Here is a 144179-nt window from a genome sequence, read left to right as displayed (position 1 = left end):
AACTAAAATATTCCCTGGAATTGATTTCCGTAAAGGTGAGCAGAATATGCATGTATGTGCCTTCTGCAAAACCAGAATATTTTCAAAACTTTCAGCTGTCCAATTTACCTGTGGCATGGAGCTAGCTGAACAATGAATCCTGTTTAATGAGGAATACAAGAAGTTTTGTCCCAACCATGAGGATTTGAAGATTTTATAGTCTGACAACCACCTGGATGCAAAGCTTTGTCTCCTGTGGCATAACCTGAAGATGAACTCCAAACCATGAATTTTCATTTTTTTTCCTATTTGCCGTGTCTCTTTTGAAGAGACTTCGAAGAGTCTCTTGTAGGGAAAGGAAAACAATGAAATCATTATCCTATATTTTGCAAGAACAGAGTCTGAATACTATAATAGTGAAGAAATGATTGCCTGAAATAACAACTCAAATGTGATTTCAAAATATGAGAGAGAAAGGCCAAAAACAGAATTTGAATTGCAAGCCTCCTTAATTGTTGATTGCGCTTTAATGGTCTGTTCACTGTACTACTGCCTGTATGAACATGAGCCCTATTCCTAATTACAACCTATTTTTATTGTTGTCTAGATGACATCAAGATCTGTGGGATTAAACAGACAGTGCCATGCACACTGTGTAATGATTGTAGCCAAATACCATGTTTTCTCAAGACCGTGGAGAGAGAGTGATTTCCTCAGTCAAAATATCAATGGCTAGATTTTCAAGGCTGCTACCATTACACTATTGTCATTATGAAAACAACAATAACAAAATGTCACTCTATTGAGTCAACAGATTGTCTTTAGCTTATCTTCAAACTCATATTATTTTACTCTGTAATTTCAAAATTTTTGTTTATTAAGTTTCTCTCTGGGAGAGTTTGAAACATGAGTTTTAAAACAGATTATCAACATCAAAGACTATTGAGTTCACTTATAAGTAATAGGAATATAGAGTAATAATACTACACATTTATATATAATCTGTCTACTTTCAAAGAAAGGATTTGAAGTAGGTTCTTCAGAGTAAATGAGCTAAATACGATCAGCTTTTTCTGTCGGGAAATTGAAGAATCTAATGGGTGCACCCAAAGAATGGCAAACACGGCAGTTTTCTTCAGGACTGTCACAGTGCCCTGCTTCCAAAGGATATGACACCCAAAGAGTTCACAGCTGTGCTGTCATCGCAAGCTTAAATTTAACACTGGTGATATCATCGCCATGGAATACAATTTTTTAAAAATATCACAGCTGAATTTTTAGATTACGTAGTATCATTAAGAAGTGAGCTCCACCAGTTTTGATAGAGACTACTAACATTTGAGAGCATACAATGAAGGAAATTTACTTAAAAATCAGCTGTGTCACATACTGTGTTAAGACTTTCATACCTATGATCTCAGCCTCAAAACAACCCCGTGAGTTAAGTAGCATTATCCTTATTCTGTACACTAGCAACTTAAGATTTGAAGAGGTTAAATACCTTCTCCAGGATCACACAGCTGGCAAACGACTGAACAAGGAGGCTCACCCACGTCTTCCTGATTCCAAAGCATGTGCTCTTTCCATTACACATGGAATGTTGGGAATTCAGATTGTATTTCGTTTTGGCCTAGGTTAAAAACCTGCTCTGGACATTTCTCAGGAGTCAAATAAAATAGAGGCTAATGAAAACAGCGAATTCATCTCCTAACAAAGCCTAACACACCTCGGTGGCAAGGGACAGGGTCTCACTATTGGAATAAAAATTATGACATGACCAAAAGCTCTGTTCTCAGCCATTCCCTCTCATAGATGTAGTGATCTCTTAAAGTCCACCATGAGTATTCCTTCCTATGTCCTTTTTAAAAAAATAAAATTATTTCTATGGGAGACAGGAAAGAATCATATATGAAATAAATTCACATTCAAGTGCTTAGTGACTAATCAGATATGCTTTCTTCTAAGAAGAAAGGCAGTCAACACATTTTTGGTGTGTGAAGATGATGTGGCTGAAAAGCAGAATGGAAATCTGGAAAGGAAATGAAAGAACACTCTGTCTTTTTCACTTTCTGCTTAGGTCAAGTCCTAGACACAGTACTTGGAAAAGGAAGAGAAAATGAGATGCTGGTGGTGTTTTTTTTTTTTTTTTCCTTGAGTAGTCTGGAAACTTGCAATGGGTCAAATTTGTAGCCATGTTCTTGATTTGAAAGATGTCTACCTGAAGATAATCGTAGTTTTAAACATTTTATTTTAATGGTCACTGATGATTGGTATTATTTTAAAGGTTAAGCATTGGCATCAAGGTTTTTCTATATCCTTTGCTTTTACAATTTTAATAATACTCTACATGAAATAAACACTTTGAAAACTTGGGAGATTTCATCCTTTCGTACTTGTGAATTTGACTTTTGAACTGTTATTAAGTTTGAAGTCCAAATTATGGAGTTGACTAAGACTGATACTAGATTAAAAAGTGTGCAAAACCATGGGATTAAAAGACCTAATCAGTTTTTCTGTGTCACTGACTTTCCTGCTTAACTGAGTATTGTCGAGTATTACATAACTAAATATAGGATGTAACACAGATCTTAAAAGTTAAAAGGCAATAACAAGATTCCAAGCACTGTCCATAGTTGGTAAAACACAAAATTCCACTTTAAAACAACATGTTTCAAAGCCTCTCAGAAATTAGTCTGCTCTCAGGAAGTCCTGCCGAAGGCTGTCATAATGAGACATGCCTATGGAGTTGGCAGCCATCTTGTGCAGTGAGAGACGGAGTGTCTGGCTCTGAGCCAAAGAAAGCCAAAGTGATCAATATTACATCCTGAAAGCACCAATGGACCCTTTGTCCCAGAACTAGCGCTTCTGGGAGATGTGCCAGAAGATTCACATGTGCACATATGTGCACACACAGTAACATGATGATTCAGGAAATTCAGTCATATGGGAAGATCAAAAGCACAGCAGGATATTCCTGTGACTCTGGCATTGGTCAGCAATACTTCAACCTCCACATCCAAATATGAAGGCAGCTTAAAGAGCCTACAGATGGAAGACAAACAGAAACTTGAAAAAATGTACTAAGACAGCTTATTTTTCTCCTGTTGTCCTTACACCTACCATGAACACTCTGGTGCCTTGCCAGTCACTCCTGCACCGCTTTGAAGTTTGACTCTGTCCCTGAATCCTACAGAGTGGATGCCAGCCTGGCCTGATCTCACCTCTTTAAGCCTTCTGCCTCCAGTGTGCTCACAAGTGTTTGGAACATGTATTGGGGATAGAGGAGAATATGATCCCAGACCCAGCTCCAGACGGCTACTAGAACACGTTATGTGTCTGGCATTGAACAAGATCACATTGCCAGTTTAAAACCATCGAAGTGATCTCAATTTTCTTGGGAAAGAAAAAAAGAAAGACCATGTGCCTGATGAGAGAACAATGAAAAGATAACTCACACACACAAATATCATCTGCCTAAAAATCCAGGCCATATTTGGGATCAGAAAAATATATTTTAAGTCGATAGCATTAACAGAAGGGCCTAATCAGGCACTCTTGCTACTGTTGTCTTATGGATAAATTTTAAGGACAGGTGGAGCCAGGCAGGAAGTAAATATTCAATTTAGAACATTTTCATGCATTTAATATCTGCCTCTCTCATCATGTTTGCAATTTTTACAGTCTTTGTTATGAATAGCTTCTCATCACATTTCTAAGAGGGAGATCATCATAATTACAACCTTATGTTATGGCAGAGCAGAAAGAAGTGACTTGGCAAAGGTCATGCGGCAATGCAGTGTCCTAGACAGGAAGGGAACTGATATATCTGGAAACCATTGTGAGTTGTGCATTCCAGTGTACATGGCAGAAAGCAAGGCTCAAGTTGCTGCAGCCAAAGCTTAGAGCTTTTTCTGAAGCATGAGTGCTTGGTATGGATATCACCAAAAAGAAAAAAGAAATTAAGCTTTAGTAGTATTGAGCAAAATCCGACTGGGAGAAATTTCCAAATTACTGTTACTTTTATGGGTATTAGGAGTAAGATAGAGAAAGGATACTGCCCTTTAATAATAGAGTATTTGATTTGGCATTTAAATGGTTACAAAATCTACTCTTAGGCAACAATTTACCCTGTGCGAAAGTGTTGTATTAATTCAGATAAGGATGGTACCTCCTTCATGAGACTCTCCAGGGGTTACTTGTGTTCTTGTATGGTCCACATGGCTATATAATGAGCCAACACATATCCTAGGATGCAGCTTTGCAGTAGGAATTAGATGTTTAAATGATTTTAGAAATGGAATATCATGAAGTCTATAATTTCTACACAATGAATGAGTCATTTGCAGATCCTTATAGTTGGTCTTTTCCCAGCAAAAGTTTCAAGAATAAAAATCCCCTATCTCCCAACATAACATCAAAGAGAATAAGATTGAAAACTCAGAAGAGAGAAACAAAGAGACTCATAGTTAGTATTTTTTTCAGAAAATACATATTTCCCAGTAAGCAAATCTCCTTATAAATATAATTGTTTAAAAATGAAAAAAAAAACCAAAACTTCTGAATTTACCGTATGAACTTTGGAATATTTAAAATGGAGAAACCAAGAATTTTCTGTAATCAGTATTAAAATTTTGACATATAGAAGTGAAAATTTAAATCATAAGGTATAGGACAAGACCTTAACTTGATACAGAAAAGGTCTTACTAGAGGAGAATATGACCCAAACTGGATAAGGACAGACACATCTTCCTTGACCAGATCTAACAAGTGGCTTTACCCAGTTGTCTCACAAAAAAAATTACATGTTTATAACCCATATGGTTTATGTTTCTAATATTTAAAAAAGAGGTGATTGTAAAATATTTCAGACAACAGAAAATAGTGTACCATCACCAGCCATATTTTACATGTTTCAGCATCTTACCATATTCGCTTTAGATCTAATTCTTTGTTGCCGGGCACGGTGGCTCACATCTGTAATCCCAGCACTTTGGGAGGCCAAGGAGGGCAGATCACTTGATGTCAGGAGTTGAGACCAGCCTGGCCAACACGGTGAAACCCCATCTCCACTAAAAACACAAAAGTTAGCCAGGCACGGTGGCGGGCGCCTGTAATACTAGCTACTTGCGGGGCTGGGGCAGGAGAATCACTTGAACCTGAAGTGCGGAGGTTGCAGTGAGCTGAGATTGAACCACTGCATTCCAGCCTGGGTGACAGAGTGAAACTCCATCTTAAAAAAAAAAAAAAGAAAAAAGAAAAAAAAAGACTTTCTTTATACGAAAGAAGACATAGCAGATATATTAATATTTGAATGCTATAATAGAAGACTATCCTGTCTTGCAATTCCATTTCCTTTTTTCTCACCATGGTAGTACCTGAAATTGGGGTGTATTTTATTGTTGTTTTTATACCTTACTACCTGTAGATGTATTAGCAATTATTATGTAGTATTGTTTGCACGTTTTTAAATTAGGTAATATTATGTTGTTTTACATTTTTCTATGTGATTTTTACCCTACCATAGTTTTTAACATTTATCCAAGCTTATATATATATATAAAAGATATATATATATATCTTCTAATTATTATAACCACTAAAACTAGTCTACTTATGTGTGTGTGTGTGGGATGCCATTTAATGATAGTTCACTATTATTACTTTTCATTGTTGTTGTACTTTTTATTTTGTATTTCCTTGATTATAGTGAGATTGATTTCCTTTTCTGTGATTTCTCTTTTCATATCCTTTGCCCATTTTTCCCACTGGATTGTTTGATTTTGTGAAATTAATTTTTAGCAGTTTATAATATATTCTTAATGCCAATTCTTTGACAATTGCATGCCTTGCAAATAACTTCTCTCTACTATGTCTCTTTAATGATTTATAGACTGCTGTATATAATGGCACATCTCACCTCTATTCCTTACATCAGCCCCATCCACTATACATAGTTGATGCCAAAAAGGAAATATTACAGCAACTTCACTGTGCTTTTCTATCAACCTCATTCTTGTTCAACTTCAATTATACCTTGCTTCTAGCCCTTGGCTCTGTTTTTCTTTGGCTTCAAATCCAATCTTTTGTATGACATTTGAACTTGCATATCCAAGTTTTTATATTCTGTGCTTCCTGAAAATGTTGTACAGCACTCAACCTTTGTCATCTCATCTTTTTCCTTCTTGTGTAGATTCTCTGGATCTTATATAATTTATATCCCATGCTTTCATGATTGTGGTAAGCTAGATCCTTTGGCCTAGCATTGAACTTTCTCTTAAATTCTAAATCTTTAATAAATGAATTTGTTTTCTTCAGACATATATTTCTAGCATAAATCATCTTATTCATGTATTTTATGACTTCTTTATTATCTGTTTCCCTCCTCTGCATCCTCCTACAAGAATGTAAACTTTATGAGAGCAAGAACTTTATCTTTTCACCACAGTATTTTCAATAATTTTTGAAAGGAAGAAGGAATCCAGATAATGTTCTTTGCATGATTTCTGATTTTTGAAAACCCAGCGCAAGCCTTTTTAACTAAGGTTCTATACCATTCTCACACCATAATATGTAGCTAGTCAATCTTCATTCATTATTTTTGTTGTACTTCCGTTCTCACAGCACCTTTGATAAGTATGGCAGTTTTAAAACATGGCTGTAAATTATTTGCCATTTCTCCCATAAAGAGGTCGATTTGTGTACTCATTCTTGATTTAGGTGAATTTGTAGTGCCACAGGATTTTTGAGACTGAGTCATAAAAAGTCATGCAATTTGCTCCTTGTTTTCTGGAACACTTGCTTATGGAATCCTGAGTCATCATGTGATAAGTCCAGCAGCATATCCTGAGGCCACCATCCTGTGAGGAAACCCAAGCCATATGGAGAGATCACATGGCAACATGCAGGTCACATAGTCACATGTAGGAGTTCTAGGTGACAGTCCCTGCTTAGCCCAGCCTTTGATTCATTCCTGACCAGTTCCCAGACATGGAAGAAGCCTCTAAATGATTCTGTCTCTCAATTGTTCAAGTCACTCCCAGTCATTTAAGTCTCTTCAGCTGAACCCACATATACTATGAAGCGAAGACAGAACATGTCCACTGCGCTCTGCCTGAATGCCAAATGCTACCTATACAAAAAGGATGCCAAATTAATTTTGAGGCCAAAATTCTATTATGGTAGAGTGAAAAGACCAGATAAACCACATTTTAAATTAAACTGTATAACCAAGCTGACAATAATCTGGATTTATTGCAAACTAAAACTCCACTTTAATAGATCAACTATCCAAAGAAAAAAATCCTGTTTTCTATACTTTTTGTCATCCACCACCACGCTCGGCTAATTTTTTGTATTTTTAGTAGGAATGGGGTTTCACTATGTTGGCCAGGGTGGTCTCAAACTCCTGACCTCATGATCCACCCGCGTCGACCTTCCAAAGTGCTGGTATTACAGGCGTGAGCCACTGCACCCGGCCCTTCCTTTCTTTATGTAGATCCAAGTATCTATCACATCTATCACATCTCAAAGTTATAGAAGAAAAATAAAAAATTGAAGACTCCAGCAAATATGTTTCTAAGATTTCTGATTTGAACAAATGATCCTGGAAGAATACTTTATAAATTTAACCATCATTACAATACCCTCAAGCCCAAAAGCAGTCTAGAGCTTGTATAATGTAGGCCCAAGAGTTCATTATAATGATGGAATCTATTGCGTCAATACCAAATTCCCCAACAAAGACTCTTAATATATAAGTGGATGAAGAGTCAGTACAAATGAACCCATATTCAGGACATTGTCAGCTCATGCTTTACATATCACTCAGGGGCATTTTATTCTACTCATTAGTGTCTTCTTAAAGCTCTCCTCTCCTTGGGAATCTGTGACACTACTCTAGTGGTTTTCCTGCTCCCTATCCAGGTTTTTCTTCTAAGTCTTCTATGGACACCTGTTCCTAATGCTACTCCAAGCACCGTCTTCAGCTGTCGGTTCTTATCAAAGTCATTCACATGAGTGATCTAATGTACTGTATACATGCTGACGACCTTCACATGTCTACCTCCAATTCAGATTTCTCTTGAAGCTAAACATATAATCTGCACCTTGGACATATTCCCTTAGAGATAAATCTTCTTTCTCCCAAGGCTGGCTTGCTGCAGGTGTACTGGTCAAAGCCCAGAAGCCACCCCACCTCTGGCTACGTGTGTTGACTTTAGGTCAGAGTGAAGGTGCATGGAATCCAAGACACATTTCAGGGCCTGGGCCTGGACTGGACATGGCTGTGGGTCCAGGAAAAGGCGGGGTCTCTAGTAAATTTTAGGGAATCAACAGGAATTTTAAAAGCTGTGTACAAAGCTTCTTGTAGAAATGCCTACCTTGATGACCTATAGAAGCTTTAATGTTTTCAGAAATTGGCTTTGTGCTTAGACTGCAGGCTGTATGAGAATTTTGTCTAATTTGCTTAACATTGTATATCCAACACTTAACAGATTGCCTAATCCAGAGTAGGCAGACAATATTGACTGAATAGATGAATGTATGAATTGATGAGTGTATGAAATAGTCTCAGAACTGTTTTCTTCCCAATATTGCCTGTTTTTGGAATGGTGACATCATCTCTTTCAATTTTCCCAAGCCAAGAACCTCAAAGTCATCTTAGATCTTCTTCTCCTAGCCCTCACACAACGATTTGATCATCAATTCTGTCAATTCTACTTTCTGACTATCTGCTCCTCCTCCCCATCCCCGTGACCATTGCCCGAGTTTATCACCAACCTCTTCATCTTCTACATGGCTATCAGAGAGATAATTCTAAACACAAGTGCCACTACATCACATCCTACCCAGCTCTGCCACTGAGCTGAATGACTTTGGACAAGTTACTTAACCATGCTGAGTCTTGCAGCAGATTGTGAGGCTTAAATTAATAAATGTTAACTGTTTAGAACAGAGCCTAGGATAAGGTAACAGTCAATAAATGTTACGTAGTGCTTTTGTTATTGTAATCCACTATTCTTCAATATACCTGATTTGTTCATAGAGAAACAAAAACAAAGGCCAGGCGCGGTGGCTCACGACTGTAATCCCAGCACTTTGGGAGGCCGAGGCGAGCGGATCACCTGAGGTTGGGAGTTTGAGAGCAGCCTGGCCCACATAGCGAACTCCATCTCTACTAAAAATACAAAAATTAACTGGCCATATCGTCACATGCCTGTAATACCATCTCAGGAAGCTGAGACGGGAGAATCACTTGAACCCGTGAGGCGGAGGTTGCAGTGAGCTCAGATCGTGACACTGCACTCCAACCTGGGCTTCAGAGTGAGACTCCGTCTCAAAAAACAAAAACAAAAACAAATCAACACAAGTCAATCCCTTTGCTGGGTATGTAAGACTTTTCTTACCTGACTTCCACTGGTCCAGCCTCATTCCCCACTCTCTTTCCCTAAATTTGAGAGATACCAAATCCCTTTGCTTTCTTTCTTTTTTTTTTTCCACTCTGTCAACCAGGCTGGAGTGCAATGGCACGATCTTAGGTCACTGCAGCCTACGACTCACAAGTTCAGGAGACCCTCCCACCTCAGCCTCCTGAATAGTGGCAACTACAGGCCTGTGCCACCACACCTGGCTTTTTTTTTTTTTTTTTTTTTTTTTTTTGGTAGACACAGGGTTGCACCATGTTGTTCAGGCTGGTCTGTAAATGATCTTACTGCCTTGGTCTCCCAAAGTGCTGGGATTACAGGTGTGACACCACCCCTGGCCACTTTGCATTTTTGATACATGACATGCTTCTTTATACCTTTGCATATACAGTTATCATCCCTTAACTCCTCTTACATTTAAATTTCAGTTTTAATGCTGTGTCCTCTAATGAACTTTGCCTGATGTCTTTAAAGTCAGATGCTTCCCTGAAAGTGACACTTAACTGGTGTATATGACTTTCAGCTCACTGTATTATTAAATTTTCAAGCAGCATTTCTCTAGCTTTATTAAATTGTGTACTTCTTTTGGGGAGAAATAATTCTTTTATCTTTGTTCCATTTTTCTATGAATAGTAATAGAGTCTAACATTTAGCATACATTCAATAATTATTTGTTGAACAAATAAAGCACCTTATTATTAAATCATTAGAAATGACCTAGATTATTGATAGGAAAATAATATATTGAGTAAATAAAATATCCTTTAGAATTTATGATTCTCTTCTGAGAAAAACTTCAGTTCTGTATATTTAATGGTTTAAGTAAGTAAGCTCATCTTTTGAAGAAGATCCATAGTTTATGGTATTTTACCATCATATTTTTCTTCTTTAACACTTTGCCTTTCTTTTCTTTTTCTTTTTTAAGATGGAGTTTCGCTCCTGTTGCCCAGGCTGGAGTGTAATGGCATGATCTTGGCTCACTACAACCTCTGCTTCCTGGGTTCAAGCGATTCTCCTGCCTCAGCCTCCCGAGTAGCTGGGATTACAGGTGCCTGCCACTACGTACAGCTAATTTTTTGTATTTTTAGTAGGAACGGGGTTTCACTATGTTGGCCAGGCTGGTCTTGAACTCCTGACCTTGTGATCCACCCACCTCGGCCTTTCAAAGTGCTGGTATTACAGGTGTGAGCCACTGCACCCGGCCCTTCCTTTCTTTATGTAGATCCAAGTATCTATCATATCATGTTTCTTCCTTCTGAAAAAATTATTTTAACATTTCCTGCAAGGCAGATCTCCTAGTGACAAATTCCCTCAATTTTTGCTTGTTGGAGAAAATCTTTGTCTTTTACTTTTAAAGAATAAAGAATTCCAGACTGGTGGGTTTTTTTCTTTTAATACATTACATATTTCACTTTACTCTCTTCTTGTTTGCATGCATTCTGAAAATAAGCCCAATGTAGTTCTTTTTTTGTTTATTTGTTTTTATTTTTTTCTTTATTTCTTCTAAAAAAAAATGGGATACATGTGCAGAATGAGTAGGTTTGTTACATAGGTAATCATGTGCCATGGTGGTTTGCTGCACCTATTGACCCATCCTCTAAGTTCCCCCCCACCCCTCACCCCCAAAAGGGCCCTGGTGTGTGTTGTTCCCCTTGTGTCAGTGTTGTCAGTGTTCAACTCCCACTTATGAGTGAGAATATGTGGTGTTTGGTTTTCTGTTCCTGTGTTAAGTTGCTGAGGATAATGGCTTCCAGCTTCATACATGTCCCTGCAAAGGACATGACCTCATTCCTTTTTATGGCTGCATGGTATTCCATGGTTTATATGTACCATATTTTCTTTATCCAGTATATCATTAATGGGCATTTGGGTTGGTTCCATGTCTTTACTATTGTAAATAGTGCTGCAGTAAATATACATGTGCATGTGTCTTTATAGTAGAATGATTTATATTCTTTTGGGTATATACCAGTAATGGGATTGCTGGGTCAAATGGTATTTCTGGTCCTAGATCCTTGAGGAGTCACCATACTGTCATCCACAATGGTTGAACTAATTTACACTCCCACCAACAGTGTAAAAGCATTCCTATTTCTCTACAGCCTTGCCAGCGTCTATTTTATTGTTTTCTGACTTTTAAATAATTGCCATTCTGACTGGCGTGAGATGGTATCTCAGTGTGGTTTTGATTTGCATTTCTCTAATGATTAGTGATGTTGAGCTTTTCTTCAGATGTTTGTAGGCTGCATAAATGTCTTCTTTTGAGAAGTCTCTGTTCATATCCTTTACCCACTTTTTGATTTTTTTTTTTTTCTTGTAACTTTAAGTTCCTTGTAGATCCTGGATATTAGACCTTGGTCAGATGGGTAGATTGCAAAAATTTCTCCCATTCTATAGGTTGCCTGTTCACTCTGATGATAGCTTCTTTCACTTGCAGAAGTTCCTTAGTTTAATTAGATCCCATTTGTCAATTTTGACTTTTGTCGCAATTGCTTTTGACACTTTTTTCATGAAGTCTTTGCCCATGCCTATGTCCTGAATGGTATTGCCTAGATTTTCTTCTAGGGTTTTTATGGTTTCAGGTTTTACATTTCAGTCTTTAGTCCATCTTGAGTTAATTTTTGTATAAGGTGTAAAGAAAGGGTCCAGTTTCAGTTTTCTGCATATGGCTAGCCAGTTTTCCCAGCACCATTTACTTAATAGGAGATCCTTTCCCCATTGCTTGTTTTTGGCAGCAGGTTTGTTGAAGATCAGATGGTTATAGATCTGTGGTGTTATTTCTGAGGTCTCTGTTCTCCTTAATTGGTCTATATGTCTGCTTTGGTACCAGTACCATGCTGCTCTGGTTACTGTAGCCTTGTAGTATAGTTTGAAGTCAGGTAGTGTGATGCCTCCAGCTTTGTTCTTTTTGCTTAGGATTGTCTTGGCTATACGGGGTCTTCTCTGATTCCATATGAAATTTAAATTTGTTTTTTCTAATTCCGTGAAGAATGTCAATGGTAGTTTGATGGGATAACATTGAATCTATAAATTATTTTGGGCAGTGTGGCCATTTTCACGATATTGATTCTTCCTATCTATGAGCATGAAATGTTTTTCCATTTGTTTGTGTCCTCTCTTATTTTCTTGAGCAGTGAAGAAGTCCTTCACATCCCTTGTTAGCTTATTCACATCCCTTGTTAGCTGTATTCTTAGGTATTTTATTCTCTTTGTAGCGATTGTGAATGGGAGTTCATTCATGATTTGGCTCTCTGCTTGCCTATTGTTGGTGTAAAGAAATGTTTATGATTTCTGCACATCGATTTTGTATACTGATTGTTTGCTGAAGTTGCTTATCAGTTCAAGAAGTTTTTGGGCTGAGATGATGGGGTTTTCTAAATATACAATCATGTCATCTGCAAACAGAGACAACTTGACTTCCTCTCTTCTTATTTGAATATGCTTTATTTATTTCTCTTGCCTAATTGCCCTGGCCAGAACTTCCAATATTATGTTGAATAGGAGTGGTGAGAGAGGTCATCCTTGTCTTGTGCCAATTTTCAAAGGGAATGCTTACAGATTTTGCCCATTCATTATGATATTGGCTGTAGGTTTGTCGTAAATAGCTCTTATTATTTACATATATGTTCCATCAATACCTAGTTTATTGGGGTTTTTTTTTTTTAGCATGAAGTGATGTTGAATTTTATCAAAGACCTTTTCTGCATTTATTGACATAATCATGTGGTTTTTGTCTTTGGTTCTGTTTATGTGATTGATTACACTTATTGATTTGCATATGTTGAACCAGCCTTGCATTCTAGGGATGCAGCTGAGTTGATTGTGGTGCATAAGTTTTTTAATGTGCTCCTGGATTTGGTTTGCCAGCATTTTATTGAGGATTTTCACATCAATGTTCATCAGGGATATTGGCCTGAAGTTTTTTGTTGTTGTTGTTGTGTCTCTTCCCAGTTTTGTATCAGGATGATGCTGGCTTCATAAAATGAGTTAGGGAGTAGTCCCTCCTTTTCAGTTCTTTGGAATAGTTTCAGAAGGAATGGTACCAGCTCATCTTTGTATTTTTCGTAGTATTCACTGGTGAATCTGTCTGGTCCTGTTTTTTGTTTGTTTGTTTGTTTGGGAGGCTATTAATTACTCCCTCAATTTCAGAGCTTGTGATTGTTATATTCAGGGATTCAATTTCTTCCTGGTTCAGTCTTGGTAGAATGTATGCACCCAAGAATTTATCCATTTCTTCTAGATTTTCTAGTTTATTTGTGCAGAGGTGATTACAGTATTCTCTGATGCTAGTTTGTGTTTCTGTGGGGTCAGTAGCGATATCCCCTTTATTATTTTTTATTGTGTCTATTTGATTCTTCTCTCTCTTCTTCTTTATTAGTCTAGCTAGTGGTCAATCTATTTTGTTAATTTTTTCAGAAAACCACCTCCTGGATTCGTTGATTATTTGAAGGATTTTTTGTTTCTCTATCTCCTTCAATTTGTCTCTGACCTTAGTTATTTCTTGTTTTCTGCTAGCTTTTGAATTAGTTTGCTCTTGCCTCTCTAGCTCTTTTAATTGTGATGTTAGGGTGTTGATTTGAGATCTTTCTAGCTTTCTGATGTGGGCATTTAGTGCTATAAATTTCCCTCTTTTGGGTTTTCAACACTGTATTGTTGATTCTTTCTCATCTTCGTGAGTTTGTCTCGTTTCGGTCTTTGAGGCTGCTGATCCTTGGATGGGATTTTTGTGGGGGCTTTTTGTTGTTGATGATGGTGCTGTTATTGTTGCTTTCTGCTTGTTTTCCTTTCAATGATCAGGTACCTCTTCTATAGGGCTGCTGAAGTTTCTGGGGGTTCACTTCAGGCCCTATCTATATGATTCACTCCCATGCCTAGAGATGTCACTCAAGGAGGCTGGAGAACAGCAAAGATGGGTGCCTGCTCCTTCCTCTGGAACTTATGACCTCGAGGGGCACCAACCTGTTGTCAGTAGGATTGCTCCTATATAGGGTGTCTGACAACCCCTGTTGGAGGGTCTCACCCAGTTGGGTGAACAGGGAACAGGACCATTTAACAGAGCACTCTGTCCCTTAGTGGAGAGGGTGTGTTTCACTGGTGGGGGGGACCCACTCATCTGGGCTGTCTGAATTCCTCAGAACTACCAGGAGGAGAGGCTAAGTCGGCTGCTCCGTAGAGACTGCAGCCACCTCTCTTCCTAGGGGCTCTGGCCCAGGGAGATCCAAATTCTGTCCCTGAGGCTCTGGCTGGAGTTATTGGAGATCCCACCCACTGAGGAAGGATGGGTCAGGGTTAGGCCTGAAGAGGCACTCTGGCGGCAGGCTACCACAGCTGATGTGTTGGGCTGTGGGGACAAGTGTTGGGACTGAGCCGTCCAGCCTCCCTGGCTCCAGCAGGGTAAAAGAGCAGCCTGGAGCTATAGAAGTGGGTGCCGCCCTTCTCCCACGCAAGGAGCTTAGTGTGTTAGGCAGTTGTGAATCCCAGTGCTGGTTGCTGCCCCTCCCCAAAGGAGCTCAAACAACTTAGCAGGCAGCCACAGCCGGTGCTGGTTGCCCCTCCTCCTGGGAGTTCAATACGCTTGAGCAGATTCTAGCTGAGAAGCTGTAAGAATCTGTGCATTCTGGGGTTGGGATGCTAGGCCCTGGTGGTGTAGGTTCACAAGTGGGATCTTCCGATCCGTGGGTTGCACAGTTCCATGGAAAAAGCAGTTTCCCCGGCTGGGTAGCGTGCTCACTCACTGCCTCCCTTGGCTGAGGGGAGGCGATTCCCCTTCCCCGTGTGGCTCTCAGGTGGGCCGCAGCACCACACTGTTCTTCCTTGTCTCCTTGGGTCATGCCAGCACTCGAACCCATTTTGATGACAGAATCTGGATACCTTGGTTGCAGGTGAAGCATTCACAAGCTAAATATGTTTTTTTTTCAGTGGGAGCCTCCTAATGCTGTTGCCTGTAGTCAGCCACCTTGGCTGCCCACCCCCCTACGCCCCTCCTCCCACTTCCCCACCCCCCTCCCCATCCTGCTGCCTCCCACCCCCCTCCCCCCCACCAAGGTACCACCCCTACACCACCAGTGTAATTCATAATTCCTCTTGTTACTTCTTTATAGGTAAGGTGTTTTTTCATCTTCCAAGATGTTCTCTTTGTCTTTAATTTTCTGCAGTTTGAAAATTATATGCCTGGGTGTAAATTTTTGTTTTTTATCCTACTTGTTCTCTGAGCTTTCTGTGTCTGTGGTTTGGTGTCTATCATTAACTTTAGGAAATTCTCAGTTAGTATTGCTTCAAATATTTCTTTTTTTTTTTTTTTTTTTGAGATGGAGTCTCGCTCCTCACCCAGGCTGGAGTGCAGTGGCGCCATCTCGGCTCTCTGCAAGCTCCGCCTCCCGGGTTCACGCCATTCTCCTGCCTCAGCCTCCAGAGTAGCTGGGATTACAGGTGCCCGCCACCACACCCAGCTAATTTTTTTGTATTTTTAGTAGAGACGGGGTTTCACCGTGTTAGCCAGGATGGTCTCGATTTCCTGACCTCGTGATCCGTCCACCTCGGCCTCCCAAAGTGCTGAGATTACAGGCGTGAGCCACCGCGCCCAGCCAAATATTTCTTCTGTTCTGTTTTGTCCTTATTGTCCTTCTGGTATTCCTATTATGTGTATGTTATACATTTTGTAGTTGTTCCACAATTCTTGGATATTCTGTTGTCTTTTTCTCTCTTTGCATTTCAGTTTTAGAAGTTTCTATTGACATTTCTTTAAGCTCACTCATTCTTTCTTCAGTTGTGTTCAGTTCATTGAAATGCCCCTTTAAGGTATTCTTCATTCTTGGTACAATGTTTTTGATTTTTAATATTTCCTCTTGATTCTTTTAAAATTTTTTCTCCTTTCTGCTTACATCACTTATCTGTTCTCATATGTTGCCCATTTTCTCCACTAGAGCTCTCAGCTTATTAATCATAGTTGTTTTAAATTCCCAGTCTAATAATTCCAACATCCCTGCCATGTCTGACCCTGGATCTGATACTTGTTCTATCCCTTCAAAATGTTTTTCTTTTTCTTTTTTTGTCTTTTATTGTGCCTTACAATCTTATATTGAAAGCTAGACATGAAATACTGGGTAAATGGAACAGAGGTAGATAGAGTGTTTTTTGTGAGACTTTATGTTTATCTGACTAGGAGTTAGGCTGTAGCTGTAGGTGTCAGAGATTAACATTTCCTCTTGTGTTTTTCTATTTGTGTTTCTGGTTGTCTCTGAGTTTCCTTAGAGATTTCTTCTTAAATAAAGTCTGACACATCCAGTTCTTTTAGTTGTATTCTCCAGTTATTATATAAGAGCCCTATTGGTGTGATGGTGAGGTGTGAGGCAAGAGTAAGTGTTCCATAGTCCTATGATGCAGTCTCAGGCTTTTAGTCAGCCTATGCTCCTGAGCTGTGAGCTTCATGAGTGCTTCTCAATGTTTCCTCCTCTTTGGTGAGTAAGACTGGCTAGAGGTAGCTGAAGTTGGGTATTTCTCTTCTCTCAGGTCAGTTAGGTTCTGGTAAGGCCTCCATTTGATTAAACTCTGGTAAAACAGTTTTTCATGAGAGTAGGCCAGTTTGAGAAGAACAAAATAATCTGGGCAAATTTTAAATGGAAACTTTCCCCATACCATTCTGGAAACAGAAGGGGATTTTTTTTTTTTTTTTTACCAGATATTCACTGTGAAAACCTGGTAGGGCTTCTAGATGTAAAACTCACATAAGTATAGGGGCTCCCCTAAGATTGAGCCCCCTAGAGTTTTTAACTCTCAAATTTGTCCACACTGAGCCGCCAACAACTTGTCAATTACAGTTTAAATCTTCATATCTTGATACTGGTTCTTGCAGAAGATTTTTGCCTCTGGTCTGGTAATTGTGATTTTCTGTATTAACGTGCTTCTCTAATTTGAGTTTGCCCTGTGACTTCAGTTTTCTGATGGATATAAGAAGAGTTGTTTGTTTTCAGTTTGTTCAGCTTTTTTTGTTGTTGTTTTATTTTGAGGCTGAGAATGACAACTTCCAAGTAGCTTACATACTGGAACAGAGACTAGAAGTCTAGTTTGTGATATAAAAATTTATAAATACGTGCCATTGCATTTGGCTAATTGCTCATCACCTAAGAAAAGAGTAAGCATTCATTTGTCTATCTGTGCTTAGATGACATTGATTTTAGTTTCCTTATTTTTTTCTTTCTTTCTTTTTTATTTTTGAGATGTGATATGGCTCTTTCACCCAGACTGAAGTACAGTAGTGTTCTCATGGCTCACTGTAACCTCAAACTTCTGGGCTCAAGTAATCCTCCCGCCTCAGCCTCTTGAGTAACTGGAGCTACAGGCATGTGCCACCATGCTCAGCTAATTTGTTTTTATTTTGATTGTAGAGATGGGGCTTTGCTATGTTGCCCAGGCTGGTCTCAAACTCCTGGCCTTAAGGGATCCTCCTATTTCAGCCTCCCAAAGTGTGGGGATTACAGGAATTAGCCATGCCACCTGCCTAGATGACACTGTTTCTGAGAAGTGAATAATAATATTCTCATGTTTTCTATAATTTTGTGCTTAATTTCAATTTCACTATGTCAGATGAGTATTGGCTTTTAGCAATACTGCTTATATTCAGTGTAATGTCAGAACTGTTAAGTAGTCAGTAGCTAGCTGCTTAACAATCTAAAACGAATTCTTATTCTGGTAAGCCAAATGCCATCAGATAACTTTTTCTGGTAGATGATAATGCCGCTCTGAAATGTCTACTTTTTGTGGGAAAAAAGTGTGAAATAAATTGAGTGGTCCTTAGAAAGCTGCATTTGTTGCTAAAAACAATTATTTTTGATTTGGCGCATCTTACATGGGTGACTACAATGTAGACTAAGGCATGCAGGCCCTGGGAAGACAACTCTACTTCCAATTTACTTTTTATCTTTTTACCACAAAATCTAATGCTTTGATAGAATGGAGAGTCTTTCATTGGGTCATTCTTTACTAATGCTATTAATGAGATGTCAGTGATATACAAGCTACATATGGACTCTAGAAAGCAGACTCTCAATGAAGCATTGGGAAATTCCAGAGGCATCATATTCTAAACTGAAGAGGTTTAAGTCATACTGTTTTCAGGAGATGAAAATACCTATTGGTAAATTTTAATTAGGTAAAGTTTCACTGAGTCTTTTCCCCAGCAAGACAATAAAAAAGCCATTGGCTAACTCTGGTGGTCTCCCTTTATGCTATTAGCCATGATATTAGTCTTGCTTGTTACTGAATGTGTGTAAAGATGTAACTGGTTTGAGAACACCTGTACCTTAATTGTGCACCTGGAAACACATTTTGTGATATTAACGTACCCTTTTCTCTTTCTATTTTCCACCTTCCCTTCTCCACACTGAAGGTTGCTAGTCCTCCTGTCATTACTCAGGAATGACAATACAGGGCCAGGAATGAAGCAAACACAGACCAAAGTCATTCTGCCCATTGTTTCTAAAAGCCTAAGTTTCAGAGGAAATGATTGGTTGTGGATTTTGCTGAGGAGGCAAAAAGAAGGAAATTCTATAGCATGAACGAATGGAAAATTATTTCCATTAGGTTGAAAATCACCCTGCCCCTTTTGAGCTAGTGGGTTGAAAGAAAAGAAAGAGATTTGTGAGCTGTTGGAGTAGAAGAGACCAACATCCTGCTTCTCAGAACACCACAGGACATGTTCTGAGACCTCCAAGAGGACCTGGCTGAACAGTTCTCAAGCAGAGGGACACACACGCAATCTCACCAAGAAAGGGTCTGTGCTGCAAACATTCCTGAAGCAGTAGGAATCTGTTGGTCCTGAAAGGGTCTTGTGGGCAGAAGACATTTCCATGGCTATCAATGTGGCAGAAAGACTGAAGACAAGATGCCTCACCCCCAATCTTTACCCTGTATAAAAATCTAAAAACTATACTATAATATATAGAAACTATACTATAATGGAGAAGTCCAAGAAATATGAATGTTTATGTTTTTTGTCTCGTGTGTTGCAGTCTTAAAATACGAATTAAATTGATTTGACAGGGAGGTTGCAACATTTCTTTCTGACCTGAATTTGTAGACATAGCCACACTTTTGTTAGATCCTTATGCTCTTTTTAAAAAATTGTATTTTCCCCTTAAAACAAAGAGTACAAACTTAGCATTCAAATTATTTTGAATAATTATTTCTCTAGCTCTCTTTTAATAGAATTCACCATCTTCAGAAACTTAGTAGACATGGAACATGGAAGTCTAGCAAAATAGACTTTATTGCTGCAAAAACTACTTGGGATTAAACCCAATCTAAATTAATTCAATATAAAACGAAAGAAAAGAAAAACCAAAATGAGAATAAATAAGGAGTTCAGAAGGGTCAAACATGCTAATATTAAATAATATTATAGTCCCCTGATTATGAACAGTGTCACAACTTGGCCTTGTTTTACACCATTACTACCACAGCTATCCTCTTGTTCAAATGTTTTTTCTTTTTCTTTTTCTTTTTCTTTTTTTTTCTTTCTTTCTTTTTTTTTGTTTTTTTGGAGACAGAGTCTCTCTCTGTTGCCCAGGCTGGAGTGCAGTGGCATGATCTTGGCTCACTGCAACCAACCTCTGCCTCCCAGTTTCAAGTGATTCTCACACCTTAGCCTCTCGAGTAGCTTGTATTACAGGAAAATACCACCATGCCCAGCTAATTTTTTTTTTTTTTTTTTGGTGTTTTTAGTAGAGACAATGTTTCACCATGTTGCCCAGGCTGGTCTCAAACTCCTGAACTCAGGCAATCTGTCCACCGTCCACCTTGGCCTCCCAGAGTGCCAGGATTATAGGTGTGAGCCACGGTGGCCTCTTGTTCCAGTTGTTTTTGTTTGTTTGTTTTATTTTGTTTTTGTTTTTTTGTTTTTGTTTTGCTTTTTTGCTTCTTTAAAATGTCCTGACCCTAGGAATCCAACTTACAAGGGATGTGGAGGACCTCTTCAAGGAGAACTACAAACCACTGCTCAATGAAATAAAAGAGGATACAAACAAATGGAAGAACATTCCATGCTCATGGATAGGAAGAGTCAATATCGTGAAAATGGCCATACTGCCCAAGGTAATTTATAAATTCAATGCCATCCCCATTAAGCTACCAATGACTTTCTTCACAGAATTGGAAAAAACTACTTTAAAGTTCATACGGAACCAAAAAAGAGCCCGCATTGCCAAGACAATCCTAAGCCAAAAGAACAAAGCTGGAGGCATCATGCTACCTGACTTCAAACTATACTACAAGGCTACAGTAACCAAAACAACATGGTACTGGTAACAAAACAGAGATATAGATCAACGGAACAGAACAGAGCCCTCAGAAATAACACCACTCATCTACAACCATCTGATCTTTGACAAACCTGACAAAAACAAGAAATGGGGAAACGATTCCCTATTTAATGAATAGTGCTGGGAAAACTGGCTAGCCATAAGTAGAAAGCTGAAACTGGATTCCTTCCTTACACCTTATACAAAAATTAATTTAAGATGGATTAGAGACTTAAATGTTAGATCTAAAACCATAAAAACCCTAGAAGAAAACCTAGGCAATACCATTCAGGACATAGGCATGGGCAAGGACTTCATTTCTAAAACACCAAAAGCAATGGCAACAAAAGCCAAAATTGACAAATGGGATCTAATTAAACTAAAGAGCTTCTGCACAGCAAAAGAAACTACCATCAGTGTGAACAAGCAACCTACAGAATGGGAGAACATTTTTGCAATCTACTCATCCAACAAAGGGCTAATATTCAGAACCTACAAAGAACTCAAACAAATTTACAAGAAAAAAAAACCCCATCAAAAAGTGGGCAAAGGATATGAACAGACACTTCTCAAAAGAAGACATTTATGCAACCAACAGACACATGAAAAAAGCTCATCATCACTGTTCATCAGAGAAATGCAAATCAAAACCACAATGAGATGCCATCTCACTCCAGTTAGAATGATGATCATTAAAAAGTCAGGAAACAACTGGTGCTGGAAAGAATGTGGAGAAATAGGAACACTTTTACACTGTTGGTGGGACTGTAAACTAGTTCAACCATTGTGGAAGACACAGTGATAATTCCTCAAGGATCTAGAACTAGAAATATCATTTGACCCAGCAATCCCATTACTGGGTATATACCCAAAGGATTATAAATCATGCTGCTATAAAGACACATGCACATGTATGTTTATTGCAGCACTATTCACAATAGCAAAGACTTGGAACCAACCCAAATGTCCATCAATGATAGACTGGATTAAGAAAATGTGGCACATATATACCATAGAATACTATGCAGCCACAAAAAGAATGAGTTCATGTCCTTTGTAGGGACATGGATGCAGCTGCAAACCATCATTCTTAGCAAACTATCGCAAGAACAGAAAACTTAACACCGCATGTTCTCACTCATAGGTGGGAATTGAAGAATGAGAACACCTGGACACAGGAAGGGGAACATCACACACCGGGGCCTGTCGTGGGGTGGGGGGAGGGGGGAGGGATATCATTAGGAGATATACCTAATGTAAATGATGAGTTAATGGGTGCAGCACACTAACATGACACATGTATACATATGTAACAAACCTGCACGTTGTGCACATGTATCCTAGAACTTAAAGTATAATTTAAAAAAATCTCCTGACCCAAACATTATTATTGTTAGGGACATCACATAAAAAATTACTGCAATTATTGGCATTTCAGCTTAGGAATTATCCCAAGTTTCTGATCATTCAGGCCTCTTTGAACCCCATCATGAATGGGTTTTCTCAAATCTCCAGTCTCCCTTGCATTTGGATCTTGGCTTTCCCATCTGTTGGCTGCCCAACCTCAGACCATCCTTATTGTTTTGGGTTGAATTGTATCTCACCCTCTCCCCTCAAAAGATATGTTGTAGTCTTGTCTTATTCAGTGCCGCAGAATATGACCTTAGTAAAGGCCTAAAGATGGAGTATTCACAGAGGTAATGAAGGTAAAATCACTGGTGCCGAATATGACTAGTGTCTTACAAAAAGGAGAGAGAAAGACATAGAGGGAAGACAATGTGAAGAGACACAGAGAAAACACAGCCATCTATAAGCCAAGAAGAGAAGCCTAGAACAGATTCTTCCCTCACAATACTCAGAAGGAACGACTGCTGCTGACATATTATTTCAGACTTCTGGCCTTCAGAGCTGGGGGACAATTAATGTCTGTTGTTTAAGCCACTCAGTTCATGGTACTTTGTTATGGCAGCCCTAGCAAACTACTACACTGATCCTCACCCGACACTACCTTCTGTTAACTGTTCTTTGGCTTCACTGAAGCCAAAGCCAGGATGCCGCTACCCTATGGAAAAACAGCAGCAAAACAACACACACTCCTTACCCTTCATTTACCAGGAGAAGTAAACTGGATAGCCACCCCTTGGGCTTCAGAAATATTCTTGCTATATAACTATATATCTATTTAATAGTAATGATTAGGATTAATCTCTTTCAAACACATAATTCACTATTGCATTAATTCATAAGCATTGTCAAGGGTATTGTTCACCATATCACCCACATATCTAAATAAAATCCCACATAAGAAACATCTTCTGAAATTCAGTATTTCACAATTTGGTGATATCTATAAAACTTTCAAATGTAATGATAATCTATGACCGAGCAATTCTACATGGCTCTTAGGGAGGCAAAAGCTTGGAGTGCTTGTGGAACATGAAGAAGGCCAGCCTTCATCTTTAGGTGCTTCAAGATATGGATCTTGGCCAGGCACTGTAGCTCATGCCTGTAACTCCAGCACTTTGGGAAGCCGAAGTGGGTGGATTGCTTGAGCCTAGGAATTCAAGAACAGCCTGAGCAACATGGCAAAACCCCGTCTCTACCAAAAAATACAAAAATTAGGCAGGCGTGATGGCACCTGCCTATAGTCCCAGCTACTGAAGGGGCGGGACACTGAGATGGGAGAATCACTTGAACTCAGGGTGGGGCAGTGAGCCCTGGTTGCACCACTGCACTCCAACCTGGATGATAGAGGAAGACGCTGTCTCAAAAAAAATAAAAATAAAAAATAAAAAAGATATTTCTGGAACCGTCTTTTCTTCATCTTAGTGAACAATCAAGGTTAGAGCAAAGTGAGAAATATTCCTAAAGCATAAAATGCATGCCTGTAATTCTAGCACTTTGGGAGGTTGAGGTGGGTGGATCACCTGAGGTCAAGAGTTTGAGACTAGCTTGGCCAGTATGGTGAAACCCCATCTCTACTAAAACTACAAAAATTAGCCAGGCGCAGTGGTGGGCACCTGTAATCCCAGCTACTTGGGAGGCTGAGACAGGAGAATCGCTTGAGCCAGGGAGGTGGAGGTTGCAGTGGGCCAAGATCACGCCATTGCACTCCAGCCTGGGTAACAGAGTGAAACTCCATCTCAAAACAAAACAACAAAAAACAAAACGTAAAATATTTTCTGTTTGGCCCTTTTGGCTCCTTGGAATTTACAATGTTTAAACTGAGGGTTTCAGTTTAATGTAGACCTCATCTATACCATTATAGGTGTGACCCTTCACGTTGTGGGTCTTCAAATATGAGATTAAGGCTAATGATGCTGATATGATCAAGTTAACAGAGCAGAGGCAACCATCAGGTGTGTCTTGTCAAGCAGTTCTATAGCATAGCTGAGATAGCCCTCACACCATATATATGGCCATGATGATGGGCTGTTTGTGAATTATTTTTTGTGTTGTCATTTTTTCAATTGACAAGTAAAGATTGTATACATTTATGGTGTAGAGCATGATGTTTTCATATATGTATACCTTGTGAGATGGCTAAATTGAACTATTTAATATATACATTACCTTACATACCTTTTTTTTTTTTTGAAACAGAGTCTCACTCTGTCACCCAGGCTGGAGTGCAGTGGCGTGATCTCAGCTTACTGCAAACTCTGCTTCCCGGGTTCACGCCATTCTCCTGCTTCAGCCTCCTGAGTAACTGGGACCGCAGGCGCCTGCCACCACGCCCAGCTAATTTTTTTGTATTTTTAGTAGAGACGGGGTTTCACTGTGTTAGCCAGGATGGTCTTGATCTCCTGAACTGGTAATCCGCCCGCCTCGGCCTCCCAAAGTGCTGGGATTACAGGCGTGAGTCACTGCGCCTGGCCTACATACCATTTTTTTATGATGAGAACCTGTAAAATCTCTCCTAGAAATTTTTAAGTATAAAATATATTGTTCTTAACTGTAGTCACCGTGATGTACAGTAGATCTCTTAAAGTTATCCCTCTTGTTTAACTGAAATTTTGTGTTATTTGACCAAAATCTCCCTGATTCTCCCACCTCCGTCCTCTGGTAACTATTATTTTACTCTGTTTCTAGGAGTTAGACTTTTTTTTTCTTTTTTTCTTTTATTTTAGGTGGAGTTTCGCTTTGTCGCCAGGCTGGAGTACAGTGGCACAATCTTGGCTCACTGCATCCTCTGCCTCCCAGTGAGAGGTAAAGCTAGCTGGACTTCCTGGGTCCAGTGGGGACTTGGAGAACTTTTCTGTCTTACAAGAGGATTGTAAAATGCACCAATCAGCACTCTGTAGCTAGGATTGTAAAACACACCGATCAGCGCTCTGTAGCTAGCAAGAGGTTTGTAAAATGCACCAATCAGCACTCTGTAAAATGGGCCAATCAGCAGGATTCTAAAAGTAACCAATCACAGGGAGTATTGAGAAAAGGGCATTCTGATAGAGCAGAAACAGGACATGGAGAGGGGACAATTAAGGGAATAAAAGCTGTCCACCCCAGTTAGCAGCGGTAACCTCTGGGGTCCCTTTCCATGCTGTGGAAGCTTTGTTCTTTCACTCTTCACAATAAATCTTGCTGCCGCTCACTATTTGGGTGCATGCCGTCTTTAAGAGCTGTAACACTCACTGCAAAGGTCTGCGGCTGCATTCTTGAAGTCAATGAGACCACGAACCCACCGGAAGGAGCCAACTCTGGGCACACCAGGTTCAACTGATTCTTCTGCCTCAGCCTCCTGAGTAGCTGGGACTACAGGAGCATGCCACCACACCCAGCTAATTTTTGTAGAGACAGGGTTTCACCATGTTGGCCAGGATTATCTCAATCTCTTGACCTTGTGATCCACCCGCCTTGGCCTCCCAAAGTGCTAGGATTACAGGCGTGAGCCACCATTCCCAGCAGGAGTTAGACATTTTTGTACTCACATGTAAGTGAGGGCATTTGGTACTTGTCTTTCTGTGCTTGGCTTATTTCAGTTAACGTGGTGTCCTCCAGATCATTCATGTTGTTGAAAATTATAGGATTTTCTTCCTTTTTAAAGGCTGAATGGTATATATTTTGATTTGTAACTGTATATATGTTTGATTTGTAACTGACTACATCATTGTGGATATATACTATATTTTCTTCCTTCATCCACTGATGGTCACTTAGATCGATTCCACGTCTTGGCTATTGTGAGCAGTGCTGCAATGAACAGAGGAATGCAGTTATCTCTTCAAGAGTCTGATTTCATATATGCCCAGTAGTGGGATTGCTGTATCATATTGTACTTCTATTTTTAATTTTGAGGAACCTCCGTACTGTTTTCCATAATAGCTGTACTCATTTACATTCCTACCAACAGTGTTCCTTTTTCTCCAGTCCCACTGGAATAAGCTAGTTTCCTGGGCTTGGTTCCACCGGGGCCAATAGTACCTACAGTTCAGAGGGGGTGAGCAGAGATTAAGTTGGTGCAAGTTTTTAAAAATGAAATATAAATGATCAAATATGAATTATTGATATGAAAACTGATGCCTTATTTTACATCAGAAGAAACAAACACTGTGCACCTGCTTCTGTGATCCTTATGTAAGTGAAGGAAGTGCTGTGCTTTAGACTTTATTGTGGTTTCTTTGGCTTCTATCTGCCCCCAAAGAAAACAAATACACACACAGCTGTTACAGCACTTGCTTTCTGCTCCAGAAAAGGGTAAGTGTGGAATAGAAATATTGGGTGCCTTCAGACATTGCCTAATAACTAAAAAGTGTCAAACAGCAGGACTCTCCTAGTTCCCAGTAAGGAGGCACTAATTCATTATAAAAACAACCCTGCACCTGCAGTGATAGCTGTTTTATGCTCATCTGTGTACTGGAGGCTGTCCTTGCATAACTGTGAGTCTGAGGCTGAGGAAATAATATCACTACTGTGTAGAGTCTGGAGAAGGAATGCACAATGGTGATTCCAAAACCAAAGGACACAGATTTTCAGTCCCACTGGATAGACCAGTTTCCAAAGCTTGGTCCCATCCAAGTAAAAGTGCCTCCAGTTCAGAGGTGGTAAGCAGAGATAAAGTCAGTGTCAGTTTTTTTTTTTTTTTTGAATGAAGTATAAACCAAAGACTTGAGAATTCTACTACATGCCCATTTAAAATTATTTCAAAGGGCCAGGCAGCTGCAATACAAGAGGTGCTTGGCTGATGTTGCCAATGCCAGTGAATTTAACCTTTCTTTCAACTGTTATTTCTCATTGTAGTTATTGGTGGTTTTGATGAAAGATTAGGTGATATATGGAGAATATCTTGTGGGCTTTATTTTAACACATCCCATTGGTAACAGAGAGATGGACTGTCTTTTGAAGTTTCCTCTAAAAAGCTCTTGTCTTCCTTCTATAAATCAAGTAATCTTGTAGTGATTTTAAATATGAATTATGTGGCACAAAATGAAGATACTAATTACAAATGCTATGAAGCATTTCACAGAAACATATTTACTCATGCATCCAACCAGCTTTGATTGATCCCTGAGAGCCAACTACAGGTTGGCTGGGAGAACAGAGATAATAAAAACACTCCATACCCAGGAAAAACATACATTTTAAAAGGGGAAAATAGACATGTGAACTAATAAAAGCAATAGAATGTGATATATTCTATGATAAGAGGGTAAACTATGATTCAACAGGGCCCAAAGATGAGAGTGATCAAATATATCAGAATTTCTAGAGGAAGTACAGTTTGAGTCCATTTCCTGAAATAGGACCAAATACAGGTTTTTAGGAGAAGAACAAATTGTCCAAGCAGAGAAAACTAAAAATGTGAAAGTAGAGTCTGAAATAGTCTGACACAGTTATACAGCTGAAGATAGATTCAATCAGAACAAGGGTGCAACCCTTTATTTATTAAATAAGTTCCGTAGAGGAGTGAACAAGATATGTTCAGTCCATGCCCACAGGAAGACTACGTTATAGTAATGAAGGCAGATTTTAAAAATTACTATGTGAACAGATAAATAATATAATTACAAAGTATAAGTGTGTATAAAAAGAAAAGTGGGGGCTGAGATAGAGAATTGGGCAAAGAAGATGAGAAAGGGAAGAAGTATTCCTTAAAGTTCAGTAAGTGTTCTTGTGAGAGATGCCTTTGAAATTGACACCTGAAGAATGAGCAAAAGCTAATCTTTAGCAAAGGAGGTGAGATAACCATTACAGACAAGTGTGAAGGGCACAAGCTAAGTCCCTGATACATGAAAAGGAAGGTAGGAGGTAATGCTAATCTAGTCAATGAAAGGAAGTGCATGCCATCACTATACTAAGATATTTATCCTCTCTTTTATTGGCAATAAGGAATCACTGGATAATATTAAAAGAGACAAATATGATAATATTCTTTTTAGATATCCACTTTGGTGGCATGGTGGAGAGATATTGATCATAATGAAACCAGTTAGCAAATTACTGCAGTAGTCCAGTCAGTGGAGACAGAATTCAGGCAAACAATATTAAGGAAAGAGAACTGAAAGGACTTAATTTCTTTTTGGATATAGGATTTTTTTTTTTTTTTTTTGAGACAAGGCCTCGTTCTGCCACCCAGGCTGAAGTGCAGTGGTGTGATCATAGCTCACTGCAGCCTCTACCTCCTGAGTTCAGGTGATCCTCCCACTTCAGCCTCCTGGATAGCTGTTAGTACAGGCATGCACTACTATGCCTGGCTATTTTTGTTTGTTTGTTTGTATTTTTTTGTAGAGATGAGATCTCACGATTTCCCCAGCCTGGTCTTGAACACCTGGGTTCAAGCAATCTGCCAATGTAGGCCACTCAAAGTGCTGAGATTACAGGTGTGAGCCACTGATGCCAGCCTTGGGTAATTCCTTTCTATTTGCTTGATTTTACTTTTACTTATTGCTTATAATACAAGAAATGAATGTAATTTTGGAAGAAATAAATAAGCACCAAACAAAAATTTATACAATTAAATCATGAAAAATTCCAACATGTACACTTTCTTCCAGTCTCATTTCTATGCAAATACATAGTTTATAAATATGCTTGCCTATTTTTTTTCACATAACACCTGTACTGTGAATATCTTTCCAAATCAGTAACTCCAATGACTTCATTATTTTGATAGCTACGTAATATTTAATTGAATTTATAATTTATTTAATCACCCCACTATTAGACTATTTGGCTCTTTCCATATTTTCTATTATAAAAATGCTGTAAGGAATATTACTTTATATAGATCATTGTCTTCTTGTTTGATTATATTCTAAGGATTTATTCCTAAAAGCTGTATTATTATGCCATAGCAATTTTTTAATGCTTTTAATACAATTTACCAAAATACGCTCCAGAAAATCAGACACTTTCCTTCTATCTGAACTCAAAAACCATTTTCTCACACTGCAAAAAAAAAAGGAACTTTTTTTTTTTTTTTTTTTTTTTTTTGAGACAGGGTCTTGTTATGTTGCCCAGGCTGGTCTTGAACTACTGAGCTTAAGCAGTCCACCTGCCTAGGCCTACCAAAGTACTGGGATTACAGGTATGAACCACAGTGCCTGGCCAAAACAAGTAACTTTTATTGGGACTGCATTACATTTACTGATTAATTTGGATATAATTGACATTTTTAATATATTGAGTATTTTCGTCCGGGTAGGAAATGACTGTCCATGTCAAGGCATATCTTCTTTTATGTCCTTCAATAGTGCTTTCTTAGTCTTCTTTTTTATGCCTTACACATTTCTTTTTCATTTTGCACTTAGTTATTTGACATTTTATTATCATTATGATTGGGGTATTTTACTTAACGTCATGTATTCTGACTGACTATATTTGATATCTAGAAAAACTTTGGAATTCTAAATGTTTGATTTGTAACTGACTACATTACTGAATTCATTAGTTTTAAGGAACTTTTTGTTGATTTTTTATTTTATGGTATTTGGTAAATTTACTTCTCTTTCCAGTATTATTACATTATTACATAGTTTTCCTATCTAATTGTGTTAGTTGGCATTTTCTGTATAGTCTTATATAATCATTGCTGTTATAGACTCCTGTCAGTAGTCTTGCCTTTAATGAGAATTTCTGTAGGATTACATCATGATGAATGATATTGTTCAATCATTTTAAGGTGTGCATTTTTATCATGTTAAAAAGTCACTTTCTAATTCTATTTTTTTAAATTTTATTGAGAATATATGCTCAATTTTATTAAATGCCTTCCACGTATCACTTCTGATACTTTTTATTTGATGAATAATGGTAATACATATTTTAATATCAAACCATCCATTTCTTTTACTTAGTCATTGTGGCTTGTCATTTTAATAAATAGCTTAGGTTGTTTAGTTAATATTTTATTTAGGAAATTGGTGAGTCTTTTGATTTTTTGTGCTGTAAGACTTTGGTATCCAGATTGTGCTAGCTATATTTCTAAAAATTAGAAACACAGCCAATTCTAGCAATTTAATTAATTCTTTCTCTAGTTTTCTATACAGTTATATGTTCCTTCTTGATGTTTCCATTGTAATTTATACATTTAAAATGGGATAATATATTTCAAAATAATATATAATAGCACATAGTATATTATAAAACTATAGAAGTGTAATATATTTAATGTCCTAAGATATAAATATATCACAATATATAATGCATATTAAAATGTATACCTTTCTTTTATTTTCCATACATGTAACTTTCTAGTTATTCAGAAATATTAATCTACCTGAAGGTGGTAAATAGGAATGAAAAAGAAAAAAGCAAGAAAATAGTTGACATTCAACTTCTGACTACCAAAAATGGGACTTTTTAGTCATTTTTGTGACAGTATTCTCAGAAGGCCAGCATTGTGGAGAGAGTAAATAAATTTCTGTTTTTAAACTTTCTTTATAATATCAAGAATTAGGACAGGCTGACCTCAATATCAAGCTCTCAAGGGTAGAGAGAATTCATAGGCATAATTCCTTTCCATACAGGGAAGGGAGAATAATATGGCTTAATATTGGTCTAATAGATTATGAGAGGGAAAAGAAAAAAAGAGGTAGGAGGAGGTAAAGGTCAGACCTTGTCCCTCAGATGTTCTCCCTACAGGAGCCCCATCTTCCCCATCTTTCACCAACTCCAAGAGCTTGTCTCCCTACTTCCCAAAGACCAGAAGTTTGGAACTCTGGAAAGAGATGACCTCACAGGGTACAATCCTGTATCAAAATAAAATGGTGGAGAGACTTTGCTTGCTTGTAAGACTTGAGTTAGCCATTAAAAGACTTCCTCATCTCCTCTAGTATATGTAAGGGATCCAGAAGTCTTCATGCCTCATGGTGTGGAGCGGGGCGGGAGTGAGAAAGGTAATTGAGTTGAGCCATTGGATCTGTAAGACACTGCTGCGGTAAACAGTAAGGGGACCTACTCAGTATACTAGTGCTGGGAAGCTGAACCCAGCCAGCTCAGATTGAGAGGGATGTGCAGTCCTGGAGAGAGTTCAACTGGAGCTTAGTGAATCAGGGAAGACTAATATGAACTGATCAGCTAAGTGAAAAAACACCTTTATTAATAATAACTGCAAAAGGGAGCCCAAGGATTGATCCTCCCCACCAAACACTTTGTCACAGATAAACTAAAAGTCAACATAGAATTTTTATTCATAGAACTTAGACTCTCTCTTCCCAGCTTCTTGTAGGCTTCAGACCCCTCCTTGATATACAGTAAGTTCTCACTTAATGTTGTCCATAGGTTCTTGAAAACTGTGACTTAAGCAAAACAGCATATAACAAAATCAATTTTACCATAGGCTAAATGATATAAACAAGATTTAAGTTCCTATGGCATACTTCTGGTCACGCACACGAAAAAAATCACTAAGCTTTTTTTAAAAAAGAAGACCAACTATTTCTAATATTAAACATTGAAATAACAGTGAGCTCTACATACATTAAAGAAAGATTAATAAAAGCAAGTAAGACATGTATTTGTCTAACTTTTGGCCAATGATTGAGTGACAATGGTCATAGTGGTGGTGGGTTAAATCAAAGAATGTTTGCAAAGCAAAAACTGTAATGAGCTCTTCCTATCCACATGCCATTAGAAAATATAACAAATGTGGTGGCCTTGCCAAGTGCTTTTGTACTGCATCATTTATTGCCGTGAACTGTATGATTATTGTACACTTTACTGATTTTTATTTGACAATAATTTGTGTCTATTCATTCATTTCCCAAACCATTTATTCCAGTTCAGGGTCATAGATGGCCTCCCATGACCCTATCCCAGCAGCTCAGGATGCAAGGTGAGAACCAACCCTGAACAGGACACCATTCCATCTCAGGGCCATTCACCCCCCACCACACTCACTTAGACTGGGACAGTGAGACACAACAATTCACCTAATGTGCACAGCTTTGGGATATGGGAGGAAACTGGAGTATCCAAGAAACCCCATGAAGGCATGGGGAGAACATGCAAATTTCACACAGACAGTGGCTCTGGTCAGAAATAAAAGTTTTTGTTCATCAATTTTATATACAGCAAAATGATATTGAGTAAAATGACGTTATTTGAAGACCTGCTGTGCTAAGATGCCATTGTAGAAGAAAGTCAGAGGAAGGGGAAGCAAACTGAAAGACTGAGCACTGACATCTCAAAAAAGATGAAATTACCTTTGAGAGACTATTACACACTCCCAGGGGTCTGAGATGCTGTTAATTACTTAATTTAGGCTTTTCCTTGGCCCTGATGGATGAAGGGCTAGGATAATAGCTGTTATAGAAATTTAAAACAATACTTCTTTTAAGATTTGAGAAATAGAGTAAATTTAGTCCCCCAGATCCCTCTGTTTTCCTCCTTTAGCCTCTACTTCACCCTCACTTGATCCCCTTGAGTTACTTTGCACTACACTGGCAATTCAAAACATAAAAATATCACAAGGAAGAGGAAAACATTGATACCTATGCTTATCTTATTAAAGGGTTCATATCCCAAAATCGGGTTAACACAGATTGTTTTAGAATCTGTCTAGTTTTTGAATTCTTTTCCTGAAGATGGAGTAAAGAGGGAAGTTATATAGTCAGCATACAGACTTGCTGTTTTTCTTGGTAAAACAATGGAAAAGAGGGAATTACAAAATGAATACTTAACCTATAAATCAGAGAATACCTGCACTTAGATTATTTTTTCTCTTTATCTTTACACCCACCCTATTTTTGAAAGGTATTCATTCTTTGCAATGAAAAACTCATTTGCCATGTCAATACAATGGTATTTCACATCTGAAATACCATTCAGACCCTTGAATTGGTATTTCTTTACATCATTAATGCATTCCGGCATGATACACCATCTAGCAAGGTGCTTAAGAGTGCAAGCCTTGTCATCAGGGGGAACCAGATTCTAATCATGCCTGGGTGACCCCCTGGGAAAACTACTTAAGTTTGATTTTCTTATCTGTAAAAGACAATAGTAAAACTTACCTTATGGTGTTATTGTGAAGATTAAATGAGATAAAGGATATATACTTAGCACAGTGTTTATCATATAGCGAATACTCATTAAGCCATTATTACTACTATTACATTTCCTTGGTTATAAAATTGAGGTCAGTGTGAACAACTGGATAGCTGGGAGAGAATTATCATGGTCTTATATATTTCAGATGCCTGTGTGCAATGCTATATACTTAGTATATAATTTCATCAGACACAAAAAACATAGTTAAAATCCTGCTAAATATTAGAAGACAATTTGTGAAAATACTTTGTTTTTTGGAGCAATTGATATTCTGTTTTAAGCATTTTATTCATATTTCTTACTCATTCTTACAGAAATCCTCTGTAGTAGATAAATACCAAAAACTGAGCCTCTGATTTCTTGCTTGAACTATAGTTTCTGTGAGAAATGTAATCATATGAGATGTTTTCAGCTTGAGAAGTAGAATATGGAGAAAACCAAATTTTTTTTCTTAAATAAATGAAATGTACAAACTGTACTCTGTGCCTGACATTTTAAAATCAACATTATCTTTGTGAGATTTAACCATGTTGTTGCATGTAGCAGCAGACAGTTTTCAACTATATAAATGTATCCATTTTTTTTTTTACCCATAATACTGACATTTGGGTTATTTGCAGTTTGGATCTATTACAAATAGTGCATTACTGTTTGTGTGTGTGTGTGTGTCTGTGTGTGTGTGTATTTCTTTGGGTACACATATGAAAGCATTTCTGTTGGATTGTTACCTATGACCCAGAATAAAATGTCTGGGTCATGGCATATATTTGACTTTAGTAGGTGCCGCCGGTTTCAAAAGTTGTGTCAATTTATATTCCCTGAAGCAGTGTATGGGAGTTTCAGTTGGTTGTACCAAGTTACCAGCAGTATATGAGTATTTCAGTGTATGAGAGTGGTGGTGTAACTATTCTAAATTCTTAAAAGCACTGTCTATTTCGTTTAACTATTTTGGTGATTGTATGATGTTATCTTAATGTGGCTTTAGACTAGATATATCACTATGTCATTTTCACATAAAAAGAGCTTTATTTCTTTCTTTCCAATTTTTTTAAAATTATTTTTTCTTCTTTTTTATTGTACTGCCTAGGGCCTTAAAATAATGTAAATAGAAATGATATTAGTAGGCATCTTTGTCCCATTCTAAATCTCAAGGGGAAAGCTTTGAATATTTTACCAGCAAGTATTATTTTTTCAGTAGACTTTTCCTAAGTGTTATTTACCAGATTAAGGGACTTGTTTTGTATCCCCAGTTTGTTAAGGTTTTTAAAAATGATTATGAATATGTAATTTTATCAAATACTATTTCTTCATGAGTTTAGATAAACATCTAATTTTTCTTTTCTATTCTCTTAAAGTAGTGAATGACATTGACTTTTTAATATTAAACCAGCTTTGCATTCCTGGAATAAACTCAACTTGATTGTGAAGTATTATGATTTTTGTATATTACTCAATTTGATTTGTCAGTATTTCACATAATAGTTTTGTTTGTTTACTTATAGAGATTGGCCTGTAATTTTCCTTTCTTGTGATTTTCTTTTCTTATAATGTCCCATTTTGGTTTTGTTTTCAGAATTATGCTGGCCTCATAAAACAAGTTGAGACTTGTGTCCTCTTTATTCATTCTTCAGAAGAATATTTATAATACTGCTATTATTTCTTCTTTAAATTAGTGAAAAAATGTATCCTTCATGCCATCTGAGTCTGTCTGAAGATCTCTGAGTGGAAAAGATTAATTCAATTTCTTTAAAATGGATAAGATTACTCATATTTTCTAATTATTCTTGTGTTAATCTTGTTACATTCTATTCTGTTTTGTTTGTTTGAGACGGAGTCTCACTGTGTCCACAGGCTGGAGTGCGGTGGCGCGATCTTGGCTTACTGCAACCTCTGACTCCCTGGTTCAAGCAATTCTCCTGCCTCAGCCTCTGGAGTAGCTGGGACTACAGGCGCACCACCATGCCCAGCTAATTTTTGTATTTTTAATAGAGACTGGTTTTCACCATGTTAGCCAGGATGGTCTCGATCTTCTGACCTTGTAATCCACCCGCCTTGGCCTCGGCCTCCCAAAGTGCTGGGATGACAGGCGTGATCCAGCGCGCCCAGTTTTTTTTTTTTTTTTTTGAGAAGCAGTTTCACTCTGTCACCCAGGCTGGAGTTCAATGGCGTGATCTCAGCTCACTGCAACCTCTACCTCCTAGGTTCAAGAGGTTCTCCTGCCTCAGCCTCCCACGTAACTGGGATTACAGGTGCCTGCCACCACATCTGGCTGGTTTTTTTTTTTTTTTTTTTTTTTTTTTTTTGTATTTTTAGTAGAGACAGGGTTTCACCATGTTGGCCAGGCTGGTCTCCAACTCCTGACCTCAGGTGATCCACCTGCTTCGGCTTCCCAAAGTGCTGGGATTACAGGTGTGAGCTACCTTGCCTGGCCATTAAATTCTGTTTTTAAAGAATCTGTACATTTCTTCTGAATTTACAAATTTATTTGAATGAAAACATAATTACTCTCTTAAGATGTATTTAATATATAGAGATCTATGTTGATTCCCCTGTTTTTACCCCAATATTGATAATTCACTTTTTTTCTCTTTTGTTCTTTCTTAGACTTACAATGAACTTACTGATTTTCTTGGTCTCTTCAAAGTATCTGCTTTTAGCTTTGTGGACTTTCTCCATTGCACCTCCTTTTTTTTCTCTCTGATTAGTTTCAATTCATCTTTATTGCTTCTTTGATTCTACTTTATTAGTGTTTAATCTTCAGTTTTTTATGTTTTTGAGATAGATACTTGAATCACAGGAAAAAAGACTGAAAACCTTTTTTCCCTAACATATCTTAAGACTATAAGACTATAAAATCCCCATTACAAATATCCTCGGGGCATTCTGTATGTTGGACATGTAGGATTTGTTGCATGTAGCAGCAGACAGTTTTCAACTGTGTAGTCCAAAATATGTCTAGCTTCCATTTAAATTTCTTCTTTGATAAATAGTTAATGGAATAAAATAGCTTAATTTCCAAGCATATTGGAATCTTCTGGTTATCACTTCTGATTATGTCTTTATTTTACACTTGAATTCTAGCTTGAGCATTTAATTGACTAGTTTCAATGCCTTGAATAATTTTGAAACTCATTTAATGGCTCTGCATATATTTTTCTGCCTTAGTCATTTTTCTGTTGCTACAACTGAATACCTGAGATTGGGTAATTTATAACGAAAATACATTTATTTTTCATAGTTCTGGTTGCTGGGAAGTCCAAGGTCTTGGAGCCACATCTGGTAAGAGCCCTATTACTGGTAGAGACTTTCTTTAGAGCCCCCAGGGTGCTGCAGGGCATCACATGGCAAGGGAGCTTATTAGAGACAGCCAAACTGGCTTTAATAACAGATCCACTCTCATGATAACTAACCCACTCCTGCAAACCTATTAATCCATTGATGAGGTCAGAGCCCTATAACCCTTTTGAAGGCTCCATCATATTTGAAAGTTCTCATCTCTTAATACTGTTACACCGGGGACTGAGTTTCCACATGAGTTTTGAAAGAGACAAACATTCAAACCACAGTGCATATAGTCATTAGTATTTTGGTCAATGTTATATATGCACTTGGAAAAAATATACTTAGTTTTTCATAGTTGACTTCAGTGTTCCATATGTGTCAACTAAGGCCAAGTATTTTTCAGACCTCCCCTCTTTTTAATTTGTGTTTTTGTTTGTTTGTTTGTTTGTTTCTGTTATGGAGAAAGAGACATTAAATATTCTCTATAATTATGGTTTTGTATATTTCTCCTCTGGTTCATCTAATTTTTAATATGTATTTTTAGAAGCCACACTAATAGATGCATACAAAGTTTAATTGTAATGTTTTCCTATAACATTCACTTTATTTGTTGTTATTAAATATCTTTTTTTATCTCTAAAATTGTTTCTTTCTTTTAAGCTTATCTTTTCTGGTACTCATATTCCTTGTTTTGCTAACCTTTTAACAAAATGTTCTTCTCATTCTTTTGCTTTTTATTTCTCTTTGCGTTTATATTTAAGGAGTAACTCTTGTAGCAATCTATAATAGCATGATGTTTCTTGTCTTTTAATTTGTGTATTTAGACCATAAGACATTATTGTTATTATTATTTTTACAGTCAATAATCATTCAGATTTACTGACATATTTGCCTTTATTTTGTACTTTATTTCTTCCTGAATTTCTATGTTTCTAGGTAAAATCATTTTAGAATGATGTGTTCAGTGTGAGTTTGCTGGTAGCAAATTATCTCAAGTTTTACTTTGTCTGAAACTATCTTCATTTTGTTTTAACAAAGATATTTTCACTAGGCATAGAACTTCAGGAGGGCAGTTATTTGTTTTCAGTACAATGTCATCCCATTGTCTCTGGCTTTCATTGTTTCCATTGAGCAGTCAGCCTAAAGTCTTGTTTTTACTACTTTGGGGTCAAAATATCTTTATTTCTTTGGTCCTTTAAAATTTTCTCCTTTTTGTTGTTTGTGTTTTGTTTGTATCTCACCAGTCTTATTATGATATATGTCGGTATCATTTTCTTTTATTTGTATTTATTCATCTTGTTTAAAGAACTTCTTGAATGAGTGACTTGATGTCTTCCATCAACTTTGGACAAATTTCAGTCAGATCCAATTTCTTTAAATTTGCCCCTATCCTCTCTTTATCCTTCTTCTGAAATTCAGCTACATGGATGTTAGATTATTATCCATATGTCTATATCTTATCATATATATCTTTTCTTTTTGTCTATACTTCTCATTATTTTTGCTCTCTGCTTCAGTCTTTTCTTCTGACCTATTTATTTTCCAGCTCACTAATTCTCTCTTGAGCTGTGTCACATATCCTGATAAACTCATCTATTGAGTTCTTAAGTTCAGTTTTTGCGTTTTTTAGTTCTAGAAATTTCATTCAATTCTTACAGTTGCATGTTTTCTGGTGAAATTCTCATTTTATCATTTATTACTTTGATTATGTTAATTACAGCTATTTTTTAGTCCATGTCTGCTACTTCCAAAACCTGGGCCATCTTTTTCTGTTGTGTATTATTTCTCTTGGACTTACTTTTTAATATACTAGATTTTTTGGTGCTTTTTTGGTTATTTTTATCAATTGGACATTTTGTATAAACATTAAAATGATTCCAGGCTGGATGTGGTGGCTCACGCCTGTAATCCCAGCACTTCAGCACTTTGGGAGGCTGAGGTGGGTGGATCACTTGAGGTCAGGAGTTTAAGACCAGCCTGGCCAACAGAGCGAAACAAGTCTGACTTACCTCAGAGCATCCTTGTCTGGAATATAGGTTTGCTCAAGTCTTGAATGCCTTGGCAGGTGTCTGATATTTGAAGTGAGGAAGATATAAATATTTTTAGGTTCTTAAGTTGCTTTTGGAGGGAGCACTACTCTTCTGCTATAAGCTACTACATCATTGCCAAATGAATTTCTGAACTAACTTTTATTGAGTATTTATTACCTGCCAGGCACTATGTTAGGTCTTACTTATTATCTTACTTTTTTTTCAGATGTACTTTGAGCTTCTGAGACTCAAAGTGTGAGACTCAGAGGAACTAAGTTACTTGCTCAGAATTTCTTTAAAGAGGTAGAAGCAAATAATAAACTTTCAAAGCCGCTACAGCCTCTAGTCTTTACACCACGTTAGGGACAAAGTAGGATGTAATACAGTGTCTGGTAATGGTTAAAGATTAATGGTGAACTACTACTTTATGTCATTTGGTCCAAAATAGAATATAAATGTTGATATCTTTGATCCTGTGTAACAATTTTTGATGGAGACTGAGACACACAATAGTAACAAATGTTAGAGAGGTCACTAAATCTCTTTTCATATTTTGAAGGAAATAATTCTAACTTTTGGCTTAACGGAACAGAAGATGCTCAAAAGAACAAATCAGGAAAGAGGAAAGAATAAAAGGGTAAGTAGCAAAAGGAATTCCTTTTTTTTTTCCAGTATGTATTCTGGAGATAGGTAGTTGTGGTGCTTTAAATGCAGAGCTGGGTACCAGGTTCATAAAAGACAAAGGTATATATTGCATGAAGAGGTGAATGGTGACTTAACAAAATGTAGAAATAATAGGTTTGTGATCTGCAAAGTGCTGATATAACACATTATTTTAGACTTTTTAATAAAAGTTAGTTTTCTTATTTCCACTGTATAAATCCTTACTTCTTTTCTGTGGTGATAAAGACAAGAAAAGAATGTCAGGAAAGAATGACAACTGGAGGCAATGACAAATGTAACTGGTCCTATATACAGTCATACCTTTTACATTGAGTTCCTCACATATACATTATCTCAAAGCATCACTTTGAGGCAGGAAAGAAAAAAATAGTCTCTGAAATTTTGTGAAATTATTGTGGAGAAAAACTTGAAATAAGGCAGATCCAGGTCTTTTTAACAAGATAAAAACAAGAAAAATTAGGGTAAAATTTATATACCTAACCTAACAGGTATAAAGTGACAAAAGAAGTTGTGACCAGCTTGTATGTTTACCTGTGAGCTAGTATTATAGGAAAAGTGGAGATCTGGGAGATAAGAGAGAGACACGTTTAGAAACTTAGAGATTCATAGAAGGGGAGGAAAGCACGTAGAGAAGTGGGCTGTACTTGGTTCCAGATTTACGGGAGCAGCAAGCCAAGGAATGTTATCCAAAGTGGCACACCCACTATGTATGCTGTAAATAAGCACCAAAGTCAGCTGAAGGACCTTATGCATTTCAAATCACCCTAACTGACCCAGGTCCAGAGAATTTTGTATTTGTACTGTTAGATTCCATCTTATGTCTGCCTGGCCTGGAAACAGAGCTTCAGGGCCCAAAAGTTGAAGAGCTTGCAGAGGCACCAACCTAGCCTGGAATCTCAGCTTGGATGTCTTATTCAGGGCCAATAATCTGGTGAGTATCAGGTTCTCAAATTCTCAGAGTGAGACACAAGAAAACCTACCAGGCATGAATTCTTCCTGCAAAAGAATGAGGGATTGGCATTGGCTTCTCTTACAGCTCTGTGTGCTGCTGCTTGCCTAGAGCCATTCCCAGTTTTAAGCATCTAAGTTACATGCCTATGCCCATCCTTAAAGGATTTTTCTAAAATAGAAAGATAGCAAGAATTAAGTCTCCTATTACCCTGTGCAGCCCAGAAGAATCTGAGCATAAGGTAAAGAGTGGAGGAAGGGAACTAACATTTGTTGAATATTGACTATGATAAGGCATTTTTCCTTGATTCTCTTTCTTAATCCTCTCAATAGCCATTTGTGGTACATCTGAATCTGCCTGGTGAGTAAGATTTGGGTTCCTCAAGATAGAGAAGGTATGGCACCTGTATACTCATATTTCCTCTGACAGCATCTGGCAAGACACCTGGGCTACTAACTGTTATGTTTATATAATATGAACACACTATAAATATAATACCTACATATTCATATATAGTGTTGCCTACTTACCTCCTCCAGTATTACTTTATTTTCAGTTCCAATTCCACAAGGATTTATTGGCTATTTTGTATCAGGATTGATGCTAGCTAGATAATTTAGGCAGACCTGGAGGTGGCATCAAAGAGGAAGGAATTTGGGATAATTCCTAGGTTTACTACTAGGGCAAGAGTTTAAGTTTATGTTTCTTCAATAAATGTGTAGATCCAGCAAGGAGATAGCTATCTTTTTTTTTCTTCAGAGCTTACTATATGCTAAGCACTGTGATAAATTGATTGCCTGCATTCTTATTTAATTTTCACAAATATATATGGTAGGTGCCATAATTAGCATTATTTGAGTGATGAGTAAGCTGAGGCTTGGAGTGGTAACTTGCCCAGTTTGCAGCAGATGACAGTAAGTAAGTGGACAAGCTTAAGGTTTATATTTTGGACTCACTGACAAACAGGTGGTAGTTAACTGCTGTGGTTTGGGTATGGTTTGTTTGTTACCACCAAAGCTCATGTTGAAATTTGATCCCTAGTGAGGGCGGGTTGGGGGTGGGGCCTAGTAGGAGGTGTTTGGGTTATGGCAGTGGATCCCTCATGAATGGTTCAGTGCTCTTCCAACATTAGTAAATACATTCTTGTTCTCACAAGAGTGAATTAGTTCTCAGGAGAATGGATTCTCATTGGAGTGGGTAGTTATAAGCTGGGATGCCCCTAGGGTTTCCCTCTCTTCATACATGTCCACTTCCCCTTTTACCCTGTCTGCCATATTGTGATGCAGCAGAATAGGTCTCACCAGAAGCCAGAACTTGAACTTGAACTTCTTATCCTTGAACTTCTCAGGCTGCAGAACCATGAGCTAAACAAACCTCTTTTCTTTATATGTAACCCAGTCTCAGGTATTCTTTTTTATTATTTATTTATTTATTTATTTATTTATTTATTTGAGACAGAGTCTCGCTCTGTCACCCAGACTGCAGTGCAGTGGTACGATCTTGGCTCACTGCAAGCTCCGCCTCCCGGGTTCACGCCATTCTCCTGCCTAAGCCTCCCAAGTAACTGGGACTACAGGTAGCCGCCACCACGCCCGACTAATATTTTGTATTTTTAGTAGAGAGAAGGTTTCACCGTGTTAGCTGGGATGGTCTCGATCTCCTGACCTTGTGATCTGCCCACCTCGGCCTCTCAATCAGGTACTCTTTTATAGCAACGTAAAACAGACCAAGATGTAACCCATAAAAAGTAAGAAATCTTCTAAGAACAACCTATTTATGTTGAAAGACAGTAAAATGAAGACCAGAATTCTGGAGAATATAAATATTTAAGGAGTGAGCAGAGAAAAAGTAATACACTATGAAAACCAAAATAAGTGGTCAGAGAAACAGAGGACCAGGAGAAAAATACTCAAAAAAAAAAAAAAAAAAAAAAAAAAAGATGCTCAACACTATCAATTATAGCAGAAGCATTTAGCAAAATAAGGCCTAAGGAATACTTACTGCATTTGTAAATGTGCAGGTCACTAATGTCTTTAGCTAAAGCTGCCTCAGTGGTATATGCAAAGTCAGTGTCCAGCCAGTGATTTGAGGAGCAGATGGGCTTAATGAAACTATTCTAGGTCCCACCTGAATATATTGGGCTTCCCAGCCTATAACAGAGTAGATCTATTAGCAGCTCATTACTTGGAAATGTATTTTTAGTCTGACTTCCTTTAATTATTATAAAATTTCAAAATAACTCAGTGAGGCTATTGGATAAAGAATAGAGCATAGGAGAAATGCTCCTGAAATAACACTTTTATGACAAGAATCAGAATTGGAAGGATAAAGGAGAGCTCCTTTCAGGCCTGACATAAAGACTCCTTCTAAAAACATTAAAATATGGGAACCCTGCAGAATCCATTTTGCATTTGTCTTTTCCCCTGTATCATTGCTAATGAATATGTCTTAGATTGTCAACCATGAGAAAGAAAGCATTTTCATTCCCACAGCATGTCATTCGCCTGACAGTGGTGGTGTCTTCTTTGTGTGTCATGGAACCTGTAACCTGTCACCTGATTGTCATGTTAGTTTATTAACATGTCAGGGCGTGCCACCCCTGGTTTCCACCTCAGAAAGGAAATTGCTTAGGGTGGGAGACATTCTGCTAGCCAGATAAGGCAGAGTTCTGCCAACTTTCAGTGCCAGGGAAACCCTAGACAGTAATCAGTACCAAACCTGACTATTAATAGGACCACCCAAAGGCACGTGGCTGGGAACCAAACCTCTCTCCTACCTTGGTCTGATCTATTGGCAAGTTTCCCTGCTAGATCCAGCTTTGCTCCCACATACATGGGGAGGAATTCAAAAACAGAAATTGTAAAGGAGGTAGGGCAGAAGGAATGGTTGGAAAGTGGGTCTCAGATGCTGGAAGGGTCATAAGGGAGAAGTTTCTGGTTAGTTACATCATGCAGGGCTTCAAACTTCAAAAAATGATAATTGATGGATGGAAGTCAAAGCTAAAGCCAAAGAAAGGCCTACACATGTTCAGAGATTTTGAGTTAGAAATTCTCTTTTTCCAGCTCTCTCTCCCACCCCCAAAAGTCACATGGGGAAAGCAAAGTAGTGATTAAGGAACTACAGGGGCAACAGCAGGTTATTCTCTGGGGCCTTCTAAATGCCAGGCCAAGCCTGCCGCCTGCTTGGGAGATGAGTATGTGCTCTCCTCGAAAACTTCCTCAAGTCTCCTCTCCTGACATCTTTCTGCCAGATGGTAGTTCGAATTCTCAAGGTGCTTGGCCCTCCTGGTTCCTACGACGTGAGCCAAGCCCAGAGAACTTTGGTCCATCAGTTTCCCCCTTGCTCCACCCCTCTTGCGAGCAGGACCTGGAACCTGGAGGTCAAGGAGAGGCTAGGAGTACCGACCTATGGCGCTCTGGGAAGGAGCTCCCAGCTTGTCCATGGGTGCCTTTGGGAGAGCATCAGCTCTGGCTAGGAGGGTTTCCGGAGGGCCTTCTCCAGCTGAAGCACGCCTTTTGTCGTTTATGAGGTGAACGCATTATCAGCTCTGACTTGAATTTCCCTGTAGGGTTATCCCGATATTTTAAAATTACAATCCAGACTCTTAACAAATTACGAATGTGTGTAAACATAATCAGAGTGTGGATGCAATCCACTTGTAATTGCTAATAGAAAAAAAGGAAAAGAAAAAAAACCACAAAGACTTAAACAAGCAAGAAAAGCCGGCGGGGGGGGGGGGGGGGTTGGGGGGCGGGGGGCATCAGTTCTGCAGGGTGTTTGCCTTTGTGATTTGCTTCCTAGGGGACTCTCCCAACGCGTCCCGCAGCCCTCCCTGCCTCCCGACTCCCTGCGGTGATGTCGGGGCTAGAGGAATCCAGGGCTTGGTCCCTGCAGCTGAGGCCTACGGGATATCCCGGGAAAGAGCAGCCTCTCACGGTGGTGAAGAGTCTCTCAAGCCTTCGCGCTCTGGTGGCCTCCCTCCGCCGAATTCTGAGAAAAGCACTGCGGAACGGCGGAAGAGGGCCCTGCTGCTTGCCTTGCGCTCCCCGGGGACCCCGACTAAGTCCCCGACGCCGCTCTTCCCTTTCCTTGAGGACCCTGGGACTCTGCTCCCGAGTTCCAGCTCCAAGGACTCAAGGACACTCTCCGTTCCTCACTTTTCAAAGGCCACCTCCTTTTCTAGAGGTGGGCTCCCCGACCTTGTGCTTCTAGAGCTGCGGGAGCGGCGCTGCACACGTCTAACAAGCCCGGCACATTGACGGGTGTTTGAGCTCTCAGTTCGAAAGACATTTGGGGAAAATACTGCACATACAAATTTATATTATACATTACGTATATTATATAATATTATGTATATAGTCGATAAATTAGCAAATGTGTGCGGTGTTTTTCCTGAAACCGTTAGCATCCTAGTCGGTATTAGTGATATTGGTTGATATTAACACGAATGACAAGTGGGTGCTTTTCAAGAAGCGCCCGGTCCCTCCGAATATCATCGGAGACGTCTGCGTATGCCTCCGGATGCCCATCTATAAACTCTCTTGCTTGTGGCTATTCCTCACTCACCAACCATATTGACCATTCACCCGGATAAGGCAACTTCCTCGGAAGGGCGATCTGAGCACGCTAACCCCCTAAATGACTGAGGACGCTGGATCTTTAGGGCGAACATCGTGTCTTGGGGATGCCAAAAGTCCCCAGCCCTTACCCAGACCTTTATTACGAGGGGCAATTCGGTCTGTGTAGGGGACAAACAGCAACGTTAAAACGCAAGTGTGTAAATGAGGATGGAGAATGCGAAAGGAGGGAGAGGCAAGGAGCTGCTCCAATTCTAGGGAGGTTTTGGGGAGGCTGATCCGCTCCAAGGACAAACCGCTGGGAAGGGAGAAACGGCCCACATCGAACTGCCCGGTGGAAAACTCTCTGCGCTATTAGATTGCGTCCAGTACAGCAGATGGCACGAGCACGTGCGGCGCTCAGCTTAGGCTCTCGGAGGCAGCTGAGTTGGAAATTCCGACGGAAGGCACCCACACACTCCCACTCTGCGCTGGCCCACCCGCGTGCACGCCCACCCTCCACGCGCGTCCAGTTCACCCTAGCTCAGAAGCGCACAGATGTTTACAGCTTAGAGCCGGTACCACTGGGGAGATCCAGCGACGTGCGCGGCGCACAGTGCTGCGCTGGCAGGGCTCTGGGCTCCCGGTCGGGGGTTCGAGCGGCCCAGGGATGGGAGTGGGGGTGGGGAGATTGGGGGGAGGAGAAGGACTGCAGAAAGGAGGGGGGAGTGGGTGGACTAATGATGAAAAAGTCTCCTCCATCCCTGCTCCTTAATTAAATGCATGGAAAGAACCGAGGCGAGCACATCTGGTTTCAATCTGCAGCCCTTTGATGGCATCAAATGTTCTTTTCCCAGATCAGGGCTGGAAGTTCTGGGCTAACTATGGCCGTTTGGAGCCCAGAAACCATTTATACACACTCGTACCCTTCTTTCTCTCCAGTCAAGCCTCTTGGCTATAGGACGAAAAAAAAAAAAAAAAAAAAGTCTAGCAATCAAGGGAGTGCGGGAGTACGGATGCATGTGTGTGTGTGCGCGCGCGTTTAAAGAACATAAAACGCCACAAATAAGCACTTAATATTTTACTTAGTCGTCATATAGTAACTCACTTCTAATGAGACTGTTAAAGCTCTTACCAAATTCCAACAGGTCATGAAAAAACTGCTCAGCACCTCTCTGTCTTCTGTCAAGTTAGGGCTCCGCAGACGGACGACAGAGGATTATCCGTAAACTTAAATGGGGGTTCCTCCGCCCCTCTCTGTCCTCCCGCCACCACAGCCAGGCCGGACGCAGAACCGCACGGAAGCCTCCCCCACTCCCGCCTCTGTGAGTGCTCCTGCCTGCTCCAAGGAATCTGGGCAGCGGGACCCTCTAGGTTTAGCGTCCTCGCCTGGGGAAGCAACCTTGGCCGTACCGTAGAAGTTACAAAATTGGCAGGGGGTAGGGAGAAATATTATAATATATTTTTGGAGTCCTTTCCTCCAGCTTAATAAACACGTACATTTCTCATTGCCTAGCCCTGGTATTCCTAATGGCTGGGAAAGCCTCAAATAAACTCGGTGCCCTCTAGATCTCCCCAACCTGCCTTCAGTCCTTGCGAGAGGCGTAAGAGAGCTTCCCATTAGCATCCCTCTTGTTATTTTATTACATTATTTAATAGGCTCCCTCTACGGAACCAAAAGTAGCCTTAATATGCTTACTTTCTCCCTGTACTCCCCCCTAAAACTGTTAGAACAGCAGAAAATGTGTGTGTGTGTGTGTGTGTGTGTGTGTTTTAAAGGTGGTGGGGGAAGGCCGAAGGAGAAGCAAATTTGATTGTGATGGTGGTGGATTTTTTCCAAATTTCCCCACAGCCGTTATCAAAACATGCAAATGAGATTTTCCAACAGGATCTTAAACAAATCTGGAGGAGTTAATGCCGAAGCAAAATAATCCGCACGTTTGAAGTGACTGTGAGTTTCAGTTTGTCTTTTCTCCCGTGATATTATTGCAGGGGAATGATAATTAGACCTTTAGAAATCCAAAGGGGCTCTCTTGCTCTCTTCCCTCTCTCATTTCTCTTCTCTCGTTCTCTCTCTCTCTCTCTCTCCTTCCCTCTCTCTCTCCCTCCCTCCCTTCTTCTCTCCCTCCCTCTCTCTTGTTCCCTCCCTCTCCCTTTCTCTCTAACTCTGATGTTGGCAAAGGGGGTTTTCTTAATCAGACTGTTTTTTGGTCCCAGGGAAAGGAGGAAGAAGGAGATTGTGATGGAGAAAGGGGGTCTGTGAAACGTCAGGCACCGCACAAAGGCTTTGCCACGTAATTACAGGCTCCTATTAAGTCGAGATCTGCCCTCCCAGGGGTCTCCAATTTTCTTGTATTCCCTACAAAGCCTCCTCTGCATGCCAGTTTGTGCCTTTTGAAGTGCCAGAGAGCTTCTTGATCCAACTGAGAAGGAAAAAGGAGCCCAGCAAGAAGAGGGGGAGAGAGAGAAGGGAAAGGGGGGAACCCAACAGCACCCTCCGTCGGACTCTTGAAGCCTTTTTTTTTTTAATTCTTAATTTTTTTTTTTTTTTTTTTTTTTTTTTTTTTACTCCTTACAAAAAGTAAAGTGAGAATCCTGCTCTCTAATACATCTGCAAGACATCACCCTCTCCTCCTGAAACTTTAGTCACTCCTGAGAATCCACAGGAGTGCAGAGAGGGGGGAACACGTTTTCTTGAAGATGTTTTAAAGCTGGAACAAGCCTTCTTCTGTTGGTGCTTGAACTCTTGCCTGGGAATAACTTTTTTAACCTTTGAAAAAAACCCTTCACTTTGATTCTTCTCTCCCACCCCTTCTTCTCTCTTCTTCTGTTTGCCTAACTCCCCCGCCCTGCTGGCCTCCGCTTTCCTTTCTCCCCCTTATTATTATTTTTAGTCTGTGCGTGTGGACACTTTTGGAGAGTTGGAAGGGATTTTTTTTCTCCTGACTTGAACATAGGGTGACTTTTTAATATTGTATTTTAGTGTGGATTATCTCTTTGGACCGCCCCGGACTTGGCCTCAGGAAAGCAACCAAGGCTGTGGAAGGCGGCTGGTGCAGAACGCTCTCCTCTACAGAAGGGGGTCCCCCGCCCTCTTTTCCACTTTTTTTTTTGGCCTTCCTCTCCTTCCCTCCCTCTTCCTCTCTCTCTCTCTCTCTCTCTCTCTCTCTCTCTCTCTCTCTCTCTCCACTACCCCCCTCTTTCTTCCCCACTCGGCTCCTCTCCCCCCTTGCGCCCACAGCGTTTGGTGTTGATTCGAGCGGGAAGAGAGGGGGGTGGGTGGGATCGGTGGGGGAGACCATGACCTCCAGCTACGGGCACGTTCTGGAGCGGCAACCGGCGCTGGGCGGCCGCTTGGACAGCCCGGGCAACCTCGACACTCTGCAGGCGAAAAAGAACTTCTCCGTCAGTCACCTGCTAGACCTGGAGGAAGCCGGGGACATGGTGGCGGCACAGGCGGACGAGAACGTGGGTGAGGCTGGCCGGAGCCTGCTGGAGTCGCCGGGACTCACCAGCGGCAGCGACACCCCGCAGCAGGACAGTGAGTGAGGGGCGCATGCCCACGGGGGTGTGTGCCCGGGACAGAGGGCGGGGACCGGTGTAGGGCAGCGAGAGCTCCTCCGCGGCCAGAAAGACTAGGTCCTGGTACCAGGATAGGTGGTGGCAGATTTCAAAGGAAGGGCCAGTTACAGGGGAAACCAGATGAGAAAAGCGGGTCTCCGTCGAGGGCATAGCCAAGGAGGACGCTGGAGAGAGGCTCCAAGGTCCGGGGACACTCCGAGGCCCTGCGGTCTTAGGCAGGAACTCTGTCCGCCGCGGACTCTCTTTACTTTGGTCAGGCACCGGCTCGGTTCATCCCGCACGCGGGGCGGCGGGACTGGGATGGGAAAAGGTCTTAGCGGGGTGCAAACTCAGAGAGCCAGCGCTGTTTGGGAAAGCAGCGGGTTAAAGATGCTGAGTCGGGTTCGAAGGGCTTCTCTCAGGCAGCGTATGAGGGCTTGTGGGAGGGCACCAGGCACAGGGAGCAGGACTTGACACTCCACGCGGGCACCGTAAGGCCGGGCGCGACTTGGAGGCCGCGAGAGAATGCCCGGCCCGAGACACTGGAGCTGCTCTCTGCCCCCTGCTGTTGCCTCTACAGCAAATGGGTTTGAGACTGGCAGAGTCAAAAGCCCGGCTGCCTCTGGAAAACTCAGTCCAAGCAAAGGGAATGTTCTTTACGGGTGAAACCTGAAATCCAGCCCCACATGATCCCGCACAGGCGAGCTGCATCTGGGAGGCGCGGGCTTCAGTGCGGAGGTCAGAGTCACTTTAGAGGAGCTCTCCCTATTGGCTCTTAAACGTCCAAAAAAGTCTAGTTTCCCTTCCCCATACTCACTGACCAACCTCGCGCCCCATGAAAATCTCGCTTCGCTAGTGCCTTAAAAAGAGATTGCAAATGTATCCCCATGTCCCCAAGCCTGTAACAGACCGGTCACCCTGTTCATCCTAGGTGACTTGTGGCCAGATATGTACAGATACTCCCTCTTCTCCTCGAGGTTGCAAGTGTCTGAACTTAGCTGTAAGTTCTCAAATGAGGCTGTTCACTTTCTATGTCAGTAGTTGCTGGTTACCATTTTGTCTTCAAATTTGGAAACCTTGGAACCAGGGGACCTGCCAGCATTCTATGATTTTCACAAAACATTGTCTATTTCAGACTCTCAAAGAATAGACATACAAGTCAAACTGGATGTAGAAACAACTGGAAACAGGGCCCGGGCACAGTGGTGGCCCAGCGGGCCACGCTAAAGCAAGCGGCAGAGAGAGCCTCTGGTGTGCTCAGGGCGCCCAGTCTTTACCCTGCTTCCTGAATTCCGGCCTGGGCGCCCCTGGGTGTTTTTAGCCAAAATAGGCCTAGGGCCGATCCACCTAATGTACTAGCAGACTGCTACAGGAACTGAATGAGGAAGTCTGGCCTGGACACCAGAGAAAGGTGGCCAACTCTGAGGAATGAAGAACCAGGTGTCCCCAAGTTGCGCATAAAGAGCTAGGCGCAGAGACAGAGACGTTCTATGTAGGGTTTGGGTTCTTGAGAGGCTGCTTCTGCTGCCGGCACCCGCAGCCTTACTTCAGTGTTTGCATAGGCACTCTTAGTTCTAACAACATGCACTGAGAAATACTATGATTGTTTTTAAACGTTTTACTAGGGAAAATGAAAAACGAAAAAAGTAGGGAGAGTCCAGGCGCGGTAGCTCACACCTGTAATCCCAGCACTTTGGGACCCCGAGGCGGGCAGATCACAAGGTCAGGAGTTTGAGACTAGCCTGATCAACGTGGTGAAGCCCCCTCTCCTAAAAATACAAAAATTAGGCGGGTGTAGTGCCGCGCTCCTGGAATCCCAGTTACTCAGCAGGTAGAGGCAGGAAAATCGCTTGAACCCGGGAAGCGGAGGTTGCAGTGAGCTGAGATAGTGCCACTGCACTCCAGCCTGGATGAAAGAGTGAGACTCAGTCTCAAAAAAAAAAGGTAGAGAGAACAGCATTCGGTGTAGACCCCAGCTTCACCAATTCTGCAGGTCTGGTCGTTTCTGTTTTGCCAGGACGACTTATTAGTTGCGACATTTACCACTGTTCCGATACTAGAGGCTGGACCCACAACAGAAAACAGGAACACAAAGAAAATTCTGCTTAGAAGACCAGAGTGGAGCAGGAGAGACTAGATGCTGCTTTGCCCTATGAAGAGGCTGGAGGATGAGAAAACCAGGGCCAAGGCCAGCGGCCTCGGCCAGCCTGGGGAACAAGCCAGCTGTGATGGCCCTCAGATACTGCAGGGGAAGAGGGATACAAATTGTACAGGTTGTTTGGCTCTGAGTGGACGCCACTCCTGAGAAGGGAACACGGGATTCATCGTGGCCTTAGAGTGGGTATGGAGAGGGGCTGGCCCGAGGAAGCCAGCTATGGAGCGCCACCGAGCAGATTAGGGAGGCGACGCGCTGTGGCTGGGAGGCCGCCCTGGACTGGGGACTGGCTTCTGTGAGACCTGAGCCTGGCGCTTCAGAGGCCCTGTGGAGCACGTGGGCATCCTCAGGGGCGCTCGAGGACAAGCTCAGCATCGCGGGTGGAGTTGGGGACTGTATGTTCCGGGAGAAGGGAAGAAGTCTCTAGAAACTCGCCCACGTGATACTCGGGAGCATCTCAGAGTTACAATGACTAGAGAGGTCTTGTTGGGAGAAGACCCTGAAAGGAAACTGAGCTTCAGAAAGAGGATGCTCTGCGGAAGCATGATCAAGAGACAGCTTCGGGAGGAGGCCACAGAAGGCAGAGCGAGGTGATGGGGACGAAGTGACAGGCACCTGGAGCTAAGAAAGTAGCTGAGAAACACACACACACACACACACACACACACACACACACACACACACCCCAGGCCTTGCTTCCTAGAGAGATGAGGGTAGTGTTCTAATGAATAGTTTGTTGCTTTTATAAGCACTTTTCTCAACCTCTTTTTTCTCCGCTGGGATGAGAATGGGAGGGCCTGATGAGTCTTATGGCTTCCAGGGGGAACCCACATCCCTAGTTCTTGGGCTCCCATCAAGAGTTGCCAAGAAGGCTGTTGTGAGCTACTTGGAAATCAGGACCGCTGGGCCTCCAGCCTGCAGTGACAATGAGACTCAGACTGTGAATCAGGGAAGAGAGGAGTGTCACGGGAAAGGATGGCTAGAGCAGACTCTCCTCCACCCGCAAAGGGATTCAGGGATGGAACCGGGAGTCTAGCGCTCTTTGTATCCCGCTGAAAGTCTACTCCAGTGGGAAACCATTGTCTCCTTCAAAGAGATGGGGAACATTAAAAAGAAGCCTTTGACTCTTTTAGCTATATAGAAACAGTCCTTGTCCTTTCTAAATTTTCTCTTCAGCTGAAATTAGCAAAGCAAACTCCACTTACACCTTCAATATTAGGTTCTTAATTTTGCAAAATTCCTAACTACAACGAGGGCAGAATATAGTTAGAAGGAGTAGATATTGTCTAAAGTCAGGGTTTCTCCCAGACCCTCCCCACCCCGCTCACCATCAGCAATTCTGTCCCCACCCCCACCTTGGTTGACATTCACTACACTGTCCTCTCTGTAGAGTGCTTTCTTTCCCTTTTTACTGAGTCTCTGACTAGTAAATTTCTGGGCTCAAATACACTAAGTGTCCAAAGAAATAGTTCTTTAACATTGTTTGGAATCCAGTGGCTATTGGGAGAGTGTGGAGTGTGAATGGGGGTGGTGGCAGAACTTGGGTAATCAGGGAGAGGAAAGAGGAACAGGTCGTTAAAATAAGCAGACATACTCCAATGAGGACAGTGAATCCCGCTGTCATTTCTTAATCTGAACTTCTGCAAACTCTTTAAAAAAAATGCGCCTGCCTTCCACGTTTCCAACCTCTAAATTAGTGAAACCAGATTGTCCTAATAAGACCTTTTGTTGGAAACACATGTAGTCATAAAAAGGTAGACGGAAAGTCAATTAGACACGCGCGCACACACGCACACATTCACAAGCCGGTGCTAAGTGTGCACCCGGCGCAGCTGGCTCCCGGGCCGCGGCGGGATGCAAATGCAAAACAGCGACGCGGGAAATCGATTTGTCACAAAGGGAGAGGTGTAAACGCAGCGCAAAGGAATTGCCTGCCCAATCTACCAGCCACACTCTCCCAGGACCTTGCCCCGTCAACTTCTCTTCGCCAGAGAAACTCCCAGGAATCGGGAACATTTTCTAGGGCTCTCCCAAGTTGGAATTCGCATCACAGTAATATCAACTTCTAGAGTCTCAGCGTTTGCAACAACCCTGGCGCCAGAAATTTTCTTATGCAGCACCATCCTGGGACTCGGGAGCCAGTGCTGGCAGTCTAAATTTGGGCTTCAATTATCTCGTTGAAGAGGGGAGCCAATGAAATATATCGTTTTAAGGTTAGCCTGGAAACTTTTCTCTTTAGAGGAAGAGAAGAAATACAGGATTAAGGTGCCTCACTGAGTCCCCAAAGTCGAATGTCAAGGCCGGTCAATAGGTGGTGATTTCGGTTTATTTTACAGGCAAAGGTAGGGGCCCGGGTGACCTTCTTCTCTTAGAATTTGGGGGAAATTGATAGTCCAGGGACTCCTTACCCAATTTTGGGTGAAGGACGACTTGGAATTTGAAGTGTGGGGAGATAGGCCTGTAAAGTCCGAAGCCCTAGGCTTCCAGTCCTCTCTGGGACTCCAGATCCCCCAACTCTGGAATGCAGTGAATTCCCACCCCCACGCTTCAGAGCACCTCTCCCATGCGTGAGGACCTCGTGCAGTCCTGCATTTTGGCTGAGAGACCTAACCCCGGTGCGCGCTCAGTTCAGAGCGCCAGGGAGTTAGGCAAACAGGAATGGGTCACACGGGTCCCTATAGTTCCTTCCTCTTCCCAGGAGTGTCATTTTAGATTTTACAACACGAGCGAATAAGTCATCTCCAAACCAACAAGATGCCACCTTCAGGCTCCCAGTTGGAAAAAAAAAAAAAAAAAAAAAAAGTCCATTCAGAAGCAGTGATGATGCCTTTCTATTCCACCGACCCAGCTTTGAATGCCTCTCCCAGCCAGGACCCTTTTCCACGAAATAACAACTGTAGATTTTCAACCACGACGATCCCTAGACCAATTTGATTTTTTATTTTAAGAGGCATGTTTCTTTTACAATCCCTCTCCTACACACTGTTTCCCGCTCCATCCAACAGCCTACCACACCATCATCGCAGACCCCTAACTCCTGGGAAACCCTCCTCTTCAGCGGAAGCACTAGGGCCGCAGGTAAGGGGTTGTTGCAAAGATCTGCGCGCGCCTGTGCCTGCATTGCGACCCCCAGCGCCCCTCCAGTTCCAGGGCCGAGCCCACTTTCAACCGCTCTGAAAATATGCATGTATTTCCTCCACCCCCCCCCCCCCGCCCCGCTTTAGAAGGAGCTATACGAGGAACAACTTTTTGAAATCGGGAGTGTGTTTGTAGAGATGGAGATGAGGATTGCATTTTGCTTATTTTTCTACAGGTGGTGGAAGTGTTTTGGGGGTCAGAGCACCCTCTCAAAGAAAAAGTAAAACGTGGGGGTTCGCTTTCTCTAGCCAAGCCTTTGGAAGTTTAATTAACAGGACCCTTAAAGTATTCCTTAGAACTACAGATAAAAAATTACAGGCAATATTTGGATAAGGGGCCAACTCTCCTGTCCAAACATTTAGAGAACTGCCTGTGAGTGTAATTGTAATTGTGAGTGCCATTGTAATTTGATTGGGCGCCCTTTGTCGAATTCTGTGTTTTACTTTGATGCCTTTTGAGTACCACTTCCATTGTTTGAGTGTCCTTTAACTCCGTTTGCAACAATATATTAATAAAGAGGATGCATATGTCAGCGTTATGTATCCACAAGAATTTGGGTTCCTTTAAAATCAAATGGCTTGGTGAGCAGGCTAACACTCAAAACCCAACAGTCTCAAACAGTAATAATAATACCAACAAATGGTTGCAATGCCCCCCTTTTCTCCAAATGCTGTTTATTCTAAAATCAGTATATTCGGAGTTACATTGCAGAGAAACAGTCATCAGTGGTTCAGGGTCGGCAGGTTTGTTTTTCAGGTGTAGATGTTCTTGAGTAGTACCGCTCCACTGTGGACTAAATATTAGTAGATTGTCATTGACATTTTTCTAATTTAGTGCGGCAGCCTCAGGGAAGTACTCATCCAGACAATTATGGGGTATCGATTTTAACATTATGCCTAAAAAAATACCATATTTCACTTGCCCTGGGACTACTTTTCTTGATGAAAAAATATCTGGGAAGACGATTTTAGGGCCATGTTAGCGTAGGGGAGGGGAATAAAGGCACAAATGGTGGTTGGTTAAGGAAATTTTATGAAAGAAAATAAAGAAAACATGTCAGAATAAATCAATCAGATGCACAAATGTGTTAGAGGAATCTGAGGACAACCAGCATCTTGGGGATTCTTCTGTTCCCGAGGTTCGCAGATATAGGAATAAGGGTCTGAGTTATGCCCAGAATACATTCGTCGGGTACTGCATGTTCCAGTCCCTTAGCTGTGCCACGTAATGAAGAAGCTCTAATTCCCCAGAACGTTGGGGCTTATTTTTTTACCATTATTGAGTCCGCCCAGGCTCAGCTCTCTTAAAAAGGGATAAATCTGAAATTCGTGTATGTATTTGAATCCCCAAGATCCGAGTTATGAGAAAGGGCAAGCGCAGGTTCTGTTCCTATTTTGTTTACTTTCACCGAGTTGCTGTGAAGTGATTGGAAACTTTCTCAACGGGCAGGGAGAGAATACACCGAAACTCAGATGCAGTAGTAAAGTTGATATAGGGGCCGGAACAGGGGGCTCTTTTTGGATCTCACCTTTACTGGGGATTGAGGTTGTGGAATGGGTGGAAGAGTAATTAACTCTATAAAGAATTTTAACGTTGAAAACAGAACCCACAGTATTTTTGGTTCTAATGGTGTGGTCTCTGCCTCGGCAAAGAAACAAACACCGCCACCGCATCGCCGCAGTTCTCCTCTCTGCTGCACCGACGCCGGGCGCTGCTTAAATGAGCTGCGAGCCTCGCCAGACGCATTCCTCCTTCCCTTCTTTCGCCGAAAGGGGGCGCGCTCCTCCCAGGCGGCGCTGGTACCTATCCTGCCTTCAAAAATCTTTGGGCTCCTGCAGGAGAGAAAGTCTCTTGAACACAAGTAACAAAACGTGAGAAATAATAGCGTGAAGACACTTCAGGGACTATATGAATATAAGCTACACACACATGCATCTTAATGGAAACATGTAGACAGCTGGCGGGAGCACTGGCTGCCTGCCTCTCCTCCTTTCAAATGAGGGTGGTCGGGGTTCCAGGGTGGCAGGAGGGGAGTGGGGCCAGATGACCATGGATGGAAATGGTGGGTGCTAGGACTGGTGCCTGGGTTCCATGGTGGAGGAGCGGGTTTGTCCCCATGGAGCTGTGTGGACTTTTCTGCATATGTACTTGAGGTCTTTAAAGAAAGGGCAGATCTGAGAAATGGAGAACTGGCTGGTATTAGTGAGATGTTGAAAAACTGTCACAGAAGCCCTCACAGTGCCTGAAGTGTTAAGACAGAAGAGAAAACCTGGCATCATAGAGTTTTAGGCCCTTGGATCAGGGTAACCTTTCCTCCTCACAAAAGAACAATAACTGCCCCAAATCGTGTGTGAGCCTGCACCTTGGGTACCTAAAGCCATATCCAATCTGCAAATCTGACTCCTGGCCTCCACTGATCCTCCATTTTTGGGCAAGAGTTTCAAGAGACTCACAGGACAGATGAGGATAAATTTTTAACCCCTTCTGTAAATTTAGGGATTTTTGACTTCTTACCATACCCTGACAATGGGCGTCAACAAATCAAGGCAACAGTGAGAGTAACAAACTGGAAGAATGAATGTTTTGTCTTCATAGCATAGATGATGGTTAATACATACCTTCCAAGATAATCTGAGCTGTAGTGTTCACTAGAAACAGGAGCACAAGGCCAGAACTGTAAGGGAAATTGCTTTCCCACAAACGTTTGTCTGAGAATAAGAACATTCACCCCATTCACTTAATTTCTCATCATCAGTCATGTCATTATATTTTCAAGGACCTCACAGTGCTGGAAAGTGGTGTAGTTACAAATAAGCATAAAAACAGATGGGTGATCCCAGTCCTCTAAATATGTACGGGGAGGCCAAATCTTTTCAAAGAGAATTCAGATATACAACTTAAAGGCCAAGGAGCCCAACTCAATCAAAATTTGAGCCAGGATGTGCTAAGTTCAATCAGCTTGACTATGGGCAAAGTGTTAGACCTAGCCAGCTCTTCAGATATATACAGAGAACTATATTTTCTCAGGTTTCCATTGTTATTTTCCACACAAATTTAGTGTTAGTCTTCAAAGGGATTGTTAGATTTGGAGGGTGGTGAGAGTCAGTGCCCTAGGCTCCTGTCCTTGTCTACTCCCCTTTTTTTTGGTACTCTTTCTGCTTCAACAGTTTGCTGAAAATCTGTGTTGCAGAGAAAACTGACACCTAGAGGCCACAGAGGTCTCCAAATCCTGTTTTCTAGGATCCTCAGAAAACAAGAGGACTGTTGAGTTCAATTATACGTAATATACCTCTTTATGTATTTTTCTTCTCTGCTAATTCATTTTATAATAGCCAAGTTAGAGACTTCTTGGAGACTTAGGTTTTGGGGCCTAGATATCATTCTGTTTTATTTTCAGCTAACTTCCCATGGAAGTACGTATTGAATGTAAACATTTATACCTGGGCATTTTCACGTATCACCATTAATTCAAACTGGGAGGTAATGTTAAATAATTATGTACATTATGACTTTCCATTTTCTACCAGTGCTGCTTCCCTAAATACTGGTCTAGATTCCAGCAGTAGAATACTACTGGGAACAGTTGCTAAATTGTTGCCTGTGTTCAGTTAATGCTTACCAAGTGAGAGAATGAGCTCTCCATCCTTGGTGGAACACCCTTCTAATCTAGCCTAAGTTCTAGCCACTTTACCTTCCCCTTCCCATTTTATACCTTTTGCCTAGGAGGTATCTTCTAGGCCCACCATTTTAATAACCATCTATATACTAACCACTCCCAGTTGACAGCTTCAAGACCCTCCATTGGAGCTGCAATCCATAGCCACAGTCACTTATTTGACATTTCCATTTGAACATCACAAATGTGCTTCGACCTCAAAAATCAACAAAACATGGAACTAATGAACTTTCTTTCCCCAGTCTGATCCTCCTACAACTTTCCCTGTTTTCCTATATGGTAATATGTGCGTGCAAGACTCAGGCACTTCAGACTCATCCTTGACTCTCCTTCCTTTATGATTCTGTTCCATCCATCCCCAAATCCTAGCAAGGTTACCTTCTAAAATCATTTTAATTCATCTACTATTTAAATCTCTATCCTGGCTCACCTGCACTGCTGTACCACCCTCCTAGCCTGTAGAAACTCTCTGCGTCCATACTTGTCCTTGATGTGTTGGTGACAAAGGCTGGATATAATAGATCCCTAAAGAATATTTATTGCATGTCCGAATGACAAATGCTAGTGTAGTTTTCTACAAATACATTTAAAAAATCATGTCATGTTCTTTCTTTAGAACTCACAATCACTTTTCATCCTTTATATCAAAATTGAATTGTTTATCTTTTTTAAAAAAAATCACTTGATAGTCTACCTCTCTGTCTCTCTCTCCCACACACACACACACACACGCACACACACACACACACGCACACACACACAGATTGTAACTGTTTTCCTATTGTTCCCTAGTATGCTAGCTAGGCTAGTGTAGTAACTCCATGTGCTCTAGTCTCCTTTCATGTGCTCTGGTCTCATTTTGGCTTCTCTGACTTCTGATGTGAAGTGTCCTTGCTCTGTGCCTCGTTTTTGCAAATCTTCCCATGCTATCTTCCAAGATTCTGCTCCCATCACACCCCTTTGCAAAACCTTCTCTGACTACTTTATCTAGACCACACAAATCTCTTTTCTCAAGACTTACTATGAAAACAACAGTCAGTGGCTCCACAAGTAGTTATTTTCTAAATATTTTATGATTATCTAGATTTTTTTTTAAGATTTAGAGACTTCTGGGGAAAAGGTGGATTCCTTCCGCAGCGTACAACACTGCTGCAGTAAGCAAATAGATTTTTTTTTTTTGTACATAGTACTTCTACTGTTTTTGTAATCCTTTTTTTCCTCCCCTCTTCCCCATCTCTGTTTTTGTAATCTTTAGCTGCAAGTAGTTTTTTAAATTATAGGAGTAATACCAAAGTGTAATACATGTTCATTTTTGAAAATGTATTGTTATACATTTAAAAATTGAAATGGGAATATCAAGACACCAATTTTTTCACAAGTCTGAGGTAGATACAGTTAATATTTTGGTGTTAAAATATTTTCTTTTAAACTTTTTACACAATTGGCATCATATTGCATTAACATTCTTCTTTATTGATTTTGTCTTTACTCAGTGGAAAAATTTTTAACCCCATTTTCAAAGACTGTGTTTCTCTAAAATTGAAAAACTGCCTAAACATTTAACCCACTTGCTCTGATCAGAAAAAATAAACAAACACGCACCACACTAACAATGGTTCTACAAGGATTGTGAAAGCTGTGGTATCAGTTAATTCCCAGCTTTCTCAAGTTCCAGTGGGGACGTTTTCAGCAGTGAAGTCCTTCAGAGTTAACAGCTTCCTTTTCTTTGCTGCTGGCTCTAGCTGGGAACCTTCCCTAGACATGAGCACATGTCTTCTTTTGAAATTGGAAAAACCTGCATAATACCGAAAGGACGTTCTTAGACCACAGTTAGAGAACTACTGCTCCAAAAATCAATTTTTACATGATTTGGTAAGGAAGAGCTCACAAAATTAGTGGGGGAAAATTTTGTAGCAAACTAGACATTTTCTATTACTCTTGGTCCCTGAATCTTGAATTTTTAAAATGAAATGTCTTAAGGCTCATACATGCTTTTTGTAAGAAAAAAGGAGGAAAATGACATTTATTTCTCTATAGTTTTCAGAGTTAAGATAGTGACATCTTCCAGGACATGATAGTGTGGTTTGATAGAGGAAGAAGCAATTACAAAAAACTAAAGATAGTGCATTTACCCAGACATGAGCATCTACAGCATCTCAGCTTTTTCAAATGTGATATTTTCGGGGAAACAATGTATTTTATTATTATGAAGTCTATTTAAAAATTATTCCCAACCAAATGGACATTAAAACATTTGTCTGATGAATACAAATATTTTATTCAGGGGAAGTATTAACAAGTGATATAAAATCCGATAGAACAGAAATTTTAAATTATGAATTACATGTATGTTAATAATTAATCTTTCTCCTCATGAGAAAGGGAGAACAGAGAGAGTAAACACCATTTTTGAAAACTAAAAACCACACTTGTCTAATAAAAGTTTCTGAAGTTCCCCCACATTGCCTATTTCTAAGAGAGGAAAGAAAGAGAACCACCCAGAGAGCTCTTTGCCTATAACCAGATGTGCTGTTCAACAGCTCTAATCCTCCAGATCAGGGGAAGACCACAGGATGAATCCTCAACACATTTAAGAAATAAAATGTAATTTAGTTCATTAATCATGGAACCAAAATCTGTAGTTTTCCTAGACATATTTCAAAGACTGAATCCCTTCTGACAAGAGAAATAGAAAATAATATCACTCCACATTTGACTGTTACAGTCTGTTCTTAGTTTCCCTCAGGGAAGAAATTTTTCCTGGTATGATCGTTTTTACTCAGAATATGCGGACTGCTATCTAAATGTATATCTCCCCTCTCCCTCCTTTTTTTTCTTTACCTTAACATTCTTTTTTTTCTGGGTGCTGAGAATATTTGTTTTCTGAACTGTTTTGGGCTTTTTGATTTGGAGATTCAGAGCTACCTTGAAGGTCAGGAAATCTAATCTATGTAGGCCTTGAAATATAACCATTTCAGCTGAATTAATATACTCAGACTGCTGGTTTATTTAGATGACTTACTTTGTCATAAAGAATTAATAAAATTCTTAATATGAGAGATAAGGTGGGATAAAACATAAAACTGCTTCACAAACTTTAAGAACATATGCAAATGCTACTATGTTCTATAAAAACAATTTTAAGAAGTAAGATAGGGTTAATGTAATTATTTCATTTTACAGATAGGAAAACTGTGGCTTGGAGCTGCTCTGATCCCATTTTATTTATTTTTCATTATATTCCATGATCTTTGATGTCAACCAAATTCCTCCAGATGCATTATTATCTGGTGAAATCATACTGAGTTAGGAAGGAAGAGGCTAGCATGCCATTTCATAACATATTGCCATGCTGCACAGACCTTTTTAAATTCCTCTGGTTCATGTTCTTCATTATAAAATTGGCATGTGACTGCTGCACCTATCTTCTTCATGCTAACATAGCAGGTCGGAAAGAAATTGTGTTTGTGAAAATATTTGAGAAATAAAGGGCTAAATGTATGTGCGTTATCATACTATAAGGGAGTGAATGGAGAATTTTCTAAATTAAGTTGTCAAGTAACAATAAAAAAATAAAAATGCATTTTGTTGGATTTACAGCAAGGTCTCAAAATGTGAAACATTTAAAATTTAGATTTCGATACATTAGAAGTCTTCATGTGTTTTACGTTGATTCAGCAAATTATGCGTTAAATTATGGTTCTGCCATTTATTAATACTTGCCAACTGATTTTAGACAAATCTCTGAGTCTCAATTTACTCATCTATAAAATTGGCACATTAATATTTATCACACAGGTTTGTTATTTGGGATAATAAAACGATGTAAGCAAAACGCCCAGTACCCTACTCAAATAAATGCTTATTATAAATTGTTATAAATGCCCTTTACGGCAAGCATCTATTTGAGTGCCTTCAGTGGGAATGGTAGTAGGGTACTGGGCATTTTGCTTACATTATTTCTACCCCACAGCATCTCTGACTAGTATGACTTTTTTCAGGCATGGATATATGTCCACTGTGGCTTCCCAATCAATGTTGGAGGCCATTTAGTGCCATCGAAATAAGAAATATTTGCATATTCCAAAAGCCATACTCTTACAGCATGTCACTGATTGAGTCTATTTGTTTTCTATCTACAGTTAGAAACTGATGCCTCATAACTTTTAGTGATACTTATAAGGCCACACCATGAGTATCTGGCAGAGCCAGGAGTTTGGCTCAGAAGTTCCTGGCTATGGTTATTACCTTTAGGCCACCCTTCCTCTCTCAGCATGAAACAGTAACACAGATCATTTTATATTTTTGGATGGCACCAATATTAAAGATTTTACAGGGACTGAAGACGTTACAGGGATTGAAGAAGACAAATTCTTTTCCTCTATTTAGCTTCTGAATTTTATAGAGACTCTATGACATATACTTGGGATACAGGGTGTTAAGGGTTCTTATTCCAGACCTGACATAACTAATAAATTTCTGGAGGCCAACCACATTAAATTCTCTCTGTCATATAGTGCCTCTAACATAGCACCACCTTACTACTCCACTGAGATTTCTGTGGGTTTACTTAATTTTTTGTACATGAATAATGCTCACCATGTTAACTATAATTATACATAAAGTTGCCATTCTTTTGCCAACTTAGATTTCCTAAACCAGTTGAATAAGATAAACAATCTGTCCTCCGTTTGATATGTGACCTGTCTTCATACATATTTTCCTTTGAAATCTGATAAGCCTGGAAGACATACAGATGGCACTTCTATAACATGAAGCATCCAGGACTCTATTTTTTTTTTTTTTTGCCAAGCAATCAACAATTAAATCTCTCTGGCATTCTCGAGCAATAGATCAGCGTGGCTAGCAGTTGTGGTACATGTGGAGAAAACTGGTCACCATGGGTGAGGCACTTTGACAAGTTTATTGCAAGGCTAGTGTGCTTGTGGTCGAAGAAAGTAGCTTAACATGTGCCTTATGCAAGAGAGAAGGGGCAGGTCAGCCTCAATATGCTAAGTGAGTGTTAGGCAAAGATTAGGAGCACAGTTCTCTTGGCAATAGCGTTCTGATATATAGAAAAGTTTTTGTGTGTGTGTTTGCTAAAAATGTCAATATTTTATCATATTGTGTAGGATCTCTAATTGGGGTTGTAGATAATTCTGGGTCTCTGTTCTTTGGAGTGCATGAAGCCCTTCCTCATCTAGGAAGATTTTCCTTTGGTCATTGTTTTCCTTCTTCTGTCTGTGTCTCTCTCATATGTGCAGTTCATGTCTAATAATTTAGAGAATAGGGATAAGAGAAATAAATGACAGATTATGGGATTCTTTCTCTAGTGTCCTTATACTCTAACCCTGCATATCTTCAATGTGATGCCTGGTTCACTTGCATCAGAATGATCTGAGGTTTCTCAAAATGCAGATTTCAGGGCCCCACTCATACCCAGTGAATCAGAATCTCCAAAGCATATGCATATTAAATATCCCAGATGATTTTTATATCCCACAAAGTCTGAAAACACTGACCTAGACCACCTTCTCCCATAGCAATTGGTACTGAATAATATCTTCCTTGTGACATCCACTGTATCCTGTGTGTTCCATTGTTATTTAACTCTCCGTAAGTGTCAGTCTCATCTCTTCAAAGGAGTGCATACAGCTTTAAAGACAAGGGCAGAGGCAAACAGTTTCAGCCTCAGAGCACTTATCATGGTGCTTTTTATATTATAGGAGGCTTAACAAACAGTTACTGAATAAACAAATATGTGAACAAACAAGTGAGAAATAAAGAGCACACACATAGCAATTATTAGGCATCTGGCATTCTGTTAAGCACTCCACATAAAATCAAGAAAAACAATGTGAGGCAACTATCACGGGATGTAAAAATTCTAAGTAAGACTAACTGTTTTATTTTATTTTTTTTGAGATGGAGTCTTGCTCTGTCACCCAGGCTGGAGTGCAGTGGCACAATCTCCGCTCACTGCAAGCCTCGCCTCCCGAGTTCACGCCATTCTCCTGCCTCAGCCTCCCGAGTAGCTGGAACTACAGGTGCCCGCCACCACGCTGGGCCAATTTTTTGTATTTTTAGTAGAGACGGGGTTTCACTGTGTTAGCCAGGATGGTCTCGATCTCCTGACCTCGTGATCTGCCCACCTCGGCCTCCCAAAGTGCTGGGATTACAGGCATTTTATTTTATTTTTTGTCTTACATTGACAAATTGTGGTTGTACATATTAAAACTAGTTTTAGGTGGTTGTTAGCACTTATTCTTGAAGAAAAAACATGTGTCAAAGAAGTGGCAACCTACCCCATGGATAATGTTTGCAATTTAATTTTAGTTTTAAGTATGTTTTTAAATGAAAGTTTATCTTTATCTTCTATTCTTACAAAGTCCTTCCTTACTTTCAGACCGTTGTTAAAGCACAATTTTTCTATTTTGAAATTTTGTTTATTTATCTTTTTTATGGTCTGATAAAGCCAAGTTTTAATTTTCCCTTTTTTCAGATGCTGATTTTTGAAAAGACTGTGTATGAAATTTCAAATTTCGGCCGGGCGCGGTGGCTCAAGCCTGTAATCCCAGCACTTTGGGAGGCCGAGACGGGCGGATCACTAGGTCAGGAGATCGAGACCATCCTGGCTAACACGGTGAAACCCCGTCTCTACTAAAAAATACAAAAAAACTAGCCGGGCGAGGTGGCGGGCGCCTGTAGTCCCAGCTACTCCGGAGGCTGAGGCAGGAGAATGGCGTAAACCCGGGAGGCGGAGCTTGCGGTGAGCAGAGATCCGGCCACTGCACTCCAGCCTGGGTGACAGAGCCAGACTCCGTCTCAAAAAAAAAAAAAAAAAAAAAAAAAAAAAAAAAAAAAAAAAAAAAAAAGAAATTTCAAATTTCAACATAACCTTTCCAAATGTATCATTTAAAGACAACTACATTTATTACACTAGTAGGTTTTGGCACATGCTAAAGTTATATCTCAAATATCCCCTTTTAAGGTATGTTTTAGGGCTCCTGTCCTAAATGGATTTTCTATTAAATACCAGGCTTTGTTTTTTTTTTTTTCTAATGAAGTATATGTAATCATGAATTGCTGTCCAAAGGATGCATTTGTTGGTCTGTCTTGAATGACAGACCAATGAATGAATGAAAAGGAACTACATTTAGAAAAGCAGGATAAGTATGATTTTAGAAAACCTAAAGGAAGAAAACAAGAAAGAACAGCTCTTGTAGAGATGTGAAGGGGCAGAAAACAGAGGTGAAAGGGTTTCCTGGACCCATGTCTGTAGTAGAGACCACTACCGAGTTACAGTTCTCTAAGCCCATCTGGGATCCTTTGGTGACATGAACTTTGCTCTAGTGGTTTATGACATCAATGGAACCCTGTTGGTGGAATTACAACTTCATAATTCACAGTTAGCTCTTGTTTATTTTATATTTAATCATTAGCGGAGCATACTGGCAGCATACTCAGGGGAACTATGTGGTTATGCTCCTGCAAATCTTGTTGTTGCATAATTAAGTACGTCAGAAGTAATTCACCAAGTGTCATAACATCCCATATTTCAGGCCTTGCAGATGCTGGTGTTGGTTATGAATGTCCTGAAAGTTATCCCGGCTGCATCACCTCCTCAATGAGTTTTCGTTTTGGAGGAACAGTTACCAAAGACAGCTAGGCTTTCTGGTTTAAATAAAATACAATTTTCTGAGTAGCGAGCATAATGCTTCCATAGAAAGACAACTCCAGCACCACGCAGGAGTGACTTCTATAATGTGACTGTAAAATGGGGTTCTATTCCTGTTAACCCATGGGCATGTAAAATGTATCAATGAAACACCAAAGGCAGTTTCTAGGTGAGCGAGGAGACTCTGGATTTGTCTCCATATTTATTTGTGTTTAGCCTTGAGACTCAGAAATGATTCCACTTAACTTGTGCCTTTGGGTCTCTTAATGGAAGAAGGGAGCTAAAGGGAAGAAATTAAGATGTATTGAATACCATAATGGGTCAGGTACTTGCTGGGTAATTTGTGCTAATTATGTTGTTTCAATTTTCACAATAATGCTGAGTGATAGATATTGCCATCCCTACCTTACAAATAGGGCTTTGAGACTCAGAGGAGTTGGAGCAATGTGCCTGAAGGGTCAAAGTTAGTGATTGACAAATCAGAACTTGTCTTGACCATTCTGTTCCACAGTGTTCCAGTATCTTCTAACTTTTTCTCCAGTGGCTAGAAAATTGGAAGGAAGTGGTTGAGTTGAATGGTTTTTCAGTGGCATTTATTCAGTGGAACATAGAACTCTTGTAACTGTGGTACCTGACTGTTAGAATTACAAATTAAAACATGCAAATAATCCTTCAGAAAATATTATTGTTGCAAAAAAAAAAAAAAACCCTCTTGATAGCACTAGACATTTAGATGTCAGATAAGCAGCAAAATTGAGGTCAATTACAGGGCTCAGTGAACATAAATGAAGAAGTGAGTTGGAAGATAGTACTAGAGAAGAAACAGGTGAGCCAGAGAGCTTTCCTGAAGGTGAGGAGTTGATTTTGATCACTGTCCTTCCAACAGTGTGGCCTTGAACATGCCACCCAGCCCTTCTGAGCTCTAATCACGGGAACAGTAGAAATATCTTCTTGACAAGTCTATTAAATATTAAATCAGATATTTATGTATCAACTTTACCTCACAGGTGGAACCAAGCTCCTAATTTGTATCATCTAATATTGAGTTGTAAAACACTGAGAAAAAGGTGACAGGTTCAACATTTCTGATTATGTTCTTTGTTGCTATGGAAATGAATTTTTATAACCAAGAATAGAATTTTATTTAAAAGATTCAGACAGTTGTTTCTAATTTGGCTGTTTGGAACTGGAAATTCATTTGCCCAAATGCAATGTTTTAATTTGTTATTAGGTTCCTAGGAAACCTCCAAAAGATTAGTCGATGGGTGATACAGTTGAACTGTAGTGTAAATGGAAGCAGCTAGTGTGTTGCATCCTGGAAGAAATAGATTTGTGGTTCAGAATGAGGAAGAAAGGGATGGCCCTTCTCTCTTTACTGGTATAGGATCAAAATTTAGGCAAAATTTAGAACTAGATGAATTTAATCTCTAGGCAGTCTTCTCCAAACCCCTTCTCCCCGACCCCTAATGTCTGAATTCAGTGTTCCTTCTGTGTGCTCCCATGTTCTCAGTCACCCTTAACAATATTATCACACTGTGTGGCTTAAGAATGCCAGTGAGGTTTTGGTGCCTCAGTTACATCCTACTCACTCCTCTTCTCTAGAGTTCCCCATAAGGAAGATAAACACATAGAACAGTAGCGGAAGAGGAAATAAGGTACTGAATTATCATCATCTAGCAAACACTCCATAAACTCTGGCACCCCATGCCCCATCTCCTGGGATTTGTTAGTATAACAAAGTTGGAGGCCTAGGTTTAAATCTGTTATGTTCGTAGAACAGACTTCCATGCCCATCTCTTTTTCTTTCTCACACTTATTTTTTTTCATACATATTACACAAATATGTCTTGAGTACCTACTATGTGCCAGTTATTATGCCAGGTTCTGGGATGCAGCAGTGAATAAAATAGACACGTTGCTTTTTCTCATGAACTTTACATTCTCCTGGGAAAAAGAGGCAATAAACAAATAAATGAACACACATCTAGATAAGTAATTCAATTGAGATTAATAAGTTTTATGAAAGAAATGAAACAGGCTATTTGAGCAGGAATACGAAAGAAAAGAAGGAGAGCTAACTATGTAGAGAGCAGGGTGAAAAGCCTTCCAGGCAGGGGAAGTGAACAGTAAGTGCAAAGGCCCTGAGGCAGGAACAAGCTTGAGATGGCCAAGGAACAGAAAGAAGGTCAATGTGACTGGAAGATAGTAAGTGATTGGACTTTGAGAGATGACAAAGTCAGAGAGGTATGTAGGGGCTAGGTGACAGGGACTTGTACGTTGCACTGAGAAACTGGGCTTATATTCTAAGTGTGATGACAATGGGAAGCCAGGGGAGAAATTAAAACTGGAGAGTTTTGTAATGTGATTTATGTCTTTTAAAGAACAACCGGACTGCTTTATGGAGAATGGATATTAGAGGAGGAAGGAGAAGCAGTTAGGAGGTTATTGCAAGAGGCCAGATGAGAGATGATGGTGTCTTGAACTGGCTGTATGAGTGAGGATGGAGCAGCAGTGGTAGGCACCCAGAGTGTGCCTCCTACAGGGGCTCAGGAGGCTGATGGAGCCAGCGGAGTTTAGCAAATGAAAGAGGAAAAGAAGGGACAATGTCAATGAAGCTGTGCAGCCTGGCCTGGAGGACTGACCTAGGACATTTATCTTTCTCAGTCTCATCTTTTCTGTTTCTGTACCTGGGTTTTCTCTCAAATTTCCAAGCCTTATCATGGTGGGCTCCTTGGAAGCAACTGCATGGGAGAAGGAGTGGTTGGTTGTGTGCAGTGGGGTATGAAATAGGAGCAATTTATTTTGATTTTGTTATTTGAAAGGTTAGAGTCTATAATTCAGGTACTGCCTGTAATTTTCCCAGAAAGGAAGGGTTCTTTAAATTCTGCAAAAGCGGCCTCTTTGTAATTTAGCAAAACATCAGAAGGCAACATTGCTAAAGACTGCAATTCAGATATGTGAAGACTTGTGTAACTGAAATGTCTTCAGAAGTTATTAGTGTTTCCTGGGTCTGAGTCTCTTCTTTTTAGTATGTATGCATTAATGGAGCCAAAGGTCAAAAGTCCGTCAGGTCTTTCCTCCAAGCAAACAATGAAATAGTAACCAAAATTCAGGGGAGCTAAAATCAGAAAATTATACCTACCACCAGTTTGTCAACTAACAAGTATGCATTGTATTCAGCATCACGCCAAGCACTTTGGAGGATATTAAAGAAGTGAATGGCATGGCCTCTTGCCAATCATCCAGCTGGCGAGATGGATCTAAAATTGTGCCTCACATAGTTCATATTCAGCATGATTTTAACATGTCTGCTCCTGGGGTCATAGATCCTGTTTCTCCTCTTTTCCCTATCACTCAATTGTCCCTCATGCTCTCAGGTGGCACCTGCTCAAAATGTTAATAGCAACCTCAGCTCCTTCCTGTCTTTTATGCGTATTTCTCAGGCTTATCCTCTCTTTTCCAAGACAGACATTTTATCTCAGAAACTTAATCAGATCTTTTCTTGTAGTTTCTTACAGATGGAACTTTCTATGACCCTGAAGTGATTCCAGGCTATGAGAATTTTAAACCCATAAGAAACAACTAGTTGGAAAACTATCAGAATAAACTATTTGTATAGATATATGTTGCTTTTAAAGATTTGGAGTTGACCGGGTGTGATGGCTCATGCCTGTAATCCTAGCACTTTGGGAGGCCGAGGCAAGTAGATTACTACAGGTTAGGAGTTCAAGACTAGCCTGGCCAACATGGTGAAACCTCATCTCTACTAAAAATACAAAAATTAGCTGGATGTGGTGGTGCACCCTGTAATCCCAGCTACTGGGGAGGCTGAGGCAGGAGAATCACTTGAACCCGCGAGGCGGAGGATGGAGTGAGCCAAGATCATGCCACTGCATTCCAGCCTGGGCAACAGAGTGAGACTCCATCACACACACACACACACACACACACACACACACACACACACACATGCATGCGCAATTTGGAATCTCAGATACTTTAAGCATTCTGCAGTTTGTAGCACCATGAAGAGATTTAAGAAATGCCTCACTATCTCATTTTTCTTAGCATCTTGAGCTTTCCAACATTTTTCATGATTTTAAAAATAATTTGGCAAAGGATAAGTTATAATCAGCATAAACCTAGAGTTATGCCATTGATTAGGTAGACCATGCAGAGAAGTCTAGTATTTGAAAAGAAAAACTGGACTTCATGTAAACTGAGGCTTGGAACAGGAGAGACAGTCATCTGACTTCCAAATTACAATTTAGAATCTACCAGTTTTTTAATTTCTTGGCACAGGAAATTTAATCAATATTTTTTCCTGATGTTGAAATATTGGTTTTGGACCAGGACTTATTTGAAGTTTATCTCTTCTTTTGAGCTTTCACTATTGTCTTTATTAATGATCTGAAATAAGGAATGGAGAAGAAAATTGGGTCAGAATAAACCAGTTGACACCATTTGTGGCTGGACCCATGCAGGAAGACACCAAGAACTGTGGGAGGTGGGTGAGGCCACAGCCTGGGTAGTCTTGTCAAAGGGTGATTCAAATGTGGGCTAGCAGCTGACTCAGGAACAAACCGGCAGTGCTCTGAGGGTTGACTCAAGCTAGGGGATTTGTTAGGCCATCTGCAAGACACATTTAGAAGGAAAATGATCTGGGAATGAAAGTGCTGTCATCCAAACTTGAAAGTTTAAAAGGTATTCATTTTGATAGATGGAGACTAAAAGATTTTGGAATTTGGAGTCAGAAAATCTAGATTTCAGTCCTGTCTCTATTTCTGCCACTCTTGGCTTCTATTACCTACCTGTAAAATGAAAATGGTAATGCCTGCTTGATTTCTTTCCTTTTTTTTTTTTTTTTTTTTTTTTTTTAATCATGGAGTCTCAAGAGGGCACAATGTGGTGGAAAAGTTATATATGGTTTGAAGTCTAATGAATACCTCTATGAAGCTCTAATATAATAAGAGGGTAACAAGCTGCTAGGGATTTGGAGGGTAGATTTTTCATACCTAGCAAGGATATATAAGGACAGGCCTTGAGAGCACAAGGCAGCATGTGAATGTAACTTGAGTGTAATTGATTTTTTTTTTACAAGTCAGACTATTGAGAGTTAAGAACAATATAAACACTAAACAAGCAAATTCAATTGGACATATACCTGTTCATTCCCACAAGAGATTGAACTGAAGGGTGAGGCCTGTGAATTTCATTGGCAGTAGTCAATATTGTTTCGCTCTGTTATAGTTAAAATATAGACCGTCTGCCTCCAAAGCTGTCAATCCGGCACCTTTCACCAGCACTGAACTCACTTAAAAATGATTTGAAACATTACATTAAAAAAAAGCCTGGTAGATCCTTAGTTAAGGGTACAAAAAAAAAAAAACAAAAAACCAAGTTGCTGTTTGCGTTTCAGATATTTTTTAAAAATACTGTCTGGTGAGTGGAAAATGGCAGCTTGGAAAAATGCCGGCGTAGAGGGCCAAAAACCTAAGAGGGCAAGAGCAGGCAGCTCTGCGCTTCATAAGCGAGCTTTTCTTTAAAAGGAGCTACAGCAGCACTGGGCCGTGGGGGAAGCAGAAGGGAAGGAAGAGACGTGGGGAATAGAATTTCTTGTTCCAATAATCCCATAGTTTTCAGCAAGGTCAAAAGTCTGAGAGTTGTGTAGAGCCTTGGGGAGTGGGTCTAAGGAAAATGTGACCTGCCAAGGTCAGCAATTCTGACACTGATTCAAATTCTAGCCCTAGGGGGTAGCTGTTTGATGAGAACAGAGAAGGAGGTGGCATGAATAGATGACATTTAGCATTGGTAGGAGACGGGCGGCTGCAGCGGCTTGTGCAGTCAATTCCATGAGAGATATTTCCAGAACAAACAGAGTCACCTCCTAATTGCCTGCATATGGATTTACCACTTGGTGCATTCTTTTAAAATCTGTAGTTGACACCTCTCTCTAACTTGCACACTCCAGAGTTTGTTTATTTCATTATCAAAGAATCTACACTTTGAGAATTCAAAATCATTTGGAAATGAAACGAAAATGAGGCAACTATGTAATGTGGGAGATGGAACTATAATAACATTGGTTGAGTGCCTTATAAATGGTTATGCCTTGCCTCTCTCCATTAGTTAGAATAAACAAGAATTGACCGGATGCTTCTCCACCCCCATCCCAAATGCACGTCATTTAAGTTTCTTACTAATTAAGTATCCTCTCCCCCCGCCCCCACCCTCAGAGTACCACAAGGTTAAACAAAAAGCCCAATTTCTATGATAAGAAGTGCTTTTTACAAAAAGGTCACCTTGACCATTTAGGATTTCTCTCTCTGTCTCTCTCGCTCTTTTTTTTTTTTTTAATTTTACAAGTCAGAATGTTGTGAGTGAAGAACAAAATAAACACTAAACAGGCAATTTCCAAAACCCCATTTGTGAAGGCTGGTTTTTAAACGATGAGAAAATGTCTGCACTGCACATTTACAGTCTGTTGAAAGCATATTTGGTGAACAAGCCCGTTGGAGGCATTTATTGAAACTAAACAAGAGCTCTTGGTCTACAAGTCTCCTTCTCTGGCCTCTTAAAGGCAGTCTCTTTGGATGCTCAGGGATGCTCCCCAACTTTTGTGAATTCTGTCTTTTATTTCCTGCTGTAAGCTAACAGTAGATGAGCTTTGCTTTGACACAGCAGCAGTTCACAAGGGCTAAGAACGTGTACTTGGTATAGCACCCTTCTCCCATCACTTAATTGTTCTATGAAGTCACTCTCTGAGCCTTACTTTCCTTTTCTCTAAAATGAGGATTATAATATGTCCTTTATGGGTTTTTTGTGAGCATTAAGTAAAATAAGGTATAGAATGTGGTTAGCATTATGCCTTGCATGTAGCAAGTCCCTGCTTAATGAAAGTTATTTTATAGCATGTACTTAATTCTTATTTTACAATTGAACAGACATTGTGGAGTCCGTTATCACTCATCCATAAAAACTGTGTGGATATATCCTTGAAATATTTGTAAACATCTGGAAACAATTTAGTCTGAGGACACTTTAGGTAACTAAAGGGACTCATTCTTAAAATGAATATATAGTCTCAGGAGACACCAGGGTCAAAGAGCAAGTGACCAAATACTTCTACTCAATTCAAAAAGCTCTGTGGTGAGAAAAAGGGGAAAAGGAAAGGAGAAAGAGAAGGACCAAGAAAGAGAAATAGCTAATCATCAAGAATATTTTGATTGAGAAGCAATATGTTGCTTACTCTATAATTTAGAAGTCAAGCATGTAGGCTATACATTCATTCATTTGCTATGTGACCTCTAAATTCATTGTCATACTTCTCAAAAATTGCTATTATTATTATTTTCCTATTACCCTAAAGATCTTGAGAGACGAAATAAATCCTGGAGCTCCTTGTTGACTTTGGACCCAGAAAGCAGTATAAAATAAGAATGTAAGGAAAACTAACACTCCAAGTACAAAGTTGGTCCAAAAAATGTAATGTTATATAGTGTTAATATATATTTCTGAAACTGGACTGTGCTGAGGCAGAAAATTAAGGTATCTAGTTTTTTCTATTTTTCTTAAAAATTGCTTTTATTTAACCAACCTATTTGAAAAAGTAATAGGAGTTCTAAAAATTTACTCTTAAAGATAGCTTTATCCATTATGTTTCAACAGTTTCTAACTTTTAATATCCTTGAAAATTAATTTCAGGTGAATGCTCAGGGTTATACAGATTTATGAAATTTATTTACCAATAAAATTTTATGTCTAAAAGGTATGAATATTACTTAAATAAAGACATTTAAATAAACCTCCTATAGTCTGCTGACTATATCATTTCATAGACGAAAGAACATTATAAGACCAAAATAATAAAATGGCTACTAATTACTACTAATTGTACTTGCAAAGTAAAATAATAAAAGGGCATATTTAACATATAAAACTTTACTATGTTGTAGTGATTGTTGTACCCATTTAATTGTGAAACTTGAAGAGTTTGTCTTTGTTCTGGGAACAGTTTACAGGAAATTTCTAATTGACATCTTTTTTTCTTCCCATTTCTTAACTATATACTTGCTAAGTTCAGTATTGAAGCTTATTTGATAATTTTGTGCTGACTCAAGTTCAAGTAAAATTCATATTATTCTTTAGCTTTGCATCTTTTGGTTTTTAGTTCTGTGACAATATAATTGTTATCAGTATACATTAGCAATCGATAGCACATTTATAATGAGAAGAAAGATAATACGAGCTAAATGTAGAGATTTGAGGCTTTTCTTCAGGAATTATTGATTCGAAGGTGTATGTAATCTATCAGCATATGCTCTTTTCTAACCCATTGGTTCCCAATCTTAGATTCCCCAACTTCTTGAGGCAGTAAGAGAGGACCTTTATTTTTTTTCTGTTATTTCAAAAAGATTAATAAAAATGTATGTTTACTCTCTATAAGCAAAAAAAGAACTTTAAGATTTTTGGCGGGATTGATAATAATTTAGTGAGACTCTGTGGAGCTGTGTACTGTTCTTAGAACAAAGTAGGGACTCATTAAAGAGCTGAATAAATCAATGAATGAACAATCTTCCTGGCTATCACAGGCTAAATGATATCATAGTCTGACAATTTTGAATTTACTTAATGCAAATGACAAAATATAGTTGATTTAGTAGAAAAGGTTTTAAATCATGGCATCTATGTGGGAAGGCAGTCCATGGGGCTGAACAATTGAGAACATTCATAAAGACGTGAGTGGAAACAAGGGTGAGTTTTGAGGAAGATTTGTGTATTTAATCTTTATATGCCTGTGACCAGATGTCTATGCCAAGAAGCACATGTTTTTGTTTTTGTTTTAAACTTTCAGTTTATGGTTCCGAGGTCCTGATATTAATCAGCTTTAAAAAAATCGTTTTCATTTCTTAGGTATTTTTCTTGCTTTTGGGCACCAGGTGGCAATACGGAGTGAGGTGGGGAGTGCATGGGGCACAGAGGTTGGATTGTCATAAAGACCAAGCATCTGTAGAGTGAACTGATGAGATTTAATATCACATCTGTGTGTGTGTGTGTGTGTGTGCGCGCGTGTGAGTGATAGAGAGAGAGAGAGAGAGATCAAAAAAGAGAAAACTTTGTAAAGATTTGGTTCCATTTTGTCTGAGAAAGACTGGATTGGCATTCCTCATCTGTATGAAACACTTTTCTCAACAGATTCCATACAATATATCACTTGGAAAATTCAAGAGCTGCCAGGTCTCTAGCTCTTGCTAGCATTTGGTTAGCATTTCACTGTATATAAGATCCTTACTCCTCCCCTCCTCCCCATTTATTCAACATTTACTGAGCACTTATAATGTCCCATGCACTGTAATAAGTATTAGAAATGTTGTATCAGATAAGCTCTTGTTCCTGCCCCCTACAAGCTTATAGTTTAGCAGGGACAGACATGTGAACCCTAAATCAGCTGCATGTTATGGCTTCTATGATGGAGTCAGGATCAAGGCAGGATATGGAAGGATCACAAAGATGAAATTGTCAGTTCAATGGGTAAAGAAAAACGTCATGGGAAATATGAACTATAAGCTGAATAGTGGTAGATGAACAGATATCCATCACTTAGACTTGGAGAGAGACGTTATAATAATCGATTTTACTCCTTTGAACCCTTCAAGTGTGTGTGGTGCATATAAGGAAGTTGGTTGGATCTTAGCATTTATTTATAGTAATACTCATAAGCACAATCTGCAGTTAACATTACCAGCCTAGTTTTTGAATTTGAAAATGTGAGAAAATACGTGTTTGGTAAAATTCAACTTCCCCACTTTCTCCCACATATGAGATTTTATGTGATAAGAATAATTATAATATAAATTAGACTTTAAGTATTCAAATGTTTTTATTGGGTCAGGGCAGATTAAATAGGTGCCACCTGAATTATGTACCAGAGAGGCCTTGGAACTGTGACTCTGGGAAAGGTATAAATAAAATTAAATTTAGAAGATATTCAGAGAGATGGATATTTCTGAAAATGTAAGATATTACAGAGAGAACAGTAAGTTAGCTCGATGCAGTCTTTGCTGTGAGCATCAAAACAAGGAAATGCATGAACTGGTCAGACATAGTCCATCAGAAAATGCTTGATTCCAAAGAGAAGGTACTCATGGTTTTATCTAGACAGACAAAAAGAGGCTTGAGAGGATAATGTAATGAAAAGATGCTTGACAAAATTTAGGGATGGATAATACACTAATTTGGGTTTTAGAAAGCTATTGAGAGAGCAAAGTAATGTAGCCTTTCAAGTGAGGGCCATATTTTATTCACCACTGTTTTTCCAGTGCCAATCACAGACCCGGAAAATGGTTGTGCAAAAGGTATTCGTTGCATGAATAAATAAAATAAATAAAGCAGATGGGTTGCATGTTTGCAACCAAAGATTGGATTAAAAAATGTTTATTAACCAACCAGAGAGTGAAATATAAAGTAATGTCTTTCAGAAACTATTGATGGATTTAATCAGATCACACTTACATAACAGCTTGCTTTTATGGAGTTGCCACTCAAATGAATTCTGACATCCCTAAGAAAAAATTTATTCCCTCCTTCCCTTCCTTTTCCCCTTCCCCTTCCCCTTTCCCTTTCCCTTCCCTTTCCTTACCTCCCTTTTCCTTCCCTCTCCTTCCCTTCCCTTTCCTTCCTCCCTCCCTCCCTCCCTCTCCTCTTTCCTTCCTCCCTCCCTCTCTTCCTTCCTTCCTCCCTCTTTGCCTGCCTCTCTTCCTCGCTCTCTCCATTTTTTAGTTCTTTTTAATATTTTTGTTTTTATTTCAGATATATTGTTACGTCAATTGCTTTCTTTAATTTTATTCTTTCCTCTTCTCCCTTCCTTTCTTTTCCCTTCTCTTTTCACCTTTTCTCCCCTCCTCTCCTTCCCTGTTTCTCTTCTACTCTTGTGTGTTGTGACAAAGATAGTATTGAAAATAAACAAAATGTAGAGTATGAAAATATTAACCCTGTGCCCTGGGTCGTGATCAACAGAATTCCAGCAGCAGGTTTCAGAGCACTATGGGACCTTCTGTTAGGGTGAGGGGAAGCAGTGTTCTCTAAGCCTGCCTTATTAGCACATTTATTCAAGAAATATTTAGTGCACAGTTATTGTGTGCTTGGTACTGTGTTAAGTGCTATGAGGAATACAAAGATCTCTGTCCTTAAGAGGTCATATATGGGTCTAGAATCTAGATTCTAGATATACACATAAATATAATATCAAATGGAAAGTGATGCCATGAGAGAGGAGCCAATTCCATAATAAAGTTGTTTTTATCTTGGCAGACCAAAATTGAAGTTGGATCTATTCAGGTTTACATTTCCAGGAAAAATGTACATTTGTATTATTATTAACAATTGTCCAGGATCAGGAAGCCCTTTCTAATAACTGACATAAATCCTTATGGGGTAAGAACCCAATTTATTTTCCATTGTTTCAATACTTTTGATTAAATTCTTAATTTAAAGGGTTTAACTAAAAATAAAAGTGTACAAACTTCCAAGAAATAGAATTGATGAGCCTCTTGGGATATCTTTCCTTAATTAATGCTTGACAAATTTTAGAATGTAGCTAACTTTCTAGAATGTAGTTAAGGGATCACCTTACATTATTTTTAAGTTGTTGCGTGTATTTGATGAAAAATTAAAGTTGTTTTTTTTTTTTTTTAATTCAGGCCACTAGAGTTCCACTATTTTTTAAGAACCAGGTCTGTCCTAGTTGAATCTTTTTTTTTTTTTTTTTTTTCAAGATAGGAAGTAATAATCTACAACAAGTATTGGGGATTAAAATGGGTCCAATAGATAATCTTCATGGAAATAAGTGGAAAAAACCCCTTAGCTAACACCTAATCCTCTCTCTCTCTCTCTCTCTCTCACACACACACACACACAGACACACATGCACACTCACATGCATCTCTCACATTTTTCTGCAACTGAGACTTCTAGAATTTTTATATCATCAAAAGACTTACCTTCTGCAGAAAGCCCTTGACCTTGAGGTGCCTTGGGAAATTTTAGGACTTGGCCTAATCCTATATATATTCCAGACAAATTTTGACAGCCTTATTGCTTTTCATCATTAAGTGATCCTGGAACTTTTCCTAAATATTCAGGCATGTTAACACCAGCATCTTGATTCACTTCCAACCCAACCTTCAATTTATTCCACTTAGGCTAGTCACAACATTTTTCCCCAGTCCTTCTGTGACCTAAGCAATTCTGGGAGACTGCAATGTGTGCTGTTAATATTTGTAGAGTTCTCAGGAGACAGAAGCTATAGAAAAGCTAAATACCATGGTTTTGTTATTACTACTAATTACAAGGCTCTACCTCAAAGGAATCAGGGTGAGAAGAGATGAATTAGCATTGATAAATGACTTGCAAAATAGAATATGCTGTAGAAAGGTTCTAAATATACTATAAAGAGTGGAGACAGCATGCAAATGTGATTAGGGAGGTGGGGTCAAAGGGCAAACACTGGAATACGGGTGTACTTAGGGTCAGTATGACCAAATTCTAGTATGATGTAATTTCCTGCACATACCAATCTCAGAGGCAGGCTCTCAGGAAGCAGGATATTTGATATGGCAGTACAACCTTTCTTATGAAGGGTGCTAGGAAAGAACAACAGTTGACTTTTTTGCTGGGCTATGATCTTCCACTTTCCCTATCTGCCAGCCCCCACTAAAATCAATAATCACTGTTGTAAATAATTTGGAAATGTATGTTGTTAAGATAAAACTTACTCAGCTAGACTCTTAAAAGAAAAACTATTAGAAACAAGAAATTTGATAGTGTGGATAGTATGATGGAAACTGGCAATTTGCTATTTAAAATTTCTTTGGAGGTTGGATCAAAAAGATGAGAAGCTCAGACCTTGAATCAGACTAAATTTACAAGAGGAGACAGAAGATCGAGGGACATTTATTCTCTAAGAAATCTGACCCGAATGGGGAAAATGAGATGTAGTGGCAAGGCAATGGGTCTACATAGTATACAACTCAGGCAAGGTTTGTGCCCACGAAGAAAAATGGTTGGGAGCAATAATTCCATCTTATTTACACATATTTTATTACTAGTTTTTTTTTTTCATGTGTTCACCACACAGAGATTCCATGAAGCAGAGAGAGGCTTAGTTTTGTAAAGAACTTTGCAATTTTCCTGGAGGAAAGGTGTTGCCATGAAGGACTTTATTACCACATACTTTGGTTTCCAGGTGCGGGTGCGTCCAAACCCCAGGTGCAAATATCTCCACATTTCAGCACCATAAGCTTTCAGTTTCTCACTTGTGTTTTGTATAGTACCTGCCAACACATGAAACATGGTAGAAAGGTTTGATCAATTTTTAAAATGAATTTAGGAAAAAACAGTAACTTACAGAAACTTTGAATTCAGAGTTGAAAGAGCTTATAAATGATCAAACCAAACCTATTCTGGGAGCCGAAATTCCTTCTCTGGCATTCCTGGCAGGCAGGATCCGGCCTTGCTTAAAGATTTTCACACAAAACAGCTGTTTTTGTTGCAGAGTGGAAATGGTTCTTATGAAATTTATATGAAAATTCTGTGAATGTCTATGTGTGTATGCATGCGTAATTTATATTTCCACCTAGGAGAGGCATATTCCCTATATAATTGCATTTGCTTATTCAAAAGCTAGTCGCACTGGTTGAGAAGTATGAGGGTACTTATGGGGAAAATAAGACAGAATTAGGATAGTACTTTAAATCTGGGAAATGTGCCCACGGTATTTACTGCTGTTTTAAGAAAGCATATTTATGCTTTTAATACCAAGCAGATCTTCTTGTTGATTCAGGACTTCTGCTATTTTACAATAAAAGCAGATTGTAAATGAAACTTTACTGATTTTCCTTTTTCCTTTTCCTGTAGTAATCAAATGCTCTCAGCCACTGGATCTAATGAGTAACAGCTGTGCTTGAAGTGTCCTTATAGATAAAAATTAAAACTATGGTAACATCTAAGGATTTTGTTGTTGTTAGAATAACAGTAGACTTAGGAATTAAGAGGAGGCTAAAGGCATCAATGCTTCTAATATGTCAGTCAGCCTCTTCATGTAGTAAGTTGGAGAAACTGACATAGTCTAATGATCCGATGCATTGGGAGATATGCTGTGGTGATCTGACCTTCCTTGGAGTTGCAAAGACTTGCACTGGAAGAGTCTATCTCCCTAGTGATGGTGGGGATGGTTTGCTAAATGTCCTTGAAGGCCTGATTTGCAAGATATCTGATGTTGTTATGATTAAATGCAATAACCGTACCCCATGAACCATTAGAGATAGAAGGAGCTAGAGAGGGTGCCCTTCCAAATCTCTTACTGACAAAATGAGGAAACTGAAGTGATTGCACAAGATCAGCCAGCTAGCTGCACAACTGTGACTGGAAACTGAGCCCCTATGTAATGCTCATTATGTCCCAGCAATGGCTTTCCCGTAGCTGCATTATGGTTGTAGCCACTCTAAACAAGATGCTATTTTAATACTACATACCTAAAGGTTCAATCAGTTGGACGTTTTTCTCTTTTTACCAAAACCTTTTTAGAACATATTTGATATAAGTGTCATTTGTCTGTTGACATATGCTTGGTGGAAGGAGTAAGTGTCCTGGGATAGAAAGGCTATTCTTCTCTGCTGCGGATGTGTGGGATCCTCAGCCACATTTGGATAGAAGAGAGTATTTTCTTCTTCAGAATCAAGACCACAGTTTTTTTTCTTATGTGGCCAGCCTTGAGTTTTGTCAACTTAACTAAACATATCAATTCCAATCAATTATATTTCCTATTAGTTCAAACACTTCTGCAGTCAACAAGAAATCTGTAAAGAGTCCCTGAGTCCCTGCCCTCACTCTCACATACATTTCTTTGTGTGATCAGTATGAACGTGCATCTTTTCCTTCAAATATCATGACCCCATCCTTATTTTCTCTTTTCCCTTATTTTCCTGGGTATGCTTTTTTCCCCCTCTCTATTCTCTGAGGCCTTTGCTGGAACCTTTACTGAATGCATAGCACATGCTTGGAGCAATTTAGGACGACTTTTCTAGGATCATCCAGATGTCCAGTGTGGAGAAATAAAATAAAACATGCTTTTCTCTACATTTCAACATAAAGGCTTTGGTTGGCATTTTAGTTTTCTCTGTCTTTAGCAGTAGACAAGTCCAAAGACCAGTACAAAAAAAGAGACAGAAGGAATCAGCATGTGCTTCACACCTGCACTGGTCACTCATTCAAGGTGCAAGGTAGGCAGGAGCAAAGGAGAGAGTGACACATGAAAAGTTTCCAGGCCAGATGGCAGTAGGACAATCCAGGCATGCTTGTCTAGGTCTATTTGTAAACCCTGTGGGTGTTATCCCCACACTGCAAGAACAGTGATAAATATGCCATTAACCATGACCAGCAGTGACATGTCTGTATTAGAGAAAAAAAGGCAACCCTGAATCTTAACAATATATTTTACGTCTTACATTGCCTATTCTCTAGTGTGCAGTTCTCAGAGAGGAATGCACCACAGTATTCCAATAGTGATGAAAAGATAACATAAGGTGCAGCCAGCAGTCCAGAAGAGATGTGGTTAAGATTTGTGAAACTATTTGAAATCGTTTATAAGTAAAAATACCTCACTCAATGATTCTTATGAATTCAATTTTCCAGTTAAAAAAGGGCAAAGAACACATTTTGCCATTTGTGCTAGGGATTAATATCCCTTTATTTACATGCAAATTACTTTAAAAGGTAGGAAAACCTATAAAATTTTAAAGGTTCCACACTGGGGGCTTACACTAAGAGTCTTTGTCAAATAAAATGAATTCTCGCAGATCTGCTTTGAGCTACTTTCTTTGCCTCTAAGCACAGCCTCTCTTAGAGGAAGGAAACAGTAAAGTTCTCACAGAGAAAGAAAACGTTTACCACTCAGTAAAAATCCCTGGGCCTCACTGTATGAAAGCTTTAATTTAGCTCGGCTCATTCCTCCATGAGTTAATTTAGAACACCAATAAAAGGAGATTATTTTTGGACTGAGAATCTGCCTGGCACATTTTTTGAACTTAATAGAGCTAAATAAAACTATCCAAACTCTTGTGATTTTTGGAGGAGGTCATCTACAAGCGATAGCCCTGTGATAGTTTTCATGAACATAGCAGACCAAACGTGAAGGAACATTCTCTAATCTGGAGAGATTAGGGACCTCATACATGAATAGACTCACTTCTTAAATACACATTAACAGGAAAAGATATGGAATGTGAACATGCATGCACACGCTCTCCAGGCAGGAGACAGCCAGGAGAAATGGAAAGCGCAGAGGCCTAGGAATAAGATAAGCCATGTCTTAGCTTTGGCTGTGCTGGGGAACTAATTTCCATTGGGAAAACAGCTTCATCTCTTTGGACATTAGTTCCTTTTGTAAAATGGGAACAATGGTCTCCCTTGAAGGGTTATAATATTGCATGTGTACAAATGCATAATCTTCCAAGTGTGATATTTTTGTTTTGATTCATTTACTTTCCTGTATTGACCTTTTCTATTTTCTTCTAATAATAAATGTAAGACAAGCTTATCTTAAAGAATTAGAGAAATATAGAGAAAGGAAGATAAGGGAAAAAGTCTTCATTATTGCATCATTCGGAAGTTTTTCTTCCAATCCTTACATTATTCAGAGGCACTTTCTTCCAATCTTTTGCAGAACATTTTCTTTTATAGTTAAGAATACACTACATTTGTAGCTGGAATCCTTAAAAAAATATATATTTTTTACATGTCTATAAATATACATATATATTTATATATGCATCTGTAGATATACAAATACAGCTATCCATATACATATATAGATATATAAAAATATACATATATAGATATATAAATATGTATATATAAATATGTAGAAATGTCTATATAAATATATACATCTACAAATATGTATATACATATACAAATATGTATATCTATATATAAATATATAAATATGTATATACATATATAAATATATCCAGATCTAGATCTAGGTCTGGATATATTTATATGTGTCTAGATCTAGATCTCTATATAAATCACCATGTTCTTTTGTATTATTAAAAGGCCTTTATATAACATAACTTTTAATACTGCATGTTCCACCTTCCCATCATCGTCATCTTTATCTTTATTAGTATCATCTCCAAGATCATTATCATCACCGTTTGTTAAACACTATGAACCAAACCATATGTAAGTGTTTACACATATTACACTATTTTACTTTATTCTCAATAATTATTCATGTTTGTAAATGGAGACAAATATAGCCAATAAAAACAAAAATATTGAAGAGAATAATAATCATCTGTAAGCTTTGTGCTTCTAAGAGAAACTCCAGGACCATTTCAAACTAACTTAACTGGCAACAAGGTGACTGAAACACTGATTATTACCTTGTACTTTTTTGGAAAGTTAAAGCTAAATAAGGCTATACACTTATATATGTTTCTTGAAAGAGATTTCTTACCATTATATAACCACTTGAGAAAAACACTTTTTAAAAAAATTAAAAACTGAAAAACAAAGCGTCTCTTTATTTTTCTGTTCCTAAAGAATGGAATCATTTAACGATGGGGAAATGTTTCAGCTCAATGCAAAAAGGCTTCTTCCAAGAATACATAGGCACTATTCAGGGTTTAGAAAGTTGTTTTAGAATCACAGTAGAGGCCTTTGCTTATTAAAATAGACCATTTTTTTTTCCTGACCATTTAGCCTTGCAAAGCAGCTGAGAGGAGTAACACCATATTATTTCTTCAGCTTTCAGATATCTATCTAGTAATTTCCATTTTCATCCACAGAACACATTCAGAGCAGAATTGGAGTAAAGTTGTTGCTGACTTGATTTGGCCAATGATTCTTAAGAAATGACGGTGACGGTGGCACAACTGTCACATCTTTCTGCCAAAACCTTGTCAGTCCAGCAGTCTCCACTGGATGAGGTGAAGGGAGACGAGGGCTAGAGATGGGAGAGTCAGTCCTGAGAGGGGAGGAGGGTGGCTGAGGAAGTGTCAAGGGGGTGTCTGGAGAAGGGGCCCCGGGCTATTAGCTAGCTGTCTAATCCTCCCCTCAGCAAGGGCTTTTGACTGCCAAGACTGTTATCCTGTGTGCAGTGTTGATGGTCTGTAATCCTTTGTCAGAGTAATTGACGGTGAAGTCTGCACTTTTGCAGCTAATGATAAATAGAGCCTTTAAAGGTTGTAATTTCTTGTTTAACTGATGCCAGTTGCAAATACTTTGTGCTGAGGAATAATTCCTCTCTGCCAAATAAAATACAGTGGAAGTCTGTGGTGTGTTTTTCAGCTTATTGTTAGTCACAGCTTTCCTGACAGAGCACTTTCTATGCAGGAGATAAATGCTCAGGCCCTCCGCCTGCCAATTTCAGCACAGAAAGGACTTTTCTGTGGAAAAGACTTTTCTGTTTCTCTAGTGAACATTAATAAGGATTTTTATTTATTTTACTTTTTTATTTTATTCTTTTACAAAACCCTTTCAGAGGGGCAAATGTTTGCTTCCTTGCAATGAGAATTGTTTGAGTTTTTAAATGGCTCTCATTTCTTTCTCTGTCCCATTCAGGAGCTCTGGTTTGCACACAGCTCCTCTAGATAAATGGCAAGAGGATGGCTCTCTAGTCCGTTCACAGAAAACCGTATTATGGCCAAAGGGATTGGGGAAAGGCTTCCCCAAGGGTCTGCGCACCACAAGACTGAAGGGAAAATTATAGTAAAATGGGCCAGAGGATGGCAAAAAGGAGAGAAATCAGGTTCCTGTGAACTCAAAGGAAGACTGGTCTGCTTGGATATAAATTGAGATTCATACCTTTCACAATGAAACAAAGCAACACAAAAATGCACCGAGAAATAACAGTGTGCCTCAAAAGTACAAGTGAATGGATTTGAGAAGGAGTCTCGCTCTGTCGCCCAGGTTGGAGTGTGGTGGCATGATCTAGGCTTGTTGAAACCTCTCCCTTCTGGGTTCAAGCGATTCTCCTGCCTCAGTCTGCCAAGTAGCCGGGATTACAGGCTCCTGCCACCACACTCGGGTAATTTTTGTATTTTTAGTAGGGATGGGGCGAGGCTGGTCTTGAACTCCTGACCTCAGGTGATCTGCCAGTCTCAACCTCTCAAAGTTCTGGAATTACAGGTGTGAGCCACTGAACCCAGCCAAGTGGATGGATTTCAAGGGTTTTCATATATATATGACTATAATCACATTTAAATGTATTGATGGGGTTACAAACTTGAAAACATTCTATGGCCTCCTATGGCCATTTTTTTTAAGCAAATGAAATACCATATTCAATTTGATGCATTTGGAAATTATTTTTTGTGAATGAGTTGGTTCAAGCCAACCTCCTTCATAGGAAATAATTTCTAAGCCCAGGAAGTCCAGTAGGTCTCAGGTGAAATGTTGGCAGGTGGAGGTACTTCTAGCTAGTATAGAACTGCTGATGAGTGTGTTACTGCAGGTTCTATTATAGGGTGGGAGAACCTTTAGGATATATATTCAGATCATTTGGAAAGTCCTTCAGGGCTCTTCCATACGTTAAAAAATGGCATGTCCTCATGTCCTGAATTCCTGCTTTACTTATCTAGTCATTTAGATATACATATATGTCATAGATTGAAAGAAAGATGACCAGGAGAATTAAAAACAGACCTAGACAGGGGAGAAAGTGGGAGATGATGGACAGAGACACTATGGTGAAAATTTAGTTATCAGAGAGGCCTTAAGCATCCTATTCATTAAAAGTAGCAGACGGTCGGCCGGGCGCGGTGGCTTACGCCTGTAATCGCAGCACTTTGGGAGGCCGAGGCGGGTGGATCACGAGGTCAGGAGATCGAGACCATCCTGACGAACATGGTGAAACCCTGTCTCTACTAAAAATACAAAAAAATTAGCTGGGCGTGGTGGCGGGCGCCTGTAGTCCCAGCTACTGGGGAGGCTGAGGCAGGAGAATGGCGTGAACCCGGGAGGTGGAGCTTGCAGTGAGCCGAGATCGCGCCACTGCACTCCAGCCTGGGCGAGAGTGAGACTCCGTCTCAAAAAAAAAAAAAAAAAAAAAAAAAAGTAGCAGACAGGCCGTATTATTAGTGCTGTCCTTCTCAATCTGTAAAGCATTAATATTTGTCTCATGCTCAGCAAAAACCAAGCTCCATGTTACCAGGTTGCTACCTGGAGACAAAACTGCCCCTATCACCCACTTTGCTGCTGAAAACCCGTTACTGACTGCCCTACCCTGGAGGATGCAGTTCAAGAGTCTTAGCGTGTTGGGAAAGGTCCTCTACCTTCTGGTCCTACTTTCCCACTACAGCTTCATCTTCTCAAGGCTCTCAAATGCTGGCCTAAGACAACACAGGGAAATCATGATCATATCACTTATCAGCACTGCATTCCTGACAAGTCGACTTTTCTGAACCCCTGAAATTAGGACAGTGACATAGTTTTTCATAGGGCTGTTATGAGGAATAAATGAGGTAAAAATCTACTTTTAGGAATGAGTAATACTGCCTTTATCATCCTGATCTGTCCATTACAAACAGTATTTTTCCACTGGTCAAAATGTGTATTTTTCCATCAAAATCTAGTGCAATTAGTTCCTCTTCTTTATGACTTATCTGTTATCTCATCTATTAAGGTACAGTTGATCCTTCCTTTGCATCACAACTTTACTATATATATCCTCCATTATTTTGCATAGTTCAAGTTTGAAGTTATTTGCTTATATATCTGTTTTTCCTCACTACATTTGGAGCTCCTTGTGGGAACCACTGACCTTTCATACTTATCAGCCAGTGCTCATCACCAGTAGTAAACATATATTACACTAAATAGAAAGAAAACACAACATAGGAACTCTGAATTGTGGTTTGTCATTGCAACTTGATTTGAATTCCATGGTTTAAAGGCTCATATAATCCTTGGGCATGAAATCAGTTTAACTTGTGGGCATCTGATCATTCTATTTCTACTCAGGCCAAATGTTTTGCTTGTTTTGTTCGAGAATGACAAATTTAGAGTTTGAGAAATTTTCTTTCCAAAAACTATTAAGAAGTAGAAGAATTTTTTTTTAAGGAAAGATTTTATTCAAAAGGGTTATTGCAACAGGGAGAATGCTTCAACTACAAGTTTTACAAATGCCCTAAAGTCAGACCAAAAATAGATTTTCTTTATTATTATTTTTAATTGACATGTTATAATTGTACATGTTTATTCAGTACAGCATGATATTCCGATACATGTATGCAATGTGTCATGATCAAATCAGAGTAATTATTATCATATCCATCATCTGAAGCGTTTATCTTTTCTGTGTTGAGAACACTCAAAATCCTCTTTTCCATTTGAAGATATACGTGAATTATTTTATAGTCACCCGATAGCAGTATAGAACAGTAGTCCCCAACCTTTTTGACACCAGGGACCGGTTTCATGGAAGTCAATTTTTCCATGGATGGGGGAAGGTGGGGGTAGGGAGCGAGAATGGTTTTGGGATGAAACTTCCACCTCAGCTCATCAGGCATTAATTTAGATTATCGTAAGGATGCTGCACCCTAGATCCCGCGCATGCGCAGTTCACAATAGGTGGGGGTTTCTGCTCCTGTGAGAATCTAATGCTACCGCTGATTTGACAGGAGGCGGAGCTGAGGCAGTAATGCTCACTCACCTGCCGCTCAACTCCTGCTGTGTGATCCTGTTCCTATCAGGCCACGGACTGTTACTGTAATTTTGTATCTGTTATTAACCAACCTCTTCCTATTCTCCTCTCCCCTCACACTTTCAAGCCTCTAATAACCACAATTGTACTCTCTACTTGGAAGAACTTTTAAGAAGTGGATTTGTGGGACTCCTCCCTATGGAGTTGGCAGTGCTATACTGTGGGTGTGTGTGCAGGCAAAGCAGATCCACATTTCTGTTAACAAATGTAATTTATAACAAGTAAAAAGAGAACTCCTCAACTTAATTTCCTAAGAGCCAGGGTAACCAGTTCCCAGGATTGAGACTTTTGCCCGTGTTCATAGAAGAAGGTATCACATGTTTTCCGTTGTTCTATCACATGAGCACCCTGTAAAGGGTAAACGCTCAAATTTAAAATTTTATTTTTATGGTAATTAAGGCAAAAAGACAATATAATGTGGGTCTCCCATAAGTGGCAATAGCAGAGTGTTTTTTTAAAACTTGGAGATTCTAGAAAGCTAGGTTGCAGCATTTCAATAATTTACGATGTTCGGTGAAATGGATGGGTAGATCTATGCAATTATCTTGCTCTCATTGGCTTCGTGCATAATCAGATTAATGCTCCCACTTTTCTTAGAGGGATTTATAACCATTTGATCAAGAGAAGAACAGAAATATCTTGCAGGCTGGAATTTCAGTTTGCAAAGCCAAATCAAATGCTCAGAGGCATTTCTTTGAAAAAAAAATCTCTTATGAAAATCATAGAATTGCAATCCAATCATGTCAAGAAGTTTATCTGTTTATCTAATTTAATTTCTAGGTTAAAATTATACCCGATATACTGCCATGAATTCCTATCCACTTCTTAAAAGTTCTTCCACTTCTTAATAGTTTATAGGAAGAAAATTTTCTAACCTCTGAATTCTTTCAGGATCATTGGTTCTATGAATGTCAAGTGTTTCAGAACTTGGGCTCTGTAGCCAAACTACCAGACGTCGTCCATTGTGTGCCCTGGGCCTGGATGATCAGCTCCCTAAGCCTTGGTCTCCTCATCTGCAAGACCTCCTAGTGTAGTGAAATATGAAATGGTCCATGTAGAGCACTTAACAGAGGTTCTTAGCAAGTAGTTAGTACTTAATAATTGTTTGTTATTCAGAAATATTTATTAAGTATTTACTTGGTAAATCATATTGACTTGACATTACATTAGTTCCTAGGAAGTATATAGGAAAAGTGAAAATTACTGCCTCTGTCTTCACAGAGTTTATAATAATAATACATTACATAATAGTGTGTTTTCTTTAAGTCATCTTACTTGAACCTCACAACAACTCTTGAAAACGTTTAGGACACTTTACATTTGTATTTTACATTTTATTTCAGAACTCGGTCTCTGTAGCCAAACTACCAGATATCAGCTGCATGCCCTGGGCCCAGGCAAGATGAGTGAGTTTGCTGAAAGACAGTGAATGACAGGACTGGCTCTCAAGGCTCTATCTTCTAATTAATGTCATTTCCAGTCCATGTCAGCTCTTCCCCCTGAGTATGTAGTTGAGACCAAAATACATAGAAAACAAAGAAGACATCATGAAAATATACAGCCATGTGCTAAATTGTGTGAATCAAGCACTAGCTCAGAGTCAAGGAAGGAGAATAATCAATGTGACCTAGAGTACTGGGAAAAGCAAAGCAAAAATAAAAATTTTAATTAAAGGTTAAACTAATCAACTTACCCACTGACCATTTTTATTCTGAAATATAACTAAACATTGATTTCCCCAAATGTTAAATTAGATAAATGTAACTTTGCTTAGTTTTGTTAAAATGTATTAAATTAACACTCTTTAAAATTAAAATTGTATTCTGTCCTTTTGTTATGCTATAAACACATTTGGAATATAAATGAAATAACATACGTGAGGTGTTTTACGATCTTTGAAAGAAAGGCCTATATAAATGCAACCTCTCAACGCTCAGAAGTTATGAACACAATTGAGTTTCTCGCTCATGGAATTCTGTTCTTTCCAACTGCACTGAGAATAAAGTGGGGGACATAGATTTCTACTTATTTTTCTGAAGTTCAAGAATCTCTAAGCTGTGGTTAACTTTTGGCATGAGACCACAAAAAACACACTCCAAATATTAATCATATTCATAGGTTAAGTAGGGTACACAAGATGTAATTGATTTATTGGCCATTGGTCACTGCAGTCATTGTATAGGCCTGAATGCAAACTTGCCTTCTCAGCTGTACTGTGTTCTTAAAGGAACCTTGAGAAGCAAGACAGACTTTGGAAAGCTGGTGTCATACATCTTTCCTGTTTCCTGTCCTTAGCCTCCACAAATGATGATCTTGGAGAAACTCAACTTCATGAGAGTCTTTGCTGGAACAAATAAAATGGTAAATAGATTTTCCCCAACAGATCTGCACCCGGTGTGTAATAGACTATACCCAAAACATTTCCAAACCTTAAATATTAGTCTTTCACACTCAGTCTGGAGAATACATTGCTTTTCTGGATTCTCTCCTTTTGGAAGAGGCATCATCTTGGGATCAAACTTACAGGCCTAGATTCTGTTGTTACTGGATGCTTTGTGCCATTATTTTTCCAGCCCTGACAAGAAACTGCTCTTCTAGAGGGACCCATAAAACTTACCTAGTGGCTTTGGTCTGAACTTTGAAACATATACTGCAAATAGTTCCAAAGGCACACATGTTATTTGGGTCCTGGTGGAATGGTCTCAATATATACACTCTCACAATTAAATGGAAAAACATCCTTAGTGATTCATCTTAAATGTACCCCATTCCTTTTTTTGTCACCACTTTGCCACTTTCCTACTCCATGTTTGCATTATGTAGCAATTTAAGACCTCATTTATATAGTTCATGGTTGTGCCAACCAGCATAATCTGGCAATTTACTTCACTTGGAAACTTATATACTCTGACTTGGTTTATTTAAATTTTAGACTATATACACTATATATGTAAAATATACATATATTTTATAAATATAATGTATATTATGTATATTTTACATATATATATATATATATATATATATATATATATATATATATGTATATATGGCTTCACTCTGTTGCCCAGGCTGTAGTGCAGTGGCACAATCATGGGCTCAGTGCAGCCTCCACCACCTGGGCTCAGGTGATCCTCCCACCTCAGTCTCCCAGGTAGCTGGGACTACAGGAGCACGCTACCACACCCAGCTAATTTTTGTTATTTTTGTAGAGACAGGGTTTTGCAATGTTGCTCAGGCTGGTCTCAAACTCCCGGGCTCAAGTGATTCACCCACCCTGGCATCCCAAAGTGCTGGAATTACAGGTGTGAGCCACCTCTCCTGGCCATGAAATATCTATTTAAAATGTATATATATTTTGTTTACAGCTGAGTTCAGCAGGCAGTGATATCATGTTAGCTATTGTCTGGGAGCTCCTACCAGAAACTACTATGTCAAAGTGAGCTACCAGATACAGTCAGTACTGTACTAGGTAATGACAGTAGGTCTCAGCAGTTTAGTGGGCTATGCAGAGAACTCAAACAAGAAAAACTTTCGCATTGCAAGAGGTTGTTCCTTCCCACTGTGAGCAATTGAATCTGCTTCTAGTTTTCATGTTTCTAGCACTGTTGTTACCAGTTCAACTTTGGGTTCTCTGAGCTAAGTCACATATATACCCACATAGACACACACACAGACACAGACACACACACACACACACACACACACACACACAAACATTTTATAAGAAATTATGCCCCTCCGCCCTTAAATGTTAGATTGTTTTAAAACTCTAGAACTTTATACATGGTTTTTCAATAGTTTTCTTTGGTTTCTTGTTAAGTATTTGAATACCTGCTAAATCTGAACATTATCTTTAAAAATTATCTGAAAGAAAATAAGCATTCATGCAATGTTGAAATAACCCTAATTTCTGCAAATATCATTACTAGTGTTATTTAAAAACAATCAAAGACATTGCAGATTTGACCACGGCAATGTATATCCATGGAATTACACAATATCTAATTAATCCATTGTTAAATTCATAGATTCCAAAAATGGGGATAATTAGTAATTAGGTATATTATTCTTTACTATATACCTCTTTGAAGGCACAGAATTATCTATTGGTCAAGTACTTGAAGAGGAGTTTGTAATTTAAAATTAGAAAGAGTTATTAAAAATGATTTAATACTATGCCCTTTTCCAACAGCACAGTAATAGAAATCTAGATTGGCAAAGTTACATTCTCAAGATCACATGACATTTTTGGGCCAGAGACAGAGAACTCAGGTTGTCTGGCTTCTGATCCACTGACATTCCTCCATACCCCATTATATAAAGTTGACTTCTCATAAATTTCTATGAAAAAACTTTTACTAACGTTGAATTGCTGAAAATGTGGGAAAGAATATAATATTATTGTTGTATAATTTGGTCTGGGGCTATGATTAATTAGAGATAAGTTTTGATATAAAAAATGGGCTCTCTCAGGTCAAGAAGTTACCTACATTGGTATCATTTGGTGACCACCTACACTTAATGGCCAGAAAAGCTCAGTGTCATTTGGTCTTGGGAAGACCTGAGACTAGTGCTGAAACCGGAAGTCTCAGCCGGGCTCAGTGGCTCACACCTGTAATCTCAACACTTTGGGAGGATGAGGTGGGAGGATTGCATGAGACCAGGAGTTCAAGACTAGTCTTGGCAACATAGTGAGACCCCATACCTACCAAAAAACAAATTGCTGGGCATGTTGGTGTGCACTGTCCCAGCTGCTGGGGAGGCTGAGGCAGGAGGATCACTTGAGCCCAGTAATTTGAGGTTGGAGTGAGCTGCAATTATGCCACTGCACCCCAGCCTGGGTGACAGAGTAAGACCCTATCCCTAAAAAAAAAAAAAAAAAAAAAAAAAAAAAAAAAAAAAAAAAAAAGAAAGAAAAGAAAAGAAAAAGAAAAAGAAATCCCTGGATGTCTCTAGGAAAGAAAATTGCAATAATCCTTCTAGCCAAGAAGATTTCTCCTCAAACTAACAGATCTGTAGTAAAGGAATAAGTTTAATGATATCATCAAGGAAGGTATGACCACTAATACTAAAAAGCCCTAGTATAGAAATAACCAAATAGAACAAGGTGAAGGAGCCCAGCAGGGGTCTGCATAACACAGCTGAATAGCAAGAAAGGAAAATATTTCATTTTAACTCTCTTCTTGGCTAGATTAAAAAAAAAAAAATAAAATGCAGCTTAGAATGTCTCCAACTTTGCCCAAATCAGTTACCATACATACATCTTCTTTAACTGATTTAATGCAAACACTGTGTTTATAAAATCTGATTTTCTCAAATCCTTTCTTCCATCTACTCACCTAGTCAGTAAATGTTTTCTATAAGAATCTCCTGAGTCCATGAAAATTCAAGTTTATTCCTATGATACTTTATTTTAAAGGTGCTGACTTCTGAATAAATTAGCCACCTAATTACACCCTGTGCCATTTTAATCAAATAGATTAAAGAAAAGAAATAAGAAGGCTGGTAAATGAAACTTTTATCAATTGTTGGGAATGCTCTTGCAGTGGAATTGAACAATAGTATATCCAGTTTGTCCTTGCTGTTGGTTCAACATATCACTATCAAAGTCCTTTTTCAAAGTAATTTAAAAATTGCAAAACTTTCAGAAACAGGGAAAAAAACCCAAGGTGATAGGAGTAAATGTATCTGTAATTGCCATGGAAGTCATATTGGAAACAGATGCCAAGGTAGAGAATGACCCAGGTGGTGATTGAAAAGTCATTGTCCTTCCTTAACCTTGATTATCTTCCTTTTCTGGTTATCATGTTATGATTAATCAGTACAACTTTTTATTAGGTCTTTCCTTCATTCACTTTCTTCCTGTTATGAATTGAGCGGTGTAAATTCTTGTTGCCAAATTTCAGATGATGAGGATTTGGAAGTGTTGGCCACGACATGAGTCACAGTGACACATAGATTACTCATAGATTTCCACTCCAGGCAGACAGAATGACTATTAACAAGGACTTCTTTAGGGCTGTTCAACAACAGGGGACATGATTCAATGGAATAGGATTATTCCACATGAATTTCTGGGTGTTTTACCCAAATGTAACTTTTTTTTCTCATATGACCTTAGTGCATCAGCTTCCTTACTAGTTAAAACAGTCACATATCCTTGGAGAGGAAATCACCATATAATTAAGGCTTAGGTGTGGTTGACAGGCAGTAATGTTCCTGTATATTGGAGAATGAATTAATTAGCTAGGCTTTTGCCCAAGCTCCTTTGCCAGAGAAAGGGAACAGAAAACACGGTGACTGGAAATGACTAACTAGAAGAAAATACAACCTCAAGCTAAATATGTTTTTTGGAACATAGAAATAACTGTATCAGGTCATGCCTTTTGAGACTTCCTTTGTCTTTTCTAGGAGCAAGATGGTCACTAATTCCATATGTGTCATCATTATCAAAGCCAAACATTTATTGAGCACTACTAAGAGGTTTAGGGCGCTATTCTATAAACTCTGTTCACCTGCCTTCAAGGCTTACTTTCTAATTGGAATAATTACTGCTGCAAAGTCATTCACTGAGAAAGTGCGTGAAAAACCTGCAAAACATTTGACCCTGGAATTTACATCTTACAAAAATGCAGTAAGCAAGAAATTTTGTGTGTCGGGACCTTGTTACAGAAAGTGATCCCTGAAAGAGTGGTCAGGTTTGGTGACTGAGTGTGAACTGATCAGGTTGTTCAGAGTAGGCACTTTCACCAAGGACAGTCTAACATATTAACTTAATAATTCTAAGAAAAGTACCCAAAATATGGAAGACTAATGTCAGGTGCCAGGATAGCACAGTTAACGAGTCAGGTAAGGTGCCTACATTCATGAAGCTATATTCTAGGGTGAGGCAATCAACGTAAATAGTTACAGGTTGTCATAAGTGTTATAAAGCAGATGGTTAAGATGCTGGGTAAAGAATAGTGAGAAGACTACTTCTGGCTGTTGATCACAGAAGATTCCTACAAAGAATTGACAGGTCAGCCGAGACTTGGGGAAGGAGAAGGAGCCATTAATGTAAAAGTTAGTAGATATGGGTAAGGTCTGTGATGTGTTATTAGGTAAAGAAAGACAAGGTCGGAGAAAAATATAAATGAAAAGGACAAGAAAATTACGTTTTTTATCACCATTAGCAGTACAACTAATGTGGAGTGATTGCATGAGAAATAATAGGTCAGCTGAGAAAAGGATGCTAAGCTTTAGGCATGACAAAGAGAGGCCCATGCAGTGTTTTCTAACCTTGTACTCACTTTGGTATCTCTGTCCTCCTTCCTAGCCCTTTCCTGGCTCTGATGGCCACCAAGTGTACTGGAATGTTTTTTTCTCTACTGTTACTTTACTTGTCAAGTGCTTTTGACTTCTCTCTCCAGATCAGTTATAAAGTAAGTATCTTGAAGTGTAGACAACATACAACATTTCTGTCTACTCAGAGCATCTCATTGCTTGGCATGTAGGTGTTCAATAGATATTTGTTCAAATGAATGAATAAAGTGATAGTGAGAGGATGCGAAAGTCAAGATTGAATGTAACCATTGTTAGTGGCATCTATTTTGGGATTAGCTTAAAATGGTTGATATAGGCAGTGTTTGCAGCAAGGCTGATGCCACTTAACTCATGGTTAGAAGGTCAAGGATGGCAAAGAAAAGAAATATGTAGTTATTCTTATCTCCTTTTAGTAAATTTAGAAGATAGAATAACTCTTTATAGTTATTCTAAAAAATATCGTATGTTTCTTCTTTCTCTAGACTGTGGTTAGAGGTAAACTAATGTCTTCTAAAGATTCACATTGATTTCAGTCTGGAGTGTTGTCTCTGCAGAGTGCTGTGGGCATGGAGGAATATGTCAAGCACTGAAGATTTCTCCAGGCCTGGTAATTACATTGCAGCCCTTATACAAGATAAAATCCAGCCTAAATGTTTCTCAAAAAAGTAAAAAAACACCACCACCAACACCATCACCACCAAAAGAATATAATTCAGTCATCACCCTAAATGAGCAATTATTGAAAGTTTTTTAAAATTAGGTTAGGCATCGGAAATGTAAAAGCTATCCTATAACTCCACAATGCTGAATTTGAAACAGATCTTAGTCCCAGAGCCTAACCTATAATTATGCCAGTTAGGACACTTGAGGGCTAACATCACAGGCTTTCCCAGTAACTCCCCTGATATAGAATCAAAGCCTCCTTATTCCCAATCCAAAGCCATTTCCACAATTGCTCCATAATACATATTTACAATAAAATATAAGGAAATGTGCACAAGTAGTTGTCACAATTTGTGTCATTTAAAAATATATGTATCACTTGTATCTTAAAGCAATTGTCATGGACTGAATGTTTATATCCTCTCCAAATTCATATATCGAACCCGTAATCCCCAATGTGATGCTATTTGGAACTAAGGTCTTTGAAAGGTAATTAGGTTTAGATGAGGTCACCTGAGTGAGTCTTCATGATGGACTTGGTAGTGTTTTTATAAGAAGAGACCAGGAAGCTTGCTCTCCTTTGCTCTCTCTGCCATATGAGGATATAGTAACAAGGCAGTTGTTTCCAGGCCAGGAAGCAGGCCCTCAACAGGAACCCAAATAGGCCAGCCCCCTCATCCTGAGACTTCCAGCCTCTGAAACATATTTCTGTTGTCTAAGCTACCCAGTCTATAGTATTTTGTTTTGGCAGCCTGAGCTGACTAAGCCAACAACCATTTTACAGATACCAAAATTGAAAGCTTCAGATGTTAAAGAATGGTATTTTCCTCTAAAAAGTCAAACTGTAAGCCATTATTTTCACTTCAACGTTTCTTATTCTTTAAATAAAATTTGAATTTTTGTTCTTTAAAGAGAATTTTATTTCATCTAAAAAATATTTTAAAATATCAAGCTTCTTATGTTGACCATTTTAGTGTGTTTTCATCTTCAGATTTATTTGGCATCCAAGACCAGAGTAACACCAAAAACTTTGATATCCTTTTCAGACTTCTTCATTTATTCTGTATAGTGTTACAGTATTACCCTTGGTTCTCTCTCTTATTGTGATGGAAAGCTAATTCTCTGTTACTGTGGCTTTCTGTGCTATAAGCACCTTGTCCATTTAACGCAAGATTAACAATTATAAGAAAATTCAAGTCATGCTTTTGTTCTCACAAGTTCAAATACCATGTAGCTGTCTTTCTGTCTAAGTGGAGAAGCTCTGCTCCATCACTCCTGTCCTTCTAAGAGCTGAGCTTACTCATTAACTATATACATCTCCTTCATTCCTGTCTGCTTCCAGTCTTGGTTTTTTAGAACCTGTGTTTACCAGATTTTTCTTTAGAACATTAAAAATTATAACCAAAACGATAAGGAATCATTGAAAAAGATGACATATGATGCTTGCCTCTCATGAAAACACTAGTTTCTACTGGTAATGGCAAGATTGATGTTGTCTCTTTTACAAAGTGATAACAGTCTCACTGCAAAGGGAAAAAAAGCTCAGCAGAAGAAGACAAGAGCATATGCCTCATCCTCAGCTCTGTTTGTAATCGCAGTCCAATTCCTAAGTCAAATAATGTATTCATGAATACATTATTGTTATTAGTATTAGTAATATTATGTATTCATGAAGACATTAGTATTATTAGTAGTATTATTATTTCATGTCTGATTATTCACTTACTGAGCATTGATAAGAGCTTCAATTAAATACAAACACAAATGTTGTGCTCTAGAGTTATAGTCTAAAACAGATTCATCATCACATGGAAAATGCCCACATAATGGGGGGAGGGGAGATTTATCAACATAGCCTCAGAAGTAAGTATGGTTCCAATATGAGACTACACAGAAAGTCAGTCCTGGCAAGTGTCCTTGCTTTGTGTTGGATATTCTCAGGGGTTCTGGTCAATAATCCTTTAAGGAAAAAGCCTTAAGAGAGTTAAAGCACTCAAGGTGATATGGATTGTGTTAACATTTTTGGTGCTATAGAAATGTATTTGTTCTATAGAAGTGAAAAGAAATACATAACAAAGAAGCTAAAAACAGTGCAAATCACATTAGAGTACCTCATATTCTTGAGTGTTCTCTACTTGAAAGGAGGGTTGGCTATATTGAGAGAGTTACATTTTGAGCTGTCTACACAGAGCCACTGACTCATCTTTTTGATCAAAACCATTCAAAATAATGTAATGTCACACTTCTTACAGCATTTTGTTCTCCAGAGAACGTATGTCATTTCCCAAATTACATATAAGGTGTTTTAATCCTGTTTGCTAAGGCTTAGTCTGATACTTGACTAAAAATGAACCAAGTCTTACCAAGATGACAGTAAAGACCACCAAACAAAGTTTAGGGGATTTAGTGTGCTCTAGTTCAGGTAGCTGTGCTGTGATAATGCACAATAGCTGCACAGTTGGGTATTTGTATTGGCAGAGATCTGTTCACTCTTGATACTCGCTGGGAGTCAATGGTGGAGGACTGCTGAAGGACTATGCTGTTGAGAAGGAGTGGGTGTGCTGCTCAACTTGGCTTTGGTCATTGTGATGCACTAAGCTCAGTCTATATTGCAACAGTCTTCCCAGTTAAGTGACCCATGTGCCATTTATCAGGGCACATATTAGAAAGATGCTGTCCTAATTTCAGTTAATGCTGAGTGTAGCCAAAGAAACTCAAATGAATACCACCGCTCTATTTCACTGCTTTTCATAGGCCTTGCAATAAAAGCTAAACGGTTTTTAGTGGCTTTTGCAATTACACTTCCTTTCAATTTTCCAAAGGTTACAGGGCCTGAACCACACAAATCCCATTAAAGTAAGTAGCTGTTGTGCAATATAAGTTCCTTTGAAAACATTCTTCAATGCCCATAAAATGATCAGCGGGCTGCACTTTAGATCCGCTTGCCTGCCATGCTTTCAACCAGAAGGCAGATGACAAACTTTGATGTGGTAGTTGGTTTCTGCTACTGGAGCTGGCATTTTATCTTCTTGCATCAGATTTTTTCCCAAACTGATGTGACCCAGGCATAGGAAACACAGTTTTCTTCAGATTTTATTCCTAAAATATGTTTTTACCGTACCTTTAAATTACATTTGGCTGACCAATGATTTGGAATCTCTAAGGTTCCTCCCACAGGATGCAGAGCAGAAGAGGGTGAGGGGTGTTGGAGTTGGTCGAAGCTTGCATGGTGAGTGCAAGGCCTTAGTGAATAGGGATCACCACATGCCGTCAGGTCCCCATGCTTGAGGATGGCACTTTCTGCCTTCTCCTCCACCTTCCCTCTAGGGCAATGTCAGCAGCCACATGAGGAGTCCGGAGTGAACTTCACACTAGAGTCAAGGTCAGGGCTATTGTTCTCTTTAACTCATATTTGAATACACAGAGGGTATCCTACCTTGGGCTTGCAGAATTCTTTTCTCAAGAAGTTCTTCATATGTATTCTAACATTGTGATCCCTTAGAAACACCCATCTTTTTTAGTACCTCTTTCTTGTGTACGTTCCTGGTGGTTTAAATAATTCATGTGTCCTGCAGCCGCTTTTCTAGTAAAGGATAAAAATGAAAGAATAATTCCTACATTTGCAAAGGAATCAGACAACAAGCCTTTTTCCCTCTCTAAATCTGGTAACTATTCTATCTGATAAAGAAACACTGCAAAAGAATTTTTCCTCTGTGGGTAAAGCTATCCAGAGACAAAAGACAATGCTAACATAATTACTTGCTATGTATTGTTAAAAAGAATAATTGGAATTCAGAAACTACGCAGTGCTTTAAAACTTCAAATAAATCACTAAAGTTCTAATATTCTGGGACTGCTTCTATACCATGACATTACTATAACTCTTTCAACTTTTACTGTAACGTAATATGTCAAGGAATCCTATCTCTTTTCTATAGAAATACCTGAATGCACTAAGGTGACAAAATATTTACACAGAAAAAATTGAACCATAATTTTAAAAAAGTATTTGATAATATACTAATATATGTATATAAATTTAGAGCCTTGGAAATCAATATGAACTGGTGCTATCAGAAAAGGTTTATAGAGAAGGTAAGATTTGAGATGTGTTTTAGGAACAGAGACATTTTAAACTGTGTCCTAAAGTGAAAATAATCTTCCATGATTGTGGGAGAAGATAGAAGACGGGGCATACAACTAAGCTAAAACAACCCTGCACTTATTTAACTGATGAAGCAAGGACTTATGGATAGCATTGTAAAGAAGAATACAAGAACATCTGGATGAAAATAGCTTTCTAGATGAGAATGGTTGCATTTTTTAATGGCTATTCTGGTAGGAAGGACAACATGTGATATTCATCGACCCTCTTTCTCAGACCCTTTTTATAACAGCTAGTATGGAAAAATCTGTCTTTCTTATAAACATTTTCCCTGGGGAATGGTTTCCATTTATGTGTCGGATGCTTTGTTGTTTCTCTCTTGCACAGCGTGTACGCTGTCATTTGAACTTAAGAGTGGAATGGAATTGGGAGTCCTGGTTTCTCGCCCTGGCTAGAGGTCCCAAGTCTGCATTGTGATTTTGGGCAAGTCACATTGTTCTTCTAGATCTAATTCAACTCATCTGTAAAATAAGATGGTTGAATTAGACAATTTCATGGGTTTTCTTAGATGCCAATATTTTATGACTCATGATCCCAAGAAAGACTACACCTATTTATAAGGATGTTTCGCTTGTTTTTATTAAGAGCAACAATAACTACATATTTTCAGTTTACTCAATTATCAAAAAAGTGTAAAATCCATACACACTTTGGATTTGAAACATTATGACTTTGATAAAAATGTATCCATGTAGGCTGGACACGGACACGGTGGCTCACGCCTGTAATACCAGCACTTTGGGAGGCCAAGGCAGGTGGATCACGAGGTCAGGAGATTGAGACCATCCTGGCTAACATGGTGAAACCCGTCTCTACTAAAAATACAAAAAATTAGCCGCAGGTGGTGGCAGGCGCCTGTAGTCCCAGCTACTCGGGAGGCTGAGGCAGGAGAATGGCATAAATCTGGGGGGTGGTGCTTGTGGTGAACTGAGATTGAGCCACTGCACTCCAGCCTGGGCGACAGAGCGAGACTCTGTCTCAAAGAAAAAAATATATATATATTCATGTTTCTGCTGGTTATTCTCCAACTTGGTGAATCCTTCCCATTTTAGAATGCCAAAGAATGAGATGCATCCTAATATCCAATTGGATGTCAGTATCCTCAGATAGCATGTTTCAAAATCAACCTTCACTGTGGTTGTTTTTGCTAGTTGTAGTTGTTTGGACCCTCTTGGAATTTGTACAAACACACTGCTTTCTCTCCCCTGTATTCAATCAGAGCCAAGAATCTGATAAATGTGTTTATCACAGGTCCTTCAGATGCCCTGCAGATGTAAACCTCTACAGTGTTTATGTTTCCTTTTGTACTGCTGAAGATACTGTGCTGGGTCCTGTTCTGCATTCTTGGGGAAAAATAGGGAGCTCACACTTTGTGATTAGTGAGCAAAGACAGACCATCCCCAGCACTGCTGCTCGAGCTGTCTCTGTTGCCCACTCATCGTCTCTTTCTATTATGCTTACACTCTGAAGGACATTTGCCAGAGCCAGACTCCCTGGATCCCTGTTATTTGTGTCTTTTCTCACCTTCAACATGATCTGAACTGGTGTTTTCATTTGTTAAAAACAACAAGAACATTCACTGGGAAACTTTTGCTGGAATTGCTTCAGGTCATCATAGCTATTTATTCCCTGTCATAAACTGTAATTCTCCATTTCCCTTACTCCCACATCAGGGGAGTTGGTGGTTTATGGTGGACAGTCAGTGGAATTTGATTCAACAGTGGAATATTTCAAAGAACTACCGAGATTATGTAGCAGGTTGTAATACTAAGAACAAAACATAAAATATTCTTGGTCTTGATTGCAGTTGGCAGTACAAGAAGAAACAGGCTTATAAAAAACATAAAAGATTTACAATTTGTGGTTGCACCTAAGAAAGAATTTTCTTTGAGAGAAGGAAACAAATCATGGGATTGGCTTAATAAGGGATTTTCTCTATATGATTAAAAATAGAATTATCTCTATATTATTAAAAACAGAAATTTACCTGTATTATTAAAGTGGCTTAGGGTCTAATTGGTCTCAGTTAAAACAAAGTACAGAAGCTAAGGATTTTTTTTTTTTTTTTTGCAGACTTCTGTTTTGGGGGCATGAAATTCAGATTATTGTGCTATCACAAGGGCTTGTATTATCTAGAAAGACCTGAAGTACAAGACAAAATGATTTGGAAAAATGAACATGAATGGGAGAAATGCTTCCAAATATTAAATAGGAAGGAGAATACAAGGGCAAGGTAACTACTAAAAGGTATTTAATCCTAGGTGTTTGAAATCTAGTGCTGATCTTATTGCAGACTAATTTTGCTAATCGCTAGTGGTACAATCAGTGATGTTGGTTAGAATATTTTAGGCTTTGGTAGATCTCAAAAATTATTATTAAATTTGCTCAATTTCCAAGATGCAGCTGATCTTACATTCTTACTGAGTGTCACAGAAGTGCCACCAAAGCTGGGCCCCTAGTTGAGGCACCATAAATGTAAAAATCTAAAGAGAAGGTTGACTGCACAAAACCATAAAGCAGAGAGAATGGTGTGGTAGCTTCTTGGCTGGAGGAATCTGGTTGAGATCATATGACATTTTTTGCTACGGAAACAGTCTTCTAAGGACAAGAGGAGTTTCACATTTTCCCTGAAAACAAATTCAACAAGCATTTACTATATATGGGTGCTTTAATTATCAAGAGGAAATGTGCAATCTCCATTCTAAGCTTCAAGGGTTTTCCTGGTAAGGAAGCATTGATGTAGAAGGGTTCTCTTAGAAAAAAGACTTAGAGACCTTAGTTGTCAGGCCTCTGGATTTAAGCTACATTTTGACTCTGTACACAAATCTAGAACATTCCCTCAATTTGTAATAAGAACAATATTATAGCTGAGGTAGGTGTCATCATGACTTGTGCTAATAGTTTTACTGAGTACGTTGTGTTTATATTCTCTCTGTTTATAATCAGAGAGAATCAGGAGAATTTGCATATTAGAAGAGACAGCCAAAAGTACTTTCTAAACAGTGAATGGCCAAGCTCTCCTTTCTCCCCATCCTCACTACAACGCCTCATAATTTTCTTGGGGCTGAACCTCTTTGGGGAAAAGCTAAGGGGAACATAAGTCCAGTTCATTAGATGGAGCGTATGACTTGGGTTTTGGCAGCATGGTGTTGCAAATCTCTGGGACTCACACGGGCTCTGCAGAGCTCAGGTTTTAGGGTGACAGTGTGATGAAGGTGTCAGCATAGCTGGTGTTCCACTCAGTTTCACATGTACATCGCTCCTGACTGGGCTGGGTGGGGGCAGCAGGGCAGGAGCGTACTACTCTCTGACTGCTATGGACCACCTGGACAATGATCTCACCAGGCTACCTTCAGGGGAGCTCAGAGAAAACCAAGGAAGGATCTTGACAGGTAAAAATGGTGTTGTGATTCTTCAAAGGTGCCTAAGATCTTAGGGTCCTAGAACTCAAGTTTGAGTGAAACATTTTCAGGGATCTTTCTGAACTGTTTCCTGTTCTTGGGTTCCCAGGGAGTGAGCCCCAGGCTAAGGTTAGCTTGGGTTGATGGCATTGTAGCACTAGTCCTGATCTAGGCTGAGGCCTCTGAAGCCTGCCTTTGCAACAGCATGGAGTCTTCCGTGAACGCTGTTAGAAATTACTTGCTGCTTCAAGGGGAGTGCATGGTAAAACACATCCACGTAATGTGGTTTGAACAGAGTTTCTTCTCTATAACTCTACTTTTGTATTCATGTATATATGTTAGGAGAGAAGGAACCAGGAGATAATTGGTCTACTTGATCATTAAACTACATGAGTGAGCATAATATTGTCAAAGACAAACAAAGTACAAAAACATCTACTCTTCTTCCTTTATCTCTAGAGAAGTTCAGAGAACATGAACAGGTGTACGATTTTCCTTGACATGTTTGTCAAGGCATCAAGGAGCGTGCAAGTAATGCCTCTCTGACAGTTCAGGTCTTGTGCCAGATTTAGAGGCAACAGCCAAGCATTAGAATTGCTGGGATTCTTGACATATGAACTTGAAAGCACTAATGCCCACATTTGCACATGTAAAGTGGCATTTGGCTATAGGACTTTGATAAAGATGTGAGCAAATGGAGCAATATCTCACTATAGATATACCATAAAAAAAGTTTTAACTGGGACTCCTACAGTGAATTTGGCTTCTTTTCATCATTGTATTCTATTCCAGATGATCAGCTGAACTCAGAGGAAAAAAAGAAGCGAAAGCAGAGAAGGAATAGGACAACCTTCAATAGCAGCCAGCTGCAGGCTTTGGAGCGTGTCTTTGAGCGGACACACTATCCTGATGCTTTTGTGCGAGAAGACCTTGCCCGCCGGGTGAACCTCACCGAGGCCAGAGTGCAGGTAACTGAAGCTGTGGGAAGCTGGCACCAAGTAGTCCCCTCCTCAGAGGCACATCTCTGAAGACTGTTTAAAGACACAAATTATAGCCCAGCGCAGTGATTCATGCCTGCAATCTCAGCACATTGGGAGGTTGACACAGGCACATTGCTTGAGCTCAGGGGTTTGAAACCAGCCTGGGCAGCATGGTGAGACCTCATCTCTACCAAAAATACAAAATAAATAAACAAATAGCCAGGCATGGTGGTGTGTGCCTGTGGTCCCAATTTCTTGGAAGGCTGAGGTGGGAGAATTGCTTGAGCCTGGGGGGTGGAGGTTGCAGCGAGCTGAGATTGTACCACTGCACCCCAGCCTGGGTGACAGAGTGAGACCCTGTCTCAAAAATAAATAAATAAACAAATAATATACAAGTTAGAGGCTTCAGATGGGAGCTGGTACTCATAAGGGTTGCAAATGGTCAGCATAAGGATAGAATCCTGTTTCCAGCTGTTTTTCTTTGGGCAGCAAGTATTTTTTTTTAAATAAAATTGAATGTTTTCAGGTAGGGCAGAATAATCTTTGCTACAGGTTCCTCTCCCAGCTCCCGTTTCTTTCTGACACTTCCAGATTTATGTGATATACATTGTCCATCTGAGCATTTTACTCTGCACCCTTAGATTTCACTTTGATCTTGAAGTGGTTAAAGAGATGAATTCTCTGTCCCCTACCTCAGCTCTCCTCCTCAGTCTTCAAGAAACTTGTTGTAAGTACACATGAATATGAGCACTGATGGAGTGGGAAATGAATACTTAGGAACTGAGTTAAGAGCACACTCAAGTGGATGATTTTATTTACCCTCAGTGTCTCTGTGAACTGAAAGAGGGTAAGAGCATGAAAGGCAGGAAAAAGACAATAGCCACTCTTTCTAACATTAGTGCCATGACACATCAGCTGCAAGCCAGACATCTAGAACATCATACAACCTGTGATTAACAGTCATAACAATAATGACAATGTATAATAACTAACACTACTGGAGCCCTTATATGCCAAGTAGTGTTCTTTACATAAGTAATGTATTTCATCCTCACACTAATTCAACGATGTGGATAGTATTCTTCATTTTGCAGATGAGAAAACTGAGGTACAGAGAGGTTAAAGTATTTTGCATAGCATCACATAGCTAGGAAGTGTCTGAAATAGGATTTGAATGCAGACATGCAGATCCAGAGTTCATGCTTTTAATTACCCCCACCGCCCCCCGCCCCAAAAAACTGAATGAATAAAAGTCTCCTGGCTAAATGCCTTTTGAAGTAGTGCTTTGCTCTCTGCTGAAAGATCTTATTGTCTTCCATATTGCCAGTAGCAAGATGCTGTTTTGATAAGGTGGGTAGGTCCAATCTGTCTTGTCTTCCTTACGAAATTATTGTTTGTATATCTATGTTCTGTCTGAGAGTTAAGAATTTCTTTCTGCAAATGATAACCCTCTTGACAGGCCAGAACTTGAGCTAGACCCCAGGGTAGATTTCTACCCCATTGATTAGGGTGTGTGTCTATGGAGATGACACAGTATACAGTGGGAGACCACTGTGGAGTTGATGCAGAGATCCTGGTACTCCTTTCAGTCTGAAGAGAAAGTGTGAAAGTCTCCCTATGGGGAAACAGGGACCTCACCAAGAAGTATGCCCCAAGAAAAAAAATGAAAATGTCAGTGACAAAAGAAGAAAGTTATGGGAACCTGTGGGGTCCCTGAGGGTAGGTTAGGAGGAAGTGTGAGTGCAGGTGCCCTTTGGGCTCAAGTAAGAGTGACCTATAGGGACAACACTCAGTTTTGCTCTCCCATTCGCCATCCAGGGCAGATTATTAAATTTGTCTTCCCACACCCTCTTCCCCTACACTGCTCACCGCAAATCTCTAACTCTGCTCTTAAATCCTTTCCTCTCTCCTCAAAAACTCCATGTCTTTTATGCCACAGCTCAGCTTGCAGTGGTGTAATGAATACTTTTAGTCCAGTAACCCACAGCACACTAATGTGCCACTTTTGCTATGGTGATCTAAATTTTAAATAAGGAAACCTGCAGAGGGCAATGGTAGACATTTCAAAAAAAAAAAAAAAAAAAAGTGAAAGACCAATTTTGGGGTTGGTGGACTGTCTTGCCCCTATCATGACATATGAAAAAGACAGGGAAATGTCTTTTTCATATGTTGGAACTATTTTTTTCTTTCTCTTTTCCCACCTTGCTGTGATGTAATGACTTTTAGAGCTGTGAACATTTTCTAAGTGAGTAGGACAGAGTTCTCCCTCCATGATTTTACTCTTCCCCCATGAAAGCCTACCTTTTTCCCGTCTGAACCAACCCCTTCTGATTCCGGGCTTCTTTATATTTATGGCGTTTATCATAACATGAAATGTATTATATTGAGTTGTATCTGGGCCAACTTCCCCCACAGGACTGAGGAGGCCCCTTGGATGGAGGCCATGTTTTATTCATCTTTGCAAAATTTATTTTTTTCTTCTTTTTCCTCTTTTTTTCCTCATACACTTATCAAGCACATATTATGCTCTTGAACCCAGTTTTGATTTGCTGGGGATGAATAAGACACCGACCCTCTCCTTAAGGATGTTTGCCCTGGGGTGGAGAAGATGGATGTGCAAACCATACATTTATGATATCATAATATGATTCCTACATCAGTGGAATGTACAATAATTAGTGATAGAGCAGAGGAAGGAATGATCTAATTTGCCTGGGGGAAAAGGGAGAGAATTTATATTTATTAGACACCAATTCTGGGCCAACTCTCAAAACTATCCTGTAAGTAGATATTATTATCTCCAATTGATTAGGAGAAAAAGGAGCGGAGAAATTAAACAACTCCCCGGACAAATCTTGAAAGTAGTGTAGCCAGTATGACTTTTAAGTTATGTTCAATGTTAAAGTTGAACTTTGAAAAGAATATGTAGGCTTTGATACCTGGACAAAGCAGGAAAGAATATGATAGGCAAAGGAAATATCTGGTGTGAATATTTTTAGGTAGGAAATAGCCTAACACATTTAGGAGTCCACAGGTAATTTTGAACACAGGGTTGGAGCTGGAGCCATAGAGGGCCAGTGTATGAGGTTAGAGTGATGTGGCTTGTGGCTGGATTGATAGACAAAGAGCTAATTCCTGAACAGCTTTAGTTCTACGGTTAAGAAGTTTTTATTTTATTCTGTGACTGATGGAGAGCCAGTAGATGATATAAAACAAGGCACTAATGCGATTATATTAACATTTAAGATGATAGCTCTAAGAGCAATGTGAAGGCACAATAGAAACAGAAGAGCCAGGAGTCTGGGAAGCCAAGTCCAGATTCCACCTTGGCCAATTTCCACCCAGGCCCTTCATGCTGCGCAGCTCTACAGGGAACTGATCACATGGTATTTTATGTGTATGTTGTCCCCTCGAGCTGTACAACTGCTCACTCCACAAAAAGAATTTTCTTCTCCCATACCTTGTTATACATTTCTATAATTGCATTTAAAATACTTGTTTTGCAGTTTTTCAAATTTACATGTCTTCCTTTAATAGGTTGTGAGCTGTTTAAAAGCAGAGCATAAGCTTCTCATCTCTCTCTTTCCAGCAGTTAGTACAGGGCCTGGACCATAGGAGGAGCTCCATAAAGAGTTCTTGAATGAGTAAATGAATGAGTAGAATTCCATAGCACTCTAGAAGAGTCGTATGATCATGAATTGGATGTCCTTGAGTTCAGAAACTCAGCCATTTATTATTTATGTGAATTTCAAGAGATTACAGTCATATGATGCTTAACAATGGGGAATCTGTTCTGAGAACTGCATTTTTAGGTGATTTTGTCATTGTGCAAACATCATGGAGTCTACTTACACAAATCTAGATGGTATAACTGACTGCACACCTAGGCTATAGGGTATAGCTTGTTGCTCTTAGGTCACAAGCCTGTACAGCATATTACTCTACTGAATAGTGTAGGCAATTGTAATACCATGGGAAGTATTTGTGTATCTAAACATATCACATTTAATTATAATATAATTAAGTTATAATTATTATAATTTAATGAGACCACCATCGTATACGAGGTCCATGATTGACTGAAACATTATTATGTGGTGCATGACTGTATTTAATCTCATTGAAATTGCTTTCTAACTGTAAAATAGAAATATTAAAACCTAATATGTGAAATTGTCATGTTGACTAGAAATAATGTATGTAGTGTGCTTATATAAGTTCCTAGCCCTAGTAACACTTAACAAACAATATTGTTTGCCCACTTTTTAATGGGATTGTTTGTTTTTTTCTTGTAAATTTGTTTAAGCTCCTTGTAGATTCTGGATATTAGACCGTTGTCAGATGGATAGATTACAAAAATCTTCTCCCATTCTGTAGGTTGCCTGTTCACTCTGATGATAGTTTATTTTTCTGTGCAGAAGCTCTTTAATTAGGTCCCATTTGTCAATTTTTGCTTTTGTTGAAATTGTTTTTGACGTTTTCATCATTAATTCTTTGCCTATGTCTATGTCCTGAATGATATTGCCTATATTTTCTTCTAGGGTTTTTATAGTTTGGGGTTTTATACTTAAGTTTTTAATCTATCTTGAGTTAATTTTTGTATATGGTGTAATGAAGAGGTCCAGTTTCAATTTTCTGCATATGACTAGCCAGTTCTCCAAGCACCATTTATTAAATAAGGAATCCTTTTCCATAGCTTGTTTTTTTCAGGTTTGTTGAATATCAGATGGTTGTAAATGTACAGTCTTTACTGAGTTCTCTATTCTGTTCCATTGGTCTGTGTGTGTGCTTTTGTACTAATACCATGCTGTTTTGGTTACTGTAGCCTTGTAGTAGATTTTGAAGTCAGATAGTGTGATGCCTTCAGCTTTGTTTTTTTTTGCTTAGGATTGTCTTGGCCATATGGGCTCTTTTTCATGCTATATAAAGTTTAAAGTAGTTTTTTCTAATTCTGTGAACAATGTGAATAGTAATTTAATGGAAATAGCATTAGATCTATAAATTACTTTGGCCGTATGGCCATTTTCATGATGTTGATTTTTCCTATCCATGAACACGGAATGTTTTTCCATTTGTTTGTGTCCTCTCTGATTTCCTTGAGCAATGGTTTTTAGTTCTCCTTGGAGAGGTGCTTTACTTCTCTTGTGAGCTATATTCTCAGATTTTTTATTCTCATTGTAGCAATTGTGAATGGGAGTTCATTCATGATATGACTCTCTGCTTTTCTGTTGTAGATGTATAGGAATACTTGTGATTTTTGCACACTGATTTTGCACCCTGAGACTTTGCTGAAGCTGCTTATCAGCTTAAGAAGTTTTTGGGGTGAGACGATAGGGTTTTCTAGATACAGGATCATATCATCTGCAAAGAGAGACAGTTTGACTTATGTAGCAAACCTGCACATCCTGCACACGTATCCTAGAACTTGTAAAATAAAATAAAAATAAATAAAATTAAATGATAGGTTTATTATTAGCTGTAGCAAATGCTGTCTGTGCTGTCCATTTCCCTTGAACCCTACAATTAAGTGTAGTCTGGTCAGCTTCCAAATTTTAGTGCCTGCATTTCTGTGCCAGCACTTTCTTTCTAGAACTTCAGGAGACTGCCCTGCCTTCAGCATTCCAGAAGTGCTGGAACATTAATATCCAACGACTGACAGGATCCAGTGTACACACACCCAACTCCGTCAGCCCCAAGAGGGATAACTCTGAAGTGTGTGTCCTACATTAGTCTTAGTTTTCAGGATCTCTGTAGGATTGAGCTACCACAGAGATAGCTGGTTTAGTAGCACACTCTTTAGTGGTTGCCTTTTCTTCTCTGTTACTTCCTTGCTCCCCAAATGGTGTTCCTTGCGCCTCCCAAATAAAACACTTCATTCTTAAATCTTTGTTGGAACATCTACTTTTGGGAGATGGGGAATTTTCTTAAAATATAATTGTTATGAAAGCAGATGACATTTTCACATTTTGAAGAATTTTGAAAAAGCTTTTAGAAAAGTCATTATTTCTGTGGCAGAAGTCTAATGAGATTTTTCTTGATTACAATTGTAACAGGGATTATAACCCATATTTTGCTGTCCTGTCTGTAAGTCACAGATCCCATCTCCGGAGACCTGATTACTGGAGAATTTCATGGTCTTGTTGTAATAGTCTGGACCTTTAAGAATGGCCCTCATGAGGGAAGGCGTATGGCATGTTTCTATTGTTCTAAGGAGAATTCCATAGCCATCTTATATCTTCCTTGGGAAGGCATTACATAGTAAAATCAACCAGAATTTCATCCATGTAACCCCTTCTTCTTTGTTTTTTCCTCTCTTTCCTTATGCCTTCTCGCCTCCTAACAATCCTCCAGGTGTGGTTTCAGAACCGAAGAGCCAAGTTCCGCAGGAATGAGAGAGCCATGCTAGCCAATAAAAATGCTTCCCTCCTCAAATCCTACTCAGGAGACGTGACTGCTGTGGAGCAGCCCATCGTACCTCGTCCTGCTCCGAGACCCACCGATTATCTCTCCTGGGGGACGGCGTCTCCGTACAGGTGAATGACTGGCCCACTCTCCCTTGCTCCACTTCCACATGTTTCTCAGCGGTCGGTCATGTTTCAAGCTGCTTGTGCAGCTCACCGACATTTCTTACTGGGTTAATCTCTTCAGAGACATTCAACTTGCTGACATCCCCACATTTTCCCAGGAGATTATTAGCTGCCCCAGGAGCAGGGTTTGGGGCAGAAGTAAGAGGGGCAGGCTATCTCAGCAATCTCCTCTTGGACTCAGGAACTCTTGCAAAGGTTTCAAAGATGAGGAAGAATTTAAAAGAAAAGATCATTAAGCTGTGCCCAGTGTCCCTCTTGCAACAATTCTGCAACAACACTTTACCCTGTTTCCAAATTTAAGATAAATTCGTTGTGTTATGCAAATGTAGGGACTTAACTTGTAAAGCTCCAAGTATAGGGCCAAAGGCAAACTTTGCAGTAAAACTGACTTTGAATTTAAAAAAAGAAGAAGGAAGGAAGAAAGAAAGAAAGGAAAGAAGGAAGGAAGGAGAGAGAGAGAGAGGGACTATGACAGAGAGTGAAGGAAGGAAAACCCAAGTTCATTCTGATCACTTTCATGGCCAAGGTTCTTTGTTAGTAGGTATGAATTTCTTATAATGCCAAATGCCTTCCTAGTCTATTGCTAATTCTTGTCTACTTGTCTGAAGGTTTCTCTGGGGATCAGTTTGTGTGTATTTGTGTGTGTGTGTGTGTGTGTGTCTGTGTGTGTTTATGTGTGTGTTTCTTTTAAATAAAAAAGGAATGTATAATTTACACTAAACTTTTATATTAAAAAGTTGAACATTTTTAAAGAAACAAATAACAGAGTACTATTTCAATCTCATAAAGAGGTTTTTAACCTCCAATTATTATGCTGTTCAGAAAATACAGGCTGCCAGAAGGGAAGCTGAGACACAAGTGCCTAACCCATTGGATTAGTCTAGAGTGCCTTTCTTTGAAAGTAGACCTGAGTACTCTGAGAAACCAGGCCAAGCCTACGTGTTCTCCCTGGCTGATTTCAGTGGAGGCAGAACTATTCACAAATTCATTTATTATGCTTTTGTTTACCTTTTTATTGTCAAAGTTAATTATTGGTTTAAGGAGAGTTTCTAAATGAAACATAGGAGATTATGTCTCAGATGAAGTTGAATTCCTGACATGAAATGCTACATTTTTGAAATGCAAGTGTTTTTCAAAGGTTCATAGCTTTATTCAAAGCAAAAAGCCTCATCTAAAAGTTTCTTTCTGTTCCAAATCAGTTCCTTTAGAGAAACACGGTAAATGCATTTGGAACTTTCTTTTAATCCCCTGTTATAAAATTAGCCTGAATTCTTTTGGTCTTAGCACATAGAGACCCTCCGTGTAGGAAAGTCTTATTCTGGGCCCTGTTGCACTCAGATGTGGTGTGCCTTGCTGATCTTGAAACATTAGTTATATCTGTGTGCCCTATTTTAAATTTAAACTCTTCTCCTATAAGATTTACTAAAAATACAGTTTTTGAAGACCATTGTAAAATCACATATTCTCTAATATTTTAAATAAATGAAAGTCTGCTTTATTTCTCTTATAAATATTGGTATACGAGAAATTTAGTGTGTTCATAAACATGCTAAATGACTTGGAAAATGGGTGTGGTTCAAAGCCTGATGCTTCAAGATCTCTGGTTTGAATATGGTCACAACCAGGAAGTATTGCTCCTTTTTCTGTATGGGTCCTCCATAGGAATTTTTCACACCAGCAATAAACAATCCAGATGGCTGCCACATGGTCCTTACCAGTGAGAGGCTTCACACAGCACACTGCATGAATGGGGATGAAATCCTTCCTGAATTAATATAGGGTTATATTACTTGGACCTCAGCCCTTTGAGCCTCAGTGTCTGCATCATACGTGTTTAGTATATGGACATCTAACTGAAATTATTAACATGGCAATTTATGCATGCCTGTTTTGGAAATATTCTATTTTAATGGAAAGAATTATGTAGAAATACTGGATACATTTTTAAAAAAATCCATAATTCACCATCTTGACATAACTAGTATGTTCATTTTTGTGATTAGAGTTCAATATTTTATATAGGTGTAGCCTTAGTGTATATATTATTTTGTATTCTCCTCTTTTCACTTAAAATCATATAACCTAGTAGGTTTTACTCATTTCATGGTATGCTTTTATATCATTTCCCTCTTAGAAATTGAATTTGTAAAAATTAATTAAAAAATCATAAAATGTTCATATTCTGTATGAAGAACAAATTGTTCTTCAAATATAAGTAGAAAAGTGATGTTAAAACAGTAATTTAATCAATAATAATGTTTTTGATCCAATGTTGACTGAAGTGTTTATATTTTGGTTAATTTCTAAAAGTAGCAAAAAGCTATTCTGTTATTTGGAGAAGTTTCTGCTATGTTTAGAACCAAACTATGTTATGATTTCACACTTTGAAGCTTGATAGGAAATATTGTTAAGGAAATAAAAAAGAAAAACAAGTGATCCAAAGCAAAGGAAATGATAGACCTTTTGTGTTATGAAAAATTAACTCACTGTTCTTGTTGATACTATTATGTCAAGTTAGTTATCTCACATGTGACACTCATTAAAAGGCATTTCTCTTGGTTAATTCTTGGAACACTCCTGTGTGATAGCTCTGTCTTGCTCTGCTTCCAAAGAAGAGACTAAACACTTGCCCAAATTTAAGTCTTCAGCAAGCAGAACTAGAACTAATGCTTGTGATCCCTGTTTTTATCCAACATGTTAAACCACATGACTGTAGTCTCATTCAAATTAAACCTTGCATTGTATCGAAAGTAGTAAAAAAGTATAAGATTGGAAAACTGTCTAAAATCCCCTTTTTATTCAAGAGCTATCTCAGATCAGTGAGGCATGCCTGCAGCTGAGGTCCACACTCCGTGGGGTGTGGGCATCCCAATGGACTGATAGACGTGGCTTGGTCATACAAGCCAGAGACAGTGAGCAGACAGTTTTACCAGAAAGGATAGTTTGTTGACTTCCACAGTTATCCCCTGAAAAAAGAAAGGAGAAAACCAAGGCATAAAAGCAGTTATTTGCATATGGTCAGAATTTTGGGTTGAAAATAGCCAACATATTTTTTTCTGGGTGTCTTTTACATCCAGAGTGATAGAAGTGTAATTTATTGTTCAAACTGGGGCATTTTTTAGAGTGAAAGGGGAGCGCTATTAATAATTATACTAGGACAACAGGTATAAGCCAGGATTGTCCCTAGGACATATAGTTTGCTCTGATTATAGCACGTCATGACCTCACTCATTCCCTTGATTGAGTATGTTAGAGGTGATGACATTAGGCAGGCAACTGAGTCACCAGAGGGACAAAGCATTCCCTAACACGGACACTGTTGTCCTGGCAGGTGTCGTCTTTATCCATCCGTGGCCAGTTAAAGGAAACTTGTTTTTGGCACACACACCCATTGCTTAACTCAGAGCTATTTTTCTTAGGCAACTTGTAAGAATGAAAGCACACACAAGCACCAGAATTATTCAGACTCACTAATCTTGCAGTGCTTTACTTCTTGGGTAGCAGTGACCAACCAAGTCCTGAACTTTTGACTGTTATTTGAAATGAAGTAGCCAAGAAACATTTTCCCAGAGACATCCTTTCCTAGGTGAAGTGGGTAGTGAATGGCCTGGTTCTGCATTATTGACCTGAAGTGCCGTTTCCAGAGGGAAGCCTGGGCTTAAAAGAAAGCTAGTGATCAGTGAAAGAGAGGCCAGCTATCCTCGTCCACAGCTTCCCTCCCCATCCTTCTCCTCCCCTCATTTGATCATGGTCATGGTGCTGCCTGACATCTGCTGAACACATTTGGCTTATTTCTCCCTTTCACACTTTCAAAAATAGATCCTCGTCCCTCCCAAGATGTTGTTTACACGAGGGGCTTCATAACGGATTCTAACGGAAGACACTGAAAAGGTAACTTGTCAGAGGGGGAAGAGGGCGGCTGCTTGGGGTAGGGTTTAAGTGGGAATTCAGAGTGTTTAAGAAAGTGGGGGTTGCAGTTCTAGAAATTTCAGCAGTGAAGTCCTCAAGTGAGGAATACTATTGGGAACCAGAGCTGCAAGAAAGCATGTCCACGAAATGAATAGTAGGGTGATACTAGTCTAGAGCAGGGCTCTTCAGAGATTGCTGTGCACAGGAAACATCTGGGATCACGTGACTGTGCAAACTCTGATTCACAAAGTCCAGGGTGGAGCTTGGATTCTGTATCTCTAACTCGCTTCTAGGTGATGCTGATGCTGCTGACACTTGGTACACACTTTGAATAGTGAGACTTTGTAGGTTACCGGACAGGGTTCAGAAGAATTATTTTCTTGTCCTGGCTTCTGCTGCTCCTCAGGCCAGTCAGATCATTGCTCTCTTATATAGCTTTGTATCTAAGATGAAGCTAGCAATAGTTTCCCTATTGCTTATTTCACAGGGGTGTTTGGAACCTACTGATAAGCAATGTGCACTTCAAAAAAAGTCTTGCAACAATAGAAAGATATAAGAGGCTTTATATATAAAAGTATTTCTAAAATGAAAAGTTAAAAATAGCAGAAAGATCACTGAATATATAGTACAAACTGAAAGCTTACCAATGAAATGTACAAGTGTGTTCACTTTAAAAGATAAATATACATCTTAGAAAATCAACTTCTGAATTTCAAAACATAAGTTAGAAACAGAAGTTAGTTATTTAAATCACAAAAGATCCCTTTCCAAAGAATGTACCAGATCTCTTTTTAAAAGTAAATTTCCCTAGGAAAACTGGTATGACATTTTATCAGGTGAGGCAAGTATGCCTCTGTTGTACTTGCACTGACAAAAGAACAAGCCAGAGACTTTCTGCAACTTCTATGCATCACAATCTTGAACACTGTAACCCCTACAGTCTTTGAAAAAATCCTGAGCTGGTGAAACCCAAGATTTCAGGAAAACTCATAGACTTCTTGGCTGACAGATCTGTCTTTAGGGTGAAATTGCAAACGTCATCATTTGTTCAAAGGGCCACATAGAAAACAAAGAGTTGAAAATAGAGTCAGGTATTATTTTTTTCCCAAGCTAGCAATTGTTCTGTGATTTGTGGGACTCAACACTATAGGTTTTTAGAAAGCAGAGGGGCAGTTGTCCGTAAGTATCCTGGCTTTAAAATCGTACTACGAATAGTATTTTCTGTACTTCCTCAATGTTTGGCAGTCATTTTAACACTTTTTTTTTTTTCCCTCACAACTTTCAGGGTAGGTTGAAGTGATAAGAAATGATTTGTCCCCAGTGAAAACAGTCCTCCAACCCTGCTAGTGATTAGCATTCTGCTATCTATGGCTGTGCTGCATCTGTTAGGAATTTCCAAATAAGGAAATGCAAACATTTGAAGCTGATTTAAATGTGTCAACTCCGTGTAAGTCTCAGTGCAGACTAGCTAAATCAACAGATGTGGTGCAAGCATTTATTATTAATCTCTAATTCCTCAGTGCACTTTATTCAGTAATGTGGTTTCTTGGTCATTGACACAAAGAACTTAACTAAAACTAGCTAAAAATGGGGCTTTAGCCAAAGCCTAAAAACTCAGTCCCAGAACTTATGTCTGTACCCTGCTTCCAAGAATAAATGGATTTTACTTAGAAGGCAAGACCAACAGGCAGGATCTCTGGTTGTTGTTAAGCAGGCTTTTGGTTGTTGTCATGTGCTTAATCTGTACAAATCACTTAGTTTCAATCTCACCATTTGATCCGAGCAAGCTTAATCCTGTATAGGAAGGACTGGTCATTTTACATGCTCTGAATGGCTCTATAAATTGGTTGAAAACAGTTAATTACCCTCATTGGACTTTTAAGAAAATACTTTAGGGTTCTCTTTCTTTTCCTAAAGCAGAACTTCAGAAGTTTCCATGACATGGAAAGCAGATGGTCACAAACAATTTCATATTGGCAGCCACTCAAGACTGTCTTGCATCTGTTGACACTTTAGGAGGCAGGTCCTCTCCATCTTACTTCTAATGCCATTTTTGAAGAATGACTAAGCTACTCTCAGAGGACTCACTCACTAATTCTGTCTTTTCTGACTTGTAATAAGTTTTGCTTTTCACGGGTAAATCCAAGGACTGCTCACTGCTTGCTATATTGCACCCTTAGCTTAAATTGAGAAGCTAGATCCATGTCAAATTACTGGAAAACAGACTTGCAATTATTTAGTATGTTTACAAAATATTATTGGAATCCATATTTGTAGGATTACATATTCTAAAAATTTTTAAGAGGCTGTGAATTAAGATGGCTTTGGTTCTTTTATCCTACTTCTTATGGCTATGGAATGCTGGAACAAGTTAAATCAATTTTGAAAGTTTATACATTTCCTACGCATTTATCAAGTGAAAATGTTATCACCTATCAAGCTCCTAGGGAGCTGCAAAATTCATTCATTAAAAACAACTGCTTTTTAATCCTCATGCTCCACTAATTTGAGGGATACCTATAAGACATTGTCACAGACTTGCCTCTGCTGGTGTTCTTATACAACGTCACTGTATAATCAGACAAGGGCACTGTTCTTTACTGTGGAAAAGCAGGCTGCAATTTATATGAGAAATGTCCCAGTAAATACCTAATCTCCTGTGCAATAGATGATCTGAATCCCATTAATTTGTTTCTGAGATAGAAAGTGCATTAACATTCATCTCATTTGGGATATCACTGTCTTGCCTACATTTGAGAGAGAAACTCAATATTTCCAAGAAATGTGTGACCCTACTAAGTCCTCAGACTAGAATATCAGGTGGTAAAGCTAGTTGACTATGAAATCACTACAACAAAAATGGTTATGCAATAGACAACTCGTAATCACTATTATAGGAGACATTTCTGGGAAATAGCAATAGCATCTTCAGTAAACTAAAATAATCTCCCCAGGGTTCTAATCTCCCTTTTTGGCTAAAGAGATGGAACACAACTTTGATATCTAAGAAAGGTCAAATTTCTGTTAAATAGGACTTTGCTTGTTCAGAATCTCAAAAAACACATCTCTCAGAAAATTAGACCAAGTACTTAAAGCACAATATTCTATGACAATCTACAATTTAGCATCAGAAAATTTTTCTTTATCCTCTCTCGTGAAGTTTTAGCTTTCTGTTTTCAGAAGCCATCAAAATTTCTTCTCAATACTTAGCAAATAATACAGGCAACTCCTAATTCCAGGTTCTCTTCTATGTGTTTAAAATTATACTAACTGTGCATCATCTTTAGGGCTTAATTCTGTCACAGAAACCTGATTATGAAAGGTTGATTTGGTTGATTTTATAATAATCTATGACTTAGGTACATTTTCCAAATTCAATAGTCTTTTTTTTTTTTCTCAGATACTTAGATCGGATTCTTGGCATATCCTAGAAATTTTTTAAATATAGGTTTTGTGGGTTTATGTACATTTATGGTAAGGTCTTGAGTGGAACCGTGAACTAAATGATAATACGTATATGAGTTTTGAAAATAAGTGACATTTCTTGGTATATTCTAAAAAAAACTTGTCCCACTTTAGTGTATTGTTCTGGTCATTTATCTCACTTCTAATTTAAACCTACCTTAACTGGGAACTCTTCTGCTTCTATCCCTTGATAGGTAGTGGTAGAAGTGATAGTCTAACTATACTAATAACTTGTTCAGTTTTTATTGTGAAAGATATTTTTTGATGGGTCCAAGTATACACAGTCATCAGCTTCTACTTTTGTCATTACCTACTGACTTTGCTCTTTCTATTAAGATAGTAAAATTGGCAGTAAGGACCAGTTCCTGTGAATAAAAGCACATTGGTAAGATATATTTTGTTTTTAGAAATCATTGCTCACAGCAGAATGACAGAAACCAATGATATCGAGCAGGAATCAATTTAATTATACTATATCTAGATATTTCTTAGTTATCTGTTTATTCATTGAACACATAGTACTAGATATGGTGTCATTTCTACCTGAGGAAACAGTGTGAACAAGGCAGATGTGATGTCTAATCTATGGAGCTTATAGTTGAAACAGTGATAGATACTAAAATTATTAACTAAACTTGAATCGAGTGCTAAAAGCAAAAGTTTAGTGTGCTATAATAGAACATAGCTTTGTCTAGCTGTGTGCGCACACACACACACAGAGTCACCCATACATTTAACCAGGGCTATAAAGATTTTAAATTAAAGATGTATATTTCTGGAAATACCTAGTGATCTGGGACTCATTATATTTCTTAATTTTTTTGAGTTAATTATTAGTAAGTGAGCTGAAATAGATTATGAGTTTTGACTCTGTGTGTCCCAAATAAGAATCAATGACTTACATTCTATTTGTGGAGTAGCTTTACTTTTCTCTCTTTCTGATCTTGTCACTTGATCCCCAGAACCACAAACTTTTATGTGGCTGACAAAATTCCATTGGAATGTAGGCAACAGAAGAGCACATGTCATTCCATTTATAAGTCTATCTCATTCCAGCCCTGAGTTGAAAGATTTTGCTAAAGCAACTAAAAACATTTTTATTTAATTAAAATGCATATCCTTTTAACTATTTAGTAGAAAGAGTAATTTACTATTAAGTCTATAAAACCATTTCTTTTTCCTGTAATAGAGATTCATGGATGCAATTAACAGAAACCCACCAACGATAAATTTCTGCCTACCAGTGTTCTTAGGTCCTCATTGGAATCTCTGACAATGAAAAACAACTTCAGATTTTTCTCAGCAATAAAGACAGTGAGAAACAGTTACCTCTGAAGTCAAGAATGCTGAAAATGGAGACTTTGGTAGTTTATCTAGTAGATTTAAACATTTTCAAAATAACTGACCCAAAAGGCAGTGTGTGCTATTCAAGTTCTTTTGAGGAGTTTTAAAAATCAAGGCCAGTGGGTTAATAACCTCTTGATTCAGCAATACTTGGTACTATCAACCAGTAAATTAAGAATGGCAGAGAACTTATGTCGGGATATTTAACTGGTTCTCCAGGCACGTTATTTATTATGGTATTTATTATCTAAAATGTGTTAGAATTAAGGTCAGTTATCTAGAGTGAAGGAGCAAAATTCCCTTTAGTTTATTTTCAAAAGCTTGTTTCTATTTCTCACTGCTCCCACAGGCTGGGGAGGTAGGCAGGACGAGAGATTAAATACTGTTCTAATTAGTCAGCTGATGAAACACCTGCTATTCAACTTGAGCAACTTTCTTCTCCTACCCCAGAAATAAATCATTACTCACTGTATCCACCACAACAAGTACCTCTCCCTCCCTTTCCTCACTCTACACCACTCTCTCCTGCTCTTCAAAACATGACCACTCTTCCCTAAGTACCTTAGACGGATGGAAAGCTGGGGCTGTAAGGGACCCTAGAGGTCATCTAGTCCAAGCCATTGCCCCTGCCTGCCCCCATGCTGAGAGTACCTCCATCTGGGGCACGGACTTGCAGCTTTGTGAAACTAACGCCTGTTATTCTCCCTGCTCTCTCCTTTGTCCCTACAGCGCCATGGCTACTTATTCTGCCACATGTGCCAACAATAGCCCTGCACAGGGCATCAACATGGCCAACAGCATTGCCAACCTGAGACTGAAGGCCAAGGAATATAGTTTACAGAGGAACCAGGTGCCAACAGTCAACTGAGGAAAAAAATTATTAAACAGGCCTAAGAAGAAATCAAAAACCATAAGACACCTATCCCGCTCTGTTATTTCTTCATCTGCTGGGGGAGAAAAGTAAATTACAAACAAACAAACAAACAAACAAAAAACAGAACTAAAATATTGGGACCATGGCAGAGAAAAGCAGGAGAGGAGCAAAATGAAAATTAGTTAACAAATATTCCTCCTCCCTCTGGGATACCACCACCACTTGTTTCTGTGTGTGTTTATTTTGTTTTTCTTTCTATTCATGCTTTGCTTAATATACTCCAAGCTTCTTCAGCTAGGTTCAGCCCACCCAACCCCATGATTGTATGAAGTTTTTAAAAAAACTACAGCAGCCAAAGAAACCATATATACATCCAGAATGATTGCCTCTGCTCTCCTCACTGACTTGTTTGAACCTCAGTGCCTTACCCTGTCCTCTTCCCAGTTCTCTTGATAGAAGCTCTAGGAGCTTTTGAAAAGCCAAAGTCTTTCTGAAGAATCTGTGCCAGACAGACATAATTCCCTTTCTCATTGTCTCCATCTTTGTTGGTCATGGTAAGGTTTTTCCATCAGCCTCTGAAAAAACAGTTGTGCACATCTGGTCACTGGACTGTCAGATCCAATGTAATTGGCTGTGTCTGGCTAATTCTAAGCACTAAGGTGTACATCTAAGCTATAGATTTAAGCTTGAAGCTATAGATTATATCACTATCACCACCACCCCTCACCATATGCAATCAATCAATCAATCAATCAATCATCTTAAAGATATTTGTTGTCTTTGAATGATTTGCTGTCACAGACTATTTGGTAGAAGAAATATTTTTCACCTGAGAGAGGAAGAGAAATTTCTCTAGTAACACGAACAGTGAGTCGTAAAAGACATGCCCACATCTCTTTCGTGCCTTAAGGATAGTGAGATGCACAGTTATATATATACTGTATATATTTATATATTTATATATATATTTCATATATATATATAATATTGCAAGCTTCAGTTTGCAATTTCCCAAACAGTACAAAAAGCAAATTATACACCATCACCACTGTTCTTATCTCTATAGTGATGAGACATTAATTAGGGATCTTGCTGCTTTTCTTTTTCTACACAAAATTTTCATTAAAGCCACAGAATAATTGATAGAGCAGCTGTTTTAGAACAGGTCTCATTTTCACATTAGGCCTTTAAATGGATTAGAAACTATTTGAGGCTATAAAAATGTCCTTGAGTTTGGAGCCTGAGCTCTGGTGAAATGCTGATACATCTGATCTATCATGGGAATTGCAGTTAGAGAGAGGAGGGAAAACCATTTAGTCATCTACCCTTTCTTCACTCAGCAGGAATATGAAAGACACATGTTTAAGAGGAATACCTAAAGGTTTTTCTAAATTCCAACATTTAAAAGGCAATTGTGGGCTATTTTTATTTTTTAATATTTTGAAATAAAGTTTAGTGTCTAGGGCTGGGAGCCAGGACTGATCTTTCATTTCTTTTTCTTTGTTCCCAGCCATGCTTTTGTAACTTGCCAGGTGGACTTGATCAACTACATTACCATGCTGTGCCTCAGTTTACCCATTTGTAAAATGGGATTAACAATACTTACCTACCTCACAGGGGTGTTGTGAGGCTCTATTCATTTGCTCCTTTATTCTTTCCTGTATTCTCTGTATGTCCAGCACTTTGTAGCCATGGGAGGAAAGGGACTATAAAAGTGTACAGTGTTAATGGAATGATACGGTACCTGAAAGCCTTGTTTTCTAGTAAGAAAATGCTACCTTGCTGTACATACTTATAACCTTGTATTTGGAAATGAGAAATAGGTTTATATTTTCAGATCTCTCAAAAATCACATCATTTGACCAAAGAATAATTTAAGACACACAGAACAGAATTTTTTTTTAATTTATATTTTCATCCTGACCAGCTTAGTTCTAATAATTTCTAGTTGTGAGTGATTAAAAAACTTTGGATCAATTTTGGTCAAATATGGCAACTTTGTAGTCTGAGTGACAGGCAAGGATTTTTGGGTTTAAGATGCACTTTTAGCACACATTTGTATTTCCCTTGGCATATCAGATTGAGCTAATGGTGATGTTATTTCAATCTAACAGCCACCAATCTGAAATTGTATTTCAAATGTTGATTCTGTAGTTCTTTAAATAATAATGAAGCTCATCTTATACATTTTGCTTTCACCAATTGATTCCTTCTTCTTTTAACCCACTATTAAAATATTTCTTACTGAATGGTTCATGTAGGCTTGCTGAAGAGCATGCATTACTTGCTTCCTGAAGAGCTCCTCCATTCATCCTTTTATCCCACTAGTTGCTGTGGATTTTCAAGTTTTGAAGGAACAGTACATCCCAACAGACTGACACATTCTAAGTGAAATGAGTATAATCCGAGAAATTGATGAACTTTGGAGGTTTGGAGTTTGGAGAGAATGGCTAAGAAGATTTGAATTATAGGGAGGGAACAGAAATCATACATGAAAAGGTTTTATTGAGAAGGGAAAAACCTTAGATAGAGGGACATGTGAAACAAAATCATTTGAAATTTTGATTCAGACATCCATTTCCAGTGGCAAACAGCAAAGCCGGAACCCACAAACCCAAATGATCGGTGAAATTGGGTGGTTTTATCCAATGTCTCAGGCAAGCAATGTCTGGGAATATCTTAGAGTAACCGGTGCTGGTCAGCCAAAGAAACATTCACTGCCAGTGAGCCAACACCATAAGCATGTATTATCTAAGCACTTGATCAAGAAGTATACATGTTGTACAAGTTCTCAATTTTGTTCATTTACTATCAATTTTTTAAAATACAAGTTTGGCATGTGATTTGGAAAAGAAACCTTCTGGATCTTAAGCCAGTTGTCAGTTGAGGGCCTCAGGGCCACAAACGTCAAGACATATCTCTGTTCTTCACCATCGTGATACTCCTGATACCAGATACAGGTGAATACATAGGAACTGTCTGCCTGTGTCCTCAATCTCCCTCCAAACAAGATGCTGATTTGTAGGGTACTTGGCAGGTTAAATTAAACCAGAAGAGGTGACTTAATAAAAAAGGGAATGACATTTAGGGTATAAAGATCTCATAAGAAATGTAATATGTAAATTATATCTTGCTTTATGTTGTAAAATATACATTGTTTGCGCTAGAATAGAAATGATTTCTTTTCAATAAAAAGAAAGGACACTACCATGTCTTTTGCTATATACACTTGAGCCTGCTGATTCTCTTCTCTTTGAACTTTGAAAACACAGATCTGCTAGAATCTGAGATTACATGCAGAAGAGTGAAGGTAAGAAGGGCTCATAGACAAGAGAACTATATCTGAGGGTGATATTATTTTCTATATAACAGGAAAATAATCTATTTTTCCTCAGAAACAAAGACAACAGTAGGAAGAAGAGGGGACACTTAACTATTATAATAGATGAGAATAGAGTGGAACTTTTATGAGAGTTTAGCATTATTAAAATCAGTACCTTTAACATTCACAATACTGTCCAGTAAGGATCTGTACAGGTGAGGAACAAGTGATGGCTTTTCAAATGAGGGTGTGGAGAAGTAGGAGTGAAGGCAGGGATATAGGAATGAGGAATTTGTGTTCAAAGATATATGGCAAGATGGGCCTGGATGAGATGGAGAGTTAATTTTAAAGTTGAATGGAAGATACTAGAGATGCAAGTTGAGGCTTAATCTTGCAGGGTACTACACGTCAAATATGTTTGGACTTTTCCTCAGGCCACAGAGATCCACTGAAGGCTTTTGAGTATTAAAAAAAGCCATGTGAAAAAATGCTACTTTAGCAGGATCAAAAGAATGAAGGTAAACTAGAACAGAACAGGAACTGGAAGCAGATCAGATAGAAGTTACTGTGAGAGGAACAAAAAAGAAAGGACGATTAGAAAACATCTTGCAAGGAAAGAATCACTGGGACTTCACAGCAAGAAAAAGAGAATGGAGTCAAAGGTAATATTGGTTTAAAACCTGGGGACTGGGAAAATGAATCACTGACAAAACTGACAAAATCTACCCAAAATGGGAAAGACTCAGCTACAGAAGATAAACACAGTTTTCGTTGTATTATTGAAGCTGAAAATCCAAAGGTAAGCATCCAGTAAGTGAAGACATAAAAATGGGACTTGTTACCAAAGTCAAAGATGGAGATATAAGTTTGAAATTAATATTTAAGGAGGTGATACTTAGAGGTACAATAACAAATGGGTTCATTGAAATGAGAGAGTGCCATTATGACTGAAATAATTATTCCCAGTAAATGACTTTTGAAAGTAGTTTTAGCCAGGGAGGAAGATTATACTTTGAAGAACATCTTTAGCTGGAGAGATGGCTAATAAAGTCTATTTTAAAAAAGCTGTTTGAAAAATAGGAGGAGATTTAATCTTCTTTATTATTCCAGAGTTAAGAGAGGTTTTCAATAAGAGGGGAATGTTTGATATATTCAAATGCTATAGAGAAGGCCAGCTAATCGGGAATGGAGGAAAGGCCATTGGATTCATGACTTTTGAAAGTACAGTTTACCTGAGTGCTGGAGGAGGAAGGTTGATTTAGCAAGTTATGGTAGGAATAAATGCTTTTAAAAAATGGAACCACTTGCATGGCATTATAAGCCTATTAATAAGGATTCTTTCATTTGCAGGTAGCAGAAACATCAAACTAGTCAAATTTATAAAGAGGCTTTATTTGAAGGACAGCTCATGCAGCCGAGACATGCTGCCAGAGCCGGGACAGCCCCAGGGATCCTAGACCCTGGAACAAAACCTGTACCTGTTTTCGTCAAGTTGGGCTGCTCTAACAAGATACTATAGTCTGGTAGCTTTAAAAACACAGTTATTTCTCACAGTTCTGGAGGCTGGGAAATCCAAGATCAGGATGCTGGCAGATTCTGTATCTGGTGAGAGCCCTTTTCCTGAGACAGCCATCTTCTTGTGGCTTTACGTGACAAAAAGAGTGAGCTCTAGTTTCTTTCTCTTATAATGATGCCAATTCCACAATGGTGGCTCCACTCTCATGACCTCAGCTAAACCTAATTACCCCCAAAGACACTACCTACTAGCAATATCCGATTGGGGGTTAAAGTTCCAACATATGAATTTAGAGGGTACACAAACACACAGTCCTTTTAAAGTAAGAATGTTAGTCTGTTCTCACACTGCTAGTAAAGATATACCTGAGACTGGGTAATTTATGAAGGAGAGAAGTTTAGTGACCTCACAGTTCCACAGGGTGGGGGAGGCCTCACAATCATGGCAGAAGTCAAAGGAAGAGCAAAGGGTTATGTTACATGGCGTCAGGCAAAAGAGCTTGTGCAGGGGAACTCCCATTTATAAAACCATCAGATCTTGTGAGACTTATTTACTACCATGAGAATAGTATGGAGGAGACCGCACACATGATTCAGTTATCTCCACTTGGTCCTGGTCTCGGCAAGTGGGGATTATTACAATTTGAGGTGAGATTTGTGTGAGGACATAGCCAAACCATGTCATTCCACCCCTGGTCCCCTCTAAATCTCATGTCCTCACATTTCAAAACCAGTCCTGCCTTCCCAACAGTCCCCCAAAGTCTTAACTCCTTTCAGCATTAACTCAAAAGTTCAAGTCCAAAATCTCATCTTAGACAAGGCAAGTCCCTTCCACCTATGAGCTGGTAAAATCAAAAGAAAGTTAGTAACTTTGTAGATACAATGGGGGTACAGGCATTGGGTAAATACACCTGTTCCAAAAGGGAGAAATTGGCCATAATGGAGGGGCTACAGACCCCATGTGAGTCCACAATCCAGCAGCACAGTTAAATCTTAAAGCTTCAAAATGACCTCCTTTTATTCCATGTCTCACATCCAAAGCATGCTGATGGAAGAGGTGAGCTCCCATGGCCTTGGTCAGCTCCACCTCTGTGGCTTTTCAGGCTACAGTGCCCCTCCTGGTTGCTTTTTCACAGGCTGTTCTTGAGTGTCTGTGGCTTTTCCAAGAGCACAGTGCAAGCTGTCAGTGGATCTACCATTCTGGGGTCTGGAGGATTGTGGTGCTCTTCTTACAGTTCCACTAGGCAGTGCCCCACTCTGTGTGAGGGCTCTCACCCCACATTTCCCTTCTGCACTGCCCTAGCAGAGGTTCTCCATAAGGGCTCTGCCCTTGCAGCTCACCCCTGCCTGGACGTGCGGGCATTTCCATACATCCTCTGAAATCTACGTGGAGGTTCTCAAACCTCAATTCTTGACTTCTGTGCATCTGCAGGCTCACCACCACATGGAAGCTGCCAAGCCTTGGGGTTTGCAACCCTGAAGTCACAGCCCAAGCTGTATCTTGGTCTCTTTTAGCCATGGCTGGAGTAGCTGGGATGCAGGTCACCAAGTCCCTAGGCTGTATACAGCAAAGGGGCCCTGGGCCCAGCCCATAATACTGTTTTTTCCTTCTAGGCCTCCAGGCCTGTGATGGGCAGGGCTGCTGTGAAGGTCTCTGACATGTCCTGGAGATGTTTTCTCCATTGTCTTTGTGATTAATATTTGTCTCCTTGTTATTTATGCAAATTGCTGCAGCCAGCTTGAATTTCTCCTTAGAAAATAGGTTTTTCTTTTCCATTGCATCATCAGCCTGCAAATTTTTCAAACGTTTATGCTCTGCTTCCTCTTGAACACTTTGCTGCTTAGAAAATTTCTTTTGCCAGATGCCCTAAATCATTTCTTTCAAGTTCAAATTTCCAAAAATCTCTAGAGCAGGGGCAAAATGCCACCAGTCTCTTTGCTAAAACATAGCAAGAGTCACCTTTGCTTCAGTTCCCAACAAGTTCCTCATCTCCATCTGAGACCATCTCAGCCTGGACCACATTGTCCATATCATTCACTATCAGCATTTTGATCAAAGCCATCCAACAAGTCTCTAGGAAGTTGCAAACTTTCCCACACCTTCCTGTCTTCTTCTGAGCCCTCCAAATTGTTCTAACCTCTGTCTGTTACCTAGTTCCAAAGTTGTTTTCACATTTTTGGGTATCTTTACAGCAACAGCTCACTCTACTGGTACCAATTTACTGCATTAGTCTCTTCTCACATTGCTAATAAAGATATACCCAAGACTGGGTAATTTATAAAGGAAAGAGGCTTAGTGGGGCTCACAATTCTACATGGCTGGAGAGGCCTCACAATCATGGTGGAAGGCGAAGAAAGAGCAAAGGTATGTCTTACATGGTGGCAGGCAAAAGAGCTTGTGAAGGGGAACTCCTGTTCTTAAAACCATCAGATCTCATGAGACTTATTCACTACCACGAGAGCAGTATGGTGGAAACCACCTACATGATTCAATTATCTCCATTTGGTTCCATTTGGTCCCATTTGGGATTCAATTATCTCCATTTGGTTGGTGAGGACACAACCAAATCATAGCAGTAAGTCCTTACCCTTCTATCAGACAAGGCCCATATGCCATGCCCTGAGCCTCACCTATATTCCTCTGATTGTGTGCCTCCCCTGAGAAAAGAGTTTATGCAGCCACCTGGATGTGCCCACCTGGAGCCTACATCCACAGTTCTTGACCACACTCCAGGTACTTGAGATTTGGAATTCCCTAAACAAGTGATCCCAAACCCACTCTTAGGGCCTGAACAGGCCTCTTGTGGTTCATATATCATTGAGGGGTAGTCAAAAGGCTACTTTTGGTGGAGGTGAAAGTGTGAAGGTAGACCTGGGGTATGTGTGCTACAGTTTCCACACACACACACACACACACACACACACACACACACACACACACACGTCTACTTTTGGTGCACGATGGGGCTGGGGTGAGGAGAGAAATGGGAAGGCTACAGGCTGGGGCCAAGGTCTAACTCCCTTCTCTACCACTGCCATGTTCTGGAAAGAAACTCCAAATAGTATGAGAATCCTAACAGCAAACCTGGCTGTTCAAGTCATTATGAAGGTATGTTTGTTGTAGTAGGAGACTAGAACACACTTTAACAATCTGTTAGCTTGATTTATAACATAAATATATGGATATAAATATGCAGACCTTCCATTTCCACTCTTGCCCTGAGCACAAGACTGGACAAGGGCTCCACACTCCAGCATTCTTTCTATTTCCATCTCTTATTTTGGCCTCTTACTTTCTCTTATCTTAATTCTTTCCAACTAATCAGCCTTTGAGCAGACAAATAGTATGGGTAGTGGCAGCTTGAGATTCACATTCTAATGAGGGGCAAAGAATCTTCCATGCTGGTTCTAAGCAGAACAATCTAGGGGAAAGATTCTGGTTGGCCTGGCTGGGGTTATGTGGCTTTCTGAATCAGCATTGTGGTCAGGGGGTGGGGGATCCTCTTATTGACCAGACTGCTTTATGAGGGACACTCTGATACGCAGATCCCTGAGTATCACAGGGAAATAGTCATGGAGCAGGATAAGCCTTCTATAAGAAGGGAAGTGCTATACTGGAAGGAAAGGGACAACAGACTGACAAAAGCAGCAGAGATTCAATTCCATTCCATGCTGGGGGCCCCAGCACACACACCACTTTCTTCCCATTCATAGTGCCTCTGCTTAACATGATGCCCAAAACTCTCAAGAACACTTATCTCAGAACTCTGAGGCACCCATATTTTTCAGTTAGATCTGTAGGTCTAACTTATGATCCTGTCATCTATAGCTAAGGTATTTTAACCATTCCTAATGGGTGTGGAGAAGAGAGGCTAACAACAGTAAAATTTTCTTTTAAGGAAGATTAAAGGGGAAGATATATATATATAGTGTTCACTTGTATGTAGCATGTGACACCAGGAACACGGAGGACTCAATCCCTTGACAATAAAGTGGTTTCATTGGCCAGTCTATCCAGCGCACACATCTGCCTACTTTACCCTTTGTTCCCCATGCATGCCTAGGCCTGGGAAACAGGCACTGCTCTATTATCCCCATGGATGAGTGACATACATGCTTTTAGATCTGGCTTGGCTGCTTTTTGATTCAATTTCTGGAGATTCCATAACTAGACACTAATATTGTTGAGTCAGAAATATTGTTGAGTTATATACTTGAGTCTGAACCTATCCCAACCCCACTTTGTTTCTTCTTCTTCTTCTTCTTTTTTTTTTTTTTTTCTTGACAGGACTCAGTGGTCTGCTCATTCCTAGGACCTCAATTTAAAGGTTTCATTCTAATCTTCTGCCTTTGGATAGAATGATACAAGAGTTTTGGGCAGAGATAATCTGTCCTTGTCAGGCAAGATCCCAGCAGATTATAATTTACAGTGGGAGGGGGAGTGGAGTCCTGGCCTGTGGGGAGCAAAGACAGCAGGAAAGCATTGGGAAGGGGCTGAGGAAAGAAGATTTGCAGTCATTTCTCTAGCTCCTTTTAAGCCTCAATTCTTTTCACTGTGTTTCACAATTCCTGGCTTTGTTTGAAAATGAGAAAATGTTCCTACCATTTGGCAGATTCTGACCCTCAGTATGACACTCAGGGGTCTTGGGCAGCTCGTCTCAAATTGAGATCCTCCAGCTCTTCAAACTACCACAGGTCATCTAGGTCTAGATTTGAAGGCATGCACTTAATAACACTCCACTTTCATCTATCCATTTTTACATTTCTGTTCAGGTACATTTCAACTGTAAGTGGCAGCAACCCAACTCAAATTAGGCTAAGATAGTCAATCACAATATTTATTAGATGGATGAGATGTGGTCACAGGATGAAAGGGGGATTTATAAGAATCAGAGTAACTCTGAGAACCTCAGGTCCTGGAACCAAGACTTGATGTCACCAGGACTCCATCACCCACCTCTGTAGGCAAGTTTTCTCCTTGTAGTAGGGAAAGGGACTGCTTGAAGGTACAGACTTACCTCCATTTAGCTTTGGAAGAAGGATCTTAGAAACAAGGTGCTATTATAGAAATCCCAAGGGAGAATTCTGTTGTCCTGCCTTGGTGTATGTAACACTCATGAGTCAATCATTGTGCCTTGGGGGTGCAGGTGTACTGAGTAGCCAGACCAGCATTGCCTGCCTGTCTAAGACACCACTTGGGTGCCAGTGCAACTCTTCTTGTCCCCACTTGTAGCCCAGTCATTACTGCAGTGCTCAGTCTCCACGATATTTCCACCAGCCTTGAAGATGGAACTTCAACTAAACCAATAGATAAATTCTCCTCAATTTTAATCCATGTGCGTACAGTTATTGACCATCAGTCACCATAGAAATGGTGGCCACCTTGATCATGCATGCTTTTTACCTGTATTCTCTCAACCCTTCATTCCTGCTCTGTGGGATCATTTTCCAAGCAAACTTCCTGCATTATCAGCCATTACCTCCAACTCCACTTTTTGGAGGGGGACTCTCAGGCTGCATTCTTATCAAAACTATGAGGACTGGGTAGTGGAGATCTGTTGTTATCAGAAGATAGACGAGGAAATGAAATGTAGGCAGACAAAAATAGCACAGGTACACCAGAGAAAGGAAGAAGAAAGAGAGCACTTTTGATTGCAAATTGTTTTTAGCTCAATTGGTATTACCTATTTCTTCTTACTAATGTTGGCAAATATTTGCTGCAAATACTTCAATTAAAACTATAACAACTTCTTTCCTCTCTCCTGTGGAAGAAAGAATTAGCATTTTAGTAAAGTCCATTTGCTCTTCCTTCTGGGCACACAGGTAGATTTCATTTCTCAGCATCTCTTGCAGGTAGATCTGGTCTCAGGACTAATTCCTAGCCAACGGAATGTGAGCATAAATGGTATTTGACAATTTCAGTCCTGACTCAGACCTCCCATTCACTCTTCTTGCTATTTATTCCATCTGGCTGACTGAGATGACAACTTCTGATTAACTTTGGAAGGCACATTTTAAAGATAGTAAAGTAACAGTCAGCCTGGACCCAGAAAAGTGACTGCATAAAGAAACGCTGCAACCCTCACTGACCTGGAACCATCCTGAAGTGTTATACAACAGAGAAATAAAGTTCTATTATGTTGAACCATTACATGGCAAAGTCTATTTGTTACTGCAACTCAGCCCTACATAAAAATATCCCCTTCTTCTTTCTTTCTCCCTCCCTTCCCTTCTACCTTCCCTTCCCTTCTGCCTTTCTTCCTTCCATATGACCAGCATTTTAACATCCCTGGGGTAACTCATAGACTTCTAGTTCTCAATGAATAGGGGAAATTATTCTCCCACGTTAGATATTTGAATATGTAATATATAGTCTTGTGGCACCTGGTGCCCTTGGATTATAACCTAATAAAGTAAATTGAATGTTATAGTAAATAAACACACTAAATAACCCTTTCAAGAAATTAATGCCTGACACTCTGGAGTTCATGGAAGATATTTCAAACTGTTATTTTAGTTATAAAAAGTCAGCATTCCTAAAAGGAAGATAGCTAGGTCGTCGACAAATCAAAGGCATCTGAGAACTATTTCCTAGAGTCAGATATTTATTTGCTTAGTGTCATTCAGTTAAGCAGAGGTAAAATAAGGCTAGCAATCCTGGACAGTCAGAGAAACTCACACATGTGCACAGGAAGACATGAACAAAAATGTTCATTGCAGCATGGTTTGCAATTACAAAATATTGGAAACAAACAAAATGTCCTTCAATGGGAGAATAAACATACTGTGACATGTTCAAACAATGGAATACTATTCAGAAATAGAAAATGAAGGAAACACAGCTACATTTATTCACTTAGAAACATAACTTTGAGGGGAGGATGTGTTGTAGAAAGATGTGTCACCCTTTATAAAAACTTTAAAAATGCACACTCTAATAGCATGCTGTTTGTAAACATACATGTATGTAGTAAAAAAGCAAAAAAATCATAGATGTGAGAAATAATTTCATAAAATTTCTGAATTGTTTCAGAAACAATTTCAGCAAAAGCAACTTCTGAACAAGGGCGCAGAGGATAGGATTAGGACAGGTATACTGGGTGCTTCTAATACGTTTGAAATATTTTACTTCTTAAAAATATGAGAAGAAAATATAACAAAATATTAAATTTGATAAAAGCTGGTTGGTGAGTATAACATGTTTATGGTGTTAACCTCTGTGCTTTTCTGTGCTTCTTATAGTTCAAAATTTGTTAAATGTAGAAAGAAAGAATGGGCAGGTATATTTTACAACCTCAGCAGAGGGAGATGTGGGGTTGGGGTGGGTATGTTTGTGCAATCCTTGTCTTTGCTCTAGCCAAGCAGGGAGGAGGGAAGTTGTAATATATTTTTAAGAAAACTGCAGAAAGTTTAGTTGCATGCAATTCAACTTGTCCAGTCAAGCTTTTAGATGTAAAAGAGTCAAAGTGTCTAGAAGACTTCTACCAAAAATGTCTCCCTTGGGTTACTACTGTCCCTAAATTGACCCAAGCAGAGCCTTATTCCTGCCGTCACCACACAGTTTCCAGGAGTCTCTCAAGACGGGCATGGGCTCAACCTGTGCCTTGAGACAATCATTAACCATTTCCACAACTTCTTGGTCTTAAAGGAACAGGACATAGTTTTGATGCATGAGACGAGGCAAAAGAGAAGTACGTGTGAGGTCTGGGAGGATTCTGCTGCAGAACAGCAAGCATTAACAGGAATTCTACAGAGGGGAATTTCAGGGTACAACATGATGTAATGGAAAAAACATGGACCTTGGTTCCAGTTCCTGCTTAGCTGCTTACTTTCAGTGTAATCTTGGGCAAGTTGCTTATCCCCTGAGCCTTTTTTCTTTTGTAAAATGATACCTACATCAGAGATTAGTGGCAAAATTAAAGAAGACAACATACATGAAACACTAACACAGTACCTGTGTCACACTTGAGGTTCCCTTTTCCTTCCATACTATCAAACGACAACTCAGATACATTGGCAAGAGTCCTGGGCTGCAGATTAGGAGGCTCAGGTTCTCCATGTAGCATTACAGCAAAAGAAATTCAAAGGCAAGGGCAATGTGGCAGTGAGAAGAGGAAGAAAACTGCAGAAAGGAAAAGAGGGCGTACATGGAATACCTGTGACTGCTCTGCTCTTTCCAGAAGTATATACAACATTCTTTCCCTGTTGCTTAGCTACACAAGGTTGAGGGTTTGAGTTTCTTTCTCCTTACGTATAAAAATGGCACTCAGAAGTTTAGAAACCCCTTTTCCCAGCACAATGGAAAGTCTACAGAACAGTAACTGAGAAGACTTCTGAAGAATTTCTTTTTCCTCTAACAAAATAACTATTTTCTCGTAACAAAATAGCCTAGTCCCAAAGCAGTAGAGTGCAGAGTTAATTTTTGAGTGAATAAAAATCCCTGGAAGTCTTTTGCTTAAATCCCCTCTTCCTGCTGTTTGTGCAGTGCCCCTTCTTGTCAGGGATGAAGTGTTTTCTTCATCCAGGGGAGCAGTCCCTAATTCTCCTGACCTACTCAATCCCACCCTTCCTGGCTCCAGGTGAGTTTTCAAAGGACCTACTTGAAGTTAATGCTTGGTTTTCCATCAGTAAGGCAGAAAGCAGGCATCGTAGGCCTGTGAATGAATACAGAATTGTCCTCCGAGCCTCAGAAAACCAATTATCTGGGCTGGCTCCCATAAGCCCCTGCTGTGTGTACCTCTAGGTACCTAACTCAGCTTTTGCCATCTCAGGGAAAGAATACATCTCCTTCTCCACTTCACCCCAACACCAAATAAATTGCTGGTGGTCAGACGGAATTTTAAAATTTTGCAAATACGCTGTTGACAGGAGATATGTAAAATGCAAAGATAGAATTTTGAACATAAAAGTGTGCGAAAATATACATCAGATGAATACTAGGCAAAGGAAATCTGGTCTCCCCACATCAATAACAGATAATGTGGATATTAATGCAAAGATCACTGTTAGGGATCAGGAAGATCATTAGATAATGATAAAAAGACAAAATTGTTCAACGTGAAGCTGTAACAATTTTAGATAACACCTAACAACACTTAGTAAGAGCTTTAAGATTTATAAAGGATAAATCAACAGAATCACAAAAGGAATTTATAAATCCACAACCACAGTTGGAAATTTTAACATACCTCTGTCAGTAAATGTTAAAGATTTAAAATTAGAAAAGTCATAGAAAAGTTAAATAAGACCATTAACAAGCATAATCTTTATAAATATTTATAATATAATTTTAAATATCAAAGAACTCATTTTTATTGTAATTAAATAAAATTAACAAAAGAAATACGATGGTGTAAACATCATGGCCCATGCTTGAAAAGTCATAGACAGTAGAAAGAATCACAGAATAGGAGAGTCAGGAAGATATTTCAACATTTTAAGGAACGGTGATAACAGGCATTATACCTATTATGTATGTATACAGGGACAAGCCCTACACCCAGTCTAAGGTTTGGTTGACTTGGCCTCTGGGTACATCAGAACAACCTTATTTTTTATCCCACTGTATTGAGTTCAGGAGTGTACCTGGACTGGGCTCATGTTGGTCTACCCAGACTGAGGGAGATGCCTGAATGTACTATATCAAACTGTACCCAGTAATCATATAGTATATTGTATAGTAGTAAGTTTGATTATCTCAAGCATATATGCATACCAACCTATGCTCAGTGCTCAGACCTGCTCTATTTTTTGTTTTTGTTTTTGTTTTTGTTTTTGTTTTTGAGATGGAGTTTCACTCTTGTTGCCCAAGCTGGAATGCAATGGCACAATCTTGGCTCACTGCAACCTCCGTCTCCCAGGTTCAAGCAATTCTCCTGCCTCAGCCTCCTGAGTAGTTGGGATTACAGGCGTGCACCACCACGCCCTGCAATTTTCTTTTTGCATTTTTAGTAGAAACGGGGTTTCACTATGTTAGCCAGGCTGGTCTCAAACTCTTGAGCTCAGGTGATCTGCCTGCCTCGGCCTCCCAAAGTGCTGGGATTACAGGTGTGAGTCACTGCACCCAGCCTCTGGTTTTATATATGATAGCCTGAAAAGGCATAGCAGCTAGGCTACCTGAAGCCTGATGTGACTATCATTCACTTGGATGTTGTAATCTACAAAGGTACAGGATTTAGGGTATGGAAACTTACCCATCTTTCTGTCCTGGAATATGCACTGGGTATCCTAACAGTGCTTTCTTTAAAGATCTTTTAGAAAAATGAATCCAGATTTTTTTACTGATGTGATGTCTGTGTTTGTTTTTTTGTTCAATCCAAGCCTCCTACTAAAATTTGTTGTCGTGTTTGATTTTGCTTCCCAGAAAACAATTGAGTGGATGGTTTTTAAGTAAAAAAGTTAAGGGTTGGGGAGGAGAGAATATGGACACAAGGGGGTAGAATGTGTTCACTATGTTTTTTAAGTCAGAAGAATTAGTAAACTGATAGATTAGGACATTCTAAAAACACTTGCTCATCTTCATTTTTGGAGGCCTTAAAAAAATGAGGAAATTTATTATGGTGGGGCTTTTGTACTCTTTTACTTGATGGCTTTATCCTTAGGCTGGTAGCTAGAAAGCTGAAAACGTCCAAGAAGATTTTGAGTAAGTTCCTCATTTCTCAACAGGAAAAAATAGACAAATATGAGACATATGATGATATTGTACAAATGAATAGAAATTTTTACTGTCTGTATAATCATGCCCAAAGTTCATGCTTATTCATTAGCATACTTGAAGACTTTGTTGTAGGTACATTTTTACTCAATATTTTAATCAATTACTTCTGTAAAGGTAAAAAAAATTCCATTGCTTATCAAAATAGTGAAAAATCTTGTGTTTCAAGCGCATTATTTTTTAAAGACTTGGCTCAAAAGTGAGCCAAAGTAACCTGGCATATCTAACCCAAAGTAACTTGGGTCACTTTGACCCAACTGTTGAAAAAATAATTAATGCACTTGAATCATAAGATTCATTTGAGATGTCCCTCATTTTAAATAGATGTTAGATAATGGGTTAGTGGGCTCCTAATTCCAGGAGAAATGAAACGCTATTGAAGCAACATTCTTCACTAGTTTTAATTTCCACTACACACCCATTAGAATGGCTAAAATTTGGGAGATTAACAAAAACAAATATTGGTAAAAGTGTAGAACAACTAGAAATCTTTAACATTGCTGGTGGGAATTAAAATTTGTATAATCACGTGGAAAGCAGTTTGTCAGTTTCTTACCTAGCTGAAAACACAGTCGTCATTAAACCAAATTATATTCCTATGTATTTCTCCAAGAGAAATGAAAACATTCGTTTATATAGAGACTTAAACACAAATGTTTGTAGCAATTTTATTCATAATAGTACCAAATGGAAACAACCTAAATGCCCACAACAGGTGAGTGGGTAGACATTTGTGGTATACGCATAAAATAGGATATTGCATGACAATAAGAAGGATCAAATCACTGATGCAGGCAACAACATGGATATATCTCAAAAACAGGTTGAGTGCAGGAAGATAAAGCAAAGGAGTACATATATTTAATTCCATTATGTGAGACTCTAGAAAGGAAAATTCTATAGGAGCAGAAAGAAGTCCAGTTGGTTGCCTAGGGCTTGGGTTGGGGAAATTGACTGGGAAGGTCATCAGGAATCTATCTGAGCTAATGGAATTGTTCCCTCTCATGGCTGGCATGGCGGTTACATGACTATATACATTTGTTAAAGCTTATTATTAAACTGTACTCATGAAATATGTACATTTTATTTTATGTAAATTATGCCTCAATACAGTTGATTAAAACAGGATAATTGTATAAATCTACAAAAAAGTAGACAGACCAATAAAGTATGTAGTAATGGAAACAGAAGCTCCATGAATGCCCCTATGATGTAGGGTTTGAACTGTAAGGTGTGGGATCTAGGAACAGAAGCTGTTGATCAATAGATTGAGCTGCAAAGTAATAAACAAACTGTTGGCATATGTTGATTAATTCAATTAATTGGACATCCACACCCAAACAAAATTCCCACTATGACTTCAGAGAGTATCATATATGCAGACCTGCCCTTGAGGCCTAAAGAATATTGGCTAATATCAGACAACAAGAACTGATAATCATTATTATATTAGTTATTATATTTGATAACATATATACTTCTTTTGGTGAATAACATTAATGTATCTCTATGTTAACATCAAATTTTCTATAGTTTTTATTGGAAAACAATAATTTCAATACCAAATACAAACTGAGGAAGATTTTTCAATGGAGATAATGTGCTTATATTTCACATGAATATGAACTATCTTGCCAAGTAAGGTCTCACTGTACATCCCAGAATGACTATTATATGGAAAAAATAGTCTTTAAGAATTAAAAAAGATAGACATCATAGAATGGAATATAAAAGCTAGAAGATAATGAAGATAAAAATCACAGACTGACCTCTATTGGTTCTGTTAAAATTTTCTCTGCAAAGAGACACATGTTTGGTGAGTTCTAGTGGCAAGCCTCAAATTTTAGAGCAGCAAAGATCTAAAATTGACACCTTAACATCACAAGTAAAAGAAATAGAGAAGCAAGAGCAAACACATTCAAAAGCTAGCAGAAGGCAAGAAATAACTAAGATTAGAGCAGAAATGAAGGAGATAGAGACACAATAAAACCCTTCAAAAAATCAATGAATCCCAGAGCTGGTTTTTTGAAAAGATCAACAAAATTGATAGACCATTAGCAAGACTAATAAGAAAAGAGAGAAGAATCAAATAGACACAATCAAAAATGATAAATCACCACTGACCCCACAGAAATACAAACTACCATCAGAGAATACCATAAACACCTCTACGCAAATAAACTAGAAAACCTAGAAGAAATGGATAAATTCCTGGACACATACACTCTCCTAAGACTAAACTAGGAAGAAATTGACTCCCTGAATAGACTAGTAACTGGCTCTGAAATTGAGGCAATAATTAATAGCTTCCAACCAAAAAAAGTCCAGGACCACATGGATTCACAGCTGAATTCTACCAGAGGTACAAGGAGGAGCTGGTAGCATTCCTTCTGAAACTATTCCAATCAACAGAAAATAAGGGAATCATCCATAACTCATTTTGTGAGGCCAACATCATCCTGATACTAAAGCCTGGTAGAGACACAACAAAAAAAGAGAATTTTAGACCAATATCCCTGATAAACATCGATGCAAAAATCCTCAATAAAATCCTGGCAAACCGAATCCAGCAGCACATCAAAAAGCTTATCTACCATGATCAAGTGGGATTCATCCCTGGAATGCAAGGCTGGTTCAATATATGCAAATCAATAAATGTAATTCAGCATATAAACAAAACCAAAGACAAAAAACACATGATTATCTCAATAGATGCAGGAAAGGTTTTTGGCAAAATTCAATGGCCCTTCATGCTAAAAACTCTCAATAAATTTGGTATTGTTGGAATGTATCTCAAAATAATAAGAGCTATTTATGACAAACCCACAGTCAATATCATACTGAAAGGGCAAAAACTGGAAGCATTCCCTCTGAAAACTGGCATAAGACAGGGATGCCCTCTCTCACCGCTCCTATTCAACACAGTGTTGGAAGTTCTGGCTAGGGAAATCAGGCAGGAGAAAGAAATAAAGGGTATTCAATGAAGTCAAATTGTCCCTGTTTGCAGATGACATGATTGTATATTTAGAAAACCCCACCATCTCAGCCCAAAATCTCCTTAAGCTGATAAGCAACTTCAGCAAAGTCTCAGGATACAAAATCAATGTGCAAAAATCACAAGCATTTTTATACACCAATAACAGAAAAACAGAGAGCCAAATCATGAGCAATTTCACAATTGCTTCAAAGAGAATAAAATACCTAGGAATCCAACTTACAAGGGATGTGAAGGACCTCTTCAAGGAGAACTACAAACCACTGCTCAATGAAATAAAAGAGGACACAAAGAAATGGAAGAACAGTCCATGCTCATGGGTAGGAAGAGTCAACATCATGAAAATGGTGATACTGCCCAAGATAATTTATAGATTCAATGCCATCCCCATTAAGCTACCAATGACTTTCTTCACAGAATTGGAAAAAACTACTTTAAAGTTCATATGGAACCAAAAAAGAGCCCGCATTGCCAAGACAGTCCTAAGCCAAAAGAACAAAGCTGGAGGCATCACGCTACCTGACTTCAAACTATACCACAAGTCTACAGTAACCAAAACAGCATGGTACTGGTACCAAAACAGAGATATAGATGAATGGAACAGAACAGAGCCCTCAGAAATAATACCACACATCTACAGCCATCTGATCTTTGACAAACCTGACAAAAACAAGAAATGGGGAAACGATTCCTTATTTAATAAATGGTGCTGGGAAAACTGGCTAGCCGTAAGTAGAAAGCTGAAACTGGATCCCTTCCTTATACCTTATACAAAAATTAATTCAAGATGGATTAGAGACTTAAATGTTAGATCTAAAACCATAAAAACCCTAGAAGAAAATCTAGGCAATACCATTCAGGACATAGGCATGGGCAAGGACTTCATTTCTAAAACACCAAAAGCAATGGCAACGAAAGCCAAAATTGACAAATGGGATCTAATTAAACTAAAGAGCTTCTGCACAGCAAAAGAAACTACCATCAGTGTGAACAGGCAACCTACATAATGGGAGAACATTTTTGCAATCTACTCATCCGACAAAGGGCTAATATTCAGAACCTACAAATAACTCAAACAAATTTACAAGAAAAAAACAAACAACCCCATCAAAAAGTGGGCAAAGGATATGAACAGACACTTCTCAAAAGAAGACATTTATGCAGCCAACAGATACATGAAAAAATGCTCATCATCACTAGTCATCAGAGAAATGTAAATCAAAACCATAATGAGATACCATCTCACACCAGTTAGAATGGTAATCATTAAAAAGGCAGGAAACAACAGATGCTGGAGAGGATATGGAGAAATAGAACACTTTTACACTGCTGATGGGACTGTAAACTAGTTTAACCACTGTGGAAGACAGTGTGGCGATTCCTCAAGGATCTGGAACTAGAAATACCATTTGACCCAGCCATCCCATTACTGGGTATATACCCAAAGGATTATAAATCATGCTGCTCTAAAGACACACGCACACATATGTTTCTTGTGCACTATTCACAATAGCAAAGACTTGGAACCAACCCAAATATCCATCAATGACAGACTGGATTAAGAAAATATGGCACATATATACCATGGAATACTATATAGTCATAATAAAGGATGAGTTCATATCCTTTGTAGGGACATGGATGCAGCTGGAAAACATCATTCTCAGCAAACTATCACAAGAACAGAAAACTTAATACTGCATGTTCTCACTCATAGGTGGGAATTGAAGAATGAGAACACTTGAACACAGGAAGGGGAACATCACACACAGGGGCCTGTTGTGGGGTCGGGGGAGGGGAGAGGGATAGCATTAGGAGATATACCTAATGTAAATGATGAGTTAATGGATGCAGCACACCAACATGGCACATGTATACATATGCAACAAACCTGCACATTGCACATGTACCCGAGAACATAAAGTGTCAAAAAAAAGAGAGAATTACATATCAAACTCTGTCCAGATGGAGCCTCACCTGTTTGAATGATGAAAAAGTGACGTCTACATTTCATTTTAAATTTGAATCAGATACCTATATTAGAATAATTTTAAAATACCCTTTTATACTATTCTTATATATCTGCAATGCTGAGTGGCATGGCACCAACGTGAGCAAAATGCCAGCTTCTAGTTAGCTAACAAGTGCTGTTCTTTGGGTTCATTGTGGACCTTGCCATCTCCCAAGTTTCTTGGAGGTTCTAAGCCTTCTTATGACAAAATCAAACACAAAAAAGAAAAAATCCAACACATATTACTTGCTGTGCAGTTCTATCACATAGATTTCAGAAAAAAAAATCAGTGATGATGAATTTTCCTAATTATGCTTAAGAACCTGACACACAATTTTGAGAGTGGCTTCATGTTGTGCTGCCCAGTTTAAACTAAAAATTGTCCAGTTGCTAAACCAAACATACCCCAGGTTTGTCAAGAAAAATAATCTATTTTCCTATTTCCTGTGCTTCATCAGGGTACAAAACATAAAATAAGCCAAAATTCCTCCACAGTGGGCTTGCAATCTTAAAGAGACCATTATTTTCTACACAGAAAGTCAAATCTTTTTTCCAGGACTATTTTTCTTGCTGACTACATTGAGCATTGAGAAATCAGTAAGAGCCTTCTTGGGAAAAATTGAATTGATAGGGGAATCTGGCTTGAGAAAACAGGAAGTGGGTTTCTATTGCTGTATATAGCCAGGAGAGAATGGGACTTCTAGACTACATTGTTGAAGGTGTGCGAATAATTCCTGGAGACAATGACTATTTCTTTTGGTGCTTATCTAAACCAAAACAAAGTTAATCCATTACTCCTCATTTAAAGACAAAGCTAGGCTAATACGGATGCATTTTTCTGAACTTTCTTTCTTTTCAAGGAAAAGGAGATCAAGTTGGGAAAGACCAATGCAACACTTCTAAAAGTCTTTTTGTGCAAACATATTTCATCCATTAGGGTAATGTTTTCTTCAGGCTTGTCCAGGAATAAATCCCAACCTTCTCCCCTTAAGATCTGAAAGACACAGCTGATTTGTTTTCAGTTGGGGCAATGAAATGTTTAAATGGGAAACACATGTCCATTTGGTTTGGAGAGGACATGCTAGGAAGCTTCTTGTTTATGAGGCTCCCATTCAGGAATAATCTGACAGCCACAGAAAGACTAAACAAGCAACTAGCAATTAACTCCTAAATAATACATCTTCCTGGGAAGATAGTGGATTTTAATTCCATGTAGGATACTCATTACCTAATACAAGGTTTAAAAGGCTCTTTATTTCAAAAAGGAGGAAATATTGTTAAAAAAAACTTCACTTAGTTGTTGCCCTTCTCTTTCTTGGAACACGAATCATTTGCCCTAACTGCTGTACCCAAATGCTCATGATCCCAGATTGCTGTCTGTCCTAAGTAGTGTTTCCCCACAGGTATTTCTTCCTAGCATTTCTTCTACCTGAATACACTTTTCTAAATCCTAGCTCCCAAGAAAAATCAGCTGAAAAATTGGAGAAATGTGAAAGATAGTATATTCTGAGAGAATTAAACTCAATAAACAACATAGAAAAGTTTTTGAGTCAAATGAGTCTCATAAAGTGATGCCACTTGCAGCGGAAGTTTTAGGTTCGTGTTTTTGTTACCAGGACAGGAGCACATAAGAGTGACGTGGTCACAGTGTAATCAGTTTTGCTTGTAGTTGCACCAGTGGTTTAACTATGTGCTCATGGCCTTGTATGCTGCTAATGGTGAATTGTTCTTGTAAATAAAATTAATATTTTTATGTTTTATTGTACTAAATATTTTACACAAATTCTGTGAGTAGTGTTTCAAGAAATAATGGGTTTTGGAAGCAAAACAATTTTTTATATTGGTAATATTGATATGTGACTCTGTATGCTCCTGTTGTTAGATAATCTGAATGCTACATTATTTAAATAACAATAATTTAAGCAAATAATTTTTAGATATCCATAATAATGAGTGAAGAGTGTAAAGAATGTTGGAAGTAATTTAAGAATAACTTAGGGCTTTTGAAATTCCTGAGAATTCCCAGAAATTCTCATCACTTGTTCCCTAAATCCCTAAGATTAACACCTTTGAGAATTTGGATGCTAGTACTACCCGAATTTAGGAAGAAACTTCATTCTAGAATGGAATACTGGAGCCCTGGTGTGAAGTGTCCAAGCAAAGAATGTTGAAAACATTTTGAACTTAGGAATTGGAAGAGCAGAAATAGGCCCTCCTTCAGAAACTTGACCACTAGCTGGCCTTAAGCAAGTCACCTGGTCTCTTGAGGCTCATCTACAATATGGACATACTCATACTTAATGGATTGTTGATAATACCAAATAAGGTTAGGAATTCTACCCCTTTGTGTACTCTATATAAATAAGGAGCACAAATTCAGGCAATAATCTCAAGTGATTTTTGCTAAATTTTCTGTGTCATGTATAAATTTGGGTAGGACAACAACTGGAGTTAATAATAAATGAATAAGTATTACTTATTACTTAATAATTATTATTATATACACACTTTAAAGATATCCACAATAATGAATAAAGAGTGTCAAGACTGTTATTAGTACTTCAGGGCTGACTGGAAAATTGGTAGAAAAAGCTTTGTGGCCAATTCCAAGTATATGTTCTGTCCCTGGTAAGGAGTCTTTCTGTGTACAAAAGAGGATCATGAAAGCATATGGTGAATGGCTGATGGACTTTGAGATCTGGGGGGGTGATTGGTGACTGCTGCCTCCAACTGGACTCCAGATTCAGTAGCCTTTCTTTGTTCAATATTGGAAAACCTTCTACCAATCTAAAGAGAAAACACAAAGAAAAGATCAGCCAGAACAGAAAATCAAAGGTCAGGTGTGGCCCAAGAATGCTACCACATTTTTGAGGTCATTAGAACACCGTAGTCATCCAGTTTTCCACTGTTTCCACACTTCCATTATTGAAGTACCATTTTATACTTTCTACAATATCTGCATAACACCTGCATTCTTACTTACTTAGCATTTTTCTTTAATCTGGCTCATTTTTAAGCTTAGTTTTATCCCAAACAGTAATAAACCTGAAATTATTTATTGATGTGCAAATTATATTTGTCTAAGGTACATTTACATAACTATTACATATATCATAACATATTGGTAGATAACTATAACACTAAGCAAATGCCCATCCGTGCACCATCAAAAATCATCTCATCAACCACTGGACCACACTTTGGGAAGACTCAGAGGCGATTTTCACTGAGTTTAGTAACAAACTCTAAAGGAAAGTCATCTTAAGTGAATAAGGGAAGCAAACCTGGACAGTTACACAGGACCCTGCACTCAGAAAGACCCCATGCCTGCTTTAGTCTGTTCTTACATTGCTATAAAGAACTACTTGAGACTGGGTAATTTATAAAGAAAAAAGGTTTAATTGACTCAGTTCTGTGGGCTGTACAGTATTCTGCTTCTGGGGAGGCCTCAGGAAACTTACAATCATGGTAGAAGGCGAAGAAGAAGCAGGCATGGTCCTCACATGGCCAGAGCGGGGCAGGGGGGGAGAGAGAGAGAGAGAGAGAGAGAGAGAGAGAGAGAGAGAGAGAGAGAGAGAGAGAAAAGGGAGGTGCTATACACTTTCAAATAACCAGATCTTATGAGAACTCTGTCATGAGAACCGCAAGGCAGAAGCCCATGACCATGATCTAATCACCTCCCACCAGGACCTTCCTAAAACACTGTGAATTACAATTTGACATGAAATTTGGCTGGGGACACAGAACCAAACAATATCAAATGCTCTGTTGCCACTTCTTGAAATTCTCAATTATTTGTGAATAAAAGATCCCACATTTTTTTTTTCCACCAGGTCTTGCAAATTATACAGCCAGTCCTGAAGAGATAAAGGAATATAAAAGGTATGGTAAAAGAACATGGCTCAGCTGTAATGCTGAAATTTGTTTTACACCAACAGCTCCTTTATAGTGACTCATTAAATAGTCATTAGAGAAACTACCACCCGAAAGCTATATAACACATCTGCGGAAGATAAAATGGAAATATTATGTGTTTTTTATCCAATGTTAAAGCTTATAGTCAGGTTGGGGAGATAACATTGATATTCATTAAGCAATTAGAGATTCTATAATTAAGAGCTAAATTATATGTTGTGGATAAAAATTACAATAGTAATTTAAGAGAGAAAGACACCTTTGAGGACAGGAGCAGTAGGAGAAGGTGTGAAAGGAAGGATTTGAGCCATTTGATAGCTCACATATCTATTTTTAGAAATGTCTCTA

At 39.0% G+C, this 144179-nt stretch overlaps 1 protein-coding gene across 3 annotated transcripts; it reads left to right on the top strand.

Annotated features, from left to right (window-relative positions):
- Positions 1-46512: 46512 nt before the first annotated feature.
- PRRX1 (paired related homeobox 1) lies at positions 46513-122592 on the top strand. Of its 3 annotated transcripts, none has more exons than XM_007989544.3 (5): positions 46513-46640; positions 48077-48230; positions 102993-103168; positions 109532-109713; positions 119215-122592. In XM_007989544.3, the coding sequence occupies exons 2-5, from the start codon at positions 48131-48133 to the stop codon at positions 119351-119353; spliced, it is 597 nt and encodes a 198-aa protein (XP_007987735.1). In that variant the 5' UTR covers positions 46513-46640; positions 48077-48130; the 3' UTR covers positions 119354-122592. The 3 variants fall into 3 exon arrangements, with proteins under 3 accessions (XP_007987735.1, XP_007987733.1, XP_007987734.1); XM_007989543.3 differs by lacking the exon at positions 46513-46640 and adding an exon at positions 113587-113658 and having other exon boundaries at positions 47259-48230; XM_007989542.3 differs by lacking the exon at positions 46513-46640 and having other exon boundaries at positions 47258-48230.
- The last annotated feature ends 21587 nt before the right edge of the window (positions 122593-144179 follow it).

The sequence above is a fragment of the Chlorocebus sabaeus genome, chromosome 25 (genome assembly GCF_047675955.1).
Source record: "Chlorocebus sabaeus isolate Y175 chromosome 25, mChlSab1.0.hap1, whole genome shotgun sequence".
Classification (NCBI taxonomy): domain Eukaryota; kingdom Metazoa; phylum Chordata; class Mammalia; order Primates; family Cercopithecidae; genus Chlorocebus; species Chlorocebus sabaeus.
Note: the sequence above shows the minus strand (reverse complement) of the source record. Positions and strands in the feature narration are given on the sequence as shown.

Excerpts from the sequence above, each read along its gene's own strand:
- PRRX1 (XM_007989542.3), top strand. The coding sequence starts at position 47,990 with ATGACCTCCAGCTACGGGCACGTTCTGGAGCGGCAACCGGCGCTGGGC. Across the intron at positions 48,231-102,992 it reads CGACACCCCGCAGCAGGACA|ATGATCAGCTGAACTCAGAG; the intron begins GTGAGTGAGGGG and ends ATTCTATTCCAG. Across the intron at positions 109,714-119,214 it reads GGGACGGCGTCTCCGTACAG|CGCCATGGCTACTTATTCTG; the intron begins GTGAATGACTGG and ends TTGTCCCTACAG.